This window comes from Oncorhynchus tshawytscha, linkage group LG33 (genome assembly GCF_018296145.1).
Source record: "Oncorhynchus tshawytscha isolate Ot180627B linkage group LG33, Otsh_v2.0, whole genome shotgun sequence".
NCBI lineage: Eukaryota > Metazoa > Chordata > Actinopteri > Salmoniformes > Salmonidae > Oncorhynchus > Oncorhynchus tshawytscha.
In genome coordinates, this window is record NC_056461.1 from 3050024 (window position 1) to 3194202 (window position 144179).

At 43.3% G+C, this 144179-nt stretch overlaps 2 protein-coding genes and 9 non-coding genes across 13 annotated transcripts in view; 1 reads left to right on the forward strand and 10 right to left on the reverse strand.

The window, feature by feature from the left end:
- The first annotated feature begins 200 nt into the window (after positions 1 to 200).
- LOC112230758 (uridine-cytidine kinase 1) lies at positions 201 to 8297 on the forward strand. The gene is made up of 7 exons (XM_024397027.2): positions 201 to 381; positions 705 to 864; positions 1119 to 1215; positions 6541 to 6683; positions 6828 to 6922; positions 7363 to 7411; positions 7500 to 8297. Exons 1-7 carry the CDS (start codon positions 295 to 297, stop codon positions 7685 to 7687), a joined length of 819 nt encoding a protein of 272 aa, XP_024252795.1. The 5' UTR covers positions 201 to 294; the 3' UTR covers positions 7688 to 8297.
- Positions 8298 to 8463: 166 nt separating this feature from the next.
- On the reverse strand, positions 8464 to 107123 carry LOC112230757 (rap guanine nucleotide exchange factor 1). 3 transcript variants are annotated; one of them, XM_024397024.2, is made up of 28 exons: positions 106804 to 107123; positions 56045 to 56190; positions 46990 to 47168; positions 44454 to 44610; positions 43908 to 43996; positions 43672 to 43824; positions 40804 to 40863; positions 35824 to 35938; positions 35316 to 35502; positions 31402 to 31944; positions 28246 to 28463; positions 25346 to 25513; positions 22740 to 22901; positions 22322 to 22405; positions 20507 to 20592; positions 20099 to 20201; positions 17751 to 17826; positions 17285 to 17369; positions 17043 to 17135; positions 16663 to 16777; positions 16496 to 16566; positions 15178 to 15262; positions 14980 to 15074; positions 11199 to 11277; positions 10983 to 11084; positions 10731 to 10828; positions 10461 to 10589; positions 8464 to 9709 (listed from the first exon to the last, which is right to left on the reverse strand). In XM_024397024.2, exons 1-28 carry the CDS (start codon positions 106829 to 106831, stop codon positions 9559 to 9561), a joined length of 3657 nt encoding a protein of 1218 aa, XP_024252792.2. In that variant the 5' UTR covers positions 106832 to 107123; the 3' UTR covers positions 8464 to 9558. The 3 variants fall into 3 exon arrangements, with proteins under 3 accessions (XP_024252792.2, XP_024252793.2, XP_024252794.2); XM_024397025.2 differs by lacking the exon at positions 40804 to 40863; XM_024397026.2 differs by lacking the exons at positions 22740 to 22901; positions 25346 to 25513 and having other exon boundaries at positions 106804 to 107121.
- Positions 107124 to 140092: 32969 nt separating this feature from the next.
- trnag-gcc lies at positions 140093 to 140163 on the reverse strand. The gene has a single exon. It is a non-coding gene; the product is annotated as a tRNA-Gly (tRNA).
- A 109-nt stretch (positions 140164 to 140272) lies between these two features.
- Positions 140273 to 140344, reverse strand: trnad-guc. Its single transcript has one exon. It is a non-coding gene; the product is annotated as a tRNA-Asp (tRNA).
- A 552-nt stretch (positions 140345 to 140896) lies between these two features.
- trnag-gcc lies at positions 140897 to 140967 on the reverse strand. The gene has a single exon. It is a non-coding gene; the product is annotated as a tRNA-Gly (tRNA).
- Positions 140968 to 141079: 112 nt separating this feature from the next.
- Positions 141080 to 141151, reverse strand: trnad-guc. The gene has a single exon. It is a non-coding gene; the product is annotated as a tRNA-Asp (tRNA).
- Positions 141152 to 141885: 734 nt separating this feature from the next.
- On the reverse strand, positions 141886 to 141957 carry trnad-guc. The gene has a single exon. It is a non-coding gene; the product is annotated as a tRNA-Asp (tRNA).
- A 734-nt stretch (positions 141958 to 142691) lies between these two features.
- trnad-guc lies at positions 142692 to 142763 on the reverse strand. Its single transcript has one exon. It is a non-coding gene; the product is annotated as a tRNA-Asp (tRNA).
- A 552-nt stretch (positions 142764 to 143315) lies between these two features.
- Positions 143316 to 143386, reverse strand: trnag-gcc. Its single transcript has one exon. It is a non-coding gene; the product is annotated as a tRNA-Gly (tRNA).
- A 111-nt stretch (positions 143387 to 143497) lies between these two features.
- trnad-guc lies at positions 143498 to 143569 on the reverse strand. Its single transcript has one exon. It is a non-coding gene; the product is annotated as a tRNA-Asp (tRNA).
- Positions 143570 to 144120: 551 nt separating this feature from the next.
- Positions 144121 to 144179, reverse strand: part of trnag-gcc — a 71-nt gene continuing 12 nt past the window's right edge. Inside the window, exon 1 of the tRNA in view lies at positions 144121 to 144179. This exon is cut by the window's right edge and continues 12 nt beyond it. This is a non-coding gene — a tRNA (tRNA-Gly).

Here is a 144179-nt window from a genome sequence, read left to right on the forward strand (position 1 = left end):
GTGGTCTCCTGTGTGTATTTTGTCCCTGCTATCTAACCAGTAGACCTAAGCAATATAACATGATTATAACAGCTGAATGGTGGCCAATTGAATGGCAACATTACAGAATAAACACATTTAAAGAGTTTCAAATGAGGACTCTTATTTTGACGTTTTTACAAAACATTAGTTTTGCCCCAGGAAGTGCTTGGCCGTGTTCTCGCGTATTTACAAATAGTAACGGGAACAGATTATTGTTTTGGAAGGCAGCTGACTAGCAACAAAAGCGTGCTGTTTTTCGACAATTGACCCGACATGACTGCCGCCAGACCGCTTGAGATGGAGCGGCCAAGGCACCGTCCGTTTCTGATCGGTGTTAGCGGAGGAACTGCCAGTGGCAAGGTAGGTAACGTTAACTAGCTACATAATAACAGCTATCTAGCTAGCTGTCTGGGTAGCTAGCTAGGTCGATTCAACAATCAGTAAAGTAGCTAGCTAACGTTAGCTAGTTTTCGTTTTTCCTATGAACTGAAAGCAAAACACTGAAAGCAGACACATCAGGATGTCACTTGACACCAAGCCATCTATTAAATTATCGTCTTGTTTTCTGTCTGACCATTTTGAAATGTGCCAGGTACTTCACTCTGCTAGGGCTATGCACTTCACTCTGCTATGGCTATGCCCCAACCTTATCAACAAACTGAAATTATGTTTCTTATTTTTAGTCAACAGTATGTGCAAAAATCATGGAGTTGCTGGGCCAGAATAAGGTGGACCATCGTCAGAGGCAAGTGGCCATCATCAGCCAAGACAGCTTCTACAAAGTCTTGACACCTGACCAGAAGGCCAGGGCACTCAAGGGCCAGTACAATTTTGACCACCCAGGTACTACAGGCCTGTATGGATATTGTAATAACATAAGTATAATTGTTGTAATTAACATACACTCTATCAGGCACTTATCACTCACTAGATTACATTCATTCAATTAATTCATGCATTTACATCAAGCAATGGCAAATGTTCTTCTAACTATAGCTACAATGTGAAAACTGTAGGTTAACTTAACATTATTATAAACATAAAATAAATGCATATCTGGGTGGAAAAAGTGAATAACGTTGAAATGTTTATTACAGATGCTTTCGACAACGAGTTGATGTACCAAACCCTGAAGCATATTGTGGAGGGGACAGTGGTGGAGGTGCCGACATATGACTTTGTCACGCATTCGAGGTGAGGTAAACACTCCATACGGAAACATACCATTTCAGTTGGAAATGCCCTTTTTGAATTCAGACAGACTGGGTCAAAAAGGCCCACCCTACACATTTCAGACCTCAGATTGTTGACTCTTGAACTAAGACATGACCTTTGACCTAAGATGTCTCTAACCCAGCTCATCTGCAAACACACCGAACAAAAATATAAATGCAACATGTAAAGTGTTGGTCCCATGTTTCATGAGCAGAAAAAAAGAACAAAAAAATGAATACGCACATCAAGCTTATTTTTCTAAAATGTTGTGCACAAATTGGTTTACATCCCTGTTAGTGAGCATTTATCCTTTGTCAAGATAAAGAATCCACTTGACAGGTGTGGCATATCAAGAAGCTGATTAATCAGCATGAACATTAGACAAGGGCACTCTAAAATGTGCAGTTTTGTCACACAACACAATGCCACAGATGTCTCAAGTTGAGGGAGCGTGCAATTGGCATGCTGACTGCAGGAATGTCCACCAGAGCTGTTTTATTTTTTAAAATTTAACCTTTATTTAGCTAGGCAAGTCAGTTAAGAACAAATTCTTATATACAATGACAGCCTACCAAAAGGCAAAAGACCTCCTGCGGGGACAGGGGCTGGGATTAAAAATAAATAAATAACATATAAATATAGGACAAAACACACATCACGACAAGAGAGACAACACAACATTACAGAGAGAGAGACCTAAGAGAGCGAAAGACCTAAGATGACAACATAGCAAGGCAGCAACACATGAGAACAACAAGGCTTTACGGCAAAAGCACACCATGCGATTATCTGAGGACAGCGCCCCGCATATAAAACCAGGAACAACATATTTCCACCAGGCAGGTGTGACACAGCGATAATATAAATGCCCTACCTTTGATGATATTCTTCTGTTGGCACTCCAAAAGGTCCCAGTTACATCACAAATGGTCATTTTGTTCGATAATGTCCTTCTTTATATCCATAAAACTCAGTTTAGCTGGCTCGCTTCTGTCAATAATCCATCCAGTTTCCCTCCATCAAATTGCATACAAAATGAATCCCAAACGGTACTAATAAACTTTTCCAAACAAGTCAAACAACGTTTATAATCAAACCTTAGGGAATAGTGTGCTAAACACTCAATTTTGAAATGTACCAGCTATTTCACTCTGCTATGGCTATGCCCCAACCTTATCATCAAACTGAAATTTTGTTTCTGATTTTTAGTCAACAGTATGTGCAAAAATCTTGGAGTTGCTGGGCCAGAACATTTACGTACCCTAATACGTAAATAAACAATAACATTTAAGATGGAGAATCATTATTGTCTTTAACCTCTAGTGACACCCCATCCCGTGAACGGGACCGTTGTCATCATCTGACACTAATTAGCATAACGCAACGGACATAAATTCCTTCCTAGAAAATCTTCCTATTCATGAAAATCACAAGTGAAATATATTGGAACACAGCTTAGCCTTTTGTTAATCACCCTGTCATCTCAGATTTTCAAAATATGCTTTACAGCCAAAGCTAGACAAGCATTTGTGTAAGTTTATCGATAGCCTAGCATATCATTATGCCTTGCTAGCAGCAGGCAACCTTGTTGATGATCTTCGGATTTTTTCACTCACGAGACTCCCAGGTAGATAGCCAAAGTTCATTTTTTCCCAAAAGATTATTTTTGTAGGCGAAATAGCTCTGTTTGTTCTTCACGTTTGGCTGAGAAATCGACTGGAAATTGCGATCACGACAACGCCAAAAAATATTCCAAATTAGCTCCATAATATCGACAGAAACATAGCAAACGTTGTTTATAATCAATCCTCAAGGTGTTTTTCAAATATCTATTCGATAATATATCAACCGGGACAATTGGTTTCTCAGTAGAAGCGATTGGAATAATGGCTACCTCTGTATTTTACGGGAGAATTTCTCTGGGAGCATCAGGTGACCACTTGCGCAATGAAGCCGCCTACGGATATTCTTCAACATAAATGCGTAAAACTACGTCACAATGCTGTAGACACCTTGGGGAATACGTAGAAAGCGTAATCTGGTTGATAGGGCATTCACAGCTCAATAGGGACGCATCGGAACACAGGGCTTTCAGAAGATGAGTCACTTCCGGATTGGATCTTTCTCAGGCTTTCGCCTGTAACATCAGTTCTGTTATACTCACAGACAATATTTTTACAGTTTTTGAAACTTTAGAGTGTTTTTTATCCTAAGCTGTCAATTATATGCATATTCTAGCATCTTGTCCTGACAAAATATCCCGTTTAATTTGGGAACGTTATTTTTCCAAAAATGAAAATACTGCCCCCTAGTACCAACAGGTTAATGGAGAAAAATACTGAAGAACGCGCTCTCATTCACGCGCTTGGAAACACTACAGCCAAAATGGGAGCCACCTAGAAAAACTACAATTTCTGGCTCAGAGCTTCCTACTGCCTGAGGTGTTGTTGATGTAAATTGAGAAGAGCGTGGTGCTTAGGATTGAGCCTTGGGGTACTCCCCAAGGCAGATCCCCTGACTTTATACTTCCTACCTTCTTTGAGGTAGTTAGCAAACCAGGCCAAAGACCCCTCAGAGACACCAATACTCCTTAGCCGGCCCACAAGAATGGAATGGTCTACTGTATCAAAAGCTTTGGCCAAGTCAATAAAAATAGCAACACAACATTGCTTAGAATCATGGGCAATGATGACATCATTGAAGATCTTTAAGGTTTCAGTGACACATCCATACCTGAGCGGAAACCATATTGCATGCCAGAGAGAATACTGTAGACATCAAGAAAGCCAGTCAGTGGATTATTGACACGTTTTTCCAACACTTTTGATAAACAGGGCAAAATAGAAATAGGCCTAAAACAGTTAGGATCAACTTGATCTCCCCCTTTAAATAAAGGACGAACTGTGGCTGCCTTCCAAGCAATGGGAACCTCCCCAGAAAGGAGAGAGGTTAAAAAGATCGGAGATAGGCTTGGCGATGATAGGGGCTGCAACCTTAAAGAAGAAAGGGTCTAAACCCTCTGACTCAGAAGTTTTTTTGGGGTCAAGTTTCAGGAGCTCCTCTAGCACCTCAGACTCAGTGACTGCCTACAGGGAGAAACTTTGTAGCGGGGCAGGGGAAAAATAGGGAGAAGCGTCGGGGATAGTCGCATTAGAAGGGGTGGGAGATGAGGAAATGTTGGGCGGGCAAGGAGGCATGGCTGAGTCAAATAGGAATCCTGTCTTAATGAAGTGGTGATTGAAGAGCTCAGCCATGTGCTTCTTGTCAGTAACAACCACATCATCAAATTTAAGGGACATGGGCAGCTGTGAGGAGGAGGGTTTATTCTCCGGGTCTTTAACCGTTTTCCAGAACTTCTTGGGGTTAGACCCACAGAGAGAGAACTGCTTCTTAAAGTAACTAACTTTGGCCTTCCAGATAGCCTGGGTGCACTTATTTCTCATTTGCTTGAACAAGAGCCAGTCAGCCTTAGTATACGTGTGCCAAGCCTTTCGCCAAATGTAATTGTTGAGGTGGAGTAACTCTGCAAGATCACGGTCGAACCAGGGGCTGAACCTGTTTTTAATTCTCATTTTCTTGATGGGGGCGTGTTTAACAATATCACTGAAAATATCAATAAAGAATGTCCAAGCGTCTTCGACAAGCTGATTCTATACCATTTTACAGAGGCCAGTTCATGAAGGAAGGCTTGCTCATTAAAGTTTTTTAGCAAGCGTCTATGACAAATCAGGACAGGTCGTTTCACTGAGCAGCCATTACGAACACAGGCTGTAAAACAGTGATCACTAAGGTCATTACAGAAAACAACAGACTGATACCTATCAGGATTATTTGTGAGGATAACAGCAAGAAGAGTAGCCTTTTCTGGGTGAATGGAGTCATACCTTGTGGGATTGGTAATAATCTGAGAAAGATTTAGGGAGTCCCATTGCTTTAGGACTTGGGCAGGTGGTTTAAGCATGTCCCAGTTTAGTTTACCTAGCAGGACAAATTCAGACTTGGTGTAAGGGGCCAGGAAAGAGTTTAGGGCAGGTAGGGTACAGGCCGGTGCTGATAGAGGACAACAGCACCCAGCAGCAGTCAACAAAGAGCTATTTGCAAGTTTAATGCTTAAAACCAGCAAATCAAATTGTTTGGGGACAGACTAGGTGGAGACAACCGAGCACTGAAGGTGATCCTTGGTAAAGATTGCCACTCCCCCACCTTTGGAAGATCTGTCTTGCCGAAAAAGGTTATAACCAGAAAGATTAACATCAGTATTCAAAGCACTCCTCTTTAACCACGTCTCAGTAATGACCAACACATCTGGATTGGAGCTGTGAACCCACACATTGAATTGATCCATTTTAGGTAATAAGCTTCTAGTGTTAACGTGCAGAAAACCCAGGCTTTTACGAGAGCAGAAATCAGTGAAGCAGATATCAGAGCACAAGTCAGAATTGGGGCTAGCAACAGTAGATGGGCCAGGGTGTACATGCACATTTTAATTTAACACTCTAATTTCCAGATATCATCAACAGTAATACAATACATCTGTTCCCAGAATTTAATGTTAATTTCTCTACCATAAGCTGCCTCCAACATTGTTTTAGAGAATTTGGTAGTATGTCCATCCGGCCTAACAAATGCAGACCACGTGTATGGCGTCGTGTGGGCGAGCGGTTTACTATTGTCAACGTTGTGAATAGAGTGCCCCATGGTGGCGGTGGGGTTATAATATGGGCAGCCATAAGCTACGGACAACGAACACAATTACATTTTTATCGACTGCAATTTGAATGCACAGAGATACCATGACGAGATCCTGAGGCCCATTGTTGAGCCCACTGCCGCCATCACCTCATGTTTCAGTATGATAATGCATGGCCCCATGTTGCAAGGATCTGCACACAGTTCATGGAAACTGAAAATGTCCCAGTTCTTCCATTCTTCTTATACTTATCAAACACCAGTCACCCATTGAGCACGTTTGGGATGCTCTGGACCGATAACATGTTCCAGTTCCCGCCAATATCCAATATCCATCACACTTCTTGAGGTGTATGGTGGTCACACCTACCTTTTAATTTAAGGTATCTGTGACCAATGGCTGAATATCTGTATTCCCAGTCATGCGAAATCCATATATTAGGGCCTAATTAATTTTTCAATTGACTGATTTCCATATTTGAACTTTAACTCTTTGAAATTTTAGCATGTTGCGTTTATATTTTTGTTCAGTAAACATACCAATCATGAAAGTTTGTCTGTGATTAGATAGTGTCTTTGTGTGTACTAAATGTGTTTAGTTTACGTGTGTTCCAGGCTGCAGGACAGGATAACAGTGTACCCGGCTGACGTGGTGCTGTTTGAAGGGATCCTGGTTTTCTACTCTCAGGAAGTGAGGGATATGTTTCACATGAAGCTCTTTGTGGACACAGACTCTGATGTCAGACTGTCTCGCAGAGGTACTACTGGCACACAAATTAAGAGGATGTACCATCTATAGATTGTCATATGCACTTCCATACCCATACTTCACTCTAGCATCTTGGATATACATATTTGTCACGTCTTGGTCCTGATCTGCTTGTTGTGGACTTTACCTGCAGTTCTGCGGGATATGAAGAGAGGCAGAGACCTGGAGCAGATCCTCACCCAGTACACCACGTTCGTTAAGCCAGCCTTCGAGGAGTTCTGCTTGCCTGTAAATGTCCAGCGCTGCCACACTTACAATACACAAACAGATACTGGACACTAATACATTATTAATAGGCCCAATTATATACACAATATGACACACAACACATTCAGTCAGCTGATTTACGTCAGTGAGACGTTTATATGTGACTCAATTACAAGTGTGCGCAAAGCTGTCAAGGCAAAGGATGGCTACTTTGAAGACTCTAAAATACATCATATATTTGGATTTGTTTAACAAGTTTTTGGTTACCACATGATTGATTCCATAGTTTTAATGTCTTCACTATTATTCTACAATGTAGAAAATAGTAAAAAATAAAGGAAAACCCTTGAATGAGTAGGTGTGTCCAAACTTTTGACTGGTACTGTATATTCTGCTCAAAATCCAGTCTTTTCAAAGCATTAGCTACCAAAATGAGATTGATAATGGTTATTTTTTTCCAGACCAAGAAATATGCAGATGTCATTATTCCTCGAGGAGTTGACAACATGGGTAATAATAACGCTCATGAATCATGAAGAATCTCCATCCCTCTCTTCTTTCCCTTCCCTCTCATATTAATCTGCCTTTCTCTCCACAGTGGCCATCAACCTCATTGTGCAGCACATCCAGGACATCTTGAATGGGGACCTCTGTAAGTGGCACCGTGGAGGAGCGGTCAACGGGCACAGCCGGGGCTTCAAGCGGGCCGCCTCGGAGCAGGGGGACCTGGCCAACTTCCCCCCAGGGAAGAGGGTCCTACTAGAGCCCAGCAGTCGCCCCCACTGAGACTAAAATCAGTGTTTACTGTCTGTCAGTCTGTCTACTATATATGTGTGTGTGTGTTTTGTAGTATGTATTTAGAATTGAGGGTTGATGCTTTTACTGACTAGGTTTGAGATGGGAGAGAGCTGGGGGGGGACTAGCTCCTGTAACTCACCTGCAGACTGCAGAGCATCCAATCAGATAGGGAAGCCTTGATAATACATCCAAGATAATTCATTAATATATCACTGATATAGATATCATGAGCAGGTATGACAACTCTTTATTTTTTTTAAATTATTCCGTCTTCCATGTGTACATTTTTAGCCTGCAGTGGTCTGACTACTTCCGGCTGACATAGGAGTGAGATGGTGGAAAAAAAGCTTTTTTTTTTTAAATGTCTGTTTTGATTTTGGTTTTGTTTGCTGCTTAAAATGTGTTATATTGTATCTGAACATGTGGAGATCAGATAAGTACAATATTTATCACCTTCTAATGTGTAGGCTGTTTGGATTGTGAAATATTTGCTGGCTGATCCCTTGATGCCATGGTAAATTCATGCCTTGGGAGTTTATTTTTTAAAGCATTTTCCTAATGACCATGATATTTAAGAAATAAAATATGTTCACTATCAGAGGCTTGTGGTTATTTCTTACCCTAATGGGCGAGCACAACAAGCCTCCCATTGACATCAATGCATGATAATGTAAAAGTTACGAGTGCAGATCTTGTTGGGATTTGGCCCATAACGAGGAAGTAGCATAGTATGACAAACCTCTTCTATTCAGCAGACGGTGATGTACAGAAACAGAGCAGTTTTATTGGAGTTGGAAAGCACAGTGTGATGAGTTGGATGACACCATTATTCCAAAGGAATAATGAATAACTACAGCACACAATGGACTGACGAACCCAGACACCCCCCCCCTTACTGGGACACAGGCCTGGTTGCCTGACAGTTCTCTTACTCAAACATGGCACATGATGATTGAATATGTCAGACATAGATCACAGCATCTTTAGTACTTCTCTTTTTGTGGGTTTAGTTTTTTGCTTTGCTTTTTTGAGTGCACATTTGTATGGCACTTCTCTTAATAGACAATCCTTTTTAAGAACAAAAGGAGCACTGTATATAATAAATCATAACCATATATGATTCATAATATTAATAATAATACACTCTTGTTACAAGTCTAGTCCCTTTGTGGTCCTCCACCTCGCCTAACCCCTCAAATGACCATTTCCAAAACCACATTCCTGCCCAGTCAAGTCTGCATTGTGACAGAGTTCATGGCAGAATATAGTCCGGAATACTGAGGATTCCAAGGATACAAGGAAGTTAAGTCAGGAGAGGGAGCAGTCGGGACTGACCCCAGGATGGCCCACACTCTGTAGGGTGAGGGAGGGAATATCTGGGGATCTAGAGGAGCTTTCACCTCACACACTCGCTGACACACACATTTATACATTCAAATGGGAGAGGCCAGGGAGCAGTCTCTTCCGTTGTTCGACATCTCCACCTCCTCTCCTTATATGAAGTTCTCCTCTTCTCCTTGGCACCAGTCTTTCTCCTACCGTTGGTTAGGAATTTGTCTCCTGCCAACTGCAGTTCTGGGTGGAGAGAATCCAATGTAACCCCAATCATAATCTCCCCATAATCTCCCAGTGTATCAGAGCAGCACAGAGTCACTGTAAACCATGGCAGTCTTTTCCCCCCTACTAGCCTACTGTATATCCTCTGGTCTGGTCCAGCCCTAGTCAGTATTTCTTCCCCTGTTAGTGAGGTCCAGTTGATTGTGTCCATCCATCTATCCTTTCTGTAGCACAGTGGAGGTCCCTCGGCGAGCCCTGGCTGTGGTCTCGGGGGCCACACCGCACCGCTAACCTCCCCCTTCCTAAGTCTTCTCCTCGCGCTCCGTCCGCCGCCGGGTGATGTTGCGAGGCTTGATCTTCAGTGAGAGTTCCCACAATGCCTCCTCGGCCAGATGGTCGCTGAAGTCGTTGAAGAAGCAGACTATGTCGTCATTGCGCTTCAGCTCGTAATGCCTGGGGTGGGTGGGAAAGACAGAACGAGTCGATCAAAGAGATGCCTATGTCTTTCCATGACAGACTGACCAGGTGAAAGCTATGATCCCATATTAATGTCACTTGTTAAATCCACATCAGTCGGTGTAGATGAAGGGGAGGAGACAGGTTAAAGAAGGATTTTTAAGCCTTGAGACACATTGAGACATGGATTGAGTATGTGTGCTATTCAGGTGTGTGCCATGTATGTGTTCCATTCCTACACTGCTAGGTTTTTCACGCTCAACAGTTTCCCGTGTATCAAGAATGGTCCACCACCCAAAGGACATCCAGACAACTTAACACAACTGTGGGAAGCATTGGAGTCAACATGGGCCAGCATCCCTGTGAAACACTTTTGACACCTTGTCGAGTCCATGCCCCGACGAATTGAGGCTGTTCTGAGGGCAAAAGGGAGGGGGGGTGCAACTCAATATTAGGAAGGTGTTCCTCAGTGTACATGGTCAACCTTCTGTTGTATGGGGGTTAACATGGAAGTTGTAATGTACACTGTGGATCACTGCTTACCTCGTGGGATAATTATTGTAGTCTTATTGAATTACATTAAATATAACATATCATAATGTGAGGTTACCACACTCTCAATCTGTTTGGAGTTTTGTGGATGCTTTTCTCATGGGACAATAGTTCTACTCACACTTGTCCCCTCATATCAATGGGTCCAAATGGGACTTACCTGCTTAAATAAAGGTTAAATAATATAAATACTCACACTTGCTGGAAGCGCCTCATACTGTCCAGGATGTTGAACTGCTGCCAGCGCTTGGAGAAGTTGACCTTCCCGTCGATGAGGTCCGGGTTCCCCAGGTGGACGAAGGTCAGGTCCTGCAGGATCAAACCACTGGAAAAGGAGAGAAGAAGAGAAATAGAAGAGAGAGATTAGGCTAAATATAGACAAACAGTCCTAGGAAGAACAGGCAAAACACACAAACACTTTCATTGAACATTACCTAGCTCAGTTGTACATGAAACACAGACTTACAGGTATGGGATGCACGGAGGCTCCACGTCGGCCAGAGCCGCCCGGTACGCTCTGAAAGACGACGAGCTGTCAATCAACGTACAGTATTCCTCCAATCCCTGTGAGAGAACAAGTGTGTTACAATGTGTTATACCCATAGCACACCACGATACCTGAGTATATTAAAGTGAGACTCCATAGAAAGAATTGAAACACAAGTATGAATATCTAGATCTCTCTATGTCAGACTTGATCCACTTGTGTCTGACTCACCTCTGAGGTCTGTTTCTGCCACTCTAGCCTGCGGATGGGGGCCGAGTCCAGGGCAGACAGTATTGCCAAGTATGAGTTGAAATTGTTCAACTTCCGTAAGTGCTACATGGGAAAAAGAAAAACAGGACAAGAACAGTTGTCCAGAGAGTTAATCATCAACTAAATATACTAGTTATGAGGAAGAGCTGTGGTTGTATAAATGCCGAGATTGGTTACCTTCATGATCTTGATGAACTTGAGGAGCAGCTTTTCTCGGTCCTGGCCTTTCTCCTGCTGAATGATTAGAGAGCGCACCCTAGAGGACAAGCAAAGTGTTGCGTGTGAGAGAATTAGAATCTGGCTGAAAATACTTGGAATCAGTTACAGAACCCATTGCCCAACCTCTTAAGTCGACCCCCTACTTTTTCGAACATTCTGTTAAAAATCGCGCAACATTTCGGCGTCCTGCTACTCATGCCAGGAATATAGTATATGCATATGATTAGTATGTGTGGATAGAAAACACTCTCACGTTTCTAAAACTGGTTAAATCACCGCTGTGACTATAACAGAGCGTCTGTTTCATCGAAAAGTGCAAGAAAAACTGATCACTGAAAACTGAAAAAAATATCCATGCGCCACTTGCATGTATTGTTTAAGGGGCACGAAATTAAATGGGGCCGAGATTGCAAGTCCTACAGCATCCACACGATGTCAACAGTCTTGTCAATTGCCTTCTCGTTGTTTCTTGGTCAAACGAGTTAGAGAGACCACTTTCCATCCGGTCTCCGACAGGAAGTTTTGGAAGAGAGATTTTGGAACATGATTTGAAATCGTGGAGCTATTGAATACACATCGCCTCGTGATCAATTTGATAGATTATTAACGTTTACTAATACCTAAAGTTGGATTACAAAAGTATTTCGAAGTGTTTTGTGAAAGTTTATCGTCAACTTTTTTAATTTAAAAAAATGACGTAGCGTTTTGAAACAGTGTTTTTTTCTGAATCACACAGTTTCCATAGACGGATATTTTGGGTATATATGGACCGATTTAATAAAAAAAAAAGACCCAATAGTGATGTTTATGGGACATATAGGAGTGCCAACAAAGAAGCTCGTCCAAGGTAAAGAAAGTTTTATATTTTATTTCTGCTATTTGTGTAGCGCCGGCTACGCTAATTCTTTTGTTTACGTCGCCTTCAGGTATTTCGGGGTGTTGCATGCTATCAGATAACAGCTTCTCATGCTTTCGCCAAAAAGCATTTTAATAATCTGACTTGTTGGCTAGATTGACAACGAGTGTAGCTTTAATTCAGTACCCTGCATGTGTGTTTTAATGAACGTTTGAGTTTTAACGAGTGCTATTAGCATTTGGCGTAGCGCATTTGCATCTGCTGATGGCTAGATGGGACGATTGCGTCTCGGGTCGACGCAAGAGGTTTTTTAATGGTTGTGAGGTCTATGGTCCGCTCACCAACCAAGAATTCACAAAATGGGACAAACACCAAATTGAGACTGCATGCAGAATTCTGCAAAAACATTGTGTACAACGCAAAACACCAAATAATGCATGCAGAGCAGAATTAGGCCGATACCCGCTACTTATCCAAATCTAGAACAGAACTGTTAAATTCTACAACCACCTAAAAGGAAGCGATTCCCAAACCTTCCATAACAAAGCCATCACCTACAGAGAAATTAACCTGGAGAAGAGTCCCCTTAGCAAGCTGGTCCTGGGGCTCTGATCACAAACACAAACAGACCCCACAGGACAGCAACACAATTAGACCCAACCAAATCATGCGAAAACAAAAAAAGATAATTACTTGACACATTGAAAAGAATTGACCAAAAAACAGAGACAACTGGAATGCTATTTGGCCCTTAACAGAGAGTACACAGTGGCAGAATACCTGACCACCATGACTTACCCAAAATTAATGAAAGCTTTGACTATGTAAAGACTCAGTGAGCATAGCCTTGCTATCGAGAAAGGCCGCCGTATGCAGGACATGGCTCTCAAGAGAATGCAGTTTATGTGCACACTGCCCACAAAATGAGGTTGAAACTGAGTTGCACTTCCTAACCTCTTGCCAAATTTATGACCATATTAGAGACATATATTTCCCTCAGATTACACAGACCCCCAAAGAATTTGAAAACAAATCAAATTTTGATAAACTCCCATATCTGTTGGTTGAAATACCACAGTGTGACATCACAGCAGCAAGATTTATGACCTGTTGCCACAAGAAAAGGGCAACCAGTGAAGAACAAACACCATTGTAAATACCTATATTTATGTTTATTTATTTTCCCTTTTGTACTTTAACTATTTGCACATCGTTACAATACTGCATATAGACATATGACATTTGAAATGTCTCTAAACCTTTGAAACTTTTGTGAGTAACGTTTACTGTTCATTTTTTATTGTTTATTTCAGTTATGTTTATTATCTATTTCACTTGCTTTGGCAATGTAAACATACGGTCAAAAGTTTGGACAAACCTAATTTCTCTTTATTCTCATTTAAAAAATATATATTTTCTACAGTGTAGAATAATAGTGAAGACATCAAAACTATGCAATAACACATATGGAATCATGAAGGAGTTCCCATATATCTGCAGCTCAACTCATCCCAAACCATCTAAATTAGGTCGGGTGATTGTGGAGGGTCATCTGATGCAGCACCATCATTCTCCATCTTGGTCAAATAGCCCTTACAGAGCCTGGAGGTGTGTTGGGTCATTGTCCTGTGGAAAACTAATAATAGTCCCACTAAGCGCAAACCAGATGGGATGGCATATCGCTGCAGAATGCTGTGGTAGCCATGCTGGTTAAGTGTGCCTTAAATTCTAAACAAATCACTGACAGTGTCACCAGCAAAGCACCATCAAACCACCTCCTCCATGCTTCACCATGGGAACCACACACATCATCTGTTCACCTACTCTGCGTCTCACAAAGACATGGCGGCTGGAACCAAAAATCTCAAATTTGGACTCATCAGACCAAAGGACAGATTTCCACCAGTCTAATGTCCATTGCTTGTGTGTCTTGGCCCAAGCAAGTCTCTTCTTCTTATTGGTGTCCTTTAGTGGTGGCTTCTTTGCAGTAATTCAACCATGAAGGCCTGATTCACACAGTCTCCTCTGAACAGTTGATGTTGAGATGTGTCTGTTACTTGAACTCAGTGAAGCATTTATTTGGGCTGCAATCTAAGGTGCACTTAACTAATGCACCTATCCTCTGCAGCAGAGGTACCTCTGGGTCTTCCTTTCCTTGTGGCGGTCCTCATGAGAGCTAGTTTCATCATAGTGGTTTTTGCACCAGAAGAAACTTAACGTTTTTTTTTTATTTTCCGGATTGACTGACCCTCATGTCTTAAAGTAATGGACTGTCCTTTCTCTTTGCTTATTTGAGCTGTTCTTGTCATAATATGGACTTGGTCTTTTACCAAATAGGGTTATCTTCTGTATTCAACCCCTACCTTGTCACAACACAACTGATTGTCTCAAACGCATTAAGAAGTAAATAAATTCCATGAATTAACTTAAGCCTGTTAATTGAAATGTGCATTCCAGGTGACTACCGCATGAAGCTGGTTGAGAGAATGCCAAGCGTGTGCAAAGCTGTCATCAAGGCAAAAGGTGGCTACTTTGAAGAATCTAAAGTATATTTTGATTTATATTTTGAACACTTTTTTGGTTACTACATGATTCCATGTGTGTTATTTCATTGTGTTGATGGCTTCACTATTATTCTACAATGTAGAACATACTAAAAATAAAGAAAAACCCTAGAAGAGTAGGTGTGTCCAAACCTTTGACTGGTACTGTATGTTTCCCATGCGAATAAAGCCCTTTGAATTGAACTGAAAGCGAGATGGTGTGTGTGTGAGAAAGTGAAAATGTGCCATTGTGAGATGTTGACTGGTCATTACAAAGCTAGGTGATTTATATGGTAATGCATAGACAGGCTGTATGTATAGGCTCAGGTCCAGCTCTCACCAGTAGCTCATGTTGTTAAAGTGCTCTGTGAACTGAGTCAGATTTGGACTCTTCTCCTCATTCTGCTCCTTGGCCCAAAGCAACACCTCAGGAATCTATCAAAATAGAAAAAATAAGGAGAGAGGAGAGATTGAGTTAAATCAATTTCTCTGCAGCGAAGGTGAAGAAAAGCAGAGATAGTTAGGGGATCTCTGGTACCTCAATTTTGTAGAACAGTTCTGCATCCAGTAGTGTGAGCTGATCGGCAATCTCATGGCTGCGGAAGTCATGCAGCGTTCCGGGCCTGGAGTAACACACACAAGTTATGTCCTTCTATTCTCGTGGGGACCTAAAATCTATTTCCATTCAAAATCCTTTTTTCCCTAACCCCTTACCCTAATTCTAACCCTAAACACTAAGCTTAGAATAGACAATAAAATACAAAAAAACGTGGACAACCCTTCAAATTAGTGAATTCAGCTATTTCAGCCACACCCGTCGCTGACAGGTGTATAAAATCGAGCACACTGCCATGCAATCTCCATAGACAAACATTGGCAGCAGAATGGCCTTACTGAAGAGCTCAATGACTTTCAACGTGGCACCGTCAGAGGATGCCACCTTTCAAACAAGTCAGTTCGTCAAATTTCTGCCCTGCTCAACTGTAAATGCTGTTATTGAGAAGTGGAAACGTCTAGGAGCAATAACGGCTCAGCCGTCAAGTGGTAGGCCACACAAGCACACAGAACGGGACTGCCGGGTGCTGAAGCGGGTAAAAATGTTTTTTTCTCGGTTGCAACACTCACTACCGAGTTCCAAACTGCCTCTGGAAGCAATGTCAGCACAATAACTGTATGTAGGGAGCTTCACAAAATGGGTTTCCATGACTGGGTAGACGCACACAAGCCTAAGATCACAATGTGCAATGCCAAGTGTCGACTGGAGTGGTGCAAAGCTAAGGCTCCTTAGTTTCAGGGAAGGGAAATCTTAACAATACACCATACAATGACATTCTAGACAATTCTGTGCTTCCAATTTTGTGGCAAATAATTGGAAGCACAGAACATTCCGAACACTTTTGGGATAAATTAGAACCCCAGGCCTAATCGCCCAACATCAGGACACGACCTCACTAATGCTCTTGTGGCTGAATGGAAGCAAGTCCCTGCAGCAATGTTCCAACATCTAGTGGAAAGCCTTCCCAGAAGAGTAGAGGCTGTTATAGCAGCAAAGGGGGGACAAACTCCATATTAATGCCCATGATTTTGCAATGAGATGTTCGACAAGCAGGTGTCCACACATATTCTTAGTCATGTAGTATAGCTCTCGTCCTCCATGAGACGTGGGAAATGTCCCCCACGAGGGAGAATGTTCCTTGATTTCCTGTCCTTGTGGATAGCATAACCAACCCACCCACCCACACAAATACTTCATGACAGAGAAAGCAAACAAATCAATAGCACAAGCAAATGCAAGAAGAGGTTGCTCTAGCCGCCTCCCATACTCTCCTGACCCTTGACCCTGTGTTGAACCCTACCTGGCGGACACGCCCCGGGCGGCCAGCGGCTTGAGAGAGTTGGTGCAGCGTAGCAGCTTCTTCTGCTCCACCTGGACAACAATACGTTTAGAATGCCGTTGTATTTGACCTGCAGTAGATAGTACGGTGCCTTTCATGTCCAAAGTAATGTGAAACAGAAAACAGACCTTGTCCAGGATGTTCTTGCGGAGCACGCGGGCCAGGCTCAGCTCGCCGTTACACACCAGCCTGAACACCAGGTCCATCAGCTGCTTCAGGATGTCCTCCGTCAACTCCACCAGACTGGGAGGGAAGAACGAGAGGGAGGAAAAGAGCAGGGGACAAGTGAGGCAACGCCTCCACATCTGGCCATCACCATCTATCACTGTAATATATATGTGTTTAATAACGTGCCAACTAATCCTGTAAGACCAACTTGACAATAAATAAATCATTCCTTCAAAATGTCTTCAATCTGGCTACAGGCCAGAAAAACAGTTGGAGACCCTTGTTGGAGTAAAAAGCCATTTGTGTGGCTCTATGGAGAGAGTGGGTCATCCATACTCACCACAGCTCATCCACCACTCGAACCAGCACAAAGAACGTGTTCTTGCTGACCCGCTTCTTAAATGTGTCTGGACTGTGACAGAACCTGGTATATGTGCTTGGTGGTGAAGGAGAATACGTATTCTCAACTCTTTCTCCTCATAGTAAATGCACACATTTTCCACTGTCTTTCCAACACACACAGTATCTAGCCATCGAGACACTGGAGGCGACCAACACGTCCGGTGAGCTTCAAAAGGATATCTGTAGTGCAGCTTCTTAATGAGGTCCTCTGGGCTAATGAATGTCCTGTATGTGGTCAGGAAGGCTTCACAGTACAACACCAGATCTGTCGGAGAGCAGAGGAGAACACCACCCCTTTAAGTCTGAGGTCGAGAACTAATGATGGATCCTATGAACTTTAGAAAGCATGGAGAGGGGACATGAATAGATAGGTAATAGGTCATCTCCATTCTGACAGAACAATCTGGAAAACAGGAATGTTCCATCTATTGCGAGATATATCTATTCTATAACTGTTCACATGTCATAGTGAAAAGGGAGAATATACTGACATCACAATATACTGACATACAATTTAACAGACAGAAAGTGTAATCGGATCCCGTCCAGTATGAAAACATCCACACACATACACAGCCTGTGCCACTGACCCAGAGCCACACATTCTAATGGGAGCTGCTGTCAAACTGTGATAAACGCGACCTACCTTTGCGTTCCGTCTCTGTGGCGTGGACTAACAGAATATCCCCTGATCCAGCACGCACGTCAGGACCATCATCATTCTGAGAGAGAGAATGAGAAAGACAGATGGAGGGAGAGATGAATAGATGGAGAAAAAGAGCACGGGGGCATAGAGGGATAGAGAGAGGGGGGGTGGGGTAGAGAGAGAGAGAGGGTTAGGTAGAGAATTGATGAGGATTAGGGCAAAAATGCAGTCTAGCCCAAAATGCAGCTCTCTCCTCTCTGTCCATGCTCACCCTCCCTCCCTTCCAGCCCTGCACCAGCTCCACTGACGAGTGAGAGAGGGGGGGAGAGAGAGAGAGAGAGGGCTGGCTGGCATACGCAGGACACAGGCTGATCACACAAGCTGACAGATCCCCAACAAAAATACCCTTGTTTACCGCTACAGCTGTCCTTTGTTGTTTAATCAGACCTCCCTTCTCTTATCCCCTTTCCTCCCTCCCTCCCACCCTCCCACCCTTTCCTCCCACCTTTTCCTCCCTCCCTCCCCTCCTACCCTTTCCTTTCCTCCCACCTTTCCTCCCACCCTCCTCCCTCCCACCCTTTCCTCCCTCCCTCCCACCCTTTCCTCCCTCCCTCCCACCCACCCTTTCCTCCCTCCCACCCACCTTTTCCTCCCACCCTCCCCACCCACCCTTTCCTCCCACCCTCCCTCCCACCAAACTTTCCTCCCACCCTTTCCTCCCTCCCTCCCACCCACCCTCCTCCCTCCCTCCCTTTCCTCCCTCCCCCACCCTTTCCTTCCTCCCTCCCTCCCACCCTTTCCTCCAACCCTTTCCTTCCTCCCTCCCTCCCACCCTCCCAACCTTTCCTCCCCTCCCAACCTTTCCTCCCACCCCACCCTCCCAACCTTTCCTCCCTCCCTCCCACCCTTTCCTCCCTCCCTCCCACCCACCCTTTCCTCCCTCCCTTTCCTCCCCCTCCCTTTCCTCCCTCCCTCCTCCCACCCACCCTTTCCTCCCACCCTTTCCTCCCTCCCACCCTTTCCTCCCCACCATCCCCCAAACTTTCCTCCCACCCTTTCCTCCCTCCCTCCCACCCACCCTTTCCTCCCTCCCTCCCTTTCCTCCCTCCCTCCCACCCTTCCTCCCTCCCTCCCACCCACCCACTTTCCTCCCTCCCTCCCACCCTCCCACCCTTTCCTCCCTCCCCTCCCTCCCTCCCTCCCACCCTCCCACCCACCCTTTCCTCCCACCCTCCCTCCCACCTTTCCTCCCACCCTTTCCACCCTCCCTCCCACCCTCCCTCCCGCCCTCCACCCTCCCTCCCACCCTCCCTCCCCCTTTCATCCCTCCCACCCTTTCCTCCCCCTCCCTTTCCCCTCCCACCCTTTCCTCCCTCCCTCCCCTCCCACCCTTTCCTCCCTCCCTCCCACCCACCCTTTCCTCCCTCCCTCCCACCCTCCCTCCCTCCCAACCCACCCACTCTTTCCTCCCACCCCACCCTTTCCTCCCTCCCTCCCTCCCTCCCTCCCACCCACCCACCCACCCCCTTTCCTCCCTCCCACCCTCCCTCCCACCCTTTCCTCCCTCCCTCCCACCCTTTCCACCCTCCCTCCCACCCTTTCCTCCCGCCCTCCCTTTCCTCCCTCCCACCCTCCCTCCCACCCTTTCATCCCTCCCACCCTTTCCTCCCTCCCTCCCACCCTTTCATCCCTCCCACCCTTTCCTCCCTCCCTCCCACCTTTCCACCCTCCCTCCCACCCTTTCCTCCCCCTCCCACCCTTTCCACCCTCCCCTCCCCCACCCTCCCTTTCCTCCCTCCCCCTCCCACCCTTTCCCACCCTTTCATCCCTCCCACCCTCCCTTTCCTCCCTCCCTCCCACCCTTTCCTCCCTCCCTTTTCCTCCCTTTTCTCCTTTCCCTCTTGCTACATCTGACCTTGCAGAGTGGGGACCACCATTTCACACAAATCACACAGACTCTCCTGCCTGTCAGACTGCACCAAACAGAAAAAAGGAAAAGACATTTTAATGGAGAAACGTTCCCTGCAGTTCCTGAGAATTTCTTCTAGAGGTCAGTAGTGGACTGAGAGTTTTCTTATTTGTAGTCTTTTGTTTCAGCGTCTCACTAACATTATGTATCATGAATACCTGGGACCACGCATTCTTAAAAGGCTTAAAACGGATGACGAACTAGTTTTGAATAAAAATGTCCGCTAAATGGACTATATTATATTGTTATTATGAATAGAATCCCATTGAAAGAAAGCGCAGTAGCCAAAGACTACCACATACTTTTCTCTATACAATGCTTAGCCAATAGACATTGGTGGTAATACTGTTAGTGCCGTAGTGAATGAGGGATACGTTACCTCTTGTTTTAGTGTAATCCTGGACATGATCTCTTTGTGGTCAATGAGAGAGAGCTCATCCACTTCCTCGTCGCAAGGCGCAGAGTCTGTTGACTTCTGCCTCCTAGACCGATAGACAGAGACAGACAGACGCACCATTAGATCAGTGTACCTGGATTTATATACATAGAAATAGAATGATTACCTATAATAGAATAGTCACCCATGGAAAATGTTCCATTCAAATTGATGAATGGACTTTGTCTCTTCTAATAATTCTCTCTATGCTTACATATAGAATTGGTCATTAATCAGTATCCATTTAATTCAATTGGCGTTTAATCTTCTAGGATTACCGGATCAAGTGATGACGTAACGGCTGAACGGGGAGAGTGTTTATGTAACCCTAGTGGCCACTCAATCCCTTACCTGTCCTTGTCCAGAGCCTCCTTGCTATTGGAAGAGGGCATCTGTGGAGAGGGGTCTTCAAGGACGTCGTCAGCAGAGTTGGGCTCCTGTTGGGGAAGAGTAAGCTCTGTCAAGGTAGGATGAGGAGCAGGACACATGGAACACCAACACATCATGTACACAAATGCAGTCTTCATAAAGTAACTGTTGGCACAGCTAGAATGGAACAGGTAGAAGATATTAACCACTGATACAGGATCAGATTTTGATCATCCCCCTAATGGTTACTGTTAGGATTGTGGATTGAATGATTTGATCCTAGATCTGTGGTGAGGACAAACTCAGCAAAAAAGGAAACATCCTCTCGCTGTCAACTGCATTTATTTTCAGCAAACTCAACAAGTGTAAATATTTGTATAAACATAACAAGATTCAACAACTGAGACATAAACTGAACAAGTTCCACAGACATGTGACTAACAGAAATGCAATAATGTGTCCCTGAACAAAGGGGGGCAAAATCAAAAGTAACAGTCAGTATCTGGTGTGGCCACCAACTGCATTAAGTACTGCAGTGAATCTTTTCCTCATGGACTGTACCAGATTTGCCAGTTCTTGCTGTGAGATGTTACCCCACTCTTCCACCAAGGCACCGGCAAGTTCCCGGACATATGGCCCTAGTCCTCACCCTCTTATCCAACAGGTCCCGGATGTGCTCAATGGGATTGAGATCCGGGCTCTTCGCTGGCCATGGCAGAACACTGACATTCCTGTCCTGCAGGAAATCACGTACAGAACGAGCAGCATGGCTGTTGGCATTGTCATGCTAGAGGGTCATGTCAGGATGAGCCTGCAGGAAGGGTACCACATGAGGGAGGAGGATGTCTTCCCTGTAATGCACAGCGTTGAGATTGCCTGCAATGACAACAAGCTCAGTCCGATGATACTGTGACACACCGCCCCAGACCATGACGGACCCCCCTCCTCCAAATCAATCCCACTCCAGAGTACAGGCCTCTGTGTAATGCTCATTCCTTCGACGATAAATGTGAATCTGACCATCACCCCTGGTGAGACAAAACCGCGACTCGTCAGTGAAGAGCACTTTTTGGCAGTCGTGTCTGGTCCAGCAACGGTGGGTTTGTACACATAGGCGACATTGTTGCCGGTGATGTCTGGTGAGGACCTGCCTTACAACCGGCCTACAAGCCCTCAGACCAGCCTCTCTCAGCCTATTGCGGACAGTCTGAGCAGTGATGGAGGGATTGTGTGTTTCTGGTGTAACTCGGGCAGTTGTTGTTGCCATCCTGTACCTGTCCCGCAGGTGTGATGTTTGGATGTACCGATCCTGTGCAGGTGTTTTTACACGAGGTCTGCCACTGCAAGGACGATCTGCTGTCCGACCTGTCTCCCTGTAGCGCTATCTTAGCCATCTCACAGTACGGACATTGCAATTTATTGCCCTGGCCACATCTGCAGACCTCATGCCTCCTTGCAGCATGCCTAAGGCACGTTCACGCAGATGAGCAGGGACCCTGGGCACATTTCTTTTGCCGTTTTTCAGAGTCAGTAGAAAGGCCTCTTTAGTGTCCTAAGTTGTCATAACTGTGACCTTAATTGCCTACCGTCTGTAAGCAGTTAGTGTCTTAACGACTGTTCCACAGGTGCATGTTCATTAATTGTTAATGGTTCATTGAACAAGCAGTGTTTAAACCCTTTACAATGAAGATCTGTGAAGGTATTTGGATTTTACGAATTATCTTTGAAAGACAGGATCCTGAAAAAGGGCCGTTTCTTTTACTGCTGAGTTTATGATCTAGGTTGAGTGTTACTTACTCTGAGGCAGAGTGGCAGCTCCCCGTTGGCCTGGCTGGATGCGTACAGGTTGACATACTCACCCTCGCCACCCTCGTCCACACTCTATGTGAAGAGAAGAGGGACGACCATGGAATTAAACAGAACACATTTTTATCTCTATGGGGACAGCAAGCTCAGAGGTAAGATGAGGCATGGAGAAGCACTTCCACTCAACTACATTGTGTTGTATGGTTTCTACTGGATGTAACTGTCAATAATTGGCCACCAGGTGGCACTGGTGATTAGTGTTTAGTCTGTACAGTATTTCAGTAAAATTTGTGTCTGTTACACATGATAGTGAATAGGAGAATAGAGTCACAAGGTAGGGTAATAAAATAGCCAAAATAAAAGGTCTGGAGTTAGATTTGTCTGTCTGTCTGCCTGCCTGCAAGCTCACCACTGCCGAGGTGTGGAGGAGAGAGTCAGTGAGAAGAGAAGTGGTCTCAGAGGAAGGAAGACAGACGGCCACAGAGCCCAATAGGTTGGCCAGGGAACAGTCGGGCCCATCCCCGCTGCCAGCCAATAGGGTGGCATTGACCAAGGCGACCTGGTCCGAGCTCTGCGATTGGTGGAGAGTAGGAAGGGAAACCAGGAAGAAGGAGAAAAGAACAAGGTAAAGACAGCAGATAGGATCAGGTCAAAGCTGAAAAGGAAGTGAAGTTGAAAGTCTCCAGCACCTCCTAAGCTCCTACTAACTTGGACTAATGTAATTCAACATACTATAACAATAAATTGAATGATATCAACCTTTCTATGATAGAACACACAACACACCTGTGTTCGTGTTTGTCTGAGAATGTGTGTGTAAAACGTTGGGCATATCAACCCCGTCATGTTCCTGCATACATACCAGCACACACAGAGCAGCCAGCACATAGATCACTGATAAACACACACACACTGGCATGCATGCTCCCCCCACACACACACCTACAGCACCTAGGGTATGCAAAAGAGGAGGGAGAACGAACTATGATGTTTCCACTGAAAACTTAAGGACAGCTTATTTTCTTTCCATCCAACAAATGTTCTCCATACTATTCTCCACAAACATACAACCATAAAATATACTTGACAACACAGGTCTGCGCACACACACACAGACAGAGACAGACAGACAGACACAGAGACAGACACACAGAGACAGACAAAACAGAGACACAGAGACAGAGACACAGAGACAGAGAGACAGACAGAGAGACAGACAGAGAGACAGACAGAGAGACAGACAGAGAGACAGACAGAGAGACAGACAGAGACACAGACAGAGAGACAGACAGAGAGACAGACAGAGACACAGACAGAGACACAGACAGAGACACAGACAGACAGAGACACAGACAGAGACACAGACAGAGACACAGACAGAGACACAGACAGACCGACCGACCGAGACACAGACAGACCGACCGACCGAGACACAGACAGACCGACCGACCGAGACACAGACAGACCGAGACACAGACAAAGACAGACAGACAGAGATAGACAGACAGACAGAGACACAGACAGACAGACACAGAAAGAGAGACAGAGAGAGAGACACAGACAGACAGGCAGAGACAAACAGAGAGAGACAGGCAGAGACGGACAGAGACAGAAAGAGACAGAGAGAAAAAGAGACAGAGACAGAGAGAAAGAGACAGACAGAGAGAGAAAGAAACAGAGAGACAGACAAAGAGACAAAAAGAAACAGAAAGAGACAGATGGACAGAGACAGACAGTGACAGACAGGCAGAGACCGACAGAGACAGTGATCGACAGAGACAGACAGTGGCAGAGACAGACAGTGGCAGAGACAGACAGTGGCAGACAGACACAGAGACAGACAGACAGACAGACACAGAGACAGACAGACACAGAGACAGACAGACACAGAGACAGACAGACACAGAGACAGACAGACACAGAGACAGACAGACACAGAGACAGACAGACACAGAGACAGACAGACACAGAGACAGACAGACAGAGCGTAGAATAACAATTTTCCACTGAAATTACATTGTTGGCAATAAATCAATTCCTTTAAATGACTCCCATCTCCATGACATCGCCTCAAAACATCATGCCCCGAGGACTTGAGGAATGTGAACATTCCACTGGCAAACACACAGGGTGGGGGGGGAGGCAAGATATGTGTATCAGAGAGAGGAGGGGGGAGATGCTGTGATGTTGAAATTAAACTAGAAATAATGTTGGATTTGATTTAAGGGGCAGAGGCCAGCAGGAAGGAGAAAGGGGTAGAGTAGGAGGTGGTAGAAAAACGAGAGAGGACGAAGAGGAGAAAGACGAGTAGGACAGGAGGAGGAATCTGTTTTACATCAGACCAGGTCCAAATGGCATGCATTCCTCTAGATTCCACAGGAAGATACACACCATTTCTCTCCCCCCCCGACCTCCTCAATGTGCCCCTCACACCCAGGGGTCACACGGGGTCAGGCCACACCCTAAGACCAACATCATCCGCCTCCTATCGAATAGAGGTTTGAGGTTATGAGATGGAAAACCGTGTCAAGTGTTAACTCGGTCATGTGCTCAGCTACCCACCACAACCTCATTTATCACCAGGTTTCTATCTGCTATAGAGGTCCCTGCTTTTGTAAGATTGTCATTTGGGACTCCTCTGACTCCACTTGTTCCACATAACCACTTCTGTGCCGGTTGTTTTCAGGGAAAAATTTAAAAAAACATCAGAAATGCATTACTTTGCATCTTATGATAAACCGAAGTATTAAATGCACACGTCAGCACACACACACCATGTGTGTGACGATAGCACACCGCTATCGTCATCAATGTCGGAACCATGCCAGAGACCAACAACAAAACACAGGGACCATGTGCCATTCAGGACAATCAGAACCACACCTCCTGGATCCAGGGAAATCATACAGGCAGTTCCACACAACACACAAGATCACAGCACCAAACGGAACCAGAACACACAGCACACGGGAGGACCAGCCTTTGGGCCACCGGGGGCCAATCAGGTAGACTCACCATGGGCATGGTCAGCGAGGAGTGTCCACTAAGGCAGGAGGAGCTAGAGACCGATAGGCTGAGCCCCAGGCCAGAGCCCACCTCCTCTGCTGCCGCCACCAATGAAGGGTGGAGGTGGCACGGCAGAGAGGAGGATGAGGAAGAACAGGGGGCGGAAGAGTGGGAGGCCTGAGGAAGAGAGAACGAATGAAAAAAAGGAGAGGGGCAGTGAGAATAGAGGGAGAAAAATAAGAATTAAAGAGAAGATGAGAGAAAGGTAGAAGACACAGAAAAAATAAAGACAGAACTTTATCACACTAAGAAGAGAACGCAGTGTGAAATCAAATCCCGTTTCAGAATCAGAGCGATGAGAAAGAAGAAGGAACCCCCACACTACCCTTGACCGTATCACTGCTCTTTAATAAGCTTTACGTATCGGCCTCACAGCCTTCGTCAGAGCTATAAAAGACAGAGTTAAAGAGAGTTAAGTTGATAGCATTAGTACAAAATGAAGTCTTGCAGAAACGTCTACCACAGAAGAAGAAACACACAGAAGACTCCTTGTTGCGGACACTGAACATGAAGCCAGCCACAGGGTCATAAAAGGTCATTGCTAAGCGTCATCTCTAGGGGTTGGAACAACACAAAAGAGTCGAGACCTGTTTAGCCCATCGCTCAAACAGTGTTTGGATCTGACCATCGTCTTGCTCTCTGAACTGTGTTGCTTCAAAGAAACCAGGTCAAACTACACACCTCGAAACAGGAGAAATGGGATTTTCGCTTCCTCTCCCTTTCTCTTGCCATCTTATTATCCGACTGGCAGACCTTCTAAATTGCTTTTAATTTTCCCAAAGCCGTGTAAAGTCAGAGTTTTTTTTAAAGCCTGTAACATGTTGGCTTATTGGAAGGCAGGAGGAGGACTAGGAGATACAAACAGGCTACACCCTCTTCAAGCCCCCTACACCACCAGCCAGGAGAGACAGAGGAGACAGAGGAGGAGGAACAAGGAGAGAAATACAGTTGAACAGTACAGTACAGTAAAGTGTACAACAGAAATCCTCAAACTAAAAGGCTGCGGTTGGTGGTTTGCAGAAGGAGAACAGCGGACCAGAGCATTACTCTGTCGCTCAGTGGTAGGTTATGTATAGTATTGTACTGTAGTGAGGTCTGCAGGAGTCTCAACGTGAAATCCAGGCATGGAATTGGAATACAAATCTCCCACAGACATCCATGCATGATTTACATAAATATACTCCAGCAAACTATTTTCATTTTCTGGGTTTCTAGTTGTGGATAAATCCGGCACTAAGCTCAATATCCACTCAAGGGTGCAGAATCCATTGCACCCTTACTGGCTCGCAGTCAATAGCCCTGGAGTCCATTGGGCAGTCCAGTAGCCATCTAGTTTCTACCCATGTGTAGTCTTTAGTAAAATGGCTGACAAACCACATGACACCAGTGTGTAAAATCTAACCTCTTTTATACCTCAACCCACAGCCAAGTTGAACCAATCTCCATTAACCTGAAGAAGGTTGGGCCAATCAAATCTATCTGACCACCCCCTGACCTCCTTAGCCCCTCTCCCTGGGTTCCCACCTCCATTGACTGATTGACCGACCGGACTGTCAATCAGACAGACGTCTCAACTAACCTAGGGCAACCAGGACTAAGATAAAATGACTGGATTTGATAGAGAGAATGATATTGAGAAAGGCAAGTCTCAACTTGTCTGGTAGGGGTTACCAGCGACATACACCACGTAGAGCGAGAAAGCGAGAGACAAACTGAAGTGGACTGGGGGTAGATGGAGAGATAGAAAGAGAGACGGATCTGAACAGAGGAGGGGAGAGATGAAGAGAACACTGATGAGGAATGGATTCCTGGAGGAAGGGAGCTCTGGAATACTGTCCTTCCCAGCCAACCAGCCAACAACCACTACACTAGCACAAGTTACCTCAGAGTTCTTCTTCTGGGTCGTGTTCATCAGGCCTCAAACTGATGAACAAGGACTGAAACAGGAGAGGGACTACCTAGAATTGTCCAATAAGAAATGCTCTATTTAATTTAACTGTTATATGTTGCGTGCCCTCATGAACACGACCCTGCTTCACATTCACCTCCATAGGGGGTAGTTTTGTTTTATTAGTTGTACGGGATACACATGGTATACACTGTACAACTAGAGGCTTACTTGCAGGTTCCTTCTTAGTGATGCAACAACAATAAGAAATAAAACAGAAGAATATGAACATAAAAGTAAATGGCTCAGTAGAATAGAAAACATTTTGGCTTAACTATAACACAGGAAGGCACAATTTGTAGTCCAACATTTACATGTTTTGGGGTAGGGGGATTTGGGGGCAAGTGTTAAAATAGTTTATAGTTGACACATGTTCCACACCACTGGTTGCCAATGACATATAGACAGGGGTCAACTGTCCTCTGGGGTGTTATACAGCATATGACCACCGTGGGAATCGGACCTCTCACCTTTGACCTCCAGGCAATAACTACTGTTGTGATCTCTACAGCATGCAGCACCATGACCTCACTGTTTCACCACAGGGGGCTTAAACTGTCACCTTTTACATTTCCTCATTTAATTGTTGATTTAAAACTAAGTTAAAAGTGTTAAATCACCAACCTTAATAAACTCCTACAAGTAAAATATGTCATCATTCAGCACTCAACCATGACTGGATGTCGACCTGGAAAGGAGACCTTACACAAGAAACCTTTGGATCCAAATTCTCCACGCTTTCCCAGTGTGCACTTGCTCGCTCCACCATCATAACCAGTGCATCAATCTCTACGGAGGATTGCGAAATTCCACTGGTGAGGTCTGAGGCGGTCAGTAAGGGTGAAATAATGTGTGATTGGGTGGTGAGGACTTGAGGAGGAACACACACACAGACACTCACCAGCTGCCTCTGCTTGGGGGGCAAGGCGGGAGGCGGGAAGAGGGGTACGGGCAGGGGCTCGTGGACCGAGTCGGTGCTGCTGAAGGAGTCATTGAGGCCGTAGACGTCCTGGAAGCGCTTGTTCCTCTGCTCGTAGATGCTCTCGCTCTGCGGCGTCTGGTAGAACACGGAGGGCTGGGGCTCCGAGTAGTCCTCCACAAACTGCATGTACGCCAGGACTGAGGGGGGGGGGGCATGGCGAGACATTAAAAGTTATTTCAAGTGAATGGTTAATATGCACACTACCATGCATCAATCTTATGTGATGCAGGGAATTGTAACTGCAAGAATTAGCGTAATCATAGACACGATAACTGCCTTAAACACAATATTAGCTCTGCATGTTCCTAAGATAGGAGTGAGGTCATGTAATGTTAAAAGGGGTCAGTTTGACAAGAAATGGCATAGCTTGACAGGAAGTGGCATCATAGTTCAACAGTCCCGAGTGGATCAGTTGGTAGAGCAGGTAGCTTGCAACGCCAGGCTTGTGGGCAATGTTCCCTCAAACATTTTTTGGCACTGAGCAAATTTCAGGTTTGCTGAGTGCAAAAACCATCAAAAACTATGGAGAAAATGCCTCCCATTACATTTTAACATGGACATAGCTGTTCTATCATTCAGCCTACAGTAGCAGCCAATGTGTGGTGTTCAATGTAGGCCTACATTCCATGAGACCTTTGGGCTTGACATTAACCCGTTTATCCACTTCACCTTCAGACAATGAGGTGACTGAACATGTTATTGTGTTGTTTGATGCAAGAAACCATTTTGCAAAATAAAATGCATTATTATTCCCATACCATTATTACAGAGAATCAGACACATTATGCTACCCTCTGCCTATTGGCCACTTAGCTTATTCAAGCCCGTCTCAAAATGCAACACTGTCCCTTTAAGGCAAAAAATAAGCTCTTCAAATATGTCTAGAAATGTACACATTTTGCGCTTTTGTAAAAGCAATCACTCCTCTATTGCTGACTACAAATGATCTATAACGACTAATAACTCACTAACTAGCAAAGGATATGAACAAAATGCACACTTGGCTGCAAGCAGCTTTCGCTTTGACCTCAAAACAAGCTAATCTACTCACGACCGCTCATGCTGTTAACACAGTCCAGTTCAAAGTAAACGGCAGAGATCCATAATTGGCAATGGTCTATTTGCATATAGGTTTACTGCAGCTCTGATTTTTTATACCACACCGGGCTGAGTAGAGCATGTCAATGCAATAGAAATCCTACCCCGATGCATTTTGCCTGCAACAAAATCTTTTGCATAGTTAGTTCTGTTTCGGTATGTTGCATTGAAAGTGACTAATATTGCGTTGATTTGATCACAATACCCACAGTAAAGGCAAACATTGATAGTCTTAACAGGGAGAACTCTAGAACAGTGGTCACCAACCTTTTCTGGGTCAAGATCACTTGGGATTCAAAATGCAAACAGAGATCTACCGCTCAGATTTCTTTTGTTACACGACTTAAAAATGTAAACCTATGCAACATTAACCAACTAAAAACAGCAATGAGGTTTGTGCAGTGAGCTATAGGCCCACCGCACATTGGCTTTGCTTGAATTCCCCTGCCGATGCATTCTTGTTCGGGGACATAAAAAAAAAAAAAAATGATTTCAAAATTTGACGTAGGCTATATGATCGCACTGGTAATTGATCTGTTGTGAATTGATCTACTTGTGAAGCACAGCTGAGTGAGCATACATTTAAAGAATTTGCTTTTTATTTTATTGGGCTGATGCATTGAAATGGTCCGTTTCAGAGGAGGGAGAGAGCAGCAGACTGAGGGTCCACCTCTCAACATCCCTCCGCTATACCTTACCAATAAGGGACAGAGTCTTCCAGATGATGGCAAAACTAGAGTCGCACCGCATTATTTCTGCCTCAATATTAAAAAAGACCCCGGCCGCTAATCAAATCAAATGTTTTTATAAAGCCCTTCTTACATCAGCTGATATCTCAAAGTGCTGTACAGAAACCCAGCCTAAAACCCCAAACAGCAAGCAATGCAGGTGTAGAATAATAATAACACCACAAGCCTATAGATACACTTTCCTACTCTTTCATCACTGCTGCAGTGCTTGTTGTAGCGCTGAGTGGAAATAGGAAGAATACACATTTTATGGCTTAGAACTGTCAACACTTTTCTGAGTAACAACTTAAACATGAACTCACTCATAAAAACAGTATCTCTTTGCTGTATTCGTTGACAGTCTCTCTCCAGCCATGGTTTTAAACGTTTTGAAATCTCAGAGTATCAACTTTGCTGTAGCTTTCTTTGATGCCTGCTACATTACTGCAGACATGGTCATCTAAGCCATCTGATTGGCCAGCGGTAGGCCTATAGCGCAGTTGATTTGTACTCTGGGCACGCTAGGAAGGCGGGCCGTTCGCCTACCTGGAGTGCAGGGCAGCTGAATCGGGTGCATCTACAGCCAACAGAAATCGGATGCATCTACCGTTGTTTACAGAAATGTTTTGCGATCGACTAGGAATGCCTTGGAGATCGACCAGTCGACCCGTTGGTGACCACTGCTCCAGAAAGTTGAGTGAAGTTCAATCTCGTGCTTCTCTCTGTGGGATAATATTTATGAAGGGCTACTGCGCCCACGCAGCTTAGAGGGAACATTGGTTGTGGGTTCGATTTCCGCTCTGGAGCGTCCACTAAATGACAAAAATGTAAATATAAAAAATGTCAACAGGAAATGACATCATAGCTTGGCAGGAAGTTACATATTTGCGACCTCTGTACCCAACTGCCAGTGGATCAGGAGTCCATTGTGCTTGTCCTGGAGTTACACTTCCTCTCTCTATTCTCTGTGGCAGATTTCTTAAACATGAGTCATGCATGAATGACACTGCAGCTAAGTTAGCACTCTAACCACCTCTCTCCCTCAGTCTCTATCCTTTCCTCCTTCAATCTTCGTCTTGTTTCGTTTCTCTCTCTCTGTGTTTTGCTCAATTATCTCCCTAAACCATCTCCTTCCCTTCCTCAATCATCCTCCTGCTCTTTTTCTTTCCTTCTCTCTCAATTTTCCTGTAATTCTCTCTCTTCCACTCCTATTCTTTTCTCCCCCACACCCCATCTCTCCATCACTCACCGTGCTTGTTCCTCTTCTCGGGCAGCGGCGGTGGACTAGAGGGAACGTCTGCATTCTCGCTGGCCAGGTACTGAGCCACAAACACGCCCCCGTTGCTCTGGGGCATGGGTGAGATGGGCGTGAAGAGGGGGAAGGGGGGTGTGGGGTGCAGCAGCTCCTCTTCCGACAGGTTATCGTACTGCGAGGGGAACCTCTCGTAGAGGGGCCCCCGCGAGGAACCACCCCAGCACCCGTCCGGATAGGGCGACACCTGGGCGCTGCGCCGCTTCTTCTGGGGTAACGCTGGAGGCGCGCTGAGGCGGCAAGGGTGCAAGGGGCTGATGTGAGAACCGGGCTGGGGGGTCCAGTATTCGGAGTGGTGAGGGTGGGGGGCGGGTGGGGAGCTAAAGCGGGTGGGAGGAGGGACGGGGGAGGATGACTCGCTGTGGGACTCAGGGAGGGGCGACAGAGAGGTGACCCCTGAGGGGGCGAGGGGGTCCCCAGTGAAGACTGAGAGGTCCTGGTGGAGGAAGTCATAGTCCGGGTCATAACTCTCCGTGTTGTCTGAAGAGAAACAGAGGAGAGATCGAGAGAAAGAGGGAAACAGTCTTTGAAATGCAGTATTGGTGGTTACGGTTAAGCTGTTGACATTTGAAGTGAGTATTTTAAAAATAGAGTGCTCTCATGTGTGAGAGAATATGCCTCTGGGTAAGATAAGTGCACACGTAAAAAATGCCCCGCCCCCAGAATTTGGGGCAACCAATCGCAGCACTCCGTTGGATAGTAACCGTCTCTAACCAAGCTCGTGTCCGTCATCCTCACACAAGCTCTCGTTTCAAATGCATGGAAGCCAATGAGGGCAAAATTCCGACATATATATATGTCGGAAGTTTACATACACCTTAGACAAATACATTTAAACTCAGTTTTTCACAAATACTGACATTTAATCCTAGTAAAAATTCCCTCTCTTTGGTCAGTTAGGATCACCTCTTTATTTTAAGAATGTAAAATGTCAGAATAATAGTAGAGAGAGTGATTTATTTCAGCTTTTCTTTCATCACATTCCCAGTGGGTCAGAAGTTTACATACACTCAATTAGGATTTGGTAGCATTGCCTTTAACTTGGATCAAATGTTTTGAGTAGCCTTCCACAAGCTTCCCACAATAAGTTGGTGAATTTTGGCCCATTCCTCCTGATAGAGCTGGTGTAACTGAGTCAGGTTTGTAGGCCTCCTTGCTCGCACACACGTTTTCACTTCTGTCCACACATTTTCTATAGGATTGAGGTCAGGGCTTTGTGATGGCCACTCCAATACCTTGACTTGGTTGTCCTTAAGCCATTTTCCCACAACTTTGGAAGTATGCTTGGGGTCATTGTCCAGTTGGAAGACCCATTTGTGATCAAGCTTTAACTTCCTGACTGATGTCTTGAGATGTTGCTTCAATATATCCACATAATTGTCCTCCCTCATGATGCCATCTATTTTGTGAAGTGCACCAGGCCCTCCTGCAGTTCTATTTCTATTTCATCAGACCAGAGGACATTTCTCCAAAAAGTACGATCTTTGTCCCCATGTGCAATTGCAAACCGTAGTCTGGCTTTTTTATGGCGGTTTTGGAGCAGTGGCTTCTTCCTTGCATATCGGCCTTTCAGGTTACGTCGATATAGGACTCGTTTTACTGTGACTATAGATACTTTTGTACCGGTTTCCTCCAGCATCTTCACAATGTCCTTCGCTGTTGTTCTGGGATTGATTTGCACTTTTCACACCAAAGTACGTTCATCTCTAGGAGACAGAACGCGTCTCCTTCCTGAGCGGTATGACGGCTGTGTGGTCCCATGGTGTTTAAACTTGCGGACTATTGTTTGTACAGATGAACGTGGTACCTTTAGGTGTCTAGAAATTGATCCCAAGGAAGAACCAGACTTGTGGAGGTCTACAATTTTTTTTCTGAGGTCTTGGCTGATTTCTTTTGATTTTCCCATGATGTCAAGCAAAGAGGCACTGAGATTGACAGTAGGCCTTGAAATAATCTGAATAATAAATGAAATAATCTGTCTGTAAACAATTGTTGGAAACATTAATTGTGTCCTGCACAAAGTAGATGTCCTAACCGACTTGCCAAAACTATAGTTTGCTTAACAAGAAATTTGTGGGGTGGTTGAAAAATGAGTTTTAATGACTCCAACCTAAGTGTATGTAAACTTCCAACTTCAACTGCATGCGTGTGTGTATATATACAGTGCCTTGCGAAAGTATTCGGCCCCCTTGAACTTTGCGGCCTTTTGCCACATTTCAGGCTTCAAACATAAAGATATAAAACTGTATTTTTTTGTGAAGAATCAACAACAAGTGGGACACAATCATGAAGTGGAACGACATTTATTGGATATTTCAAACTTTTTTAACAAATCAAAAATTGAAAAATTGGGCGTGCAAAATTATTCAGCCCCTTTACTTTCAGTGCAGCAAACTCTCTCCAGAAGTTCAGTGAGGATCTCTGAATGATCCAATGTTGACCTAAATGACTAATGATGATAAATACAATCCACCTGTGTGTAATCAAGTCTCCGTATAAATGCACCTGCACTGTGATAGTCTCAGAGGTCCGTTAAAAGCGCAGAGAGCATCATGAAGAACAAGAAACACACCAGGCAGGTCCGAGATACTGTTGTGAAGAAGTTTAAAGCCGGATTTGGATACAAAAAGATTTCCCAAGCTTTAAACATCCCAAGGAGCACTGTGCAAGCGATAATATTGAAATGGAAGGAGTATCAGACCACTGTAAATCTACCAAGACCTGGCCGTCCCTCAAAACTTTCAGCTCATACAAGGAGAAGACTGATCAGAGATGCAGCCAAGAGGCCCATGATCACTCTGGATGAACTGCAGAGATCTACAGCTGAGGTGGGAGACTCTGTCCATAGGACAACAATCAGTCGTATATTGCACAAATCTGGCCTTTATGGAAGAGTGGCAAGAAGAAAGCCATTTCTTAAAGATATCCATAAAAAGTGTCGTTTAAAGTTTGCCACAAGCCACCTGGGAGACACACCAAACATGTGGAAGAAGGTGCTCTGGTCAGATGAAACTGAACTTTTTGGAACTCTTTTCAAAATTGAACTTTTTGGCAACAATGCAAAACGTTATGTTTGGCGTAAAAGCAACACAGCTCATCACCCTGAACACACCATCCCCACTGTCAAACATGGTGGTGGCAGCAACATGGTTTGGGCCTGCTTTTCTTCAGCAGGGACAGGGAAGATGGTTAAAATTGATGGGAAGATGGATGGAGCCAAATACAGGACCATTCTGGAAGAAAACCTGATGGAGTCTGCAAAAGACCTGAGACTGGGACGGAGATTTGTCTTCCAACAAGACAATGATCCAAAACAAAAAGCAAAATCTACAATGGAATGGTTCAAAAATAAACATATCCAGGTGTTAGAATGGCCAAGTCAAAGTCCAGACCTGAATCCAATCGAGAATCTGTGGAAAGAACTGAAAACTGCTGTTCACAAATGCTCTCCATCCAACCTCACTGAGCTCGAGCTGTTTTGCAAGGAGGAATGGGAAAAAATTTCAGTCTCTCGATGTGCAAAACTGATAGAGACATAACCCAAGCGACTTACAGCTGTAATCGCAGCAAAAGGTGGCGCTACAAAGTATTAACTTAAGGGGGCTGAATAATTTTGCACGCCCAAATTTTCAGTTTTTGATTTGTTAAAAAAGTTTGAAATATCCAATAAATGTTGTTCCACTTCATGATTGTGTCCCACTTGTTGTTGATTCTTCACAAAAAAATACAGTTTTATATCTTTATGTTTGAAGCCTGAAATGTGGCAAAAGGTCGCAAAGTTCAAGGGGGCCGAATACTTTCGCAAGGCACTGTATCTCTCGATCTATATATGCCTGTGTGTGCATCCCTACCCAGCGTCTCACAACTAGTATTTTGGGAGCACCGTCCGCTGTCCTGTTCCATGGAGCAGAGATGCTCGTCAGACTTGCTGAGCTTTCCTATGCTGCTGCAGGGCGAGAGGCGCGGGGAGTTGCCCCTGTACGACTGGCTACCGCCTGAGAAACGCCTCTGGAGGAACTCCTGCTCATAGTCCTGCTGCTGCAAAGACACAGAGACAGACAGGCAGGTGGACAGACAAACACAATGAAAAACAGACACAGATGTCAGCAACACAGTTTCAGGAAATAAGAGAGACCTTTGTGGAGCTAGGATCTGTTAATGGCTGGCCTAATCAAGTCTGATCACTAGTCTGTATCGGCCCATTATAAACGCCTGGTAATCCACCCTATTCAACACCATAAGTTTCTCTAGACCACTGTACTACCATTACCATTGGACAAGTGGAATATGTGGGTGTTACTCAACAATAACCTTACAAAGTACTGGTATGTGTCTCTGGTGAGGTGTGTGTGTTGGTACCCGTCTATGGACGCTGCAGGGCAGGCTGGAGCCACGGCTCATGGGGCTCACCACTGCCACCCGGGTGGGCGACGGGGCCGACTGGCGCTTCTTTGGGGGCAGGGCTGGAGGAGGACTGGAGAGAGCGAAGTAGGATGTATGACCATCAGTGAGAATAGACATTTTTCGGCAGTGTATGGGGTCAATTTGAATTTCAGTTTACTTTATGAATTGACTGACTTCAATTCAAATTGACCCCAACCCTGTTTTTCGGGCTTCTGATGCACAACCAGGCTCACAAATACAAGTAGGGGCATTGGTACACACACACAGTTTACTGCTCCTTGAGCTGGATGACAGTAGCTACATTTCCCTCCAATTGGAGACAGATTTTCATGTGACGAAACTACAATCCGCATGAAAACAATATGCACATTTCCCCACCAGAGATGAGTTTCCATTAAATTGATCTGTTGTGGATGAAATCTTCTGCGTCATTACCTATTGCACATAAACATTTGAATGGGTTTCCATCGTGTTTTCAACTCCACTGATGGTTTTGTCAAAAAATAAATGTTGTGTATATGCCCACTCTGGTCTTGGCACGTGTGCTCTAGCTAACAGCTGGCACATACAGTGCAGGTGGGATAACACGATGACATTATTATGGACAAAAGAGAGAGATTATTTTTATTTGTCAAAAGGCAGCCAAAGCATCGATCATCATTGACACTAGAATAAGACCCTAGATATTCATTGGAAAGCAGCATTAATCACTCCATGCACTTTCACCACCTTGTGAAGTTCATCATAACTTAATGAATCTATAGCCTAATAAACAGCATTCTTTATTGAGTCGTAGTGGGAGGACCACACAACATATCATCGCGTGAATCTAATTTGACTTCCATATGATGGTTATTATATCAATATTTGCGCATAAAGGCATTTCCATTGCATCTCTCGCGTAATACATTTTACAGACCTTGTCTAGCGTATTCTGTTTTGTCGACATATGGAAAGTTGTGCTGTTTCCAACATGTACTTTGCTCGCATAAAAAGGTTGGCTGGAAACCTGGTTACTGAGGGGTTATTATGGTCAAATCCAGAGGTGGGACCAATTCACTATTATTCGAGTCACAAGCAAGTCTCAAGGTCCAAGTCTCAAATCAATTCCCAAGTAGAACCGGTCCAGTCTTGAGTAAAGTCCAAGTCGTCCATACAAAGAGGAAGTCAAGTTGAGTCAAGTTTTTTCAAGTAAAAAAAAATAAAATATCTATACAGACAAGGACTTGTTCAACTACCAATCTTTGTCTATTTATTGAGGCTACCAGACAGCCCTTTCATTATTTTGTCTACAACACATTGATTATTAATTTAAACATATTCCAATTGCAAGCTTCATAAGTAAATTATACATTTCAAGCAATTTTGACGTACCAAAAGACCAGTCGGCCGATGCTAGTAATTGTTGCTTGATGCCCCATTGCTGGTGAGCTTGCAAAGTAATGGGTTCATATTCTTGAGCACCTCGTTTATGTGGAGCTGAATAGTCATTTATGGCAAGTCTCTCTCCCTACAATTTTATGTTTGAGCCGTACGCAATCCTACAGACCGCTGTACAGAAAATCAGCGATCTGTTCGGTAGTTCAGTGGTTTCCAATCCTTTTGACCTGGGACCCCCAAAAAGCAGTGGTTGAAAGCTTGCGACACCCGCGCATGCACATGCATATTGCGCATGCGCGCAATCACTGCCAAATGTAGCCTGTCATTACAGCCATAAACGCAGATGCATTTTCAAAACGCAAGACACAGAAATAAACTGCATTTTAACCCTGCATTTTAGCTTAAAGCCATTCATGTTAGCAGTCAATATCAACTAGGGATATTATGTCACATTGTCACTTCTCTGGAGTCCAGAGTAAGCAGGATGATATGGCCTACCTACATGCGGCAGAGTTTGCAGGACTGAATGGAAAGCATGATCTGTCTGTAGCCTTTTTCTTCCCCACAAAAATGTATTTTCCAGAATATGTTACATCTTCATCCCATAAGTATCGAAGGTACAATGTTAAAGCTATCTTTAGACATATAGCCAGTACCACCACTGAGGTAAATAATTAGAACCCACCCAAACTAGGCCTATCTGAAATATGAAATCACCAGGTAGCCTATTGTTTTGGCAAAGATACATCCGTAGCACATTTCTAAATGGTATTTTATATGGATTGTATTCATTTACGTAGGCTACTCTGTTTTCTCCAGGCAAAACCAGAGAAAATTAAACAAGCGCTTTCTGGTCTGCCTTTGTACACCAATGCTGATGACTGGCTATTGGTCAAGAGTCAAGACCTGCAACTCTTTGGTTCTAAAGCACAGATAAGATGTTTTTTTTAAATAAGAATTTGGTCCAATGCCGTAGGCCTATGTTAGTGACCAGATCGAATAAGCAAAAATGAGATACAAATGGTAGTCTATATGTAGCCGATTAAAATAACCTTCTCAATGCGCTAGCTTGTTGCTTGACAATTTGCTGGTCAAATCAGAGAGCCGAGTAAGCGTTTCACTAGCCAACACATTTTTCCCCCCCAAGTGTGATACGGTCTCTGGCTGCGTGGAGAGTAATCCACGGAGACTCTGTGCACACAAAAAGAGTGACAAACCTGGTCAGATCATTTAAAGCCACCAGTCTCAAGTCAAAGTATCAGTCAAACTATCAGGTCAAGTCATCAAATGTAACTTGAGTCAGACTTGAGTCCAAGTCATGTGACTCGAATCCACACCTCTGGTAAAAATCAGCATAACGTGCTTAATGCCTCGTTTTCAATGACATCCGGAAGTTGGTCCTTCCAGGTTATCACACTGCAATCACCACAAGTCAATGTCAGGTTAAAGGCACAGCATAAAATCAGCAAGCCATGGAGACCATGACAAGGAAAGTAACAGGGTTGGGGTCAGCTTCATTTCAATTCCAGTCAATTCAGGAAGTACACTGAAATTCCATTTGGTGTACCTTTTAAATGTTACACAAAGGATTTGTTTGAATTTTTGTATTGTATAATGTCAGAAAATGTCCAATATACATCTGGTGCTAATTGTGAAAGTGTTTCACAGTATTATTTCCCCACTAGTATTATGGACATTCTCTGAAATGAAGAAAATCCTGTGTGTAACACTTTTAAATGGAATTGACCCTAGAAATGGATGACATTCAAGATGTGTACACACCATAGACATACATAGATACAGTTGAAGTCGAAAGTTTACATACACTTAGGTTGGAGTCATTAAAACTTGTTTTCAACCACTCCACAAATTTCTTGTTAATAAACTATATTTTTGGCAAGTTGGGTAGGACATCTACTTTTGCATGACACAAGTCATTTTTCCAACTATTGTTTACAGACAGATTATTTCACTTATAATTCACTGTATCACAATTCCAGTGGGTCAGAAGTTTACATACACTAAGTTGACTGTGCCTTTAAACAGCTTGGAAAATTCCAAAACATCATGGCTTTAGAGGCTTCTGATAGGCTAATTGACATCATTTGAGTCAATTGGAGGTGTACCTGTGGATGTATTTCAAGGCCTACCTTCAAACTCAGTGCCTCTTTGCTGGACATCATGGGAAAATCAAAAGAAATCAGTCAAAATTGTAAACCTCCACAAGTCTGGTTCTTCCTTGGGAGCAATTTCTAGACACCTAAAGGTACCACGTTCATCTGTACAAACAATAGTACGCAAGTAAACTCCATGGGACCACGCAGCTGTCATACAGCTCAGGAAGGAGACGCGTTGTCTCCTAGAGATGAACGTACTTTGGTGCAAAAAGTGCAAATCAATATATCGACATAACCTGAAAGGCCGCTCAGCAAGAAAGAAGCCACTGCTCCAAAACCGCCAGACTACAGTTTGCAACTGCACATGGGGACAAAGATCATACTTTTTGGAGAGATGTCCCCTGGTCTGATGAAACAAAAATAGGACTGTTTGGCCAGAATGACCACCGTTATGTTTGGAGGAAAAAGGGGAAGGCTTGTAGGCCGAAGGACACCATCCCAACCGTGAAGCATGGGGGTGACAGCATCATGTTGTGGGGGTGCTTTGCTGCAGGAGGGTCTGGTGCACTTCACAAAATAGATGGCATCATGAGGGAGGACAATTATGTGGATATATTGAAGCAATATCTCAAGACATCAATCAGGAGGTTACAGGTTGGTCGCAAATGGGTCTTCCAAATGGACAATGACCCCAAGCATACTTCCAAAGTTGTGGCAAAATGACTTAAGGACACCAAAGTCAAGGTATTAGAGTGGCCATCACAAAGCTCTGACCTCAATACTATAGAACATTTGTGGGCAGAACTGAAAACGTGTGTGTGAGCAAGGAGGCTTACAAACCTGACTCAGTTACACCAGCTCTGTCAGGAGGAATGGGCCAAAATTCACCCAACGTATTGTGGGAAGCTTGTGGAAGGCTACCCAAAACTTTTGACCCAAGTAAAAAATGTAAAGGCAATGCTACCAAATCCTAATTGAGTGTATGTAAACTTCTGACCCACTGGGAATGTGATAAAAGAAATAAAAGCTGAAATAAATCACTCTACTATTATTCTGACACTTCACATTCTTCAAATAAAGTGGTGATCCTAACTGACCTAAGACAGGGATTTTTACTGGGATTAAATGTCAGGAATTGTGAAAGACTGAGTTTAAATGTATTCGGCTAAGGTGTATGTAAACTTCAGACTTCCACTGTATGTATGATTACATGACATCATTGGTACACAATCATGCACCAAGCTTTCCCCTGATTGGACGTGGGCTTCATTGTGCGCCATGAGGCAATGACGCATAATTAGGAACTCAAACGTGCAAGATACAGCACTCCACTAATCAGTTCCTCTAGCAATCAAGACACTTCTGGGATCCGGATTGGATAGTTATAAAGGGGGCGGGATTTCATGATGCAGGGGAATGACCCTATAGGCTAACATACGTGTCAGTCTTTGTGGATCTCCTTTGGGCAGCTACAAAGTGGTCAGTAGCCAAGTGTGCTCTGTTCCCCAACAGACATAGAGAGAGGGATGGAAAGCACAGAAAAAAATATGAAGTGAGAGAGTGGGAGGAAGAGGGAGAGAGGAGAGGAAGAGTGAGAAAAAGAGAGACAGCAATTCAAAATCCTAGTTGTCATATTATCTGATCTACTGGCTAAGCCCAAGGTCTATGGATTTGTCAAAGCTCTGCTTCCTTAAGCACACAGTGACTGAATAAGTGACTGCCTGCCTATAACACTCAGTTTCCAACCTCTTATGACTATCCTTTTCAATTTAAGAGGGGAAGATCTTCTAGGCTTAAAAATTCTAGATTATTAGAATTCCCCTTTGAGATAAAAATGTTTTAAAAGTCTGAACATAGTCTGGTTTTTCCACATTGACAGTGGATGTCCCAAATGGCACCATATTCCCTAAATAGTGCACTACTTTTAACTAAATCCCTATGGGCACTGTTAAAAAAATATATACTGTACTACATAGTGAATACCTTATATAATGCTCTGATTTTAACTAGAACACTATGGGGCACTGGTCAAAAGTAGTGCACTACATAGGGATTAGGGTGCTATTTGAGACACATCCTTAGTAGCAGATGAGATACTATGAAAGTGAGTTTCACAGACTCAATTAGGCTTAGTTCATAAATAAACCCTCATCTCAAGTCAATAAAAAATGATTAATGTTGACTTAGTCAACGTTTCAGTTGTATCTTCGCTTCACTTCCTCTTTGGTAGAATTCTATACTGAATACAAATATAAACGCAACATGCAACAATTTGCTGAGTTACAGTTCATATAAGAAAATCAGTCAATTGAAATAAAATTGTTAGGCCCTAATCTATGGATTTCACATGAGTGGGAATACAGATGTGCATCTGTTGGTCACAGAAACCTTTAAAAAAAGTAGGGGTGCGGATCAGAAAACCAGTCAGTATCTGGTATGTCCACCATTTGCCTCATGCAGTGCGACACATCTCCTTCACATAGAGTTGGTCAGGTGCAGCGTGACACATCTCCTTCGCATAGACTTGATCAGGCTGTCTGTGGCCTGTGGAATGTTGTCCCACTCCTCTTCAATGGCTGTGCGAAGTTGCTGGATAATTGCATGAACTGGAACACACTGTCGTACATGTCGAACCAGAGCATCCCAAACATGCTCAATGGGTGACATGTCTGGTGAGTATGCAGGCCACGGAAGAACTGGGACATTTTCAGCTTCCAGGAATTGTGTACAGATCCTTGCGACATGGGGCCGTGCATTATCATGCTGAAACATGAGGTGATGGTGGTGGATGAATGGCACGACAATGGGCCTAAGGATCTCGTCACAGTATCTCTGTTCTCAAGTTGCAAATCGAAAAAATGCAATAGTGTTCGTTGTCAGTAGTTTGGGCCTGTCTGCCGCCATCGGACACTATGTTTACAATGTTGACATCAGCAAACCGCTCGCCCACACAACGCCATATACGCTGTCTGCCATCTGCCCGGTACATCTGTGGAGAGCACACTGCTCCAGCATGTCAGTGGCCATCGAAGGTGAGCATTTTCCCACTGAAGTCGGTTACGACGCCGAAACATAGTCAGGACGACGAGCACGCAGATAAGTTTCCCTGAGATGGTCTCTGTCAGTTTATGCAGACATTCTTTGGTTGTGCAAACCCACAGTTTCATCAGCTGTCCGGGGTGGTTGGTCTGAAATGATCCCGCAGGTGAAGAAACCGGATGTGGAGGTCCTGGACTGGCGTGGTTACACGTGGTCTGCAGTTGTGAGGCCGGTTGGAAGTACTGCTAAATTCACTAAAACGACGGAGGCGGCTGATTTCCATTTTCTGGCAACAGTTCTGGTGGACATTCCTGCAGTCAGCATTCCAATTGCACGCTGCCTTAAGACATCTGTGAAGTTGTGTGACATAAACTGCACATTTTAGAGTGGAATTATATTGTCCCCAGCTCAAGGTGCACCTGTGTAATGATCATGCTGTTTAATCAGCTTCTTGATATGCCACACCGGTTAGGTGGATGGATTATCTTGGCAAAGGAGAAATGCTCACTAACAGGGATGTAAACACATTTGTACAGAACATTTGAGAGAAACACTTTTTGTGCATATGGAAATTTGTTGGGATCTTTTGTTTAAGTTCATGAAACATGGGACTAACACTTTATATTCTTGTTCGGTTTACAAACAGATTTGCCTGAAGAACAAGTTCAGAAGTTCTAATGCTACAGGATCACAGAAGCACCCGCTTCTGCTTTCTCCGACCGCAGACAGTCCAGATTGCAGGACCATGTCCGGTTCCTTCTTATAGACTGTGGGAAGGAGGGGGGGGAACTTCTCTTTTTACATAAGACCGTGGTGGGGGAGGTTGCATGGGGCTACAGTACGCCGATAGATGGCAATATCCAACCGGACGTTCGAAGGGGGGCGGAATGTTCCGCAATGATGAAAAGTTTTTCATGAGTGAAAAAGTTGATCTCCCTGACCACTTAAAGACGAACCACTCTCAAATGGGTGTATCTCAATAGTCTAAAGTAGCTTCCTCGTCTCCAATGTTTTTTTAAATATCTCGAATTCAATTCATTGCAGATGAAGACAGGATGATGAGAAGATGAAGCGCTATAAGATTATTTTAACATTTTGAATACACCATAAATAAGACCCTGAGTTTCTTCTCACCACCTGACTTGACCAGGAAAACTGTGGGCCCTAAAAGCAAAAGGCCCAAAGATTCGGTCTGGTGGGACCTGCTGCATACTATTGATAAGACACTGTCGATAATATCTAAAGATGGCCTCCCAATGTTCCTAACCTGAGCGCATCCATCTTCAGGCTAGGGAGGGGGGGTTTGGGCGGGGCTATGTCCTCCTCTGCCATGTTCGTCATAGCCTCGGTGGGCGGGACAGTGGGCGTGGTCTTACTCAGGATCTCCCGCTCCCGTTCCGTCAGGGGCAACTCGGATGTGCTGGAGACATAACAGGAGAATGTGTGAGTGAGAGAAATGGTCAAGTCTGGTGTGTGTAGGGGTGTTTGCGCACGTCCACTTACCTCTCAGGTGTGGCAATAGGTGGTAGTGGTTTGTTGAGAGTGGTGGGTGAGGGCTGCTCCTGTTTCTCTATGGTGAGTTTGACCAGTTCCTTTAAGAAAAGCACGCAACTCCAGTCAACAACTATTGATATTCATTTAATGTACATTACACACTACAACTACTGTTGTAAGTGGTGTCAATTTATTATAAGGGACAGAGGTTAAAATAGTGTCCAATACACTATCATATTGAATGGCTTGTTAAAGAATTTGACCAGGTTTCACATGGGAAAGAGGTCTTCTGACCTCAATGGGACTACCTGGTTAAACAAAAATACATTTGAGATGCACTTGATTCAGCTTGGCATTTGTACTTTTGGGACTTAAACAATGGTTCCTTTGTACCAGGCAAACTAAATCAACTACAGCTTAAGTATTTGAAAGTAGGCATATTTGACAAATGTATTCAACCCAGGTCTGCAAGGGAGAAACAGGGAATATGACCCTCTGTGAGCCCCGGAGAGCTGAAAACTATCGTTTCACATTCCCACGACCGTCTCTTCTCACCTTGACCCCGTCTAGCACAGCCTTGATAACGGTGGTGACCGCGACCACGTTGTCCTTGTCGTCCAGGTCGATGTCATCCAGCATGACCTGGTCGGACCAGCGGATCAGGTTGGCCAGGCTCTGGTACACACGGTTGTGACACGACGACACCGCCGAACTAAGGAGAGAGAAGGGGGAAGTCACGAGTGATAGGTGGGATAGGGGGTGGGAGGGCGTGGACGCCGACATTTCATGTCAGACTCCATAGATTGATAACACAGACAACTAGACTAAAGGACTACTAGGGTATCTTTTCAACAGCCAGATGTATCCACACATGGGGTTAACTCAATATTTCCCCTGTGGTGGTATTAAATGCAGAATGTGTTTGTGTGCTGGAGGGAATTGTCTGGTTGGTAACTACAGTATAGTGTCTGTGCTGAATTGAGCATTGAGAAACAGTAGGGTGTGGTGAAGGTTCAGACCAGTTCCAACACGTTGCAGCTGATTCACAACTCTGGAATATCCCTCCACTGCCTCTACAGGAATCAGCTCATAGAAATATAATCTATAGAACGAGCCTCCCCGTGAGTTTACTAGTCAAATTGTCAGGGTTAGTGGTTCCAAGCCCCGTCTATAGATTATATATCTATGACACAGCTACATTTGGGCTGGGGGTTGTATGGGCAAAGTGGAGCCAAAGACTATGGCTAGTAGCCAGGATGAACTAACTACACATGCAAGAGGAGAATCAAGTAAATAACTCAGCAATAACAACTGGGGCTGTATTCATAAGCATCTCAATCACTTTTTCCTTTTAAATCACAATAATTAAGATTACATGGACAGTGGGGACTTGATCCTAGATCTGACTCTTTATGAAAATGGGCACTGGACCCAGGTTCTTCCAGAAGCAGAGGCGTAGGACTTGAGTCCCTGAGGCTGGGGTGTGATCGGTGATCTAGACCTGTATGGTTATTACGATAGGCCTGTTGACTTGGGGAGTGTGAGTTTGACCTCTAGGGGCCTGAGAAGTATTATCGGGTTTGGGGTCTGCGGCTGGAAAGGCACAAGGAGGCTGATGTGTGTGTGAGTTGAGGAGGTCAGACCCCCAGAGACCCATTCCTCAACCACTGTAAGCACTGTCACTCAGCACTAAAAACAGGGTCCGGATACAAAACCTGTCACATCTGACCCCCTTCAACAATGACTGATGGCGCTGTGCTAGCAGTACGCTAGTTCTGGCAAGCACAGCCATTCCAGAGGAGAGAACGCCAAGTCTCTCTTTCAAAGAAAGACTGTTCTATAAAATATACTGTTTAGTGAAGGATTTGTTCTTGGCCGTATTCATTTGGCACCAAACAGAAGAAAAAGGACTGAAACAGGGGGAGGGACTACCTGAACTTTGTTTTCTGTTACAAAACATTTTGTTACGGTGTGCACTAATGAATGCGACCCGGTTCTCTTTCTAACCAGCTGTTTTTTAAACAGCTACGGTCGATTACATTTTTCCACCACAGGGAGTCACATTCCAGATGAGGAGATTAATAGGGACAATATGAACACGATAGTATGAAATACCTGACCTGTCAAGATGTACACTGAATAGTCCAGGAAGGTGATTATGCCTCACTATTAGGCTCGGGCAATATACCATACACCACGGTATCTATACATACCTTTGGTATGATTTTCAATACGGGGGTGCATACTATGCCCCTGATTAACTATAAGTTAACTATCTAAGATGTGCAAAATAAATTATATTTGCTCAGGGCTCCAGCTATGTATTTGGTTTGCTAACTTGCTAGACGGCTAGATCAAGCTTCTCGCTTACAGCAGAGACAATCAATCTCCTCCTGGAATCAAGACCCTAACTTGTTTTGTGTGCCCAAATGCATTTTTATTTTTAAAGAAATAGCGCCCCTTGTGTGCACTTCCTGAAATACCATATGCCCCGGTATGGTACACATATATGTCAAGTGTAGATCCTGATCATTTTGCAACATCCGTACCTTTTTTTAGAGAAATGTTACAACAGGACACGACACATTACTTCTAGCAGCCACAAGCAGCTAGCTAGCAGTTAGCGATCACACCATTGGATTTGTGCCACAAATGCTAAAAATGTTGCATTTGAAACAGTGGCCAGGTAAACAAAACCAAAGCACGGATCGATGTCATACCTTGTCCATAGACTGCTTACAGGGTAAGGAAACCAATAGATAAAGGGATATCTCAAAATGAAGTTACATCTTGGGGCCACCATTTGTTTCTGTTATTTTGTGGCAAATCTGCAAGAATGCTTTATGATGTAGCACAAAGCCCATATCACTAAGTTGCAACATGCCTAGGCTACAATATATGAGAAATGACAGACTAAGATCCCACTAACCTATGCTAAATACTCACTTAAGCCCATCTACTTTTACCTGCATACTATTTTGCATGCTAGCCCCCTATACATTGAAAACACGTTGAAAATGCATCTTTTTGATTGAAAAGACATTTTAAAACATCTTGTGCTCACTATAAGGCCTTCTACATTCCCACATACCTGTGTGTTATCCGGGCCTCTACCTGCACCAGGGGTAGAATGGCCTCCAGGACCTTGCTGGCCGAGCCAGGCAACATCTCCAGCACCTTCTTCTCCACCATAATCTTGTCTACTATGGTCTTGAAGTAACGCAGAGCGCTCACCACCTCCTTCTCCTGCTCCTCCAGCCGACTCACCTTCTACAGAACAGAATGAATGAAAATCAGTAGGCAACGAAAGGATGGAAACAGTGAATCGGGGAGGTACTATTTGAACCTGTTGTCATTTTCTATTGCAATAATCTATCGCCATTGGCGTCGACTAATAGGGATCCTAATAAATCAAATCAAATAATTGCCCCAATGAACACAATGAAACATGGTAACTTGGAGGAAACCCTCTTCATATGATATCATAATTGATGGATGGAAAAAATGAGCATTTTCAAAGGAAGCTTAATCCAGCCCTTAAAGCAGGGGTGTCTAAACTAATTTTGCCCAGGGACCGCAGTCGGTCTTCAATGAGGTTGGGAGGGCCGCAATGAAAATTGGTTATATTTTCTTGACGTCAAAATTTGCAGAAAATAGTCCTCTATCCATTGCTTGTGGAATTTAATGCTCCCTGACTGTCTAGTGATTATTAGCGAGCTGCACAGCCATTTTACTGTATGAATATAGGTCCATTATAATTTCTACACAGTTTTGATTTGGTTTTACTCAAACCACCCGCGGGCCGGATTGGGCAGTATGTCTGTCACTTAAAGGGATGGTTCGGGATTTTGGCAATGAAGCACTTTCTCTACTTCCCTAGAGTCGGATGAACTCATGGATACCATTTTTATGTACCTGTGTCCAGTATGAAGGACATTTTAGGTAGTTTTGCAAGTCCCTGCTAACTAGCATTAGTGCAATGACTGGAATTCTACAGGTACAGATAGCATGCTAGCTGTTCCCATAGACTTGGGGTTATTGCGTTTAACGCTAGTTATCAATTGCGCTAACGCAAGTTAGCCAATTCCTTCAAACTGAACGCAGACATAAAAATGGTATCCGTGAGTTCATCTGACTCTGGGGAAGTAGAGAAAGGGCTTTATTGCCAAAAATCTCTTAAAAATGACAGCACACATTTTGACAAAAACGATACGAAATGTAGCATTGTTCAAAGAGACATAGATTCCACACATACACAGTGGTTCCTCCTTTAAAAGTTGTGTCATACTGCAGACACTGCATGCTGCTGCATTCTGTGGCACGTCATTTAATTCTCTGCTATTTCTTATGTTTCTGCAAGTTATTTCTCTCTCTCTTTCTCTCTCTCGGAGGACCTGAGCCCTAGGACCATGCCCCAGGACTACCTGACATGATGACTCCTTGCTGTCCCCAGTCCATCTGACCGTGCTGCTGCTCCAGTTTCAACTGTTCTGCCTTATTATTATATGACCATGCTGGTCATTTATGAACATTTGAAAATCTTGGCCATGTTCTGTTATAATATCCACCCGGCACAGCCAGAAGAGGACTGGCCACCCCACATAGCCTGGTTCCTCTCTAGGTTTCTTCCTAGGTTTTGGCCTTTCTAGGGAGTTATTCCCTAGCCACCGTGCTTCTACACCTGCATTGCTTGCTGTTTGGGGTTTTAGACTGGGTTTCTGTACAGCACTTTGAGATATCATGTACGAAGGGCTATATAAATACATTTGATTTGATTTCTAGTTTGACCACCAGAGGGCATCTTTGAGAAGCATTTGATAGTATTCCCTATTGGCATTACCAGAGAATTTAAAAACTTTTTTGTAATAACATAGTATATGGGATTGATTTGAAGAAATGTGGCTTAATTAATTTGATTAATATTATGGTGTTTCCATTCAGAGAAAAATTAAACCCTCAGGGTTTCCGTTAGGATGGAGTGGAAAATATGGCGCTGTACAACGTGACAGTCAGGAGTAGGCTACAGGATTGGAGGATTCTAAATTGTTTGCCTTATTGAGACAACTTTGTTCCAATATTTCTGTAAATCAGTTATATTTATTCCCATAGTAATACGTTATGGATACATAACTAAATCAACATCTGCATTTTTCACCATGCCAGCTCCTATTAGTTCTATTGAGCACCGTAGCACCAACTCGCTTTCCGAACGTTCTATTCCCAGCTTATCGTCAACGTCACAACGCCTGCTTCGCTATTGTTGGCAATGAGACCTGCTCACGTTGTTTTATAGTTAAAATGTAAACTAAATTAATATTGGAACTCTGTGGTCTTCCCATTGTTGCCTATGGGGGAAATAGTCATGTCTGTCTATTTTGCCAAATATCTTGAAAAATATCTAAATATACACATCGCAAGTCGGACGCCATTTTAAATCATGCGAATATCTTCTTTCTAATTACGTAAGTCTGGGCAGCTAGCTCAGTTGTCATCAAATGCCCCAAAATACTTTTGCCCTTGGAACGGTGAGCTCCCCCCATTGTTTTCCTATGGAGAGGCATGCCGGTCTATTTCGCCAAATATCTCACTCTGTAAATGTTTTTTTTTTTTTTTCGAGTCGGGTGTAACCGGGGTGAAATGGGTAACTAGTTAGCGGGATGCGTGCTAATACGGGGCAACAGGGTAGCCTAGTGGTTAGAGCGTTGGCCTAGTAACCGGAAGGTTGCAAGTTCAAACCCCCGAGCTGACAAGGTACAAATCTGTCGTTCTGCCCCTGAACAGGCAGAACTGCCCACTGTTCCTAGGCAGTCATTGAAAATAAGAATTTGTTCTTAACTGACTTGCCTAGTTAAATATAGGTAAAAATAAATAAAATAGCAGTTCAAATCGGTGATGTCACTCGCTCTGAGACCTTGAAGTAGTTGTTCCCCTTGCTCTGCAAGGGCTGCAGCTTTTGTGGAGCGAAGGGTAATGATTCTTTGAGGATTGCTGCTCTCTATGTGTCCCTGGTTCGAGCACAGGTAGGGGCTAGGAGAGGAACGGAAACAAAACTGTTACATGGGCACCATTTTTAAAATCAGGAGATTCTCCTGATTTAAGTCTGGGCAGCGAACTCGTTTGTCATCGATCGCTAGACCAGAAATAGTCAGGTTTTATTGTTTTATTACGCAGACACAGTTGACACCATCGAGGTGCGAATGTTTACTTTCTACACAAGTTTTTTTTTTCCAGTTTCGTCCGACGAACATATTGTAGTGGTAAAATAAAAAGAGATACATTTTTTATGGATTTCTAAGCATCTCTCCAGTCAAAACAGGCGAACGTTTGATTCCATTAATTTGCTAGTGTTCCAGTTTAGCCAACGTTCTTAAGCCGTTTCTCAGCTTTGGGTGAATTTTGACTCATTCCATCGTCTTAAGGACAGCGTAGCTAACAAATTGTCAGCCAACATAACGTGTAAGGTAACTTATTTGAAAAGTCATTACTTTGGTCGTCAGGGCAAATCTGGTCTGTGATAGGAGAGGGGGGGATTCACACCTAGCTAGGCTATTAGACTATTCTTTAGTAAAGGTTGAATAGTCTATTGTTCAGCTATTAGCACCCCTCCCCAACCTGAAACAAATCGTTGTTCCCATCTCATTCCTTTACCTCTTCCATGCATCATCATTCTGCTCCTGAGTGGCTCACTTGTGGGCGTGCTGGCAGGATTTGGCAGCATCTTCGGTTGTGCGTCAAGAATTCTGCATACAGTAGCACGTTTGTATGAAGGTTTGGTTATTCATAGGCAAATTGTTATATGCTATGGGGGTACATTTGTGTCTTAGTTTTGAGAGCAAAACTTTATTTTCAATCAAAAATAAATTGTTTCCGAAATCAACTTTTTTCCGACACAAAGGAAGTCAAAGCAGACACCTATGAAGATGGCATCTCAGATAAGCAGCACTGGGCTGTATTGGCGTATCCTGAAAATGACATCTGCTACTTTAGATTCAACGGTCATATCTCAGTTATTGTTTTCATATCTATAAAAAATAAGTTGTTTTCTTTACTTTCAGAGAGCGAGCTGATCAAAGGGTCGAAAAGGTAGATATTTCCAGATGTTCACTGTCCGAGGAACAGGCCGGGGAAGCTTTACTGTGGCAAAAGTGTCCATAACCAGAGGTAATTAAAATGTTCTGTTCTTTTTCTCCATCTCTGCCTGTCTTGTTGTACATGGAACCTGTCTCACATGCATTTATTAAAAAACCTTTAAGATGTCAGCTGCTAATTTTCAGATTTACACCACATGAACACAGCCATTTTCACTGGACTATCTGTTACTGTCAAGTCATGATTTCCCTGGGGGTTAGCCTTGTAATAACCAAGTGGTGAGACACATAGCTCTCTATATTTAAATGTTTCAGGTACACTCCGATAGGTGTCTGCGTCACATACAGTATCTTCTATTGACATCATCTTCTATTGTTTGTCCTCATGTGTCTGTTTTTCAGCATAACACCAGGTGAGACCACACACACACAGACAATAAATCTCTCTTCACTTCATCCCTCTCCCTAAATCCTCTAGGTTATATCAGCTGTTTTGGTGAACCCCTCCCGCATCTGAACTGGCTGACAGAGGGCACAGCATGATCATAGTTGAGATGTCACTTGGTCGGGTCAACAGGAAGTATTATTGAAGAGATGCTTTACATTGAAATAATAATAAATTAGAATTTTAAAAAACAAGGCATAATTATGCTCTCTATCCATCTGTCACTCGTCTGCAGGTATGTTTTGATGTGAGAGAGGAAGCCAGTCCCATCATCGCCACCTCACCCGCACTTAAGATGGCCCGCAGGTTAGGAGACACAGCAAATGTGATGAACTGAGAGAATATTAGGGTAGCACTGTAATTCAATAATCATATGCTGTCTGCTACTGTTCTTACCTCTTTCCCTTTCTGTCTTTTACACCTCTTTCCTCACCTCGTCATTCTTCCTCATTTTATAAAGTACACCATATGTGCATTGTACAGATTGAACTTGTATTTATAATACAATATTACAATGATCATAATTATAATGCATTTATGCATTTGTAACACCTGGATAATGGACTTTCACTAAAAGCGTTTCACATTCTCCACTGGTTGAAATTAAGTATCTCATTGAAATACTATCCTGTGTCCTCAGATCAATGAGGAATGAAGGGAGTTAGATATGCATAGTTTTTCTTCTTTATATATGAATTACAAATCAATCATGTTTCTAGTCTATTGCATAGTTACAATGTGTAATCATTGATGTCCCAGTAGCAGGAGTGGTAAACATTGTTGAAGTGTATAATTGTAATACATAGTGGGGCAAAAAAGTATTTAGTCAGCTACCAATTGTGCAAGTTCTCCCACTTAAAAAGATGAGAGAGGCCTGTAATTTTCATCATAGGTACACTTCAACTATGACAGACAAAATGAGAAGAAAAAAAATCCAGAAAAATCACATTGTAGGATTTTTAATTAATTTATTTGCAAATTATGGTGGAAAATAAGTATTTGGTCAATAATAAAAGTTTCTCAATACTTTGTTATATACCCTTTGTTGGCAATGACAGAGGTCAAACGTTTTCTGTAAGTCTTCACAAGGTTTTCACACACTGTTGCTGGTATTTTGGCCCATTCCTCCATGCAGATCTCCTCTAGAGCAGTGATGTTTTGGGGCTGTTGCTGAAAGGATGCTAGATCGAATCCCCGAGCTGACAAGGCCGTCAATGTAAATAAGTATTTGTTCTTAATTGACTTCTCGTTAAACAAAAGGTAAACATTTTTTTTCTTAAATTAATGTTTATGTTTAGCTCAAATAACATTACATTAAGGTGTCTGTAATAGAATAAACCAAAAAACAAATGTAAACATTAATAAATGCATTTCTATAGTTTCCTAAATAAAATAAAAATTACAATGGAGAGGGAATGCCAAGATGGAGACCCAATGGCTTTAAAACAGCACCCTGTCAGTCAACAAGTGTATATAAATCATTGATTATTGGCCATTTGGTTTTCAACCTCGCAAGGAGGGATTTTCCTTGTTCTCTCTTATTACTAGGGACTGTACATTGTTTATAATGAGGGATATCTGGAGAAAATTGGACCCTTTTTTTTAAACCTTTATTTAACTTGGCAAGTCAGTTAAGAACAAATTGTTATTTACAATGACGACCTACCCCGGCCAAGCCCTAACCCGGACAACGCTGGGCCAATTGTGCGCCGCCCTATGGGACTCCCAATCACGGCTGGATGTGATACAGCCTGGGTTCAAACCAGGGACTGTAGTGACGCCTCTTGAACTGAGATGCAGTGCCTTAGACCGCTGCGCCACTCGGGAGCCCAAATGCTATAGTCTAATGCTCGACAGAGAGCGAAACAATATTTTCTGACTGGACATCTCCTGCTGCTTTGAAGGAATTCTCTGCTCTGTCTGGCCTACATTCCTCTTGCGTTCTGTAGGCTATATAATATATTTATTGAAATAGGATAGAGCAAATAGGAACAGGCAAATTACTCAGAATGTCACTTGCTCCCCTGCTGTGAGCTGCAAGACTCAGCTATTCTATGCACTGCGCCAGTCAACCTCAAATAGGCTAAACAATTGTCTGTCACATCACAATGTCGTCACAAACAACGATCGCAGTCAATCATCGTTGATAGACGATGCTATCGTAATCTCACCCAACCCTAAATCAAACCCACAACTCCAGTGTTACAAGCACCACCATGAGAATCCCTATCTCATATGGCACTAAGCCATATACAACACTGTTGGGGAAGTCAAGTCATTATCCTAATATCCTTGGGAATGAGTGTTCATTCATGAAACTGGCCAGCTTCAGCTCCATTCATGTCTGTATGGGTACTCCACCACCCTATCCCCTAGTGCACTAGTTTTGACCAGGGCTTTATGGGTAATAGTGCACTATATAGGGTATTGGGTGCCATTTGGGAAGCAGCCTGGGTCTCACGCTTTGAGGCTAGCACCAATACCCCAGCCAGCCCAGCAACAGAGACGGGAACCTCTCACACACACACACAATATGGCAGAGCAATAGAAAGGCACTGGATGGAAAACGACACACACACACAAACACAGGTAAACAAGAGCATGGGATAGGCGGGAGAGCTTTGTTTCCCACGACATGCGAGTACACACACTAGCACCCCTCCCACTAGAGTTGGAACCATAAACCGAAAATGAAAAACTCTGACATTGCCCTCCTCTTACCACAATGTCCTCTTCCTGAAGCAATCTGTTATTTCGGTGAATAGGCTACACAATGTCCTGATGATTATTTGGTTATAAAACAATTATTTGGTCAACAGCAACGTGCATGAACCTGTGTGAAGGGAGAGATGCATTCTGATAAGCGCAAGCATACCGTGCTTTCAGAAAGTATTCACACCTGGACTTTTTCCAAATGTTGTGTTACAGCCTGAATTTAAAATGTATTACATTTTCTTTAAATGTCACTGGCCTACACACAATACCCCATGATGTCAAAGTGGAATTGTGTTTTTCAGAATTTTTACAAATTCTCAAATGTCTTGAGTCAATCGGTTTTCAACCCCTTTGTTATGACAAGCCACGTTCAGAAGTAAACATTTGCTTAACACGTAACATAATGAGTTGCATTGACTCACTGTGTGCAATAATAGTGTTTAACATGATTTTTTAATGACTACCTCATCTTTGTACTCCACACATGCAATTATCTGTAAGGTCGCTCAGCCGAGCAGTGAATTTCATAGACAGATTAACCACAAAGACCAGGGAGGCTTTACAATGCCTCACAAACAAGGGTACCTATTGGTAGATGGGTAAACATACAAAACACAGACATTGAATATCCCTTTGAGCATGGTGAAGTCATTAATTACACTTTGGATGGTGATTTAATACACCTAGTCACTACAAAGATGCAGGCGTCCTTCCTAACTCAGTTGACCAAGAGGAACGAAACCGCTCAGGCATTTCACCATTAGGTCAATGGTAACTTTAAAACAGTTAAAACTCTTGAACAGCTGTGACAGGAGAAAACTGAGGATGGATCAAAAACATTGTAATTACACCACAATACTAAACTAATTGACAGAGTGAAAAGAAGGAAGCCTGTACAGAATAAAAATATTCCAAAACTTGCATCTTGTTTGCAACAAGGCACCTAAAACCTGTTCTATCTATGGCAAGACCTGAAAATGGTTGTCTAGCAATGATCAACAACCAATTTGAAAGAGCTTAAGGAATTCTGATTGGATAATGGGCAAATGTTGCACAATCCAGGTGTGGAAAGCTCTTAGAGACTCACAGTTGTAATCGCTGCCAAAGGTGTTTCTACAAAGTATTGACTCCGGTGTGAATACTTATGTAAATCAGCCATCTGCATTTAATTTTCAATAAATTTGCAAACATTTTTTAAAACACTTTGTCATTACGTGGTATTGTGTGTAGATAGGTGACAAAACATATATTTAATGCATTTTGAATTCAGGCTGTAACAATATAAAGTGGAATTAGGGGTATGAGTACTTTCTGAAGGCATTGTAGGTCAGTTGAGCAACATTTCAAAATTGAATTGCTACTGTAACTTCTGTTAAAAAAATAGGATAGACTTTATGCGAGTATAACAATTAAACATGATTTCTCAACTCTCAATATTTAGGAAATAACGGAGTATGTAATTCAGATGACGCGCTGGCGGAACAGAGCAGAGTGTGCCATTTGCGGTGAAAGTACTGTTAGATCAATTGCATGACTATCTAGCAACAATATCATACTTAGCTAATGTTTTTTGAGTTCCTACTTCCTCAGGTGGTGAATAATGTAGCATAGCCTAGGCCAAAATGCACTAGAGATGCCGGCAAATTCATCTATAAAGAGCCAAAAAGATACATCTGAATATTCTGGATCCTATTTTGACATGTTTGCACATCCAAATATTCATCATGCATTCCCTGATCATGTTAGATGTAATAGTCAACTCCTTTTATGTCCTACTTGGCACTGGAAAAAAAATCAGTCTAGAGCCCTAATGGAAAGTAACTGTGCCTAAAAAAGTTCAATTTATCACAATATCATTTTTAGTATTGCTTAGCTCTACCTCCCACCCACCCACCCACCTTGTTGACAGGTTTCTCTTGGCTCTTGACGGCTGGCTCGACCTGCAGCTGCTTGCCCTTCTTCGATGGGGTCCTCTTGATCTTTGGAGAGTGGAACCTGTCCTTCAGCTTCATGGTGAAGGAGGAAAGGTGGGAGCGCTGCGAGTCTGAGGAGGAGGAGAGGAAGACAGGGTTGATTGAAGTAGCCTATTAGATATGTAGGACTTCGGAACCATAGTAAATGTCAGAGAAGTAGGCTAAAGCACAGACCAGGGTCGTGTTCAGCAGGCACAAAACTGTCTGAAACTGGGAGTTACGATCTGAACTTGTCCAAGAGAAAACAGTTTTTTTTTCTGTTGCAAAGTTTTTTGCTACGGTGCCTTAATGAACACCACCCAGGCTAAAATATAAGGCAGAGAGAAATAATATAATTAGAAGCAGATCAATAAGTGAGAGCGCCAATCAATGATCATAGCCTTGACAAAATACCACTGCAGTAGATGTGTGTTTGTATTAGTGCAGGGACCAACAGTAGCAGCAGCCAGGCTGGTGTAGTCCTATCTGTCTGTGTCCAGCTGAGGGTACAACAGAGATGCTATCAGGTCTAATCATGTTCACATTTCCACGCTGTCCTCAGCATCCCCTGGTCGATAACACTGCTGCTGGTCGCAGTCTGGTCGACGCACTGCCAGGCTCTGCTCCTATCTTGGAGAAGCCAGGCTGATAGTGAGTGCGCGGACACACGCAGCCACGCACGCATACAGCAACTCACAGACACACAGGCGCTCAAGCATCTGCACGCACACATGGGAAAAAGATGTTGTCCTAGACCAAATGTATGAATAATTGTTAAGCACGAGGCAGGTAATATTATAATAAAATTATGGCTTTTTATCTAGGTTTAGCAAAATTACTGTGAATCTTACTAAAAATATAATAGTGAGACAATTGGTTATTACAATTGGTTATTGTTATTAAGGAAATTGATGTTTTTCATTTGAAATGACAGAATATGATTACTGATTTAAAGACCGAATAATGAGTAAAAATGTGGGTATCATTAAAGCTAGACTCAGCGAGTCGCATTTATTCTAAATGGCTATTCTAGACCCAATTCAGGAAACTAGGCATATGCCACAAGTCACGACATCACAGGAGAGCCTTTTGAACATACATTTTTTTTTAATCAAAATGCTTTTGTCAGAAATGCCTTCTCGAACTTTCATGTGCCTTAAAATCAAACTCAAGCATGTCATCTGTAAATACGAATAAAATTGTTAAATAACGAGCCTAGTTGGTTTAGCCACAAAAAAAAGTCATCAACCTTCTCGCTAGCCATGATTGGCTGAGATAATGAGTGGGCTGGACATGCCGAAAGATGAATTTGGATTGGTCTGCAGTGTTGCATCGTGTCTATAAAATGAGCTGCTGCGGAGATAATAACTTGACTGCAGTTTTCAAAAGATATTTTATCCATGGAGAACTGCAAATATGTTGCTACTGCTCTCAATAACATTGCCGCCCTGAATTTATCATCAGGAGCTATCGACAAATGTCAGTGGGAAAAATTATGTGATGAACTACTTTCTGGACGATCATCGTGCCATGCAATACGGACTCTCTCATTTAATAACACGTTTTGAAATCAGTGGAACACAACGGGCCAAACAAGCTGTGCAAACTAAACAGGATGTCTAATGAAAGGGGTTGCAGTTGCCATGAAGCTTTCATCCACGTATACAGGGAAGAATCTAGCTACAGATATCATACGTTTCTAATTTGGTCAAAAAGTTGTTTTCATTGCAAGCTAAAGCTTACGTTATTTGGTTAGCAAGCTAAAGTTATGACAATCGGTTTGTGTTGCTAGTAACGTTACTCTATGGATTGGGATTATAGTTCATTTTTTAACTAGCTAACTAACGTTAACGTGACATGTCTAAACAAAAGATCCCAAGTTAAAGCTTGCTGTTAGCTAGCTAATGTTAGCTGAGGTTAGGGGGCTGGCTTGCTAGCTAACATTAACTTGTGTGTAACGTTAGTGATGTTCTCAGAATGCCATTTCACATCTATTGTATAATAATGCTAAAATGTTTGTATCTGGAATTTGTCTTTCAGCATTCATCAGTACAACACACCTGTAACGGTTTTCTTCCGTTGAAAGAGAGTCGGACCAAAATGTAGCGTGGTAAGTTAGATACATATTTAATGAAGAAGAAAAAACGAACAAAACAACAAACGTAACGTGAAAACCTAAACAGTCTATCTTGTGCAAACACACACAGAGACATGAACAATCACCCACAAAACACACAGTGAAACCCGGGCTACCTAAATATCTGTTCCCAATCAGAGACAACGAGAATCACCTGACTGATTGAGAACCGCCTCAGGCAGCCATAGACTATGCTAGACACCCCTACTCAGCCACAATCCCAATACCTACTAAAACCCCAATACAAAAACACAACACAAAATAAACCCATGTCACACCCTGGCCTGACCAAATAAATATATAAACACAAAATACTAAGACCAGGGCTTGACAACACCTGACTAATCCACCAGTCATATGGTCATCAAAAAGAGAACTGGCCCAAGCAAGCAAAGGCAGCAGTGATGTCATCAAATACATGCACCATTTCTTCACCAACTACGGAGCTGGGAAAACACGTGTGGACCTGAATTGTGATAACTGCAGTGGCCAAAACAAGAACAAGTTTGTGCTCTGGTATTGTGCCTGGTGGACCATGCACAAGCTCCACCACAATCTTGACCTTCACTTCCTGATCACAGGCCACACCAAGTTTGCCCCTGACTTGTGCTTCGGCCTCATCCAGCAGCACTTCAGAAAGACCAGAGTGAACACTTTGTCTAAGATTGCTGGTGTTGTGAAGGACAGCACTGTGACAGGGGTCAACATCCCACAGCTGGTTGGACTGGAGGATGGAACGGTGCTGGTGGAAAGCTATGGCTGACAACACCGTACTTCAGGCCGCTGCCAAAGATCAGGCAGTACAGGCACTTTAGGTTAAAAAAAAAAACATTTTCTTTGTATGTGGTTATTCTTATCTGAACTTGGGAGGTGAATTGATGTTGTGCAGGGTTGTAATGTCTTCTGATTTTTTGTTATTCCCTGTTTTACAGCTTCAGTGTTCTGGAGCTCAAGACTAAAACGATAATTTTAAAGCCTGCTTACATTTGTATCATATCATGTGTCTTCTATTATAAAATAATAAATCATGGAGCTGATTTCCTGGTGTTTTACAGTCTTATGTTCAACAATGAAAATGTAAATGTAATCTTTGGCAGCGGCAGGTGCTAGGCGGTTGCTGAAATGGGTGCAAGAGGGAAGTTCGTAAGGTGGCTCTAGGAATTTCACTAAGTGCTGAAATCCCCTATTCTCAACCACTGAGAATGGGCGCATATCCGTGGCTATACACCAAAGCCTGTAAAACATAGCCTACATATTGCTCTTGTAATTTCTTTGGCCCAACCAGAATCAGCAAACAAGGACTGCACCCCCCCCTCCCCCTCCATGGCGGACGTGAGTAAAACATTTAAATGTGATAACCCTCGCAAGAATGCTGTTCACTGACTACAGTTCAGCATTCAACACCATAGTACCCTCTAAGCTCATCATCAAGATGGAGGCCCTGAGTCTCAACCTAGCTCTGTGCAATTGGAGTTGAAGGTAGGAAACATCACTTCACTGACCCTCAACACTGGGGCCCCACAAGGGTGCGTGCTCAGCCCTCTCCTGTCCTCCCACGACTGCGTGGCCATGCACGCCTCCAACTCAATCATCAAGTTTGCAGACGACACAACAGTAGTGAGCTTGATTACCAACAACGACGAGACAGCCTACAGGGAGGAGGTGAGGGAGTGTGGTGTCAGTAAAACAACCTCTCACTCGACGTCAACAAAACAAAGGATATGATCGTGGACTTCAGGAAACTGCAGAGGGAGCACCCCCCTATCCACATTGAAGAGACAGCAGTGGAAAAGGTGGAAAGTTTTAAGTTCCTCTGCATACACATCACAGACAAACTGAAATGGTCCACCCATAGACAGCATTGTGAAGAAGGCGCAACAGCGCCTCGTCAACCTCAGAAGGCTGAAGAAATTTGGCTTGTCACCCAAAACCCTGAAGGACTTTTACAGATGCACAATCAAGAGCATCCTGTCGGGCTGTATCACCGCCTGGTACTGCAACTGCTCCGCCCACAACCGCAAGGCTCTCCAGAAGGTGGTGCGGTCTGCAAAATGCATCACCGGGGGCAAACTACCTGCCCTCCAGGACACCTACACCACCCGATGTCACATGAAGGCCAAAAAGATCATCAAGGACAACAACCACCCGAGCCACTGCCTGTTCACACCGGTACCATCCGAAAGGCGAGGTCAGTACAGATGCATCAAAGCTGGGACAGAGAGATTGAAAAATGGCTTCTATCTCAAAGCCATCAGACTGCTAAACAGAAATCACTAACTCAGAAAGGCTGCTGCCTACATTGAGGCCCAATCACTGGCCACTTTAATAAATGGATCACTAGTCACTTTAACAATGCCACTTTATTAATGTTTACATGTCTTACATTACTCATGTCACATGTATATACGGTATTTATACCATCCACTGCATCTTGCCTGTGCCGCTCAGCCATCGTTCATCCATACACACATCCGTATGTACATATTCTCATTCACACCTATAGATGTGTGTAGTTGTTGGGAATTGTTAGATTACTTGTTAGATATTACTGCACCTGTTGGAACTAGAAGCACAAGAATTCCGCTACACTCACATTAACATCTGCTAACTATGTCTAACTATGTCTATGTGACTAATACAATTTTATTTGATATTTTGTTTATTTGCGTTTCGGTCTTCCTCCGGGTATACTAGGGGGATGTCGGTGTAAATATATTTTAGATGTTGGCAGCTGCATAGGCTATTTTTGTTGAGCGTGGCGATATACCGTTTTATCCACTATGGTCTGTCCATTGCCGTTGTAACCTACAAGGAAGCCAAAATGCTCCCAACCTGGAGAATTAAACAATTATGACGGATCCTCCAATTCTGGTTTATCGACCCCACCATTCGCCATCATACAGAACTAGTTTCTGGCTGCGCCTCAAAAGGACAGTTTGAAATGAGCCAATTAAGATTTGAATTTTGATTACAACATGCACATAGGCTCTAGTTGTTTTAACAGAATAGCATGACATGTTTTTACAATAAAAAAATAAACAGTGTAGGAATAGCCTAGTGATATTTTTATTTTTTATGTATCCATTTGGGTTCACAGTGCAGACCAAACAGAGGTCCCCTTACAAACGGTTCGGTAAAAATACATGTCATTACACCCTTACCTTGAAGTGACCCAAATTAATCTTTCGTCTATACATTTTTAGATAATTTAAACCAGAAAAAAACCAGAAAAAAAGAGAGAAAATGTATTTGGGACTGAGTCTGGCTTTAAACCTTTATACTAACATGAATTATGTCATCACACCTGAGGACACATTCAAAGCACTAATGCATGAAATGCTTCATTAATTGGATATCAAATCCAAATTGAAGGTAGCCATATAACATTGAGTTGTTTAGACAGTTAATTGCAACTATATGTTTTTTTTACTTTAATTTTAGCATGAATAATTTTTTGGGTCATAATTTAGCTGAGTTTCCCCAAGCAGCTGAAGTTTGTTAGAGATTTGGGCGAGAAGGGAGTGATCCATGCTCCGCTCCGCTCCCCCGCTCCCCCCCCCCCGGGTGAATTGCCCCCTCCCCCAGTATTATGTATGTTTCTAACATTGTGTTATATGTGAAAATGTGATTGTATTATAAATTGTATTTTAATGTTTAAGGACTCTTGGAAGATTAGTCCAGATGGGGACTAAAAGAGATCCTAATAAAATCAAATCCCTCTCTTCCTCCATCTCCTCATAACCAGCACATGAATGCAGCCATAGATCAGCAGGCTTCTAAGTAGAACAAGTAGCACGTGTTTGGTGTGGTTATGAGACATCCATCCAGTATGACTCCTGGACATACCTTCATTACAGTGAGATGACGTCACTCACCCCTAGGAGGAGAGCTAGTAATAATATTGAGATATCCATCCAGTTAGCCAAACGTGACCTGTATCATCAAAACATTTACACAATGTACTGACAAATCATATAAAAATAAAAAAAATCACTCATTTTAACCTTTAATTCAGTCTTTTTCTCTGAATTATGAACAGTGTATTATTATTTGATCCAACATTTAGCCTGATATCAACATGATTGGCTGACCCCAAACTACAATGCTCAGATAATGTCTGACTCATTTTCACACAGAATCATACTGACTATTTGGATTAGAAATGCTTCAATGACTTGACATTCATTCAAGAGATAAAAATTGCATCACTTGTTATCAATTCTAAAGGCAACGAAATTATCTAAAGAATGTTCTATTGCCTGATCTTTTTGCTTTCTTATATTTGTGGTACCTAATACACATGCAATGGCCTAAAATCACAATGGCTGAAAGACCGTAGAGCTTCAGATAGGCAGCTATGAGCTAGTAGCTAGTGCTCTCTTTAGAGGGGATAGCCTATAAATAGTGTGCGTGTTCGGTCTGTCTGTCCCTTTTAGTGCCAGCAGCAGTAAGTGGAACAGAGAGAGAGGGGGGGGGGGCACTGTCTAGACACATGCAGTACAAATCCTGGGGGAAGAGAGACAATGCAACACATTGCTGTTCCTGTCTCTCTCTGGCTCGATCAATAGTCTCTTAGACTAGGTGCTCCTTTTAGAGCAGTGGTCACCAACGTTTTTGAGTCAAGATCACTTTCTGAGTCAAAACGCAAGCTGAGATCTACCATTCAGATTGTATATATATTTTTTTCAACATAAGCCTATGTAACATGAACATATTTAAAAACAGTACGGTAGTAATGAAGTTGGTACAGTAGGCTTTAGGCTTAAATCATTATCACTGCACATTGGCTTTGCTTGAATTGCCCTGCCAATGCATTGCTGTTCTCAGACCATTTTTTAAATTGTATTTCAACATCTGAGGTAGGCTAAATGATCACACTGGTAACAGATCAGTTTTGTATTACTTGTGAGGCACAGCAGAGTGAGCATAGCTTTTTATAATTTGCTTTTTATTTTACTGGGCTGATGGAGCCTGGTCAGTCTTAACTTAATATAAAACATCAATAAAATCAATTTAGCCTCAAATAAATAATGAAACGTGTTCAATTTGTATTAAATAATGCAAAAACAAAGTGTTGGAGAAGAAAGTAAAAGTGTAACATGTAAGAAAGCTAACGTTTAAGTTCCTTGCTCAGAACATGAGAACATATGAAAGCTGGTGGTTCCTTTTAACATGAGTCTTCAATATTCCCAGGTAAGAAGTTTTAGGTTGTAGTTATTATAGGAATTCTAGGACTATTTCCCTCTATACCATTTGTATTTCATTAACCTTTGACTATTGGATGTTCTTATCGGCACTTTAGTATTGCCAGTGTAACAGTATAGCTTCCGTCCCTCTCCTCGCTCCTCCCAGGGCTCGAACCAGGAACACAACGACAACAGCCATCCTCGAAGCAGTGTTACCCATGCAGAGAGAGTGACGTTTGAAATGCTATTAGCGCACGCTAACTAGCTAGCCATTTCACTTCGGTTACACCAGCCTCATCTCGGGAGTTGATAGGCTTGAAGTCATAAACAGCGCAATGCTTGACACACAAGGAAGAGCCGCTGGCAAAATGCACGAAAGTGCTGTTTGATTGAATGTTTACCCGCCTGCTTCTGCCTACTACCACTCAGTCAGATACTTAGATACTTGTATGCTCAGTCAGATTATATGCAATGCAGGACACGCTAGAGAATATCAGGTAATATCGTCCACCATGTGTAGTTAACCAGTGATTATGATTGATTGTTTTTTTATAAGATAAATTTAACTAGCTAGCAACTCACCTTGGCTTACTGCATTCGCGTAACAGGCTCCTTGTGGAGTGCAACGAGAGAGGCAGGTGGTTATAGCGTTGGACTAGTTAACTGTAAGGTTGCAAGATGTCAGCTCGGGGAACCAGGTGAAAATCTGTCATTCTGCCCTTGAACAAGGCAGTTAACCCACCGTTCCTAGGCCGTCATTGAAAATAAGAATTTGTTCTCAACTGACTTGCCTAGTTAAATAAAAAAGGTATAAAAAAAAAATGTATATCATTTTTTATATAAAAAAACGTTTAACTAGTTAACTAGTTTAGCTTACTCATACACCCGGTTCAAACTGAGAGGGATGTTATGTTCACTAGCAGGCTATGGATATCCAACACTGGAACTCTTACAAGTCAAGGTAAGCTTTTGGTTTTATGAAATTTATTGCCACAGGGGCCCGCCGGTGTAACTGCTACACTGCTTGCTTATTGCACTGCATGATTGTAGCGGGTTTACTAATGTGTTAGTTCTGGTCTCTATGTCCACAGATACAACAATGAGCCAGATATTTCACTGGATGTATAAATGTGAAGCATCCAGTTGGTGTTTACACTCACTACTAAATATGGTCAAGAGAGGAAGCCCAGTGGCCGGCAGTGGGAGAAGATGGAGCGAGATTAATTTTGTCAGACATTATGCAAATTTAGTCATTGGTTAAACATTTTATTTCCATACAGTTTTCTGTTTCCAAAGCTAGAATCTGTAAGAGTGGACTATGTTTTGTAGACTTCACCCTTTGTTTCTAAAAACTGCATTGTTTAGGAGGGCAAATTGAGTTGTGGCATACACACACTAAACAGAGTAAGCGTTTCCTAGAGGAAATAGATATTAGAACGTGCCAATAGGATCTTACTGGCTCGTCCTTGGCTCTGCCCACCTCCTTGCTTGTTCTGCCCACTAGGATTAATTTGCTCCCATTGAAAACGACAGGCTCTGGTCAATCTTGGGTTAGTTATAAAAATCATTGGTATGACGTTGGCTAATATGGTGACAACGATGTAGGCTGTGTGTAGCGGTTATGAGATGAAGGTTTGGCTTGGAAAGGGGTTTTCGCATGGTCACGGACAGCTGGTTGTCTTTCTGGAAGATTCTCTCATCTCCACAGAGGAACTCTGGAGCTCTGTCACAGTGACCATCGGGTTCTTGGTCACCTCCCTGAACAAGGCCCTTTCTCCCCCGATTGCTCAGTTAGACCGGGCGTTCAAAACTTCTTACATTTAAGAATGATGGCGGCCACTGTGTTCTCGGGGACCTTCAATGCTGCAGATTTGTTTTGCAAACTGTTAAAGGCAAAATATGGCTATTTTGAAGAATCTAAAATATATTTTGATTTGTTTAACACTTTTTACTACATTATTCCATATGTGTTATTTCATAGTTGTGATGTCTTCACTATTATTCTACAATGTAGAAAATAGTAAAAATAAAGGAATACCCTCAAATGAGTAGGTGTCCAAACTTTTGACTGGTACTGTATGTAAACAAGGTATCAGTATCAAACCTGTTTTTCCGCTTTGTCATTATGGGGTATTGTCTGTGTAGAGTGATGAGGAAAATTTTTTATTTAATCAATTTTAGAATAAGGCTGTAACGTAATAAAATGTGTAAAAAGTCAAGGGGTCTGAATAATTTCCGAATGCACTAACGGTGTCTCATCTCAAGCAGAGAGTAAATGGATGAATTTAAAGATTGAATTGCCTTGTCAGGTGTTTACCACACACTGTGCTGCTGTGAGTGTGAATCACCAGGTCTGTTAGTTAATAACAGATTGACCTGGTCAGTCATACTGAATGTACAGTCGTGGCCAAAAGTTGAGAATGACACAAATATACATTTTCACATAGTCTCCTGCCTCAGTTTGTATGATGGCAATTTGCATATACTCCAGAATGTTAAGAAGAATGATCAGATGAATTGCAATTAATTGCAAAGTCCCTCTGCCATGCAAATGAACTGAATCCCCCAAAAACATTTCCATTGCATTTCAGCCCTGCCACAAAAGGACCAGCTAACATCATGTCAGTGATTCTCTCGTTAACACAGGTGTGAGTGCTGACGAGGACAAGGCTGGACATCACTCTGTCATGCTGATTGGGTTCAAATAACAGACTGTAAGCTTCAAAAGGAGGGTGGTGCTTGGAATCATTGTTCTTCCTCTGTCAAACATGGTTACCTGCAAGGAAACACGTGCCGTCATCATTGCTTTGCACAAAAAGGGCTTCACAGGCAAGGATATTGCGGCCAGTAAGATTGCACCTAAATCAACCATTTATCGGATCATCAAGAACTTCAAGGAGAGCGGTTCAATTGTTATGAAGAAGGCTTCAGGGCACCCAAGAAGGTCCAGCAAGTGCCAGGACCGTCTCCTAAAGTTGATTCAGCTGCGGTATCGGGGCACCACCAGTACAGAGCTTGCTCAGGAATGGCAGCAGGCAGGTGTGAGTGCATCTGCACGCACAGTGAGGCGAAGACTTTTGGAGGATGGCCTGGAAGGGAAGGATGGTCAAGAAGGGCAGCAAAGAAGCCACTTCTCTCCAGGAAAAACATCAGGGACTGCTGAGGACTGGGGTAAAGTTGTTCTCTGATGAATCCCCTTTCCGATTGTTTGGGGCATCCGGAAAAAAGCTTGTCCGGGGAAGACAACGTGAGCGCTACTATCAGTCCTGTGTCATGCCAACAGTAAAGCATCCTGAGACCATTCATGTGTGGGGTTGCTTCTCAGCCAAGGGAGTGGGCTCACTCACAATTTTGCCTAAGAACACAGCCATGAATAAATGGTACCAACACATCCTCAGAGAGAAACTTCTCCCAACCATCCAGGAACAGTTTAGTGATGAACAATGCCTTTTCCAGCATGAAGGAGCACCTTGCCCTAAGGCAAAAGTGATAACTAAATGGCTCTAGGAACAAAACATCGATATTTTGGGTCCATGGCCAGGAAACTCCCCAGACCTTAATCCCATTGAGAACTTGTGGTCAATCCTCAAGAGGCGGGTGGACAAACAAAAACCCACAAATTCTGACAAACTCCAAGTATTGCTTATGCAGGAATGAGCTGCCATCGGTCAGGATGTGGCCCAGAAGTTAATTAACAGCATGCCAGGGCGGATTGCAGAGGTCTTGAAAAAGAAGGGTCAACACTGCAAATATTGACTCTTTGCATCAACTTCATGTCATTGTCAATAAAAGCCTTTGACACTTATGAAATGCTTGTAATTTTACTTCAGTATTCCATAGTAACATCTGACAAAAATATCGAGACACTGAAGCAGCAAACTTTGTGGAAATTAATATTTGTGTCATTCGAAACTTTTGGCCTCAACTGTACAGGTGTTTACTCTACATGACAGCTGCATCTCCACCCACTGGTGTGGTCTGAGGAGAGGGGTCACTGTGTTTTGGGTTATTACAGCTGTTCACCCACCATTGAACCACAGAGCTAGTATGTTCAATTGAAGTGTGTGTGTGTGTGTGTGTGTGTGTGTGTAATTGGAGGCTGCTAGGCTAAATGATGACAGAGGGAGAAACACAGGTCCCGGTGCCAGATGTTAAGTAATGGGAAGAGTTCAATGTGACCGCCAGTGAGAGCGGGAGAGAGAAAGGGGAACAGAAAGAGGGTGAGAGAGACAGACAGAAGAGAGACAGCGAGAGAATATCAGCTAAAAGTAGCACAGGGATGATTAAATGAGTGAATCATACTCTGAACAAAGCAAGACTCCCCCCATTTCATCAAAGCACATTATCAGAAATTGGTGTGTGGAGAATGACTAAATTAGAGTTAGCAATCACTTCCCTATTCTGCTCTCTTCTCTCTGTAGTGAGATACAGTACAATGGGAGGCTGGGAGCTACGGACTGTGTGTGTGTGTGTGCGACACTATGAAAACACCAGTGATGTAGAAACATGTATAGTTAAAAGCCCATAATAAGAAGCATTAAAAACAGCTTCACTAAGTGGCTGACATGAAGAGACTAGACACACACCACGCTCACCAGTGCACACAGTCTCAATAGTCTAAAATATCTCAGCTGTTGCAATCGTACCCCCAGATCTGAAACGTTGCATTCGTGACGCCGAAGGAGAGAAAGTTAGTCAGCTGCAAAAAAAACAAGCTAGATGTAATGTGGTTAGGAGAGCAGCTTCTGCAATTACCACAACCATGGTACATACACACGCTAGTCTTCACATAAATGAATACTTCTATACTGGAATGCTCCACCATCGTGGGTGTACTACATAATGGCTAAATTAATTATAATACAGGATATATATAGTGTATTACTGAGTACTTACTGTGCCGTGAGACTTCGTAGAACAGAGGCTAGTGCTAGCAGGGCTCTAAAGTGCAACCAATTTGGTCGCATATGCGACAAAATATTTTTCTGTGTGACTAGTTGTTTTATTTTGGTAGCACTGTGCGACTAGGAAAGACATCTCCTAGATAATAATAGCAGTAATAATGAGGCTTCGCTGTACCATAGTTTCCGTTACTACAGCAAAAACGGCTTCCTTATAGCCCAAACAGGTCAAAATATCTGACCCATATTACCAGTGGAACATTTTTATCTTCCTATAGCGGATTGCAGGAACCGCATTTTACATTCATAAACCATTCTACAACTACTTGTGCGTCGTTAACCATTTGTTACACTTTGTTCAGTCATATTACCTCCTTGGCTAGCTAACAATGTGGTAACTTTACCAGTATATCCAAACACTTGGGGGCAAAGAAAGGAAAAGGCAGTTTCTTCAGAAGATCAATGATCATAGCAATGAATGAATGGCTGCTCTCTTGTATGTTGTCATCACAAACCTGTCGTTTTTAAAAGAGACAGTGTACAATTTAATGTAATGCATCTCAATAGGAAAATTGTGCTTTTACACAATGTAGTTAACCTAATATTCCACAAATTACCTTGTAAATACAATGACAGGTATTCGAATCAACATTTAAGCCTTTATAATAAACACATGTCTTCACAGTGTTACATATTAGTTACTACACAACATTCTAAAGCATCTAGAATTCATATAGCTTAGATGACAATCAATAAAAAAAAAACTCATTTTCTGGTGCTCAAATTTTATGTGGTTTTCCAAACATATACAAAAAAATTTGGGAGCACCATTTAGAGCCCTGAGTGCTAGACTACCTGCAATGCATCTCAAGCAGTCTCAGTCACTTATGAAGACCCCACTAAATAACAGCTGTTAGCCTTCGTTTTAAACGAAGACCACAGAAACCTGTGAGGCTAAACTAGGTTCAACCACAATCAGGCCGCAACCAAGTATAATCTCTAAGCAAGAGCATGTCTAACGCTAAACGCTGACGTTTTTACAAGTAGAAAAAAAGAAGGAGCACAATTAAAGTATTTAAGGAATAGTTTTTATGATAAGAAATTACTAAAAGTTCATAAATAAAACATTTTTTGGAGTGTTCCATGCTCAAATCAAGCACTACGTACACTCAAATATTTGAGTCACTTAGGTGAGACCAAAATGTTCTGCTGCCCCTTTAAGGGTTGGATGTAACCATGGTAAAGGGGGAACTCACATGTCTGTCTAAGACATGAGATTCTCCTACATCTGTTTACTAGCAGTTGAGCAAGCGCAAACTAAAATGGAAAAAAACTAATCTAGTGTGTGAAAAAAAGTAAATAGACAAGAAAACACGAGGACAAAAGTCAAAGACTTCCGGGTCAACTCGACCAAAACTTTAAAAATATATATATTTCAACACTTCACAAAATGTGCAAGCACTAACGATTAGGGTTCTGGACAATACAGCAGATTTTGAAGAACCAAAGAGTTTGGTCTGCTTCGTGTTTTCATTATTGCCATGGAACATTTTTTGCGATACTGGTATCATCACAGACTAGGTGGGATTTATGGGACTCTACGTAGTTTGTATGATAAATTACCAGCTCTGAAAACATGTCAGAAATACTAGGCTAATAGATACAGAAGATTGTGTTCTTAATTTCACCTATTGCATTATTTTTTCATTACAGGGCCGTTCCTCAAAGCAACTGATCAAGCTAGTCACATCATATGTTTGTTTACAAAGAGCTAATGGAGAAAATTGAAGTTTTCGTAATGTGCCTATCCACTGTTGTGCAGCGCAAGAGACAAAGTTGCACTTGAATTTCACTGCTAATGCTTGATCAACTCAGCAGAAAAATACATGTCCTCTCACTGTCAACTGCGTTTATTTTCAGCAAACTGAACATGTAAATATTTGTATGAACATAACATTCAACAGACATAAACTGAACAAGTTCCACAGACATGTGGCTAATAGAAATGGAATAATGTGTCCCTGAACAAAAAAGGGGGGATTTAAAATCAAAAGTAACAGACAGTATCTGGTGTGGCCACCTGCTGCATTAAGTACTGCAGTGCATCTCCTCCTCATGGACTGCACCAGACTTGCTAGTTCTTGCTGTGAGATGTTACCCCACTCTTCCACCAAGGCACCTGCAAGTTCCCAGACATTTCAGGGGGAGGGGGTGGCCCTATCCCTCACACTCCGATCCAACAGGTCCCAGACGTGCTCAATGGGATTGAGATCCAGGCTCTTCACTTGTCATGGCAGAACACTGACATTCCTGTCTTGCAGGAAATCAGAAATACTGCTCATTCTGTGCGTGGTGGCATTGTCATGCTGGAGGGTCATGTCAGGATGTGCCTGCAGGAAGGGTACTACATAAGGGAGGAGGATGTCTTCCCTGTAATGCACAGCGTTGAGATGGCCTGCAATGACAACAAGCTCAGGCCGATGATGCTGTGGACACACCATCTCAGACGGACCCTCCACCTCCAAATCGATCCCGCTCCGGAGTACAGGCCTCGGTGTAACGCCCATTCCTTCGACGATAAACGCAAATCTGACCATCACCCCTGGTGAGACAAAACCACAACTCGTCAGTGAACAGCACTTTCTGCCAGTCCTATCTGGTCCAGCAACGGTGTTGCCGGTGATGTCTGGTGAGGACCTGCCTTACAACAGGCCTACAAGCCCGCAGTCCAGCCTCTCTCAGCCTATTGTGGACAGTCGGAGCACTGATGTAGGGATTGTGTGTTCCAAGTGTAACTCGGGCAGTTGTTGTTGCCATCCTGTACCTGTCCCGCAGGTGATGTTCAGATTTCCCGATCCTGTGCAGGTGTTGTTACACGTGGTCTGCCACTGCGAGGACGATCAGCTGTCCGTCCTGTCTCCCTGTAGCGCTGTCTTAGGCGTCTCACAGTACGGACATTGCAATTTATTGCCCTGGTCACATCTGCAGTCCCCATGCCTCCTTGCAGCATGCCTAAGGCACATTCACGCAGATGTTCCACAGATTTCTTTTGGTGTTTTTCAGAGTCAGTAGAAAGGCCTCTTTAGTATCCTAAGTTGTCATAACTGTGACATTAATTGCCTACTGTCTGTAAGCTGTTAGTGTCTTAACGACTGTTCCACAGCTGCATGTTCATTCATTGTTTATGGTTCATTGAACAAGCATGGGAAACAGTGTTTAAACCCTTTACAATGAAGATCTGTGAAGTTATTTAGATTTTTACGAATTATCTTTGAAAGACAGGGTCCTGAAAAGGGGACGTTTCTTTTGTTGCTGAGTTTAGTTACAAATCTTAGACCTATAAAAGGTTGAACCCTTTAAGATGGGCCGAATAATTTCTCTCCAGCTCAGGGCTCCCAGCTATGCATTTGGTTTGCTAACTTTCATGCTAATTTCGTACTTTGTTAGCCTTATTTAGCATATCCCTAGCTCATAATTTACTTGTTCAGTTCGCACATCTATTTTTAGATGCAAATGTGAGTAAATGGTCACACTGTAGAACACTGAGCAAGAGGCCCACAGAGAAATGGAACGGAGGAATGGAATGCTAGACTACTCTAGGCACGTGAGGTGAGAAGTCATGGAGGACTGGGTCCAGTCCAGCGATTGGTGGGGTTGTTCCTGGTGGGTTTCCGGTCTGAGTCGTGCTCCAGAACAATGAGCCACAGGAAGGAGTGCTGGGGCGGAGAGGAAGTCAGACTGTGTAAAGGGGAGCGGTGTCGGTGCACACCCCCTGTGGGACTCCAGTGACCAACCACTCTCCATCTACTCCCATATAGAAGGGTTGACTAGTGTGACTACGCCACATGTTAACTCAATGACTTGTAGGCATGGGGGGAAGCTTCCTTCCTCTGGTGTGTCTACCCATTCTTCTAGGAAGGAACAGCTCTTTTAGGTGAAAGGGACCAAATCGCATCATTGAGAGTCAATCATTTGGCTCCCTAATGAGCATAATGCTTTTTGGCGATTATATGCAGATAAATTATAAACATTTGATGAAGATGTTGAATCCTCACTGCAGGAACAATAGGTAGTGGAGAAAGGGTCCAAAATATGCTAAAAGAAAACAGATTGAAGGTTATTAAAGCTAAAAATATATACAGTGCCTTGCGAAAGTATTCGGCCCCCTTGAACTTTGCGACCTTTTGCCACATTTCAGGCTTCAGACATAAAGATATTAAACTGTATTTTTTTGTGAAGAATCAACAACAAGTGGGACACAATCATGAAGTGGAACGACATTTATTGGATATTTCAAACTTTTTTAACAAATCAAAAACTGAAAAATTGGGCGTGCAAAATTATTCAGCCCCTTTACTTTCAGTGCAGCAAACTCTCTCCAGAAGTTCAGTGAGGATCTCTGAATGATCCAATGTTGACCTAAATGACTAATGATGATAAATACAATCCACCTGTGTGTAATCAAGTCTCCGTATAAATGCACCTGCACTGTGATAGTCTCAGAGGTCCGTTAAAAGCGCAGAGAGCATCATGAAGAACAAGGAACACACCAGGCAGGTCCGAGATACTGTTGTGAAGAAGTTTAAAGCCGGATTTGGATACAAAAAGATTTCCCAAGCTTTAAACATCCCAAGGAGCACTGTGCAAGCGATAATATCAAATCAAATCAAATCTTATTTGTCACATACACATGGTTAGCAGATGTTAATGCGAGTGTAGCGAAATGCTTGTGCTTCTAGTTCCGACAATGCAGTAATAACGAGCAAGTAATCTAACTAACAATTCCCAAAAAAACTACTGTCTTATACACAGTGTAAGGGGATAAAGAATATGTACATAAGGATATATGAATGAGTGATGGTACAGAGCAGCATAGGCAAGATACAGTAGATGATATCGAGTACAGTATATACATATGAGATAAGTATGTAAACCAAGTGGCATAGTTAAAGTGGCTAGTGATACATGTATTACATAAGGATGCAGTCGATGATATAGAGTACAGTATCAATGTATGCATATGAGATGAACAATGTAGGGTAAGTAACATTATATAAGGTAGCATTGTTTAAAGTGGCTAGTGATATATTTACATCATTTCCCATCAATTCCCATGATTAAAGTGGCTGGAGTAGAGTCAGTGTCATTGACAGTGTGTTGGCAGTAGCCACTCAATGTTAGTGGTGGCTGTTTAACAGTCTGATGGCCTTGAGATAGAAGCTGTTTTTCAGTCTCTCGGTCCCAGCTTTGATGCACCTGTACTGACCTCGCCATCTGGATGACAGCGGGGTGAACAGGCAGTGGCTCGGGTGGTTGATGTCCTTGATGATCTTTATGGCCTTCCTGTAGCATCGGGTGGTGTAGGTGTCCTGGAGGGCAGGTAGTTTGCCCCCGGCGATGCATTGTGCAGACCTCACTACCCTCTGGAGAGCCTTACGGTTGAGGGCGGTGCAGTTGCCATACCAGGCGGTGATACAGCCCGCCAGGATGCTCTCGATTGTGCATCTGTAGAAGTTTGTGAGTGCTTTTGGTGACAAGCCGAATTTCTTCAGCCTCCTGAGGTTGAAGAGGCGCTGCTGCGCCTTCCTCACGATGCTGTCTGTGTGAGTGGACCAATTCAGTTTGTCTGTGATGTGTATGCCGAGGAACTTAAAACTTGCTACCCTCTCCACTACTGTTCCATCGATGTGGATAGGGGGGTGTTCCCTCTGCTGTTTCCTGAAGTCCACAATCATCTCCTTAGTTTTGTTGACGTTGAGTGTGAGGTTATTTTCCTGACACCACACTCCGAGGGCCCTCACCTCCTCCCTGTAGGCCGTCTCGTCGTTGTTGGTAATCAAGCCTACCACTGTTGTGTCGTCCGCAAACTTGATAATTGAGTTGGAGGCGTGCATGGCCACGCAGTCGTGGGTGAACAGGGAGTACAGGAGAGGGCTCAGAATGCACCCTTGTGGGGCCCCAGTGTTGAGGATCAGCGGGGAGGAGATGTTGTTGCCTAACCTCACCACCTGGGGGCGGCCCGTCAGGAAGTCCAGTACCCAGTTGCACAGGGCGGGGTCGAGACCCAGGGTCTCGAGCTTGATGACGAGCTTGGAGGGTACTATGGTGTTGAATGCCGAGCTGTAGTCGATGAACAGCATTCTCACATAGGTATTCCTCTTGTCCAGATGGGTTAGGGCAGTGTGCAGTGTGGTTGAGATTGCATCGTCTGTGGACCTATTTGGGCGGTAAGCAAATTGGAGTGGGTCAAGGGTGTCAGGTAGGGTGGAGGTGATATGGTCCTTGACTAGTCTCTCAAAGCACTTCATGATGACGGATGTGAGTGCTACGGGGCGGTAGTCGTTTAGCTCAGTTACCTTAGCTATCTTGGGAACAGGAACAATGGTGGCCCTCTTGAAGCATGTGGGAACAGCAGACTGGTATAGGGGTTGATTGAATATGTCCGTAAACACACCGGCCAGCTGGTCTGCGCATGCTCTGAGGGCGCGGCTGGGGATGCCGTCTGGGCCTGCAGCCCATATTGAAATGGAAGGAGTATCAGACCACTGCAAATCTACCAAGACCTGGCCGTCCCTCTAAACTTTCAGCTCATACAAGGAGAAGACTGATCAGAGATGCAGCCAAGAGGCCCATGATCACTCTGGATGAACTGCAGAGATCTACAGCTGAGGTGGGAGACTCTGTCCATAGGACAACAATCAGTCGTATATTGCACAAATCTGGCCTTTATGGAAGAGTGGCAAGAAGAAAGCCATTTCTTAAAGATATCCATAAAAAGTGTTGTTTAAAGTTTGCCACAAGCCACCTGGGAGACACACCAAACATGTGGAAGAAGGTGCTCTGGTCAGATGAAACCAAAATTTTACTTTTTGGCAACAATGCAAAACGTTATGTTTGGCGTAAAAGCAACACAGCTCATCACCCTGAACACACCATCCCCACTGTCAAACATGGTGGTGGCAGCATCATGGTTTGGGCCTGCTTTTCTTCAGCAGGGACAGGGAAGATGGTTAAAATTGATGGGAAGATGGATGGAGCCAAATACAGGACCATTCTGGAAGAAAACCTGATGGAGTCTGCAAAAGACCTGAGACTGGGACGGAGATTTGTCTTCCAACAAGACAATGATCCAAAACATAAAGCAAAATCTACAATGGAATGGTTCAAAAATAAACATATCCAGGTGTTAGAATGGCCAAGTCAAAGTCCAGACCTGAATCCAATTGAGAATCTGTGGAAAGAACTGAAAACTGCTGTTCACAAATGCTCTCCATCCAACCTCAGAGCTCGAGCTGTTTTGCAAGGAGGAATGGGAAAAAATGTCAGTCTCTTGATGTGCAAAACTGATAGAGACATACCCCAAGCAACTTACAGCTGTAATCGCAGCAAAAGGTGGCGCTACAAAGTATTAACTTAAGGGGGCTGAATAATTTTGCACGCCCAATTTTTCAGTTTTTGATTTGTTAAAAAAGTTTGAAATATCCAATAAATATCGTTCCACTTCATGATTGTGTCCCACTTGTTGTTGATTCTTCACAAAAAAATACAGTTTTATATCTTTATGTTTGAAGCCTGAAATGTGGCAAAAGGTCGCAAAGTTCAAGGGGGCCGAATACTTTCGCAAGGCACTGTATATGCTATTATTAAAAGATAGATATATGCCTACTGATTTGATTAAAGTGTTGACAATGGAGTAGTCAACTGCTGCTTTCTGTGTAGTAAAGCCCACGTTTAACACCTGCTTCATTCTTCAATCATACCTGTAGGACTACTCATGGGCGCATGACTTTGTATAAAAGTGGGGGTGCACAATCTGGCGGGGGGCATCTTTTTTTTTTTTTTGTATTATTGCTTATGGTATGACGGTGATGTTTTTTGATGTTGTTTTTTTTAATAAAAGTTAAATATGCTTTATGAGTAGTTAATGACCATAGGGTGGCAACATAAGTGATTACAATAGGGCTTTCTCCATTTATACTGTTCAATCCAACTCCAAACAAAATTATATCCAGAATTGATCAATTTCCTGCAGTTTTATCACTTCCACACTGTGCCAAGCAGCATGATATGGGCAAAAAATATAGGCCTAGTTAATTGGTGAACTATTGGAATTATGTAAATGTAATGATTATTCTAATTCTATAGTTGGAATATAGTGGGCAGCACCTTGAATACATTGTTGTTTGACATGACAACGAATGAATAAACCAAAGTATTACTGACAGGGTAGGAATCAGTGTTTCCAGGCAACCCTAATTTAGATGTCACATTACATGTTTTTTTATATCATGTTGCTAGCTAGACAACATATTCATTACTTGTCTATTCCTCTCTGATAACATACCGTTGCAAAAATATGCTTATCTAGGCCTACACCAGCACCAGGCAGTATTAGCTAGCTAACTACGTTTGCTCAGACTCTTAGTACATTTAGCAAGCCAGCTAACTAGCGATTAGCGGCTAACACAAATTATTTATATATTTTTTATTAATTTTTTTATTATTTTATTAGACGCAAACTAATAGGGTATAAAACGCTTATGGAAAGCAGCATGTCACCAACACTGTTGCATCCACCTGACCATGTAGAGTTAACAGCAGGAGGAGAGGGAGAGAGAGAGATGACTCAAGTATCAAACAGAGTTAACTATAAAAACTGACATACGCACCAGAGTTGCATATCACATTTAACAAACCAAATATTGCAATACCATTATAGAAGGTAAAGTAAAAACTCAAAACGGCACATGCATCAATACCGATATAAAGTAAAATACGGTTTACAGCCTACCGCCTTCCCTCAAGGTCTAAAACCTTACCAGACTCAAACATCCTGCCCCCCCTCCCATGACAATCCCACCCACAGTGATTGATAAGCCAAACTATTAAAGGGCTAGTTCATCCAAATAACAAAATTACATTGTTTTCCTTACCCTAAGTGTCCACAGCAGCAGAAACAATAAAATACATAATTTGAAGAACAAAATTGTCACAAATCATATCTTTCAGTAAAACTGAAAATATAACTTTAATCTCAAGAGAAGACAGGTTTAATGTTAAAAAATGTTATCTTACTTTTAAAAAAAGTCCTAATCATATAGGCATTTTAACATTTGTCATTTAGCAGACATTCTTATCCAGAGCAACTTACACTAGTGAGTGTGAATTTAACCAGGTTCATATATTAATACAGCATGTTGATTTGTTATTATGCATGCCTGCATCCTGGGAGTAGGGGAGTGGGTACTTACGTTTTGAAACACCCACAACACGGTATCCCTCATATTGACCATATTCCCAAGTGTAACAGTTGTTAAAGTACTATGTGAATTTCACCAGGTTCATATATTATGTCATGTTGATTTGTTATTATGCATGCCTGCATCCTGGGAGTAGGGGAGTGGGTACTTACGTTTTGCCCGGCGTGCTCAAATCATTTTGATGCACTATGAGAGGTAGGCACGCTTTTTCTGTCTTCAGAAAAGTTTGATTATTTTAAGTACAAAGTCACACACAGTGTTCTGTTCATGAATAATGATGTATATTTAGAGGTTACTCATAAGTGGATGGTATTGTTAAGATGCACTTGTAACTGTACTTTTTAGGATGATATCAACATTCTGAATTCAACATGTGGTTAATAGCTAGCTAAGGTATTAGCAGGCTATTGTATGTGTGAACGATGGCTAGCTCCTCGAATGATCCCAGTCCCTCCTATTGTGCATCTGTTGTAGAAAGAGGCGACGATTCTCAGAACATATGTGCTCTACAATTGTTTTGTTTCCTTTTGGATGCAGGTATGTGGTTTTATCTATGTAAAATATGTTATGTGTTGATGCATAATAAGGAGAGGCTGTACTCATTTTTGTATTCTAAAATCATTTTGATGCACTATGAGGGAAAGAGGCAACGATTCTCAGAACATATGTGCTCTATAAATGTTGTATTTTCTTTTGGATGCAGAGAGTGAATTCTGCTTAATTAAAACAACCTGATCTCCAAAGTCCACGTCTATGGTCTCAATCAACCACACACAACGCAGAGCTACAATGGTGCAGCACAGCACCGGTTACAAGTGCATACATTTTCATACTGGTCCCCCATGGCAATCAAACCCACAACCCTGGCGTTGCAAGCACCATGTTCTACCAACTGAGCCACACGGGACCCTAGGCCTAGACGATATCTAAAACTACTAACACACTGAATTCATACATTTTCAGTCATTTTAATTGTAATGTCTTTCTACTCAATACCACAACTAATTTTACTTTAAAGTATTCAATAATTGAGCTGTGTATTTTTGGGATGGATCATAGCATTAGATATGTATTAGAGGCCACCAAAATAAAGCTCGTTCTGCATGCCCCCTGGACAAACTCCCAGCCCGGAACTCCCTGCATTTATGGAAAACACTGGAGTTAATGGGAACTGACGGACTGGTGGACCATGTCTAACAGAGCATAGTGAGAATGCAATGCACAGAGGGATCCATATTAGGACTCTATAATAGACAGTACTAGTAGATCTATAGTACTATTATAACGCACACCCTGGAATGTGTTTTGATTCCCCTCTATGGTTGTGACACCACTATAAAATCTATTTTTGACAAACGTGATATTCGCGTAGGCTCTAAACAATTATGTCTACATCTAAGTCTGATGAGGAAGTATGCCTATCATGCCACTATCTGGGGGAAGTCTTATTTATCATCACTGACAAATTAGTCAAGATCACACCTTTAGAAAGAGAAGAAAACTAGTCAAAATAATGGCAGCCGTGATATACAGCAATCACTGACACAAACTGCGACTCCAAACAGGAAATTAGTAGCTCTTTGGTGAGGAGATTTAAAGATAACTATATGTGGGGGGTATTAAAGCTTATAAAAGGTAGCCTAACTCAAGACAGTAGCACTTTGACAGTAAGGAAATGGCTGGGTTAAGGGTTTGTGTGTACATTGTGTGGAGCACACAAACACTGTCTCGTCTCAATGCCCCGCTGTTCAACTAAGTATGGAGCCAAAAAGTCACCATCACACCCTCTCTCATTCTGCCTTGGGGAGTGACGTTTCTCACTAATGGCGTGTTGATTATATGGGTGAGTGGTGCAAGGCACAAGCCGTATTATGGCCAGCGCTAAAACACAATGCTACACCATAAGGGGCCTGAGGAGAGGAAAAAAAACAAACACACAAAACCCATTAAATCTATGAGTCTCTCCTGTCACACGCATGCTGCATCAAAGAGAATAGCCTAGTGGTACAAACTAAAGGCCTGTGTGTGTCCGATATAGCCTATCCAGCATATTCAAACAGCCCAGCAACTAGCAGAAAGCCTCCTGGGCTTATAACTAATCCATATGCAAAAGGCTGGAAAAAGGCTAGGTCAACTATTTCGATTCCATAGTAAGGCTGAAACTGAAGTACTCCCTCTCCCCTTTCCAGCGTGTTCCCAATAAAGTCTAGTTATTGGATTGAATGTTTCCAAGTGCAGTGGGCGTACCAGGCATACACATGTGTACGCCAACATAAAATTCATGTAAAAATGTTATTTTGACGACACATCTTTTTGAGGGCATGTCACCAGCTCAGGTCTGCCAGTAGGGTAAGATGAGCGATTTTGTACATTCAGCATCACTCCATCAAGGGAAATATGGTATTCTTTCTAACAAAGATATCTACATGTATTTCAGGATGTTGCGTATCCCTGGAATTAAATCAGAAATCATGTAATCATATTTCTTTTTTTTAAGTGGTTGCCACTACTGTTTTAGAACTATGTCCATCTTCATTTCCCAAACACAATTCAACACAACCACAATCTCTTTTTTTGTATTTTAAGAATCTTTTAACACAGACTTAACACCGAATAAAAACTGTTTCACCCTCCAAAAATGAACCGTTTTTACATAGGGTTGGCCCTGCTGTTACCCCATATCCCAGCGATAATGCCTTGCATTACATTTGGACTATATTAGCCCACACAGCTATGCGGATGCACTTCATGTTAGGTTCAGGGCCTTATATTGAAGCTTATAGGAGACCCCAACTGATGTATAGAACAAAATAATAAATATCAACTTTGGTTTAGATACAAGCGTCATGAATCCTCTAACATAATACATTCGTTAGACTTGGTGAAAAAACTTTGGGGATCTGTTTCTTCTTTCCATGAAATGACGACCTCCTCCTAAATATTTGGTCAAATGATTCATTTTGTGTATGTTTTCCTAAAAACAAGGGTCGCTCAAATTACCCCACTCTCCCCTATGGGTGTCCATGGGGGGCAGCACGGTGCCTGGGGGCTGGGTCATTCAATTGTCCTGTATATGTACACACACTCATAGAACCAAAACGCAAGCACACACTCATGGAACACACACAGACACGAAGCTTGGGCGGTACCCAGATTGTCATACTGACCTTGTGCCATACCGGGATATTCGGTAACACAGACACTGAACACATGGGACACTACTTTCAAATCCCACTGAGCATGTGCAATCTGAAGGTTAGCAATGCTAATGATCTTTTGTAATCCTTAGGTTAGCAAGGCTAACAAGTTCATGTCAAATCCCATAGAGAATGCTCACTAAATGCTAACGAGTGCATTAAGAAAATGTTACAGTCCCTGACCTAAAGCATTTGCAGGAAAGACATCCCAGCTGAATAAGTTATACAAGTACACACAAAACTATATTAGACAGCAAGGCTCTTGATGCAGGAGGGGATTGTCTGCTGTTATGAAGCTTGATTTTGAAAGAAGCTAACCACTACTCAAATGTATAATAATAATAAACATAAAATAATCGAATACATTGTTTCAACAGTATAGAAAAACCCTCCCGTTTCCAAATACCCCGGTTTACGGTATACCGCCCAAACCTAAAAACACTGACACACACACACAGGCACACACACGGACCCAAAAACACACTCAAAGTGCTCACACACACACACAAAGACCACTCTAGGCTATTCATGAGGCTATTCATCCAAACCGTGTAGCTGAAAGGATGCAACAGGCCCTGCCAACGACAACAATAACACCAACAAGAGAAAAACGACTCAAAATAGAGACTCAAATATAGGGGAAAATCCTCAGTAATGGAATTCTGTTTTTTTTAAGATTTTATGCCAAACAAAAACCATTGATTTCAAAATTTAACAAACCATACTACTCTATTGTGGCTAACACCTAACTCTCGAAGTCCTCTGCAGATTCTGCAAAGGCTCTTTAATGTTGGCACAATCTGTCGATAATGAAGGGGGCTATACTTTTACTTGTTGGCTCTCTGTTTCTTTCTCACTCAAACACTCACAGCCCACGAGCGCCGCCCCTTTCCAAACAATGAGAGGTTTCAGCTCCCAAGGGGAAAAAACATTTGAGAGAACCAATCAAAGCCCTTGCACAATTTCTGAGCAAATGTTGCATTAACAAACGGCCTCCTTTCCAGACCAGTGTGGTCTAAGCTCTCCCTGCGTCACGTCAGCCAGGCCAATTACTTCAGCTGGCTGGTGTGCGACAGTGGCAAAGTTGGTTTGACATTGGATAGCCTATCTCTGGCGCTAGTAGGGACCATCAATAATGTACACAACAAAACTGGGACAATATTTTCACATTGCATAACTTCGTTTGTCAATATCCATCTATACTGAACTAAAATATAAATGCAACCATCTCTAAGATTTTGTTGAGTTAGTTCATATAAAGAAATTAGTCAATATAAATAAATTCATTAGGCCCTAATCTATGGATTTCACGTGACTGGGCAGGGGCACAGAAATAGGTGGACATAAGCCTACCCACTTGGGAGCCGGGCCCACCCACTGGGGAGCCAGGCCCAGCCAATCAGAATTTGTTTTTCCTCCAACAAAACAGCTTTATAACAGACAGAAATACTCCTCAGCAAAACTGGTGCAAAAGTGCACCTGCATAATGATAATGATGTTAAATCAGCTCGATGTTAAATCAGCCACACCTGTCAGGTGGATGGATTATCTTGGAAAAGTTGAAACGCTCACTAACAGGGATGTAAACAAATTTGTGCACAAAATCTGAAAGAAATAAGCTTGGAAAATTTCTGGGATGTTTTATATCAGCTCATGAAACATTGGACAAAAACATTACATGTTGCGTTTATATTTTTGTTCAGTATAGTAGAGCATAGTTCAGTACAGTACATTTGTGAACTCAACACTAATGTGCTCTACTGTGTACTGTACTCTATTCCACTCTACTGTACAGTATAACAAGATGGCACCGATAGCTCCTAGCCAACTTTCCAGTATTTTTTTCCTTAAATGATCTGCTCAGAACATTTGTAGTATTAGTACCTAGCGCCGAAAATAACTTTTGGACAAAAGGTCTTTTTCTGCCATTGAAATCCAGCATTTTTTCGAGAAGTCCATGTCCAAACAGTGTACTTTTCCATTTTTTGGGATGGAAAAATGCTCAGTGTACACTTAAATGACTGAAACAAGATAAAGTACAGTATGTAGACAAGAAAATTGACAAATATTTTTTTATAATATACAATCTATAATATAATCTATAATGTAAGAACTAACAATCACCAAAACAAAAAGCTAGACAGTAGCTTCGTTTCCATCCAATTTACGACAGATTTTCATGCGAATATTCTAGAATACACATATAAACTGCACATTTTCTTACCAGAGAAGTGTTTCCGTCAAAAATGACTAACAGATAAAAGGCTGGCTTAAATTGGAAAACGTAGTTTGATTACCAAGATTCTAATCTTTTGAGACACTTGCATTTTCAAGAATGTTTAATGTTACGAAATTGTATTTTTAGTTGTCACTCTGAATTTTCCCCTGATGTTGGTCCCTGTACGGGGATCCCAGCCATAACAGGTATGACATAGTGCATATAAAAATAGCTTTTGCGGTTGAGTTCCCATGTATCGAATAAAAAATACAAGTTAAATGGGTTTCCATCGCCTCCTCCCTAAGTTTGTTTTACTCACTGCTTTAGCACACTCTGCTAACCCTGATGTCCTTGCCGTGTCTGAATCCTGGCTCAGGAAGGCCACCAAAAATGTGGAGATTTCCATACCCAACTATAACTTTTTCCGTCAAGATAGAACTGCCAAAGGGGGAGGAGTTGCAGTCTACTGCAGAGATAGCCTGCAAAGTAATGTCATACTTTCCAGGTCCATACCCAAACAGTTCGAACTGGCAATTTTAAAAATTACTCTCTCCAGAAATAAGTCACTCACTGTTGCCGCCTGCTACAGACCCCCCTCAGCTCCCAGCTGTGCCCTGGACACCATTTGTGAATTGATCGCCCCCCCATCTAGCTTCCGAGTTTGTTCTGTTACGTGACCTAAACTGGGATATGCTTAACACCCCGGCAGTCCTACAATCTAAGCTAGATACCCTCAATCTCACACAAATCATCAAGGAACCCACCAGGTACAACCCTAAATCTAGACGTCATCCTGACCAACTGGCCCTCCAAATACACCTCCGCTGTCTTCAACCAGGATCTCAGCGATCACTACCTCATTGCCTGTATCCGCTACGGATCCGCAGTCAAACGACCACCCCTCATCACTGTCTAACGCTCCTTAAAACACTTCTGCGAGCAGGCCTTTCTAATCGACCTGGCCAGGGTATCCTGGAAGGATATTGACCTCATCCTGTCAGTTGAGGATGCTTGGTCATTCTTTAAAAGTAACTTCCTCACCATTTTAGATAAGCATGCTCCATTAAAAAATGCAGAACTAAGAACAGATATAGCCCTTGGTTCACTCCAGACCTGACTGCCCTCGACCAGCACAAAAACATCCTGTGGCGGACTCCAATAGCATTGAATAGTGCCCGCGATATGCAACTGTTCAGGGATGTCAGGAACCAATACACGCAGTCAGTCAGGAGAGCAAAGGCCAGCTTCTTCAGGCAGAAATTTGCATCCTGTAGCTCTAACTCCAAAAAGTTCTGGGACACTAAAGTCCATGGAGAACAAGAGCACCTCCTCCCAGCTACCCACTGCACTGAGGCTAGGTAACACGGTCACCACCGATAAATCCATGATTATCGAAAACTTCAACAAGCATTTCTCAACGGCTGGCCATGCCTTCCCCCCCCCGCAGCTACTCGCCCAAGCCTCTCCAGGTTCTCCTTTACCCAAATCCAGATAGCAGTTGTTCTGAAAGAGCTGCAAAACCCGGACCTGTACAAATCAGCTGGGCTTGACAATCTGGACCCTCTATTTCTGAGACTATCCGCCGCCATTGTCGCATCCCCTATTAACAGCCTGTTCCACCGTTCTTTCATATCATCTGAGATCCCCAAGGATTGGAAAGCTGCCGCAGTCATCCCCCTCTTCAAAGGGGGAGACACCCTGGACCCAAACTGTTACAGACCTATATCCATCCTGCCCTGCCTATCTAAGGTCTTCGAAAGCCAAGTCAACAAACAGGTCACTGACCATCTCGAATCCCACCGTACCTTCTCCGCTGTGCAATCTGGTTTCCGAGCCGGTCACGGGTGCACCTCAGTCACGCTCAAGGTACTAAACGATATCATAACCGCCATCGATAAAAGACAGTACTGTGCAGCAGTCTTCATCGACCTGGCCAAGGCTTTCGACTCTGTCAATCACCATATTCTTATCGGCAGACTCAGTAGCCTCGGTTTTTCTAATGACTGCCTTGCCTGGTTCACCAATTACTTTGCAGACAGAGTTCAGTGTGTCAAATCGGAGGGCATGCTGTCCGGTCCTCTGGCAGTCTCTATGGGGGTGTCACAGGGTTCAATTCTCGGGCCGACTCTTTTCTCTGTATATATCAATGATGTTGCTCTTGCTGCGGGAGATTCCCTGATCCACTTCTACGCAGACGACACCATTCTGTATACTTCCGGCCCGTCCTTGGACACTGTGCTATCTAACCTCCAAACGAGCTTCAATGCCATACAAACACTCCTTCTGTGCCCTCCAAATGCTCTTAAAAGCTAGTAAAACCAAATGCATGCCTTTCAACCGTTCGCTGCCTGCACCCACACGCCCGACTAGCATCACCACCCTGGATGGTTCCGACCTAGAATATGTGGACATCTATAAGTACCTAGGTGTCTGGCTAGACTGTAAACTCTCCTTCCAGACTCATATCAAACATCTCCAATCTAAAATCAAATCTAGAGTCAGCTTTCTATTCCGCAACAGAGCCTCCTTCACTCACGCCGCCAAACTTACCCTAGTAAAACTGACTATCCTACCGATCCTCGACTTCGGCGATGTCATCTACAAAATAGCTTCCAATACTCTACTCAGCAAACTGGATGCAGTTTATCACAGTGGTATCCGTTTTGTTACTAAAGCACCTTATACCACCCACCACTGCGACCTCTATGCTCTAGTCGGCTGGCCCTCGCTACATATTCTTCGCCAGACCCACTGGCTCCAGGTCATCTACAAGTCCATGCTAGGTAAAGCTCCACCTTATCTCAGTTCACTGGTCACGATGGCAAAACCCACCCGTAGCACGCGCTCCAGCAGGTGTATCTCACTGATCATCCCTAAAGCCAACACCTCATTTGGCCGCCTTTCGTTCCAGTTCTCTGCTGCCTGTGACTGGAACGAATTGCAAAAATCGCTGAAGTTGGAGACTTATCTCCCTCACCAACTTCAAACATCTGCTATCTGAACATCTAACCGATCGCTGCAGCTGTACATAGTCTATCGGTAAATAGCCCACTCAATTTTACCTACCTCATCCCCATACTGTTTATATTTATTTACTTTTCTGCTCTTTTGCACACCAGTATCTCTACCTGTACATGACCATCTGATCATTTATCACTCCAGTGTTAATCTGCAAAATTGTAATTATTTGCCTACCTCCTCAAGCCTTTTGCACACAATGTATATAGCCTCTTTTTTTTCTACTGTGTTCTTGACTTGTTAATTGTTTACTCCATGTGTAACTCTGTGTTGTCTGTTCACACTGCTATGCTTTATCTTGGCCAGGTCGCAGTTGCAAATGAGAACTTGTTCTCAACTAGCCTACCTGGTTAAATAAAGGTGAAATAAATAAAAAAATTATATGCCTTCATTTCCCCCCAAAATACAACGATGTGCTTTCATTTGACGCCAGACTTATGAACTTCACAGTTAGTGCTCATAGGCAAGAATGAACCAACTGCTCTGAATTCAAATGGCTTTTGCCATTGATGCTGTGATCCAAATACTAGTGTAACACTCAATACACACAGCCTACAGACAAAAACTAAATACGTCCACAAGCAATACAGTGCATTCGGAGTACTCAGACCCCTTGACTTTTTCCACGTTACGTTTCAGCCCAATTCTAAAATGTATAAAAATATAATCCATTTTAGAATAAGGCTTTCCTCAATGTACACACAATACCCCGTACTGTCAAAGCAAAAACAGGTTATACATTTTTGCCCATTTAAAAAAAAAATTATGAAAGAGAACTTATTTACGTTAGTATTCAGACCCTTTGCTATGAGACTCGGAATTGAGCTCAGCTGCATCCGGTTTCCATTGACCATCCTTGAGATGTTTCTACAATTCGATGGGAGTCCACTTTTGGTAAATTCAATTGATTGGACATGATTTGGAAAGGCACCAACCTGTCTATATAAAGGTCCCACAGTTGACAGTGCATGTCAGAGCAAAAACCAAGCCATGAGGTCGAAGGAATTGTCCATAAAGCGCAGAGAGAGGATTGTGTCTAGGCACAGATCTGGGGAAGGGTGCCAAAAATGTTCTGCAGCATTGATGGTCCCCAAGAACACAGTGGCCTCCATCATTCTTAAATGGAAGAAGTTTGGAACCACCAAGACTCTTCCTAGAGCTGGCCGCCCGGCCAAACTAAGCAATCGGGGAGAATGGTGTTCATTCTGCAGAGCTCTAGAATTAGTCTGTGGAAATGGGAGAACCTTCCAGAAGGACAACCATCTCTGCAGCACTCCACCAATCAGGGCTTTATGGAAGTGGCCAGATGGAAGCCACACTTCAGTAAAAGGCACATGACAGCCCACTTGGAGTTTGCCTAAAGGTGCCCATAGGATTCTCAGACCATGAGAAACAATAGTCTCTGGTCTGATGAAACTCTTGGCATGAATGCCAAACATCACATCTGGAGGAAACCTGGCACCCTCCCTACGATGAGGTGTGTTGGTGGCAGCATCATACTGTGGGGATGTTTTTCAGCGGCAGAGACTGGGAGACTAGTCAGGATCGAGGGAAAGATGAACGGAGCAAAGTACAGAAAGATCCTTGATGAAAACCTGCTCCAGAGTGTTCAGGACCTCAGACTGAGCCGAAGGTTCACCTTCCAACAGGACAACGACCCTAAGCACAGCCAAGACAACGCAGGAGTGGATTTGGGACAGGTCTCTGAATGTCCCCGAGTGGCCCAGCCAGAGCAAAGACTTGAACTCAATCGAACATCTCTGGAGAGACCTGAAAATAGCTGTGCAGCAACGCTCACCATCCCACCCGACAGAGCTTGAGAGGGTCTGCAGAGAAGAATAGGATAAACGCCCCAAATACAGGTTTACCAAGCTTGTAGCATCATACCAAAGAAGACTTGATGCTGTAATCGCTGGCAAAGTTGCTTCAACAAAGTACTGACTAAATGATCTGAATACTTATGTAAATGTGATATTTCCATTTGTTTGTTTTAATACATTTGCAAAAATGTCTGTTTTAGAATAAGGCTGTAACGTAACAAAATGTGGAAAAAGTCAAGGGGTCTGAATACTTTCCGAATGCACTACATCTAGACCTATACAACCTAACCTATACACCCTAACACCATTGTGTCCAAACAGCCTATCCTACTACACTATGGATAATTATTTTATGGGTATTTCTGTCACATCCCCTCCAGTCAGTAAGACCTAAACCTAGTCACGGTAGTCATGTTTTCTACTGTTCTGTGGGAGAGCTAGACGTGCATGCCAGGCTGACAACACACACACACACACACACACACACACACACACACACACACACACACACACACACAAGTTAGATCCACACACACACGCACGCCAGGCCTTTCAAGTGACCTTTTGTGTACAGTTATTGTAGTTTGGTGCATTTCTCAGCATGTATTTTGGCCGCCAGCCCTGCTGTGTGTTTCAGCGTATTGTTGTGAGAGGCTGGGCTGGCTGGCTGAGGTGAAACAAGCAGGCTAACTAAATAATCACAAACTGAAATTTGCATCAGTCAGCTGCATGCAGTGACAATGAGATGAACTCTGTCTCTTATACACTGAAATTGTGCAAATTGTTTTGCCATCTTTCCTCCAGTCTTGTCTAGGGCCTTTTCTGTATTGATATAAACACAGTCAATTGCTCAAACACCAGCTGACAGCAGCGAGCCACATAAAATCTGATTTAAATCTGATCCAGGGAGACAAACACTATGGGTCATTTCCATGTAAAAGGACCCATGAGCACCAACGTGAAGTTTATAGGAGCATGTCAAATTGGTTGTGACATGAAAGCTGAGAATCTATATATTTTTTTAGATAAGGGATGGCTACATGCAAAAGTATGCGGATACCTGCTCCTCGAACATCTCTTTCCAAAAATCATGGGTATTAATATGGAGTTGGTTCCCCCCTTTGCGGCTTCAACAGCTCCCACTGTTCTGAGAAGGCTTTCCACTAAATGTTGGAACACTGCTGCAGGGGCTTTCATTCAGGCACAAGGGCATTAGTGAGGTTGGACTCTGATGTTGGGCGATTAGGCCTGCATTGCAGTCAGCATTCCAATTCATCCCAAAGGTTTTAGATGGGGTTGAGGTCAGCGCTCTGTGCAGACCAGTCAAGTTCTTCCACACCAATCTCAAACCATTTCTGCATGGACCTCGCTTTCTGCACAGGAGCATTGTCATGCTGAAATAGGAAAGGGCTTCCCCAAACTGTTGCCACAAAGTTGGAAGCACAGAATCGTCTAGAATGTCATTGTCTGCTGTAGCATCAAGATTTCCTTTCACTGGAAAAACACCTTGAGGATTGATTATAAAAAACGTTTGCCATGTTTCTGTCGATATTATGGATGTAATTTGGAATTTTGACGTTGTCGTGACCGCTATTTCCGGTGGATTTCTCAACATTACGTGAACAACAGAGGTATTTTGGGTATAAAATGATCTTTATGGAACAAAAGGAACATTTGCTGTCTAACTGGGAGTCTCGTGAGTGAAAACATCAGAAGCTCAAAAGGTAAACGAATAATTTGATTGCTTTTCTGATTTTCGTGACCTAGCTTGCTGCTGCTAGCTGGACATAATGCTATGCTAGGGTATCGATAAACTTACAAACGCTTGTCTTGCTTTGGCTGTAAAGTATCATTTCAAAATCTGACACGACAGGGTGATTAACAAAAGGCTAAGCTGTGTTTTCCTATATTGCACTTGTGATTTCATGAATCTGAATATTTTCTAGTAATATTTTTTGACCGTTCCGCTATGCTAATTAGTGTAGTTGACAATTCTCCCGGATCCGGGATGGGTAATTCCAAGAGACTCCTCTATGCAAGTAACCATTTCAATGAAATGTCACTGCGAAACTGTTGATAGCCAGAGCGACTTTACTATCTGCTCTGATTCCATAACGCTCTCGTCGGAATGCGCAGAATAACTGACAAATTTACGAACGCTCAACACCTGTTGAATATGGCCGGTGTCAGTAAACATTGGCAAAAAAGCATAAAATTGTTGCAAGCAGCACATTTGCATCCACCAATGCTCTGGATAACATAAAAACAGCCTAAATAGCTCTGCTAGGGCAAGTAAAATGATCAGTGAGCTGTCCTCTCATGGTGTCTGGAAGTAGCTAGCAAGCTTGGGTGCTTGACTGCTGTTAGAACAGAACGCTCAGATCAATCCTAAAAGAGATGGGTGGGTCTAAAGCTTAAGAGGGTAGGAACGATGCTGATTGTAGACAAAGAAGAGCTCTCCAGTAGGTACCAAATACATTCAAAAACTTTCTCAAAATTGGAGGATACAAGTTTCTCAACTTTCAAAGCAGAAATACTTTCAAAATTTGCTACATAAGGCCGAATCGAGCCGGTCGGTCACCTATGAACATCCTTTTCTGGCTCAAATAAGATTCCCTCAAGATTTCGACATCAGAACAAAGACTCCAAATTCGAAATGTGATATGTAAATTAAGTTACAAGTATTTGAAACTATCTACAATGGTCAGGGAAAAATGTCCTTTTTTATTCGGTCATGGAAATAAATTAATTTCTTGTTACCAAGTCATTAACTCTATGCCTTTAGTTTTCCATGTGGACCAATTTAAAATCGGTGAATTCTGAAAAGCAATCCAAGGATTGTTCCATAAGGTTGTTTTAAAAAAGTATAATAATAATTGAATTGGCTCCAATCGCAAATCATAGTCACAAACCACAATTGGGTCACCTGCTACTGTCCTCCCTTCCACTGGTATATTGTTATATTCAGCTGATATCTCTGGTCTGTTCAACGCTGGTCCGACCAATCTGATTCCACCCTTCAAGATTGCTTCGATCACGTGGACTGGGATATGTTCCAGAAAGCATCGGACAATAACATTGATGTATACGCTGATTCGGTGAGCGAGTTCATTAGCAAGTGCATCGGCGATGTTATACCCACAGCAATGATTAAAACATTCCCCAAACAGAAACCATGGATTGATGGCAGCATTCGTGCAAAACTGAAAGCGCGAACCACTGCTTTTAATCATGGCAAGGTGACCGGAAACATAACCGAATACAAACAGTGTAGCTATTCCCTCCACAAGGCAATCAAACAAGCTAAGCATCAGTATAGAGACAAAGTAGAGTCGCAATTCAACGGCTCAGACATGAGACGTATGTGGCAGGGTCTACAGTCAATCACGGACTACAAAAAGAAAACCAGCCCCGTCACGGATACCGATGTCTTGCTCCCAGACCAACTAAACAACTTCTTTGCTCGCTTTGAGGACAATACAGTGCCACTGACACAGCCCGCTCCCAAAACATGCAGGCTCTCCTTCACCGCAGCCAACGTGAGTAAAACATTTAAAACGTGTTAACGTTGCCGGCCCAGACGGCAACCCAGGCCACGTCCTGAGAGCATGCGCAGACCAGCTGGCTGGTGTGTTCACGGACATATTCAATCAATCCCTATCCCAGCCTGCTGTTTCCACATGCTTCAAGAGGGCCACCATTGTTCCTGTTCCCAAGAAAGCTAACAGGTAACAGAAGTAACAGAGCTAAACGACTATCGCCCTGTAGCACTCACTTCAGTCATCATGAAGTGCTTTGAGACTAGTCAAAGATCATATCACCTCCACCCTACCTGACACCCTAGACCCACTCCAATTGCTTACCGCCCCAATAGGTCCACAAACAACGCAATCACACTGCCCTAACCCATCTGGACAAGAGAAGTACCTATGTAAGAATGCTGTTCATCGATTACAGCTCAACATTCAACACCAGAGTACCCTCCAAACTCTTCATTAAGCTCGAGACCCTGGGTCTCGGCCCCGCCCTGTGCAACTGGGTCCTGGACTTTCTGACAGGCCGTCCCCAGGTGGTGAGGGTAGGAAACATCTCCACCCCGCTGATCCTCAATTGGGTGATGGGGTCCCACAAGGGTGCGTTCTCAGCCCTTTCCTGTACTCCCTGTTCACCCATGACTGCGTGGCCATGCACGCCTCAAACTCAATCATCAAGTTTGCAGTTTGCAGATGATACTACTGTGGAAGGTTTGATTACCAACAATGACGAGACTGCCAACAGGAAGGAGGTGAGGGCCCTCGGAGTATGGTGTCAGGAAAATAACCTTGCACTTAACGTCAACAAAACAAAGGAGATGATCGTGGACTTCAGGAAACAGCAGAGGGAGCACCTACCTATCCACATCGATGGGAGAGTAGTGGCTAAGTTCCTCGGTGTACACATCACGGACAAACTGAAATGGTCCACCCACACAGACAGCATGGTGAAAAACGCCCAACAGCATCTTTTAAACCTCAGGAGGCTGAAGAAATGTGGCTTGTCACCTAAAACACTCACACTTTTACAGATGCACAATCGAGAGCATCCAGTCGGGCTGTATCACCACCTGGTACGGCAACTGCTCCGCCCAACAATCGTAAGGCTCTCCAGAGGGTAGCGAGGTCTGCACAACACATCACCGGGGGCAAACTACCTGCCCTCCAGGACACCTACAGCACCCGATGTCACAGGAAGGCCATAAAGATCATCAAGGACAACAACCACCCGAGCCACTGCCTGTTCACCCTGCTATCATCCAGACGGCGAGGTCAGTACAGGTGCATCAAAGCTGGGACCGAGAGACTGAAAAACAGCTTCTATCTCAAGGCCATCAGACTGTTAAACAGCCACCACTAACATTGAGTGGCTGCTGCCAACACACTGACTCAACTCCAGCCTCTTTAATAATGGAAATTGATGGGAATTGATGTAAAATATATCACTAGCCACTTTAAACAATGCTACCTAATATAATGTTTACATACCCTACATTATTCATCTCATATGTATACGTATATACTGTACTCTATATCATCTACTGCATCTTTATGTAATACATGTATCACTAGCCACTTTGTACTATGCCACTTTGTTTACATACTCATCTCATATGTATATACTGTACTCGATACCATCTACTGCATCTTGCCTATGCCGCTCTGTACCATCACTCATTCATATATCTTTATGTACATATTCTTTATCCCTTTACACTTGTGTGTATAAGGTAGTAGTTTTGGAATTGTTAGTTAGATTACTCGTTGGTTATTAATGCAATGTCGGAACTAGAAGCACAAGCATTTCGCTACACTCGCATTAACATCTGCTAACCATGTGTATGTGACAAATAACATTTGATTTGAGTTGAGTACCCTAATGTCCTGTACTGGGGGGTGGCAGATAGCTTAGACGTTAGAGCATTGGGCCAGTAACCGAACGGTCACTAGCTCAAATCCCTAAGCCGACAAAGTGGGGGAAAAAACAATAATCTATGTGCCCTCGAGCAAGACACACCAGGTGTGAATCAACTTCACTTACTGAGGTTCAATAACCAAAATAGATTTTTGGAAACTGCTCCACAAACAGAGGAGACAGACCAGCTCGAGATAGATGGCTAGAGAAAGGCCGCCAGACACTCTTGAGCACAAAGTGGCCCAGAAGAGCCAATTACACTTAAGCAGTGCTGAAGTGAGCAAGCACTGATGACTATGAGTAAATGGCTTTTAGCACATTAGCGAGAAGAGAGTACCACTAGCCTCTTTCTCGCTCTGCCTCTCCCTCACGCCACACAATCCTCCTGTTCATTCAGCTCTCTCTCTGTGTCAGTGCTGAAAATGATCTCTCATTGCTGGCACTAGGTGAGAACGATGGCGGGAAACATTTCACACACAGGAAAGGCTCTGAGTGGGGCAGGACTTGCAAGGTTAGGTCCCTACCTCGGTCTGGCTTCCAGACAGCCTGTTGCAGGGGAAAAGTTTTGGGCAATATTACAATAGCATCACCTATCGATGTTGATTGACAGCCATCGTCAATGGTGACGACATTGTGATGCGACAATGACAAAAAGCAGTGGAACTGGCTTCGAGGTACAGAGTTGAGTGAGGAGTTTAGGCTATTTGAACTTGATTGGCATGGAGTCTCGCAGCGCACAACAGGACAGCAAGTGACATTCCGAGTAATTTAACTATTCGCTATAGCCTATTTCAAGACATATGTGATACAGAATGCAAGAGAGGAATATAGGCCAGACAGAGCGGAAAATTAGACCAAAGCAGCACAAAATGTTCAGTCAGAAAATCTTGTTCTCTCTGTCGGATGCATGGGCTATAGCCTAAACCTGTTCATTTTTTAATAGAAACAGATATTCCTTAAATATCTTGTGTTTAGCCATTTAAAAAAGACATTGCCTATATTCCCATTTCTCCACATTCGATAGGCTATATAAATATGAAAGCTACGCTTTGTCGTTTTAGGCATGACTTTATTTGGTTTATTTGAATAGGCTAAAAACGTACGGTAGTCAGGAGACTAATAATGAGAGAGAGCAAACAATACCAATAGCCTATAGATAAATAAAATGACAAGTTGAATCAAGTTTAAGCTTATTAAGAAATTATGCATACAGGCTGGGAAAATCCCTCCAAGCGAGGTTGAAAGTCCAATAACATATCATAAAAGTTATGAACAATAGCTTATTTGCCAAATATTCTAGCCTACGAAGGTGCTGTCCTAAAGTTGGGTCTTTGAAAAATAACAAGAATGAAAGCCTACAGCCTCAGCCTTTTGTCAATCACAGCTTTATGATAGAACAAACCTTTTTTTTCTATAATTTTATGAGGCAAAAAAATAAATGATCCAGTTCTGAAGACAGTAGAGTGCTTCTATTTAGCCCATGACATCACTATGGTATAAGACCGTTTCTCATTAGACTGCTCCATCACGGCGCGCCACACACACACCTGCTCCATCACAGCGCGCCACACACACACCTGCTCCATCACAGCGTGCCACACACACACATGCTCAATCACAGCGCGCCACACACACACATGCTCCATCACAGCGCGCCACACACACACACGTGCTCCATCACAGCGCGCCACACACACACCTGCTCCATCACAGCGCGCACACACACACACCTGCTCCATCACAGCGCGCACACACACCTGCTCCATCACAGCGCACCACACACACCTGCTCCATCACAGCGCGCCACACACACACCTGCTCCAACACAGCGCGCCACACACACACACACACACACCTGCTCCATGCTGAATCTCCACCAGAAAGGAATATTAGAAAAGACTTGCACTTCACCTCTGCCCAGGCTTTCAACAACTGTATATTTCACCATGATTTGTCCAATTTCATTCTATTGGAGGGGGGGGGGGCAATAGCATTAAATCAAATGCAACTGGGCGAATCATGAGGAAAGATACAGTTTGGATAGCAGGGCTGGGAATTGCCATGGACCTCACGATACTATTATTATTTTATTTTACCTTTATTTAACAAGGCAAGTCAGTTAAGAACAAATTCTTATTTTCAGTGGGTTAACTGCCTGTTCAGGGGCAGAACGACAGATTTGTACATTGTCTGCTCGGGGGTTTGAACTTGCAACCTTCCGGTTACTAGTCCAACGCTCTAGCCACTAGGCTACCCTGCCGCCACAATGCCTTGGTGCCAATACGCAGAAGTATTGCGATATTGTCAAAATAATATCCAGATATGTAACTATTAGTGGTGCAACAGATCACAAAACTCATGGTTCGGATCACAGTTTTGAGTCAGATGTCTAAGGGATTGGTGAGAGGGCAAACCCTGCCATGGGGTTGGGAAGAGAGGGAATGAGATATCACCCCCCCCCCTCTGCTTCCTATTTCAACTGGGTTCAGAAATGGGAAAATGGTCATGTGATATACTCAGCTGCCATGGAGTGAAGGAATATCCCCCTTCTTTCAAATACCCCCATTCTGTCTTTTGACACAGCCCTGCCCTGCCCTGCCCGTTTCCCAGCGCGGCACTCTCTCTCACACTCACACACCTAAAAAGGGAGCCCTGGAGTTCCACATTCCCCACATGCCTCGTCCCATCCCCTAGTCAGCCTGGGCTGCTGCCATTTATGCTGCCCTGCTCTGCTGAGGCTACAGAAACATAATATTACGCAATACAGCAGAGGTTGAGTCCACATTACATACACAAACTGCTGCAGGACAGTGTGTGTTTCTGTGATGGACCCATATTAAGTATATTATTGATTACCCAATATCCAGAGTGTGCATTTGTGTTGGAGAAGGTCAAGAGTTGGTTCCGTCACGGCACGAAGCAAATAAGTGGACATGACATATCAGCATGACATTTTTAGGCAGGGACCCGCCTCCATTGCCGCGTGGCTCAGCTGTGGTTGCAGTGGCTAACTACTATAGCTAGCTGGTCTTTAGATCTCCCACCAGTCTGCTGCTTGTCGGACACAGAGTCTATTACTCACACACACTGCTCAGCTGAAGTGACTGAACAGGCCACAGTGGACTCACACTAGAGGTCAACAGATTAATCGGAATGGACGATTAATTAGGGCTGATTTTAAGTTTTCATAACAATCAGAAATCGGTATTTTTGGATGCCAATTATTTAAAAATTGCTGTTACATTGCACAACCTTCAATGTTATGTCATAATTACGTAAAAATCTGGCAAATTAGTTTGCAATGAGCCAGGCAGCCCAAACTGATGCATATGCCCGGACTCTACTTGCAATGAACGCAAGAGAAGTGACACAATTTCAATTGGTTAATATTGCCTGCTAACCTGGATTTATTTTAGCTATATATGCAGGTTTAAAACTATATAGTTCTGTGTATTGATTTTAAGAAAGGCATTGATGTTTATGGTTAGGTACACGTTGGAGCAACGACAGCCCTTTTTCGCGAATGCGCACCGTATCAATTATATGCAACGCAGGACACATTAGATAAACTAGTAATATCATCATCCATGTGTAGTTATAACTAGTGATTATGATTGATTGATTGTTTTTTATAAGATAAGTTTAATGCTAGCTAGCAACTTACCTTGGCTTACTGCATTCGCGTAACAGGCTGGCTCCTCATGAGGCAGGTGGTTAGAGCGGTGTACTAGTTAACCGTAAGGTTGCAAGATTGAATCCTGAGCTGACAAGGTGAAAATCTGTCATTCTGCCCCTGAACAAGGCAATTAACCCACCGTTCCTAGGCCGTCATTAAAAATAAGAATGTGTTCTTAACTGACTTGCCTAGTTAGACTCAGGGATGCCATCTGTTAAGATAAAATACAGAACGGCTCTGTATTTCACTGAAAGAATAAACTTTTTGTTTTCGAAATGATAGTTTCCGTATTCGACCATATTAATGACAAAAGGCTCATATTTCTGTGTGTTATGTTTTAATTAAGTATATGATTTGATAGAGCAGTCTGAGCGATAGTAGGTATCAGCAGGCTCGTAAGCATTCATTCAAACAGCACTTTCGTGCATTTTGCCAGCAGCTCTTCGCTGTGCTTCAAGCATTGCGCTGTATGACTTCAAGCCTATCAACTCCCGGGATTAGGCTGGTGTAACCGATGTGAAATGGCTAGCTAGTTAGCGTTTCAAACGTCACTCGCTCTGAGACTTGGAGTAGTTGTTCCCCTTGCTCTGCATGGGTAACGCTGCTTCGAGGGTGGCTGTTGTCGATGTGTTCCTGGTTCGAGCCCAGGTAGCGGCGAGGAGAGGGATGGAAGCTATACTGTTACACTGGCAATACTATAGTGCCTATAAGAACATCCAATAGTCAAAGGTTAATGAAATACAAATGGTATAGAGAGAAATAGTCTTATAATAACTACAAACTAAAATTCCTTCTTGGAATATTGTAGTCTCATGTTAAAAGGAACCACCAGCTTTCATATGTTCTCATGTTCTGAGCAAGGAACTTAAACGTTAGCTTTCTTCTCCAACACTTTGTTTTTGCACTATTTAAACCAAATTGAACATGTTATCATTTATTTGAGGCTAAATTGATTTTATTGATGTTTTATATTAAGTTAAAATAAGTGTTCATTCAGTATTGTTTTAAATTGTCATTATAACAAATCTTTTTTTTACATTTTTTATAAAATCGGCCGATTAATCGGTATCTGCTTTTTTTTTGGGTCCTCCAATAATCGGAAAATCATAATCGGTCGACCTCTAACACACACACACACAAACAAGGCATTACCCCATTCTGCGCTGTGTAATTACACAATGATGGACTCAACCACCTCAATTATGGAGCCTCTCTCTCTATGCGAAGCTAGCAGCACACCAGGGTATCTTGGTTCACACATTGCTAACTGGCTGAGCCAAAGAGGCAGTTATTACGAAGTTACAAATTAACAGGGCTAATGAGGCTAATGCTAAATATCGCAAGTAAATGTTGCCGCTACTTTTCACATGGCACAGACAATCAAAGCTACTGACTAGTTTGAAACAAAACTGACCTAGAATGAGTGGAATCAATGTTTTTTCAATTATTTTCTACAATTGAGAATAGCCTGACCAAAGTTAAAGGTTAACATGCAAACCTCACCGGCCACATTGCACGAACATCTACGTAGTCAAGAGCTAAAATAGAACTCGGTTCTATTTGAGACGCTCCATGCGCTGCAAGTCCCCTCCTTATTGGATATCAGGATGATACAAACCCACGTGGATGCTTGAAGGAAAAACGAGGAGAGATTAACTAAAGATAAGAAATTAGATATACAGCACATTTTCAAATCAAACTTTATTTGCCACATGCGCCAAATGCAACAAGTGTAGACTTTACCGTGAAATGCTTACTTACAAGCCCATTCCCAACAGGTGTAGACTTTACAGTGAAATGCTTACTTACAAGCCCTTAACCAACAGTGCAGTTCAAGAATAAGAAAATATTTACCAAGTAGGCTAAAATAAAAAGTAATAATAGAAAGTAACACAATAACGAGGCTATATACTGGGGGCACCGGTACCGAGTCAGTGTGCAGGGGTACAGGCTAGTTGAGATAATTTCTACATGTAGGTGGGGGCAAAGTGACTATGTATAGGTAACAAACAAACAGCGAGTACTAGCAGTGTACAAGAGAGGGGGTGGTCAATGTAAAATTGTCCGGTGGCGATTTTTATGAATTGTTCAGAGGTCTAATGGCTTGGGGGTAGAAGTTGTTGAGGAGCCTTTTGGTCCTAGACTTGGCGCTCCAGTACAGCTTGCCGGGTGGTAGCAGAGAAACAGTCTACAACTTGGGTGACTGGAGTCTCTAAGAATTTTATGGGCTTTCCTCTGACACCGCCTATTATATAGGTCCTGGATGGCAGGAAGCTTGGCCACAGCGATGTACTAGGCCATTTGCACTACCCTCTGTAGTGTCGAGCAGTTGCCATACCCGGCGGTGATGCAACCGGTCAGGATGCTCTTGATGGTGAAGCTGTAGAACTCTGATGATCTGAGGACTCATGTCAAATCTTCTCAGTCTCCTGAGTCTCGTGCCCTCGTCACAACTGTCTTGGTGTGTTTGGACAATGATAGTTCGTTGGTGATGTGGACACCAAGGAAATTGAAACTCTCAACCCACTCCACTACAGCCCTGTCGATGTTAATGGGGGCCTGTTTGGCCCGCCTTTTCCTGTGGTCCATGATCAGCTCCTTTGTCTTGCTCAAATTAAGGGAGAGGTTGTTGTCCTGGCACCACACTGGCAATTCTCTGACCACCTCCCTATAGGCCGTCTCATCGTTGTCGGTGATCAGGCCTACCACTGTTGTGTCGTCAAACTTAATGATGGTGTTGGAGACGTCGTTTGGCAGTCGTGGGTGAACAGTGAATACAGGAGGGGACTAAGTACACACCCCTGTGGGGCCCCAGTGTTAAGGATCAGCGTGGCAGACGTGTTGTTGCCTACTTTTACCACCTGGGGGCGGTCTGTCAGGAAGTCCAGGATCCAGTTGCAGAGGGAGGTGTTTAGTCCCAGAGTCCTTAGCTCAGTGATGAGCTGTGGGCACTAGGGTGTTGAACGCTGAGCTGTAGTCAATGAACAGCATTCTCACATAGATGTTCCTTTTGTCCAGGTGGGAAATTGCGTCATCGGTGGATCTGTTGGGGCGGTATGCAAATTGGAGTGGGTCTAGGGTGTCCGGGAGGATGCTGTTGATGTGAGCCATGACCAGCCTTTCAAAGCACTTCATGGCTACCGACGTAAGTGTCACGGGGCGGTAATCATTTAGGCAGGTTACCTTCGCTTCCTTGGGCATAGGGACTATGGTGGTCTGCTTGAAACATGTAGGTATTACAGACCCGGACAGGGAGAGGTTGAAAATGTCAGTGAAGCGCATGCTTTGAGGACACGTCCTGGTAATCAGTCTGGCCCAGCATCTTTGTGAATGCTGACTTGTGTAAAGGTCTTGTTCACATCAACTACAGAGAGCGTTATCACAGTCATCCAGAACAGCTGGCGCTCTCGTGCATGCTTCAGTGTTGCTTGCCTCGAAGCAAGCATAAAAAGCATTTAGCTTGTCTGGTAGGCTCGCGTCACTGGGCAGCTCGCATCTGGGTTTTCCTTTGTAGTCTAAAAGTTTTCAAGCCCTGCCACATCCGACGAGCGTCAGAGCTGGTGTAGTAGGATTCAATCTTAATCCTGTATTGACGCTTTGCTTGTTTGATGGTTCGTTTGAGGGCATAGCGGGATTTCTTATAAGTGTCCGGATTAGTCTCCCACTCCTTGAAAGCGGCCAGCTCTAGCCTTTCGCTCGATGTGGATGTTGCCTGTTATCCATGGCTTCTGGTTGGGATATGTACGTACAGTCACTGTGGGGACGTCATCATCGATGTACTTATTGATGAAGCCGATGACTGAGGTGGCGTATTCCTCAATGCCATTGGATGAACCCCGGAACATATTCCAGTCTGTGCTAGCAAAACAGTCCAGTAGAGTAGCAGCCGTGTCATCTGATCACTTCCGTATTGAGCGAGTCACTACTTCCTGCTTCAGTTTTTGCTTGCAAGTGGGAATCTGGAGGATAGAATTATGGTCAGATTTGCCAAATGGAGGGCGGGGGAGAGCTTTGTATGCATCTCCGTGTGTGGAGTAAGCGTGGTCCAGGATTTTTTTTTCTGGTTGCACATGTGACAGGCTGTTAATTTGGTAAAACTGATTTAAGTTTGACTGCATTAAAGTCCCAGGCCACTAGGAGCGCCGCTTCTGGGTGAGCATTTTCTTCTTTGACTATGGCCTTATAGAGTTGGTTGAGAGCGGTCTTAGTGCCAGCTTCACTTTGTGGTGGTAAATAGACAGCTATGAATAATACAGATGAGAACTCTTGGTAGATAGAGTACCTTATGATAAGCTGTCGACCACACTACCTCAGGCGAGCAACACCTCGAGACTTTAATATTAGACATCGCGCACCAGCTGTTAATGACAAAAGACACACACACACACCCCCCTGGTCTTACCAGAGGTAGCGTCTCTGTTCTGCCGGTGCATGGAAAATCCCGGCAGCTCGATATTGTTAGTTTCTTCGTTCAGCCACATCTCGGTAAAACATAAGATGTTACAGTTTTTAATGTCCCGTTGGTAGGATAATCTTAATAGTAGGTCTTCAATTTTATTTTCCAACGATTGCACGTAAGCAAGGAGAACGGAAGGCATTGGGAGTTGCTCGCTCGCCTCCGGATTCTCAGAAGGATCCCCGATCTGCAACCCCTTTCCCGGCATCTATTCATCACACATAAGTGGTGGATCTGGGCCTGTTCCAATGAAAGCAGGATATCCTTCTCATCAAACTCGTTCAAGGAAAAGTTTTTTCCAGTCCGCGGTGAGTACTCTCTTTTCTGATGTCCAGAAGTTATTTTGGGTGATAAGATACGGTAGCATCAACATTATGTACACAATAAGTTAAAAAATAAGTTACACAAAAGGCAACATTTTTTTAAAAATGTAACAATTGTTTGGGAGAAAACGTCAGCCATGTTCTTCAGCGCCATCTTTTCAGTTGGTCAATTATAATAACAATGTGCAAACACATTTCCTCATTGAGGCTAATACTGTTTTCAATCTATCTGCAGCTGGTGGATGAAACGAGATGGATCAGATGGATGAAACAGTGAGACGACTCAGGGTTGAGAGCCCAGGCCCATGCAGTCTACTCTGCACAGGCCAGGCTGTGGAGAGCTGTTGCTAGTGTACTCCTCTGGCTGGCTGGGTCCACCCTAAACTGCAGTACAGCAAATGAGCACCTTTACAAATGCCACAATACACAAAAAGCCCAGGGAGGAATGTCCCCGGTGCTGCATTCCAGCCAGCACTTCTATTTTTCTTTACATAAAAGCTCTAAAAACAGGATGGCTTTGAATGGCTCGACTTTGAGAAGAAAATAAGGTTTTTCCATCCCAAAAGAAGAACATATTCAAGCGTGGAGGCATTTAGCGCAAGAAAGAAAATAGGCCTACTGAGGTGCAAGAGTGAAACAAACTAACAAATACTTCCATTGGTCTTCATCTAATCAACAGATCAAGTAAAATTAAACTGTTCAACCAACGACCAGTAAATAGAAATGCTTCAATATGAAACATGATCAGTGTTTGGGGATCACCATACATCCCCATAGTTGTGCAATTACTGTTGACGTGACCAGGTGTGTGTTGGTTTAAACCACCTGATTGTTCCTCATCTAGTTCTCTGTGTAAAGAATCTGCATCTTCAGAAGAGCCTTGGCTCCTCCAGCTTGTGTTTCCTATCTAGGAGTCCTGCAGTCCTCCATTCAGACACTTGGTCCAGGTTGTCCAATTTGACACAACCTTGAGTTACTGTCCAACAACTGTTTACAGTCAGCTCAGGGGAATGTAAGCTAGGCTACCTAGATGATGATCACCGACAAATTCAGAGTAGAAGTCATTTCACAACTGTTGTTGACAGTCAAGCTGCTGCTGTAAGTGTTATGAACTCCACACTTCACGTAGACCGAAGATTGGCCAATTCAGAGTCCACGTGTGTCCATGTTAGTCACTCACTAAACTACCATCCTTAGACCACAAAACATGGGTAGAAAGATCATAGGAATAGAATATCCTTAACGATGAGCTGGCTCAAAACTTTCCCTGAATCACGAGAGGTTGAAGAAGAATCCTGTATAAGTATTGAGAAATGGGCTTCAGGAGTAACATACTCCAGTCTCCTTTAGCAGAGGATCTTAGTAAACAAGTCCAGGCCAGTCATCAAGGGAAGCAAGTAGGCTGTCTGTATCAGTGACATCCAGAGAATGATTCATTGAATATCGATTGGCATTTAGATCTAAGGGGTGGGAGATCAGACCCATGATGTATATACAGGGATCAAATCACTTGGTCCTACTGCATCAAATGACCGAACACCACAGATAACCAGGAATTCATTGGAACTGGGGTGAATGCTGCACAACACCTGAGAGAATCGCTTCAGTGCTAAATGGATCTGTACATGAGGAATTTCATAAAAGAGTACAGGGTTGCAACTCCTAGCACAATTTTTACTGGGCTCCCCAACTGATGCCAACAGTGTCCTCAGTAGCTACTGTAAAGCACTCTGACCATGAAAATCTTCTGTTGGAAGAAGACTGCATTCCTCCAATGTAGTATTCAGCTCTGCATTGCTCTCCTCCATCTATTTGTTTATCCCATCCTTGGTTCCTCCAGATAGGACAGTACTCCGTCAGTAACTCCATTCTAACCAAGCCTCCAGTCGGTTTCCGCCCTCTCTGGCTCCCCCTCACACTTGTGCGCTCCCAAACACAATTAAAGCACATCTAAGGTCTACAGAGTAAGTGAAAGTCTCTCATTCCAAGGGGCCGCTAAAATACTCAAAATTGCAGCACCACGGCTTATAGCTGAGCACTCTTTCAGTCAGCAAAACCTACATGAACCCTGTGAGACACCCTGTTGTCATAATAAAAGCTACTTGGTATTGTTTGTTTGTAGCACACTGGAGAAGGGAGACTATCTCTAGTCTATACAGTGCAGCAGAGGCAAAATATATATTTTTTATGCCGCCAGTGTCGCTGTGCTGCCTGCTCATCCAGAAGACTTGTGGTCTGGTCTGTAAGGCGTGTGCATGCACACACAGCTAGGGGTAGGGCAGGCAGAGAGGCTAAAATAAGGAAATGGATGGATCAGTTACGCTGTGGCCGGCTGCTCCATTGGCTCTGTCTGGTCAGACAGAAGTCACTGAGCTAATTATAAAGCCTGTGTTTCTACACGGACACTACTACTAACCGTGACATGACATACCACCACTGCCCGCTTACATCAGCTATCTCTATTAGAGGTCCACCGATTAATCGGAATGGCCGATTAATTAAAAATATTATGTAATCCATTTTAGAATTAGGCTGTAACGTAACAAAATGTGGAAGAAGTCAAGGGGTCTGAATACTTTCCAAATGCACTGTACATACTCTTTCCCCCTTTAGTTCAAGTATTGCCCGGTGTCAAGGAATTGGACAAATTCTCTCTTCCTGACCACAAGACCAAACTCTCTGAAGATTCCTCTTACAGGCCACACAGACACCCGTTTATCTTTCCTTCATTCCCTCTCTCTCTGGGGAACACAACATGTGCTTTTCTCCAGCTCTCCTACAGTAGCTACACATCCAGTCCTTGTGCCACTGGTGTGCCTCAGCTTAGTTTGTTTCCATGGCGCCCAGGCCGGGCCTAGTCCCTCTTTCCAGCTTACTTGCATCCAACATAGTGTGTCTGTTTGCCCTGCCCTGGGGGGACAGATCTGGAATTGATGGACACATATAGAACAGAGCGGCAAAGACAGCAGACTGAACAGGTGACCTGGTAAACATGCGCAGGCGGACAAACCCCAAGGGACCAGCCAGGCAGCCACACATGGCATTCAGTCATTCTCATAGCGCAGAAAACATTTACTATAGTCGGAAAGTATTCAGACCCCTTGACTTTTCCCACATTTTTCCAACCTTATTCTAAAGTGTATTAAATTGTTGTTTTTTTTCTCATCAATCTAAACACAATACCACAATGACAAAGTGAAAACAAAGTGAAAACAAGTGTTTAGAAACTTTTGCAAATGTATTAGAAATAAAAACTGAAATACCTTATTTACATAAGCATTCAGACTCTTTACTATGACACTCAAAACTGAGCTTACTTAGGTGCATCCTGTTTCCATTGATCATCCTTGAGATGTTTCTAAAACTTGGGAGTCCACCTGTGATAAATGTAATTGATTGGACATGATTTGGAAAGGCACACACCTGTCTATATAAGGTTGACAGTGCATGTCAGCACAAAAACCAACCATGAGGTCAAAGCAATTGTCTGTAGAGCTCAGAGACAGGATTGTGTGAATCTTTATGTGTGGACAAAACGCAGCCTTTAATGTCATATCACTCTGTCATACATATGCACACATCTAGGGCAGCTCAGACAATCAACCTGGTCTCAGAGCATTTAGTATTATTCTGTACGTAAATCTGTGATGCTTCATTTAGTATGATTTTTTGCATCGAACGGAATGTTATTTTTTGGATGTCCATCACCCATTTCGTATGATATGTTACAAATGACAATTTACTAGATGTTACGAATTTGCTAAATGTAAATGTCACGAATTCTAGCTAGGTGGCCACTGTTAGCTAGCTTGCTGACATAGCTTGCTGATAAGTTTAGGAGTTATTTAAGGTTAGCTAACATGCTAAGTAGTTGCTAAAAATTAGTATGAAGTTAGTGGCTAAAAAGCTAAAGCTGTTCATAATGAGATTCGAACTGCTACCTTTGGGTTGCTAGATGTTTGTGTTATACACCCACCCAGACTTAAGTAACCATACCAAACATAACATACTAAATTCTGTGTTGGATTTCCTTACAGAATAATACGAAATGATCTTAGACCAGGTTGCAACAATCCAATGGCTCTGCCATAAGAACTAATAGACATACAGTCGGAAACTTTGCATCTGTTTGGTGGGCCGTCTCTCTGTGGACAACACACTCCCACCACTGCCCAATGTGTAGTGTGTGCAACCGTGAGCTGCAGGCATCACCGCGGGGGTCAAGAGGCGAAACAGAGAGACAGCTGGAGGAGTGGGCTACTAGCGGAGATAGTTCCCTTCACCAGGCGATGAAGTCAGGCCTCCCATTGTACTGAACGCCATATTCCTAGATAAGGATGCCTTCACTTTGTATTACACATAGTTCACTTTTGCATCACAGCGTGGACACTGTAAATATTGTGGCAGACACTGCTGCAACACATGTCATTGCAAAGCAGATATGCCACGTGCACAATGGAAAGTCAATTTGACAACACAGGGAGGGCGGGTGTGATACATTAGTCCGGTGTGATTGCAACCCCAGTTAAAGCTGGAGGTCAAATTGAGTTACTTAGCCTGCAAATAAGTTGTCTAGCACAGAAGATATGCTTGTTGCTGTGTGGCTTTGCCCCACTGGTTTAAAACTTAGCCAGCACAGCTGGTTAAGCTAACATGAACTAGAAAACATCTGTAAAGGAGAAAGGTATCTAGATGAAGTTGAGCGAGCTAATACTTAGTTATTTCTTCGAGTACTAGCACCATTTGAACGTTAGTACCGTTACTATCTTACAAGCTAAGGAAAAGTGCTAACGTTAGTTAGCGTATGTTGACCAACAACATTCTAGCTAACTGGCGAACATTTCTACACCGTTACCCCGACACAGCCATGGTGTGGAAAACCCGTTTACTCTACTGGGTAAGAGAGAAACACGGCTGGCAAAAAAACGTGTCCTATGGAAAATATGTTTAGAGTCCCGGACGCAACGAGACCCCCAAGCCGGGCCTACCCGTCCCCAATGTGTGTGATATCCCAGTCCCCAGGATAGAGCAGTGGTATGAGGCGCCAGTCGGCTGGACTGCTTACCTTGCTTGCTCTCTATTTTCCCCGACATTTCGTCGCCAGCAGTGATTTCACTCGCAATAAAAACAACAAGAAACTGTCGCGCCGTGTCTCCCTCAATTATCTCCGCATTGTTGTTTCACACGTGTCCGTGAGATGAATTCGCTGGAGGTACGAGACCAGATTTGTGGCACACACATGTACATGAAACGATGTATTAAACTGTTTCTTCTCGGTCTCCAAGCAATTTTCACTGAGCGAGGAGCTGAGACCAACACAGCACTACCGTGAACCGTGTGTCCTCGACATGGACAGCAGCGCCTCCTTGCGCCTGGAGTTGGCTACGTAATTTGGTCAGCAAGCGGGTGGGTTTCAATTTCAGTGGAAAGTGCCCCCTGTGGCTACGATCTGTGAAGACTTTTGGGCTGCTCAGAGGTAGAGGGGGCAATACAATTAAACCATTTATATAACAATACTCTGACCAAATACTATAGGCCTATATAATTGTTGACAGATATATACTGGATATTTTACAAACTAAGTATTGTATAAGTATTTTATATTATAAGCCTTATAAAGTATAATTCTGTACGAGGTCTCTGTCTGTCAACCCCGGTGGGCCTAACAAACCAGGCTAGCCTACATTATCTTGGTTTAGTGCCAAAATAAATTAACTCACAAAGCAGCATGTCTAGCATGAACAAGTCAGTGTGTGAGAATGCCCTTATCTTCTTGTTCTGAATAATTGATCTGACTGGCAGAGTGGATCTGCATTCCCTTCTGTCAGGGTTTAGTGATCTGGATCATCCTTTATCCACCCACGGCTATCCCGAGGGGCCAAGGGAGAAGCCATAGAATTAGGAATTAGAATACCAATACTAGTCATTTAGGAGAAGCATGGGGTGGAATCTTGGACCTCAAGTGAAGAGGTTGACATTGACCTGACTCAAGCTTTTCTCAAAAATCTAAGCATACCTTTGTCGTATAGTACCTTGTCCTTCAATGTGTGGAGTCAATCTTAATTGCAGCAGAAATATTCATAGTGTGAGTGAGTGTGTAACATGTCACAGGAAGCAGGTCTGCCCTCTGACTTTAGGGAATGTATGTCTCAAGGCTATGGTGAGTGTTGGTGCATGTATGTGTGTGGGTGTGTACACTGTGTGTGTGGAATGCATTTGCTGAGGCTATGGTGAAATCACAGAGAGGAAAAACAGAACAATGAGTTCCTGAGCAGAGACAGGCCTGTCAGGACAGGCTAGAGCTCTGCTCACTGACAGAATAACTGGCCTCTAGTTGTAGTTCCTTCTCTATGGGGGCCTCAACATACAGCAAAGCCAATGCCTCTGTCAGTTTCTTCACTGTAGCTGTAAGCTCCGCTGTTTACTCCATATCACTGATTAGGCAATGCAATTTCATAAAACATTTTCATTGGCTGCACGCTAGTTTTGTTTGATAGTGTCAACCACAATATCCCAAAGCCTAGGACCAAGAGGCATTGAGAGGTAGCCTTTAGTTACTATGCTCCCAGCCTCTGGAATAGCCTGACAGAGAACCTGACGGGGGTCGAAACAGTGGACATATTTAAAAGAGACCTTAAAACACACCTTTTTAGCTCTGCTTTTCCTTGGGGTGGTTTATAGTCTTTCAGTTTTTATTGTTATTCTTTAGTTTTTTTATCCTCTGATGTTTGTAGTAGATATTTCTGTTTTCATTTTTATCGTTTTTTTACGTAGTTTTTTTTCAGTGTAGCGCATTGCATCTATTTCCTGAATTGTGCTATATAAATAAAGCTTGATTTGAATGTGATGGAGAGAACTTAGTGTACTTTGTATAGTGGTGAGTAAAATGACCAACTTTCCCAGGGAAAGTTTAGTTGGAAAGTGAGAAAAAAGGAAGAGAAAGTGGAATGTTGATAATGTTGATGCAGCTATCTATTTCTATGAGGGTAGTCAACTCAAGGGTTGGTCACTTTATTGATATGTTACACAGAGCATCCCAATCTTAGTCCTGATGACCAAAACGAGTGCGTATTTTTGTTTTTGCCCTAGCACTACCACAATTGAACTAATCAACCCATCAGTCCTTTGATTATTTGAATCAGGTGTGTTAGTGCTAGGGCAAAAACAAAAATGTGCACCCCTTTCGGTCCCCAGAACCAGTATTGGGAGGATTGGGAAGAATTTCACATAGTGCTACAGCCACTGCTCATATTTAATCCAAACAGTGACAATGTAACCTATTTCATAACCTTTCTACTATAGTGATTACCTGGAAGTTGTGTTGTTTTGTCACCATTCTCGGTAGAATCCAAGATTGTGCAGTCAGTTTTCCAGTTTCCACTCCTCTGCTAGAATCAGAACCAGGCTAGAATAGCTACTGGCTGACACCTAGAGGCCATACGTTGACAACACACCCTGAGTGCCGAAAAATAAATGACAGTGCTGCCATTCATTTCTTTTTCCACCAAGCGTCGTTCACGTGCTGCGTTAGAAACGTGTGTTTAGAGCCGAACTGCACTGTCTCCATTGAACAAAATGTGGAATTGGATTGAGTATAAAGGAAGGGAAAGGGGGATACCTAGTCAGTTGTACAACTGAATGCGACTCCGGGATGCTGGCCTTCTAGGCAGAGTTCCTCAGTCCAGTGTCTGTGTTCTATTGCCCATCTTAATCTTAATTATTTTTATTGGCCAGTCTGAGAAATGTCTTTTTCTTTGCAACTGCCTAGAAGGACAGCATCCCGGAGTCGCCTCTTCACTGTTGACATTGAGACTGGTGTGTTTTGCGGGTACTATTTGATGAAGTTGCCAGTTGAGGACTTGTGAGGCGTCTGTACCTTCACTTTCTCGGTCCCTGTGCCCAAGAAAGTAACCTGCCTAAATGACTACCGCCCAGTAGCACTCACGTAGTTAGCCACGAAGTGCTTTGAAAGGCTGGTCATGGCTACATCAACAACATCATCCCAGAAACACTAGACCCACTCCAATTTGCATACCGCCCCAACAGATCCACAGATGATGCAATCTCAAACGCATTCCACACTGCCCTTTCCCACCTGGACAAAAGGAACACCTATGTGAGAATGCTGTTGATTGACTACAGCTCAGCGTTCAACACCATAGTGCCCTCAAAGTTCATCACTAAGCAACTGGATCCTGGACCTTCTGACGGGCCGCCCCCAGTTGGTAAGGGTAGGCAATAACACATCTGCCACGCTGATCCTTAACACGGGGGCCCCTCAGGGGTACGTGCTTAGTCCTCTCCTGTAATCCATGTTCACCCATGACAGTATGGCCAAGAACGACTAAAAAACATTGTTAAGTTTGCTAACAACACAACGGTGGTAGGCCTGATCACTGACAATGATGAGACAGCCTATAGGGAGGAGGTCAGAAACCTAGCAGTGTGGTGCCAGGACAACAACCTCTCCCTCAACGTGAGCAAGACAAAGGAGATGATCGTGGACTAAATAAGAATTAGGGCCGAATGCGCCCCCATTCACATCGATGGGGCTGTAGTGGAGCGGGTCGAGAGTTTCAAGTTCCTTGGTGTCCACATCACCACCAAAATATCATGGTCCAAACACACCAAGAAAGTTGTGAAGACGGCATGACAATGCCTTTTCCCCCTCAGGAGACTTGAGATTTGGCATGGGTCCTCAGATGCTCAAAAAGTTCTACAGCTGCACCATTGAGAGCATCCTGACCGGTTGCATCACCACCTGATATGGCAACTGCTCAGCATCCGAGCGAAAGGCGTTACAGAGGGTAGTGCGTAAAGCCCAGTACATCACTGGGGCCAAGCTTCCTGCCATCCAGGACCTACAGTACCACTCAAAAGTTTGGAGACACTCATTCAAGGGTTTTTCTTTATTTTTATTTTACTATTTTCTACATTGTAGAATAATAGTGAAGACTTCAAAACTATGAAAATATCAGGTTTGAAGGTAAGACCCAGAGGCGTGTCAAAGTAACAATGTTTATTACAGCAACAGAGGCAGGCAAACAACAGGTCAAGGCAGGCAGGGGTCGATAATCCAGAGGTGGGGCAAAGGTACAGGAAGGCAGGCAGGCACGCTCAGGGTCAGGTCAGGCAGAGGTTAGTAATCCAGAGGTGGGTCAAAGGTACAGGACGGCAGGCAGGCTCAGGGTCAGCGGCAGGCAGAGTGGTCAGGCAGGTGAGCTCAGAGACAGGACAGGTAAGGGTCAAAACCAGGAGGGCGAGAAAAAGAGAGACTGGGGAAAAGCAGGAGCTGAGACAAAACGCTGGTTGACTTGTCAAACAAGACGAACTGGTAACAGGCAAACAGAGAGCACAGGTATAACTACACAGGGGATAATGGGGAAGATGGGTGACACCTGGCGGGGAGTGGAGACAATCCCAAAGACAGGTGAAACAGATCAGGGTGTGACAGAAATAACACATATGGAATCATGTCGTAACCAAAAAAGTGTTAAACAATTCAAAATATATTTTATATTTGAGATTCTTCAAAGTAATCACCCTTTGCCTTGATGATAGCTTTGCACACTCTTGGGATTCTCTCAACCAGCTTCACCTGGAATGCTTTTCCAACAGTCTTGAAGGAGTTCCCACATATGCTGAGCATGATTTGGCTGCTTTTCCATCACTCTGCGGTCCAAATCAACCTAAACCATTTCAAATGGGTTGAGGCTGGGAGGATTGTGTAGGCCAGGTCATCTGATGCAGGACTCCATCACCCTCCTTCTTGGTCAAACAGCCCTTACACAGCCTGGAGGTATGCTGGGTCATTGTACTGTTGAAAAACAAATTATAGTCCCACTAAACGCAAACCAGATGGGATGGCATATACCCGCAGAATGCTGTGGTGGCCATGCTGGTTAAGTGTGCCTTTCATTCTAAATAAATCACTGACAGTGTCACCAGCAAAGCAGCCCCACACCATCACACCTCCTCCTCCATGCTTCACATTGGGAACCACACATGCGGAGATCATCCGTTCACCTACTCTGCATCTCTCAAAGACTTGGCGATTGGAACTAAAAATCTAAAAATTGGACTCATCAGACCAAAGGACATTTTACATCAGTCTAATGTCCATTGCTCGTGTTTCTTGGCCCAAGCAATTCTCTTCTTATTATTGGTGTCCTTTAGTATTGTTTTTTGCAGCAATTCGACCATGAAGGCCTGATTCATGCAGTCTCATCTGAACAGTTGATATGTGTCTGTTAAGCATTTATTTGGGCTGCATTAGAGGCTGGTAACTCCAATGAGTCCTCTCCAGCAGAGGTAACCCTGCATTTTCCTTTCCTGTGGCGGTCCTCATGAGAGCCAGTTTCATCACAGTGCTTGAAGATTTTTGCGACTGCACTTGAAGAAACTTTCAAACTCTGAAATGTTCCGTATTGACTGACCTTCATGTCTTAAAGTAATGAAACACTCATTTCTCTTTGCATATTTTGAGCTGTTCTTGCCATAATATGGACTTTGTCTTTCACCAAATAGGGCTATATTCTGTATACCACCCTTACCATGTCACAACACAACTGACTTTTTTGGTCACTACATGATTCATATGTGTTATTTCATAGTTTGGATGTCTTCACTATTATTCTGCAATGTAGAAAACATTAAAAAATAATAATAAAACCCTTGAATGGGTAGGTGTGTCCAAACTGTTGGTCCTCCCTGGTTTTTACACTGTTGCTACTCACTGTTTATTATCTATGCATAGTCACTTTACTCCTACCTACATGTACAAATTACCTTGACTAACCTGTACCCCCGCACATTGACTTGGTACCGGTACCCCCTATATATTGCCTCATTGTTGTTATTTTATTGTGTTACTTTCCATTTTATTTTTTACTTTAGTTTATTTAGTAAATATTTTCTTAACTTGATTTCTTGAACTGCATTGTTGGTTAAGGGCTTGTAAGTAAGCTTTTCACAGTAAGGTCTACTACACCTGTTGTATTCGGCGCATGTGACAAATTTGATTTGATTTGATGATTCCAGAATTTTTCCATGCACCAAAAAATATTTTATTTCAAATTATGTACACACATTTGTTTACATCACTGTTACTAATCTTTTCTCCTTTGCCAATATAATCCATCCACCTGAAAGGTGTGGCATATCAAGAAGCTGATTGAACAGCATGATCATTACACAGGGACATCTTGTGCAGGGGACAATAAAAGGCCACTTTAAAATGTGCAGTTTTGTCACACAACACAATGTTACAGATGTCAAGTTTTGAAGGATCTTGCAATTGGCATGCTGACTGCAAGAATGTCAACCAGAGCTGTTGCCAGATAATTTAATGTTAATTTCTCTACAATAAGCTGCCTCCAATGTCATTTTAAAGAATTTGGCAATACGTCTAACCAGCCTCACAACCGCAGACCACGTGTAACCACGCCAGCCCAGGACCTCCACATCCGGCTTCTTCACCTGTGGGATTGTCTGAGACCAGCCGATGAAACCTAGGAGTATTTATGTCTGTAATAAAGCCCTTTTGTGGGGAAAAACTCATTCCGATTGGCTGGGCATGCTTCCCTAGTGGGTAGGCCTATACACTCCCAGGCCCACCTATGGATGCACCCCTGCCTAGTCATGTGAAATACATAGATTAGGGCCTAATGAATTCATTTCAATTGACTGATTTCCTTATATGAACTGAAACTCTTAAATCATTGAAATTGCTTGTTACGTTTATATTTTTGTTCAGTATATTAGACATGTGTAATTGAGAAATAATGAATCTAATAGAAATAATGAATCATTTGTGCTTAAAAGCTACATTTGCTGTCATATGACGCTTTACCGCTTGCTCTGTAACACGAGTAGTATTTTGATTTCAATAAATTCTTACCTTCATTTATTCATATTGAAAAATATGAATATTGACTAAACAAAAAGTTGATTTGGCTAATGTTATGTCAACATAATGCACCCAATGGGCATATCAAAATTCCAGAATGGAATGGGATCTCTGCTACTTTTAGAGTCATGATCCAATTCAATGGAGTGAATGTGAAAATGTATAACAAATGGTCGCCCTCTGCTGGTGATTTGCAGGATAGTTACATTGATGACTAACTTTAATTATGCTTTAAGATACAACTGGCAAATTTATGTCAACAATCCTTCCTCCAAATGACTCAAAGGATTACATGTCAAGAAAAATCACCCAAATAATTTATTTATCTAACCTTTATTTAACCAGGTAGGCAAGTTGAGAAAAAACAAACATACAGTCAATAATACAGTAGAAAAAGAAGTCTATATACAATGTTGTTACGCACGCCTCTATGAAGAGGGAACGCAACACCCTGCTACAACTAAACTCTCCGTGAAGTGAAAAAGGTATGGACTGTAGGTGCAAGTAAGGATGACAACAGGCAGAATGTGGTACCGTTTACAAGGACTTTATTCCTTTACACGGTAATATGGGGAAAAGGGGCTGGACGGAACCAAAGCAAAGAAAGTAAATCTCAAAGCCCCCCCCTCTATCTTACCTGCCTAACCACATTTACCTAATTTAGCACCACCTGGTGCACTAACCAAAATACAGGGGGTGGTCCGCCCAGGTCTTACCTATTGTGCATAGACAATGAATATACTACGGGTATATGTATGCCCGCAGGAATCTTGCCTAAGCACTCCCTAGATGCCTTCCCCTTCTCCCCTGGGAACAAATTAAACAGAATATTAAACAATTTCACAAACAAAGGACATCAAATAAGCTGAGCAACAAAACTCACAGAACATACCACTTCCCAGCAATGAACTCCCAGCAAAATGAACCTCTAGCAAAATCTCTGCAATGACCTCCCAGCAAATCTCTATAGCCAAATCTCTATAGCCAAATCTCTATAGCCAAATCTCTATAGCCAAATCTCTATAGCCAAATCTCTATAGCCAAATCTCTATAGCCAAATCTCTATAGCCAAATCTCTATAGCCAAATCTCTATAGCCAAATCTCTGCAATGACCTCCCAGCAAATCTCTCCCTCCTGAACAAAACACTGGCTTTTATATAGCTTCTGAATGAATGGGTAATTGGAGACAGCTGTGTCTTGACGAGGGGGCGGGGTCAGCTCTCCAATTAGCCATGGAGTCGACCAATCAGCTGCTTGAGGGATTTCAGGAAGCCATTTCCTGAAATAAACACATGCAAATACACAAACTACAACACATAAACTGGGGAACGTAACATTGTGAGCAAATGGTCTTTTTTAGCTCTCGTTTTGTGAGGAATCACCTGTATGAATCAAATAATCAGCAATAGAGCTGAACTGATTCTGACTGCTGGACTCTGATCTGGTTTAACTTACAGCCTTATTTTAAAATGGATTAAATTGTTTTTTTCCCTCATCAATCTTCTCACTACAGAGGGAGCAGAGAGACAAAGCCTGTGTTTGATTTCCATAATGGTGGGCTCAGAGCGGAGAGTTCAAACCCAGGCTTCCTTTAACCTTGTGCCGGCCACTGGGACTCTCTGTCCCTCACACGTCAGAGAGCCGAGGAGAGAGGGAGGGATCAATGGGGCTTGAATACACTGAATACATTTTAGGAGGACAAAAAAAATAGAACAGCCAACAACAAATGAAGTCCTCTGTCTTTGGCCCCTCTGCAATGAGACAATCATGGACTGCATTTCTCGGGAAAACCAGCCATGTCTTGCTACCGGACAAGCTAAACACCTTCGCCCGCTACAAGGAAAACACAGCCCCCGCCGCTCCCGAAGGCTGTGAGCTCTCGTGAGTAAGACATTTAAGCTAAGGTAGGCAACAACACCACTACGCTGATCTTCAACACAGGGGCCCCACAAGGGTGTGTGCTCAGCCCTCTCTTGTACTCCCTGTTCACGCATGACTGTGTGGCCACACATGTCTCCGACTTAATCATCAAGTGTGCAGATGACACAACAGTGGTAGGCCTGATTACCAACAACAATGAGACAGCCTACAGAGTGGAAGTGAGGGTCCTAGCAGAGTGGTGCCAGGAAAATAGCCTCTCCCTCAACATCAACAAAATGAAGGAGCTGATCGTGGACTTCAGGAGTTAGCAGAGGAAGCACGCCCCCATCCACATCGACAGGGCAGCAGTGGAGAAGGTGAAAAGCTTTAAGTTCCTCGGCGTACACATCACTGACAATCTGAAATGGTCCACCTACACAGGCAATGTGGTGAAGAAGGCGCAACAGCTTCTTCAGGAGGCTGAAGAAATTTGGCATGGATACTCACAAACTTTTACAGATGCACCATTAAGCATATCTTCCTGGGCTGTATAACGTTTAACCAACTGATATGGCAACTGCAACGTCCGCAACCGCAGGGCTCTCAAGAGGGTGGTGTGGTCCCAACACATCACTGGGGGCACACTGCCTGCCCTCCAGGACATCTACAGCACCCAGTGTCACAGGAACACCAAGAAAATCATCAAGGACCTCAGCCACCCCAGCCACGGCCTGTTCTCCCATCCAAAAGGTATGGCCAGTACATGTGCATCAAAGGTGGTACCGAGAGACTGAAAAACAGCTTCTATGTCAAGACCATCAACCTGTTAAATAGTCACCACTAGCCGGCCTCCACCCAGTACCTTGCACTGAACTGTAGTCACTGTCACTAGCCGGCTACCAGCCGGTTACTCAACCTTGCACCTTAGAGGCTAATGCCTATGTACAGTGCCTTGCGAAAGTATTCGGCCCCCTTGAACTTTGCGACTTTTTGCCACATTTCAGGCTTCAAACATAAAGATATAAAACTGTATTTTTTTGTGAAGAATCAACAACAAGTGGGACACAATCATGAAGTGGAACAACATTTATTGGATATTTCTAACTTTTTTAACAAATCAAAAACTGAAAAATTGGGCGTGCAAAATTATTCAGCCCCCTTAAGTTATTACTTTGTAGTGCCACCTTTTGCTGCGATTACAGCTGTAAGTCACTTGGGGTATGTCTCTATCAGTTTTGCACATCGAGAGACTGAATTTTTTTCCCATTCCTCCTTGCAAAACAGCTCGAGCTCAGTGAGGTTGGATGGAGAGCATTTGTGAACAGCAGTTTTCAGATCTTTCCACAGATTCTCGATTGGATTCAGGTCTGGACTTTGACTTGGCCATTCTAACACCTGGATATGTTTATTTTTGAACCATTCCATTGTAGATTTTGCTTTATGTTTTGGATCATTGTCTTGTTGGAAGACAAATCTCCGTCCCAGTCTCAGGTCTTTTGCAGACTCCATCAGGTTTTCTTCCAGAATGGTCCTGTATTTGGCTCCATCCATCTTCCCATCAATTTTAACCATCTTCCCTGTCCCTGCTGAAGAAAAGCAGGCCCAAACCATGATGCTGCCACCACCATGTTTGATAGTGGGGATGGTGTGTTCAGGGTTATGAGCTGTGTTGCTTTTACGCCAAACATAACGTTTTGCATTGTTGCCAAAAAGTTCAATTTTGGTTTCATCTGACCAGAGCACCTTCTTCCACATGTTTGGTGTGTCTTCCAGGTGGCTTGTGGCAAACTTTAAATGACACTTTTTATGGATATCTTTAAGAAATGGCTTTCTTCTTGCCACTCTTCCATAAAGGCCAGATTTGTGCAATATACGACTGATTGTTGTCCTATGGACAGAGTCTCCCACCTCAGCTGTAGATCTCTGCAGTTCATCCAGAGTGATCATGGGTCTCTTGGCTGCATCTCTGATCAGTCTTCTCCTTGTATGAGCTGAAAGTTTAGAGGGACGGCCAGGTCTTGGTAGATTTGCAGTGGTCTGATACTCCTTCCATTTCAATATTATCGCTTGCACAGTGCTCCTTGGGATGTTTAAAGCTTGGGAAATCTTTTTGTATCCAAATCTGGCTTTAAACTTCTTCACAACAGTATCTCGGACCTGCCTGGTGTGTTCCTTGTTCTTCATGATGCTCTCTGCGCTTTTAACGGACCTCTGAGACTATCACAGTGCAGGTGCATTTATACGGCGACTTGATTACACACAGGTGGATTGTATTTATCATCATTAGTCTTTTAGGTCAACATTGGATCATTCAGAGATCCTCACTGAACTTCTGGAGAGAGTTTGCTGCACTGAAAGTAAAGGGGCTGAATAATTTTGCACGCCCAATTTTTCAGTTTTTGATTTGTTAAAAAACGTTTGAAATATCCAATAAATGTCGTTCCACTTCATGATTGTGTCCCACTTGTTGTTGATTCTTCACAAAAAAAATACAGTTTTATATCTTTATGTTTGAAGTCTGAAATGTGACAAAAGGTCGCAAAGTTCAAGGGGGCCGAATACTTTCGCAAGGCACTGTACATAGTGTAGACATGCAACACTGGTCAGTTTAATCATGTTTACATCTTGTTTTACCCACTTCATATGTATATACTATAATCTAGTCAAGGCCTAACCTATTTAGCTATTGCTGTACATGTACATACATTCACAGATACACACGGAGACAAGATCAGGGGGCCATAGAACGACACTTACTCAGACCCACACGTATCCACACCCTGTTTCCAATCTAAAATTGTGATATGTTGTATCTGTCTGTTTTTTTCAATATTTAGATCATAAAACATTTGATTCTTCCGTTCTCTTAACTTTGGAGTATGATTCTACTTCCAGTATTAAAGTAACAGCTACGTCAATATAAGTGACAAAAATAATATTGTCCAACCCATTGGGTATCTCACCACACCCCCACATACTATGTCTTCAAATATGCAGATATCCGGATTAAAAGTACATTTACATTGTACAATTTCTAATAGCCAGCTTTCTAACCCTGCCATCACTTTTGGACTTTATAGCACTCCCAGAAGGCATGAATTATTGAGTCTGTAGTATATATATACCAGGTTTGCCCCTGGGTGGATACAGTAGATGGCAGCATAGGCTTCTCCAACCCAGCTACTCTTTAAATATTCTATTTCTCCTTTTGTGAAGTGTAGCTCTTGAAGGAAAACCACATCTGCTGACGATCTCTTTAAATATTCAAGAGCCTTATGCTTATTTTTTTTGCCATCATGAAGCATGTGCAGATTCTTTTTGTGTGAATATTTTTGTATTGTTTAAAAAAAAAATATCCACACTCCAGAAACAAATTTATATAAACAACAACTTACAGACGCACACAAACAACGACTAAATATGTCATAAGGTAGTTGACATCCCATGGATATGGAAGAGTCATAGTATGAATACATAGTTGTCCGTGGCTGTTGGTGCCGTTTAAGATGAGTAAGGACAATTTTTTCATGAGCATGGCCTTATTTCTATTACAGTATATTGGATGACTATCTTTCATATTCCATTCAGGTTCAATGTAACAGCGATAGGTTTAGGTTACTACACGATACAAACATTTTCCCTACACCCATCATGAGGTTGCTACAACCTAGCCTATGAATAAAAGTTTACAACGTACATTAAGTGCACATAGGTTGAGAGAAACATTTGACGTGACAGACAGTAACACATGGACAGAGAGTGACACATTCTATACCACTTTGCACACTCTTGCTTGCATCTAGCTGGTCTAAGCCGTAATCATTAGTCCAACAGTTGCAAATGAGTGTTTCTATGGGACATATTCAGGTATGTTTATCCCCGTTTTGTTACATTTGCTTCCGTTTAAGAAACATTTTCCAACAGAATAGGTGGAATGAATACACCCCTGATCACGCGTAAACACAGTTCACTTTCATAGCAGCCACGTTGTATTCCTTCTCGCATCTATGCACTCTCCTCGACTCACATTTTCCCTTTACTTGTGGACTTCAATGCACAGTACATCAGCTGTATGTGACCAGGTGAAAAAAACATTCCAAGCCAAACCATATCATAACCACTACACACAGCCTACAACGTTGTCACCATATTAGCTAAAGTAATGTCATAGTCAACATAGAGAATAAAACTAACGCGTTAGTACACCTGCTACAATCATGCAGTAACATTACAGTGTACAGTCAGTAAGCAGTTTAGCACTTACACCAGCGGGCCCCGGGTGGCAATAAATGTGTAAAACCAAAAGCTTACCTTGACTTGAAATAGTTCCAGTGGTATGTTGGATAGTCAGAGCCAGCTACAATGCATTGCAGAAATATTTATCCCCCTTGGCATTTTTCCTATTTTGTTGAATTACAACCTGAAATTTAAATGGATTTTTATTTGGATTTCATGTAATGGGCATACATAAAATAGTCAAAATTGCTGAAGTGAAATTCTAAAAATTAAAAAATTAAAAAAATTCAAACGGAAAAGTTTCGCGTGCATATGTATTCCCCCCTTTGCACATGTATTCCCCCCTTTGCATATGTATTCCCCCTTTGCATATGTATTCCCCCTTTGCATATGTATTCCCCCCCCTTTGCATATGTATTCCCCCTTTGCATATGTATTCCCCCTTTGCATATGTATTCCCCCTTTGCATGTATTCCCCCTTTGCATATGTATTCCCCCAATCTTTGCATATGTATTCCCCCCCCAGAGTTTGCATATGTATTCCCCCTTTGCATATGTATTCCCCCTTTGCTATGAAGCCCCTAAATAAGATCTGGTGCAACCAATTACCTTCAGAAGACACATAATTAGTTAATTAAAGTCCACCTGTGTGCAATCTAATTGTCACATGATCTGAGTATATAGGACAATGACCCTAAGCATACTGCTAAAGCAACACTCGAGTGGTTAAAATGTCTTGGAATGGCCTAGTCAAAGCCCAGACCTCAATCTGTGGTATGATTTAAAGATTGATGTACACCAGGGGAAGCCATCCAACTTGAAGGAGCTGGAGCAGTTTTGCCTTGAAGAATGGGCAAAATCCAAGTGGCTAGATGTGCCAAGCTATAGAGACATACCCCAAGAGACTTGCAGCTGAATAGTTGAATAGTTATGCATGCTCAAGCTTTGAGTGTTTTTGTCTTATTTCTTATTTGCTTCACAATATAAATATTTTGCATCTTCAAAGTGGTAGGCATGTTGTGTAAATCAAATGATACAACCACCCCCCCCAAAAAAATCTATTTTAATTCCCGGTTGTAAGGCAACAAAATAGGAAAAATGCCAAGGGGGGTGAATACTTTCACAAGCCACTGTAGCTAACATAGCATCCCTCTGTTTGAGCCTGGTATTTGAGTAGGCTAAGCCAGCTAGTTGTCTTTCTGTTTCTTTGAGTCAACTACTTACCACATTTTATGCACTGCAGTGCTAGCTAGCTGTAGCTTATGGTTTCAGTACTATATTCATTCTCTGATCCTTTGATTGGGTGGACAACATGTCAGTTCATGCTGCAAGAGCTCTGATAAGTTAGAACACGTTGTCATAATTACTGTGTAAGTCTATGGAAGGGGGTGAGAACCATGTGCCTCCTAGGTTTTGTATTGAAGTCAATGTACCCATAGATGGAAGCTAGCTGTCCTCCAGCTACACCATGCTGCACCCTACACCCTAGTGCTGTTGAGGCTACTATAGACCTTAATTTCAAAACAGTGTGGCGTGACTACATTTAGTATAGTATTATCAAAAAATACAACTTTTTTAATGTTTAAAATATATGTTTTAATGAAATTCACTGAGGAGGATGGTCCTCCTCCTCTTCCTCCTCTGAGGATCCTTCAGTGATAGTTATTGTATACATTACGTATATAAAACAATCTGTGAATTATGTTTTAATGAAATTCACTGAGGAGGATGGTCCTCCTCTTCCTCCTCTGAGGATCCTTCAGTGATAGTTATTGTATACATTACGTATATAAAACAATCTGTGAATTATGTAAATATATTGGAGAAAGAATGCCAATTAAATAGTTGTCAGTTAAAATGATATTTTACACTCAGCCTCTCTCTCTCTCTCGCAAACACACACACACACACACACACACACACACACACACACACACACACACACACACACACACACACACACACACACACACACACACACACACACACACAGGAATGATTTATGTGCTCAGCCAGGCATTATTGTGCTGCTAATCTTTACAGCGCTACGGGGCAGTGGCCCCTGGCTGGCTTTTGGAGAGCAGAGTTGTCTTTTCAGGATCTCTCTGTCCTATCGCTCTGTCAGTGGGGGATTCTCTCCCTCACTCCCTTCCCCACTCTTTTTTCAAGAAGGGTTCAAACAGAGGGGTTCACCTGCACTCTTTATCTCTCTGTCTTTCTCTCTCTGTGGAAGGTTCAAATGGTGGGGTCAACCTCACCAGAGACCTGACCATCTCACACCTTCAGCCAGGCCAAGCCCCTGGGCCCCATGGGAACCCTCAGTCTTAGAGGTTAATAGAAGACCCTGGGTGGGATACAGACAAAGAGGCAGAGGTGAATAGGCCATGGCAAAAGAATGACAATGGCCCCAAGACACATCCCTGTGTTACACCCCCACTTATAGTGGGGCAAAAAAGTATTTAGTCAGCCAATGTGATTTTCTGGATTTTTTTATTCTCATTTTGTCTGTCATAGTTGAAGTGTACCTATGATGAAAATTACAGGCCTCTCTCATCTTTTTAAGTGGGAGAACTTGAACAATTGGTGGCTGACTAAATACTTTTTTGTCCCACTGTAACTCTCTCCACTTGTTTAGTAAATGTCATCCATTCATCCTGTCCTCTATTTAACTCTGCAGAACGGAAGCATTCGGGCTGTCCCCAGGTGGTGAAGGTAGGCAACATTACCTCCTCCACACTAATCCACAAGGGTGCATTCTCAGTCCACTCCTGTACTCCCTGTATGCCCACGACTGCGTGGCCTCACACAGTTTCAACTCCATCAAGTTCACTGACAACACGACAGTAGTAGGCCTGATTACCAACAGCAACAAGACGGCCTACAGAGACGAGGTAGACACTCTGAAGGCATGGTGTCATGTAAACAACCTTTCCTTCAATGTCAGCAAAACAAAGGAGCTGATTGTGGACTTCAGGAGGAACCAGGCTGGGCACATCAACGGGGCCGTCATGGAGATGGTCAAAAACTTCAAGTTCCTCTGCGTAAACATCTCTGACGAGCTGAAATGGTCAAACCACACATACACCGTGGTAAAGAAGGCACGACAGTGACCTCTTCACCCTCAGGAGGCTGAAGAAATTAGGCTTGTCCCCGAGGGTCCTCACAGTGTCCTACAAAAGCACCATCGAGAGCATACTGTCGGGCTGCATCACAGCCTGGTACGGCAACTCCACCGATGCTGACCGCAAGGCTTTACAGAGGTTGGTACGCACATTGTCTCACAGGAAGCCAAGAAGACCTTCAGGCTGCTGAATAACCCCCCCCCCCCTCACAGAATTCCCGTGTTATGGTGGAAAAATTAAAGCAGAGCCTTTTCTTTGACGTGTGTTGCTCAGACTGTCACATGCAGAGCAAGTCAGACCTAATTGCTCTCACTGCCGGGCAAAAAACACACACTGGCAGGCCATTATTAATGTCGAGCTGACACACACACACCCACCAGAGACACCAAACTCCAGGGAACACGAACAGTATATTTGTTTTTGTTAAACTTTTTTTTAAACTAGGCAAGTCAGTTAAGAACAAATTCTTATTTACAATGACGTCCTACTTGTAATTCCCCCCCCCCCGGCCAAACCCTCCTCTAACCCGGACGACACTGGGCCAATTGTGTGCCACCATATGGGACTCCCGATCACGGACGGTTGTGATACAGCCCAGAATCAAACCCAGGTCTGTAATGACACCTATAGCTCTGTGATGCAGTGCTTTAGACCTCTGCTCCACTCAGGAGGCCTGTGTCACTCTGGAACAGGAGTCAGTCTGGCAGGCAGCGCTGTGTTGTGAACTTTCCAGGAGCGGATTTTGCGATGGAAGGTACATCTGTTGAGCCATGACAGACTGTGACAACCACGGTGTCATTCGGGCAGCTTTTTCACTATGATGTTGTAGTGTGAACCCCCCCAAGGTTTTTTATATGCACACGGAGTAACATAGTTCAGACTCTGTAGGAGAAGGGCCCCAATGTTTCACGTAACAGCCAAGGTATTGAACTGGATACTGTTGTTTGTCAAAAACAAATCCTGCTATTAGAAACATGAAACAGGGGACACAACCAAAGCGATACTCATAGACAAACACACACATACTGGTAGACATCAGAGGCTCTGTCTCTTTCTGTCTCCGTCTCTACAGTGTTAAAGAACCTGTCATGAAATCTGTCCCAAAAGTCCAGGGCTGAAGACAGATCTGTGCTAGCTTGTGTGTGTATGTTTGCGGTTTACTTGGGTTGAGGTCACAGCCCTGGGACATTGTGTGTGTTGTTGACACATTTAAAAAAACATGACCTGTTGCTTCATGCCTGCATTCCTGTGGTCATACGAATGCTCTCATATACTCTTCACACTACTGAGTCAAGCCGAGCTGGGATGCGCTGGCCTGGTTCTTTATGTCAAGATAAATGATCCGAGCCAGCACAGTATGGTTCAGGTCAACACAATAGTTTGAAAAGGGTATTACAGAATGATTCGAGAGTAGATAGTAGCAGAGGTTAAAAGTAATCTAGGATTAATCCGATGAACACTCCATCCACCCACTGGAACAAAGGCAGATTATCACCAGGAGTGATAGAAAACAGGAATAGAGAAGGATGAACAGCTGGAATATAAATGTGCAGTAATCGTAATGCCGGTATTTTGAATCATCTTGGTAAGTCTACAAATAATACAGTGGGAGTTGTGATATTTCTGGGGTGTTCAGCAAAGGAGACAACAGGGTGACAGTTACTGTATGTACATACAGTACATGCATACACTATATCAGTAGTACTCAACACAAAGCGTATGTTTCTGAGTTGGTCATGATTTGTTTTAGACCAGGGGCTAGTTTAGTTATTCTCTGATATTGATTTAATCCTGGAACTGGTTGGAACTAAACACTGCAGAACTTACAGCAGAAACACTCTAGGACCACAGTTACCACTGGACTATATGCATATCTTCACAGAGGGAACATCCATATTTTCATCTTTTAACACACTTCATTGTAAGTCAACCCAACTTTACAGCAATATACAAATAACCCACCACAGTCAGTACCCACTACGGTTTCACCAGTCTCACCCAGTCAGGATGGTGAGTGCCAGCAACTGAGTTTTTTGTGGCCCCAAAAGGTGGGTCAACTCTTAATGTCTAGCCCAGCATCCCATCAAAATGGACATTGAATCAATGAAAACACTCACTGCAACCAGACAGTGCCACTACTGCAGGCATTCCCCAAAATGGCAGCCTCACAGAGAGAGCAGGGGGGATTAAATATGGAGCCAAAATGGTAGCCGTAAGTGATAAATAAATGTAAATGGCCCCACAGTTTCCCAATTCACAGGCCCCACTGTCCTAGTCTTTAATCTCTGCGACTGCTCCAAATGAACATTCAAAGTCCTTGTGTACAGCACATTGAGTTAAATATAGCAAAGCAAAATCCCTCTGTCTGAAGATATGTGGCTGGAGTTCCACTCAAAAGGAATATTTAATGCGTTCCGCTTCGTTCAGATTCCTAGACAAGGTACTCCATATAACTCCTCTGTGTGTGTGTGTGTGTGTGTGTGTGTGTGTGTGCTCTCCTCTACCAGATGTCAAATACTTTTGTAGTGCCGTCAATATACAGTGCTAAGATACCTAGAAAATGGATGACTGTACAGTACATCACATCACAGGCATGACACAGCATCTACAACTAAACGGGACACAGTATGGTGTTACAGACCAATCAAAGATTCATCTTAGGTCACTAATGGACAAATGAATGAATTAGAAACAAATGGAACTCAACTTCCCTGTGAAAGAGTGAACAGCCAGATCTCTTATAAACTGGAAATGAAAAAGAAGAGGATCTGTCTTCGTCACGGGTGACTCATTGAAAGTCCTTAATGATGATACTCCAATTCAAACCCCCTCAAAGGCTGTAGAAACAGCAGGACATCAAATAACATCTTGACAGAGAAACAAACATAGCATGTCAACTAAACCCACTCCTCTTTATAAGTGTATGTATTAAAACAGTTGTCATTCCACAACAGATGGGACTGTGCACAATCTCATACATTTACATTTCTCTTATCCAGAGTGACTTACAGCATTGAGTGCACACGCTTTCAAATTTGTTTATACTGGTCCCCCACGAGAACTCACAACCCAGATAGTGTTTGTGCCTCTACCAACTGAGCCACACAGGACCTCAAATCCTCCTTCAAACACTCCATACACTCATTCAAAAATATTTTTCCTGGTCTTCAAATGACTCAGGCAGTTTGTGTGCGTGTGTGTGTGTGTGTGTGTGTGTGTGTGTGTAGCCGGGACAGAAAGTGTCATTAGAGGAAGGAGTCATGTATGTGCATGTGTCAGTGTGTGTGCGTGTGTGTGAGTGAGTGTATGAAAACTCAGCAAAAAAAGAAATGTCCCTTTTTCAGGACAATGTCTTTCAAAGATAATTCATAAAAATCCAAATAACTTCACAGATCTTCATTGTAAAGGGTTTAAACACTGTTTCCCATGCTTGTTCAATGAAACATAAACAATGAATGAACATGCACCTGTGGAATGGTCGTTAAGACACTAACAGCTTACAGACGGTAGGCAATCAAGGTCACAGTTATGAAAACTTAGGACACTATAGAGGCCTTTCTACTGACTCTGAAAAACACCAAAAGAAAGATGCCCAGGGTCCCTGTTCATCTGCGTGAACGTGCCTTAGGCATGCTGCACAGAGGCATGAGGACTGCAGATGTGGCCAGGGCAATAAATTGCAATGTCCGTCCTGTGAGAGACGCCTAAGACAGCGCTCCAAGGAGACAGGATGGACAACTGATTGTCCTCGCAGTGGCAGACCAGATGTATCAACACCTGCACAGGATTGGTACATCCGAACATCAGACCTGCGGGACAGGTACAGAATGGCAACAACAACTGCCCGAGTTACACCAGGAACGCACAATCCTTCCATCAGTGGTCAGACTGTCCGCAATAGACTGAGAGAGGCTGTACTGAGGGCTTGTAGGCCTGTCCTCACCAGACATCACCGGCATCAAGTCGCCTATAGGCACAAACCCACCGTCGCTGGGCCAGACAAGACAGGCAAAAAGTGCTATTCACTGACGAGTCGCAGTATTGTCTCACCTGGGGTGATGGTCGGATTGGCATTTATCGTCGAAGGAATGAGCGTTACACCAAGGCCTGTACTCTGGAGCGGGATCGATTTGGAGGTGGAGGGTCCGTCAGGGTCTGGGGCAGTGTGTCACAGCATCATCGGACTGAGCTTGTTGTCATTGCAGGCCATCTCAACGCTGTGCATTACAGGGAAGACATCCTCCTCCCTCATCTGGTACCCTTCCTGCAGGCTCATCCTGACATGACCCTCCAGCAAGACACTGCCACCAGCCACACTGCTCGTTCTGTGCGTGATTTCGTGCAAGACAGAAATGTCAGTGTTCTGCCATGGCCAGCGAAGAGCCCGGATCTCAATCCCATTGAGCACGTCTGGTACCTGTTGGATCGGAGGGTGAGGGCTAGGGCCATTCCCCCCTGAAATGTCCAGGAACTTGCAGGTGCCTTGGTGGAAGAGTGGGGTAACATCTCACAGCAAGAACTGGCAAATCTGGTACAGTCCATGAGGAAAAGATGCACTGCAGTACTTAATGCAGCTGGTGGCCACACCAGATACTGACTGTTACTTTTGATTTTAAATCCCCCCTTTGTTCAGGGACACATTATTCAATTTCTGTTAGTCACGTCTGTGGAACTTGTTCAGTTTATGTCTGTTGTTGAATCTTGTTATGTTAACGTTTCTTTTTTACTGAGTTTATGTATCCTGACATGTGTCAGTGTGTGCGCTTTTATCCTGGTGTGTCAGAATGTGTGTGTGAGTATGCCTGTGTGTGTGTGTATGGACATTTGTTAATGATGGTTAGGCAGGCTCTCTCTCTTTCTCCAAAACACCCCAGAGCTTGGCTCCTTTAGTACTTCACACAGCCGTCAGTCCCTCATTAACGATGTTCTCTCATCAGATGTTCTTAACACAAATAGAGTGTTTGATATTTTAATCAGGCAGGGCTTAGTTAGAGACAATGGACATGACAAATGTCACAACATTATGTGGTGTTATGTGAGGAAATGATTAAAGATCCATAGTGTGAAATTATTAAAGATCCAAATGATGATAGACTGGTGTGCGTGTTTATTTAGGGGTTCTGTTTGTATGTTTAATGTTTAATGAGTAACAAATTGACATTGCAGCATTGACGGCTATGAGTTAATAGTTTTATTGTCATTCATGATTCACAATGGATAAACTGCAGCTGTGTGTGAGGACGTTCTCCCACATGGCTGCGTGTACAAAGACCTGAGATTTTGACTTGGATTTTAGTCATCTCTCCTTCCACCCCCCCCCTCCCCTAATCTACCTCTCCATCTCTTTCTTTCTTCTCTTTCCAGATTCCAGTACAGACCCCACACACTCAATTTGTGAGCTTGAGCTGGCACAATGCCTAGATGGGATACACACACAAACGCACGCACGCACGCACGCACACGCAGTCAGACACACACACACACACACACACACACACACACACACACACACACACACACACACACACACACACACACACACACACACACACACACACACACACACACAAGCCCCCAACCACACCCACAGCTTTTGCTCTCCAGCATCAATCCAGGTCATCTCCAATTAAGCAGGGGAGAGTGGATCGAGGTACCAAATAATGGATTCCATTGCTACTGTATAAATGTTGAACCACTCACTTTCAGGTGATTGGTGATTACAGTTTTTTACAATCACTTTGGCACTAATTTTGGAACCTTGATGTCAGCGGGTAAAACAGGCCCTACAGGCAAAACAAAGGTCAAATAAGAATAGTTTATAAACAAAAGGAGTTACTTTAGATTAGGTCAGGAGTCTGATGTATTGTGTGTACCCTTTACTGTGTGTGTGTGTGTGTGTTTGTGTGTGTGTGTGTGTTTTGTATGTGTGTGTGTGTGTGTGTGTGTGTGTGTGTGTGTGTGTGTGTGTGTGTGTGTGTGTGTGTGTGTGTGTGTGTGTGTGTGTGTGTGTCAAAGATTAACCCCCAAAAAACTGATGAGAAGTGATACAGAGTTGTTTCTTTCATGTCGAAAATAACTTTAAAAAAGGTCTCTTAAATTACTGATTTTGCAAATACCAATGAACTTAAAGGTTAATGATGACTATATTGCGCAATTGCGTTGCTGTACCTCGAGGAAGATCTGATTAGACAGGGACAAAGAGCGACAAGTTCGATGCAGCCTCCTACACATCACTCCAACCCACATTTAACTGAAACTGTGTCTGCCAGGACTAAACTCACACTCACTCAAGTCCCCCCATAAGGCACCAGTGCCAGATACTGGGTGGCATATGATTAAGATAAGACTTTATCACTGGAGCCCTCCATTCATCTATTGGCTTAGCTTTTTCAGCCTCCTAAATGGGACGTTCAGGAGATAAAACCATGGAATAGAGGGAAACGACTGAATGGGAGAGAGGAGGAATCTCAGAGAAGGAGGTGTGTGTTACCTTTTTTCAAAAACATCACTCAACTCTTAATTTATGCTGGTTTGCCTGACCCAGGCAATCTATTGGCTAATGACTATTGATTTCCGTGTTTATTGACCAATGATTAACCAATAATGATTATTAGTAAATTATGTCGGATTGCATTAGTTTCAATAGGGATCTCTCCCAAATGGCGCCCTATGACCCTACATGGGCCCTGGTCAAAAGTAAAGCAGTATATAGGGAATAGGGTGCCACTTAGAAATCTGTCCTGAGGTCCCCCCTGAAAGCACGTTTTGGTTGTGCTTTGACCTAGCACTAAACAGCTGATTCAAATAACCAACTCATTATCAAGCTTTGTTCATTTGAAACAGCTGTGTAGTTCTAGGTTAAAAAACAAAACATGCACCCAAGGGTGCTCCAGGACTGAGTTTGGGAAACCCTGGCCTAGAGTATCACTAATGGGATGAGTCATCAATCAATCTATCATCAAGTCATAAGAAACCTGCACTCACGGGCAAGCGGGAGAGGGAAGGGGCTCTGTGGGGGCTTGAGGAACGAACATTCTCAACAAAGACAAGAATTACTCATACTGTGAATTCTCATGAACTTCTCCTCTCTACTCCCTCTTCCTCGTCCCATCCCTCCATCCCAGTCCCTCTCCTCCCCTAGCCGCAACGTGCTGAATGCAGACTTATTAGTATCCCGTCGGCATTGACCTGCACTCTCCCCACCTTCCCCCACCTCATCCCCTCTCCTCCCCTAGCCGCACCGTGCTGAATGCAGACTTATTAGTATCCCGTCGGCATTGACCTGCACTCTCCCCACCTTCCCCCACCTCATCCCCTCTCCTCCCCTAGCCGCACCGTGCTGAATGCAGACTTATTAGTATCCCGTCAGCATTGACCTGCACTCTCGCCACCTTCCCCCACCTCACCCCCTCCCCCCCCTAGCCGCACTGTGCTGAATGCAGGCTTATTAGTCTCCCGTCAGCATTGACCTGCACTCTCCCCACCTTCCCCCACCTCATCCCCTCTCCACCTACCCATTTTAGCCATTTTTGCATTTTATAATACAGAGCCATGAGTGCATGGAACTCCCTTCCATCTCATATACAGTATAATACAGTCTTATATACACTATAATACAGAGCCATGAGTGCATGGAACTCCCTTCCATCTCATATACAGTATAATACAGAGCCATGAGTGCGTGGAACTTCCTTCCATCTCATATACAGTACAATACAGAGCCATGAGTGCATGGAACTCCCTTCCATCTCATATACACTATAATACAGAGCTATGAGTGCGTGGAACTTCCTTCCATCTCATATACAGTATAATACAGAGCCATGAGTGCGTGGAACTTCCTTCCATCTCATATACACTATAATACAGAGCCATGAGTGCATGGAACTCCCTTCCATCTCATATACACTATAATACAGAGCCATGAGTGCATGGAACTCCCTTCCATCTCATATACAGTATAATACAGAGCCATGAGTGCATGGAACTGCCTTCCATCTCATATACAGTATAATACAGAGCCATGAGTGCATGGAACTCCCTTCCATCTCGTATACAGTATAATACAGAGCCATGAGTGCATGGAACTCCCTTCCATCTCATATACACTATAATACAGAGCCATGAGTGCATGGAACTCCCTTCCATCTCATATACAGTATAATACAGTCTTATATACAGTACAATACAGAGCCATGAGTGCATGGAACTCCCTTCCATCTCATATACAGTATAATACAGAGCCATGAGTGCATGGAACTCCCTTCCATCTCATATACACTATAATACAGAGCCATGAGTGCATGGAACTCCCTTCCATCTCATATACAGTATAATACAGTCTTATATACAGTACAATACAGAGCCATGAGTGCATGGAACTCCCTTCCATCTCATATACAGTATAATACAGAGCCATGAGTGCATGGAACTCCCTTCCATCTCATATACAGTATAATACAGAGCCATGAGTGCATGGAACTCCCTTCCATCTCATATACAGTATAATACAGAGCTATGAGTGCATGGAACTGCCTTCCATCTCATATACAGTATAATACAGTCTTATATACACTATAATACAGAGCTATGAGTGCATGGAACTGCCTTCCATCTCATATACAGTATAATACAGAGCCATGAGTGCATAGAACTCCCTTCCATCTCATATACAGTATAATACAGAGCCATGAGTGCATGGAACTGCCTTCCATCTCATATACACTATAATACAGAGCCATGAGTGCATAGAACTCCCTTCCATCTTATATAGCGCAAGTGAAGATCAAATCTAGCTTTAAAAAACTAATAGAGCAACACCTCATAGCACATCGGCTCTCCCCCATGTGACCTACTTGTTGTGTGTATGTACTGACATGTATGTGTTACTGATAGATGCACACACACACACACACACACACACACACACACACACACACACACACACACACACACACACACACACACACACACACACACACACACACACTACATGTTCATGTTCTTACAGTCTTTTGTCTGTAATGTATTTTTGTTGTGTCAGACCCCAATTAGACTAGTAGTTGCCACTGGCAACAAATGAAATACAATAAAAACAATATGTGCACACAATCACTATTCTCTCCAATATGGGCCCACTTCTCCTAACCCCCATTCTCTATCTGAAAGCAGGTAGAGTTTTGGTGGCTGCCTCTTTTCTTTTCTCTCTCTTTAAATACCCTGCAAATCAGAGGAGGATGCACAGCAAACGTCAATGCCAGCGCTGCTCTCCTTAGCTGGAGTGCCACAGGGTGCCTCCAAGGTTAACTTCATACATTACAGTCAGAGAGAGCAGAGACAGTACTGAGCAGAGTGGAGAGACAGTTAAGAGTGGCAGATGGGGTACGGGTGGGATGTTGTATCGGAATAATATACAGTGTGTGTGTGTGTGTGTGTGTGTGTGTGTGTGTGTGTGTGTGTGTGTGTGTGTGTGTGTGTGTGTGTGTGTGTGTGTGTGTGTGTGTGTGTGTGTGTGTGTGTGTGCGAGAGAGAGGCTGAGTGTTAGATATTATTTTAACTGATAACAGTATTTAATTGGCATTCTTTCTCCAATATATTTGCCCCTCAAAGTCACCCTTGCCTGTGTGTCTTGCTGGGTCCATTTGAGCAATTCACGAGGAGATGTGAGATTTCCATAACAACAATCTCCCCTTCTATCAAAGTGACTCCGAACACCCGACTGCACCCCCAAAACACACCATATGCAAGTATTCCCTTTGTAGAACTGCAGTATTTACCATAGGTGTTAGCAGTATATTTTTCTTCTGCTGTATATATAGTATGTCATACATTGCCATAACTGTTAATGCGTACTGTTGTGTAAACTCAGCTCGGTCTCCAGAGCAAATAAAATGAGTCTTGAATATGTCTAGCTATTTGCAACATTGACAGATGAATCTATTGTTTCATTAGAACATGTTTACTTGCCAACAAGTTGAAATAATACACCAACTCCCTTCATCATTTGTTTTAGCAGTAAGATTGGTACTTCCAAATCCATGTCATGAATATCACAAGGAATTGATCCAGAAGTTGAAGTCAACACTTTATTCGTTTCTGATGTAGCTGGAATCATTTAGTCACATGTCAGTACACTTGTAACAACTATTATATAAAACATTTTATATCAAACCCCATTATATACAGGAGATATGTACAACAGCTTGCAATATCTATACTACAATGCAGTTGTGAGTATACTAGGCATTCTATATTATACTACAACATCAGTCTAACTGAATATAGATTTGTGTAGGCTGAATGTTCCAGGCAGGGTCCTGAATGTTCTTCAGCTGGTGAACGTCATATCGTGTTCCACAGGGATGCTGGCCCATGTTGACTCCAATGCTTCCCACAGTTGTGTCAAGTCCTTTGAGTGGTGGACCGGCAGCGGGGGCGGCAGTGTAGCCTAGTGGTTAGGGCGTTGGATTAGTAACCGGAAGGTTGCGAGTTCAAACCCCTGAGCTGACAAGGTACAAATCTGTCGTTCTTCCCCTGAACAGGCAGTTAACCCACTGTTCCCAGGCCGTCATTGAAAATAAGAATGTGTTCTTAACTGACTTACCTGGTTAAATAAAGGTAAACTTAAAAAATAAAAAATAAATAAAATTATTGATACACAAGGGAAACTGTTTAGCATGAAAAACCCAGCAGGTTTGCAGTTCTTGACACAAACCGGTGCACCTGGCACCTACTACCACACCCCGTTCAAAGGTGTTTAAATATTTTGTCTTGCCCATTCACCCTCTGAATCGTACACATACACAATCCATGTCTCAATTGTCTCAAGGCTTAAAAATCCTTCTTTAACCTGTCTCCTCCCCTTCATCTACCCTGATTTAAGTGGATTCAACAAGTGACATCACTTGGATTCACCTGGACAGGCTATGTCATGGAAAGAGCAAGTGTTCTTAATGTTTTGTACACTCAGTGTACAGTAGAAGCTGTAGCCTACTTATAAACCCACTAACTCTGATGACAAGACACAGACCTTGTTTATGCCTAGCTCCAGTATATTTATTTGCTCATCATGGAGTCATGGAAAGATTTAGCAAAGGTGACAAGCTCCTGGTGTTGAGCTTGATGTTGATGCCACTGCAGACGTTGGTGGGTTCAAACTCTGTAAATAGAACACATAGACCAGTCACCTTAGCCTCTGCAGCAGTTAGTTAGTAGTTAGTCCGGTAGGCTGTAGCTAACATTGCTAAAGTTAACTTGCAAAGTTACAAATCACATCGACAGATAGCGGCTTGCTAATTACATTGATTTGCTTTGAAATGTCTAGGTAGCATATTATGAAATGTAGGAAATGTAGTTCAATTACTAGTTAGCTAGCCAAGTTAGATATGTTACCTCTGCTTGACATCTTAATAAGGTATCCCATGAAATGTTACACCAGCAGCCTGTGCTTGCTTGTAGTTTGCACATTCAGGTACTGAGCACAACACCATGACTAAACAGTACAGTTGTTGTCAACACAAAAATAAAAATAAATAGTTATTTGCACGCTGATGTTCGATGAATGAGTGGCTGGTCCAGTGAGTAACGTTAGCTACCTGTTGACACCCATTCTCAAATGGATCAACCAAGACAGCGGTGGTACTACATCCTGAAATCGCTATGAATTGCAGAAATGCTCGTATTTGTGTGTAGTGAGGAAATTATCAATATTTATGACACATATTATACGTTAATAACATCTTAATGGACAAATACAGTGAAATGTCCCTTTAACTGAGATAAAATAATGAAAAACCCCTTTGAAAAACTAAAACTATTATCTTTGACTACAAAACAAACAAAAATGTAATTAAAACCATCATACATTATGTTCAGTTTGAGTGTTTTTGGAGGCAAAAATCAAATGGCTTCTGAATCTCACAGATCACATTGAGACTGACTTTATAATTAAAAGGTAGACTAAATGATATGACGTTGCCATGAGCAGCGCCACAGATATTTGGCGCATTTGAGTGGTAAGGCTAAAACAGCCGACTGTAGACGAAAGTCAAGAAGTGAAGTCGGGGAAGGTGCCTCTGCGACAGCTGAAAGTCGAGAAGTGAAGTCGGGGAAGGTGCCTCTGCGACAACTGAAAGTCGAGAAGTGAAGTCGGGGAAGGTGCCTCTGCGGCAGCTGAAAGTCGAGACGTGAAGTCGGGGAAGGTGCCTCTGCGACAGCTGAAAGTCGAGAAGTGAAGTCGGGGAAGGTGCCTCTGCGACAGCTGAAAGTCGAGAAGTGAAGTCGGGGAAGGTGCCTCTGCGACAGCTGAAAGTCGAGAAGTGAAGTCGGGGAAGGTGCCTCTGCGACAGCTGGAAGTCGGATACTAATGTGGTTTTCCAACAGAAAGGCTCAGGTCAACACGGCAGTGTTGCTATTGTTTATAAAATGTTCTTAATAATGTCGAAATGAACATGTATCTAACCCCCATGTCACATACTGAATAACTGAAATCATAATATAATATTACGTGTGTACACATTGTAGAATCAATTAGTGAGAGAAAGCCTCAAATATCATCTTAATGTGTATACAGTATATCCACTGCACACATAAATCACTGCAAATTGATTCCTGTTTCAATCAAGTCTTTGGTCAAGTTCGCATTGGTCAAACATTACATTTTAGTAATTTAGACGTTCATATCCAGAGCGATTTACAGAAGCAATTAGGGATAATTGCCTCACTCAAGGGAACATCAACATGAACTCAACAAAAAAAGAAACGTCCTCTCACTGTCAACTGCGTTAATTTTCAGCAGCTTAACATGTGTAAATATTTGTATGAACATAACAAGATTCAACAACTGAGACATAAACTGAACAAGTTCCACAGACATGTGACTAACAGAATTGGAATAATGTGTCCCTGAACAAAGGGGGGAGTCAAAATCAAAGTAACAGTCAGTATCTGGTGTGGCCACCAGCTGCATTAAGTACTGCAGTGCATCTTCTCCTCATGGACTGCACCAGATGTTCCGGTTCTTGCTGTGAGATGTTACCCACTCTTCCACCAAGGCACCTGCAGGTTCCCAGATATTTCTGGGGGGATTGAGATCCGGGCTCTTCGCTGGCCATGGTAGTACACTGACATTCCTGTCTTGGAAATCACGCACAGAACGAGCAGTATGGCTTGTGGCATTGTCATGCTGGAGGGTCATGTCTGGATGAGCCTGCAGGAAGGGTACCACATGAGGGAGGAGGATTTCTTCCCTGTAACGCAAAGCATTGAGATTGCCTTCAATGACAACAAGCTCAGTCCGATGATGCTGTGACACACCGCGCCAGACCATGACGGACCCTCCACCTCCAAATTGATCCAGCTCCAGAGTACAGGCCTCGGTGTAACGCTCATTCCTTCGACGATAAACGCGAATCTGACCATTTTGTGAGACAAAACTGTGACTCGTAAGCGTAGAGCACTTTTTGCCAGTCCTGTCTGGTCCAGCGACGGTGGGTTTGCGCCTGCCTTACAACAGGCCTACAAGCCTTCAGTCCAGCCTCTCTCAGCCTATTGCGGACAGTCTGAGCACTGATGTAGGGGTTGTGCGTTCCTAGTGTAACTTGGGCAGTTGTTGTTGCCATCCTGTACCTGTCCCGCAGGTGTGATGTTTGGATGTACCGACCCTGTGCAGGTGTTGTTACACGTGGTCTGCCACTGCAAGGACGATCAGCTGTCCGTCCTGTCTCCCTGTAGCTCCGTCTTAGGTGTCTCTCACAGGATGGACATTGGAATTTATTGCCCTGGCCACAGCTTCAGTCCTCATGCCTCCGTGCAGCATGCCTAAGGCACGTTCACGCAGATGAGCAGGGACTCTGGGCATCTTTATTTTGGTGTTTTTTCAGAGTCAGTAGAAAGGCCTCTTTAGTGTCCTAGTTTTTCATAACTCTGACCTTAATTGCCTACCCTCTTTAAGCTGTTAGTGTCTTAACGACCATTCCACAGGTGCATGTTCATTCATTGTTTATGTTTCATTGAACAAGCATGGGAAACTGTGTTTAAACCCTTTAAAATGAAGATCTGTGAAGTTATTTGGATTTTTACAAATTATCTTTGAAGACAGGATCCTGAAAAAGGGACGTTACTTTTCTTGCTGAGTTTATTTTTCACCTATTCGATTTGAACCAGCGACCTTTTGATTACTAGCCCAACGCTTTTAACTGTTAGGCTTCCTGCCACCTAATGATGAGTTGACATTAGAGCCTCCCACAATGCAGGCAATGAAGATAGTGAAAAGCAATTGCAGAAACTTGCAGTCGACTGCTGTCAAAGTCATGACCTTTGATTACATAATTTTTGTAAAGTTCATGCAGTGGACATGTAGGTACGAGTTGGACAATTTTCATCCCCAGAATGCAACACCATATTACCGCCACACCGGTGGTCACGACGGCAGTCAAGTTCCATATGACCGTTTCATTGTATTTAGGCTTCTCCAAGCTCTGATGCTGCTGATGGCCATTAGTAGCCTACCAAACTTGCTAACTGCCTGGATTGTATTGTCCCTCTAATCACTCAGACATCAATGCAAATGTCATCGAAAATTGGATCAAACACTTCATGAGTGCCCATGAGCTCACGTTGGCAACATTTCTATAGGCAATACAATTGCGTGAGAAAATAGAATGACGGCCTCTATTAAAAAGAGGAGTCTCCCATCAGCTTTCTATGGCCTAGGCCTACTATACGTTCTAATATTAAGCACATTGCTTTTCTTTTAAGCAGGAGTATAGCCTTGCTGGCTGGCATGAAAATGAACCACGGGAAAAGCGTCCTCTATTCGCTATTTAAGTGCTTAGACATGTGTTTTTTTTACGCTGCCACTGTATCGAGACAGGTGCATGAAAATGGTCCATTCTAAATCATAACAAATTTCACACATATATTATTTACTATATGTAAAGACAATATTAAATCAATAATAGTATGATGGGTGACAATATTAGCCTCACTTGTTAATGATATATTATCACTTGTGAATGATGCACAGTTTAATGCAAACAGCACATCCTTTTTTTTACGACTTTTTCAGATCATAGTCGCACACCTCAAGTAGCCTAGCCCATAGGCCTACATGTCTTGATAAGGTTTGTATCACAGCCAAATAACATCTTAATAAATCTTGTTCAGGATAGGGGGCAGTATTTCCCCTTTGGATGAATTGCGTGCCCATAGTGAACTGCATCAAAATCTGTCCTAAATTGCTAATATATGCATATTATTATTATTATTGGATAGAAAAAAACTCTGAAGTTTCTAAAACTGTTTGAATGATGTCTGTGAGTATAACAGAACTCATATGGCAGGCAGAAACCTGAGAAAAAAATCCAACAAGGAAGTGGGAAATCTGAGGTTGGTCGTTTTTCAACTCATTCCCTATTGAAGATACAGTGGGATATTGGTCATGTTGCACTTCCTAAGGCTTCCACTAGATGTCAACAGTCTTTAGAACCTTGTTTGATGCTTCTACTGTAAAGGAGGGGCTTATAATGTTCTAGCTGTGTCTGAATCCTGGCTTAGGAAGACCACCAAAAATTCTGAAATCTTCATCCCTAACTACAACATTTTCAGACAAGATAGTGTTGCAATCTACTGCAGAGATAGCCTGTAGAGTTCTGTCCTACTATCCAGGTCTGTACCCAAACAATTTGAACTTCTACTTTTAAAAATCCACCTCTCTAAAAACAAGTCTCTCACCGTTGCCGCCTGCTATAGACCACCCTCTGCCCCCAGGTGTTCTCTGGAGACCATATGTGAACTGATTGCCCCCCATCTATCTTCAGAGCTTGTGCTGCTAGGTGACCTAAACTGGAACATGCTTAGCACGCCAGCCATCCTACAATCTAAGCTTGATGCCCTCAATCTCACACACATTATCAATGAACCTACCAGGTACCACCCCAAGCCGTAAACACGGGCACCCTCATAGATTTCATCCTAACCAACTTGCCCTCTAAATACACCTCTGCTGTTTTCAACCAAGATCTCAGCGATCACTGCCTCATTGCCTGCATCCATACTATCTCCACTCATCACTATCAAACACTCCCTGAAACACTTCAGCGAGCAGGCCTTTCTAATCGACCTGGCCGTGGGAATCCTGGAAGGATATTGACCTCATCCCGTCAGTAGAGGATGCCTGGTTATTTTTTTTAAATGCCTTCCTCACCATCTTAAATAAGCATGTGTCACGCCCTGACATTAGTATTCTTTGAGATTATAACAGAACATGGCCAAGATGTTCAAATGTTCATAAATGACCAGCATGGTCCAATAATAATAAGGATGAACAGTTGAAACTGGAGCAGCAGCACGGCCAGGTGGACTGGGGACAGCAAGGAGTCATCATGTCAGGTAGTCCTGAGGCATGGTCCTAGGGCTCAGGTCCTCAGAGAGAGAGAAAGAAAGAGAGAAAGAGAGAATTAGAGAGAGCACACTTAAATTCACACAGGACACCGAATAGGACAGGAGAAGTACTCCAGATATAACAAACTGACCCTAGCCCCCCGACACATAAACTACTGCAGAAATATGCTTGGAGATAAAGCTTTATGATATGATTTCCGGCCTTTTTTCAGTATTCCAAGGCATTGGTTGTTCAGTGGTAGAATTCTCGCCTGCCATGCGGGAGGTCTGGGTTCGATTCCTGGCCAATGCAGGGTGTTTTGAACATGTAATTTCGAGAAGTATGCAAACCCCTGAGGAAGAAATCTGTGTTCGATTGCCAGGCCAACAGAAATCTCTGGTCTTGGTTGAAATCTCAACTGACACTTGAAAAATCTCACTTTGCTTTCGTTTTCAGTTTGGACATTCACTCATTCTCAGGAGACTTTGGTGAATCCATTGTAGATGTCCAGTGTACATGTACGTACATGTAATCGATTTCGCTCTATACCACTCACCCAAACTCAAGACAGTTGTCACTGACTAGTTGGTTAATCGTTTCCCATTTAACAACTAAAGCCTTTCACAAAGTAAATCACCTCACACACTGGACATCTACAATGGATTCACCAAAGTCTCCTGAGAATGAGTGAATGTCCAAACTGAAAACGAAAGCAAGGCCAGATTTTTCAAGAGTCAGTTGAGATTTCGACCAAGACCAGAGATTTCTGTTGGCCCGGCAATCGAACACAGATTTCTTCCTCAGGGGTTCGCATATACTTCTCGAAATTACATGTTCAAAACATCCTGCATTGGCCGGGAATCGAACCCGGGCCTCCCGCGTGGCAGGCGAGAATTCTACCACTGAACAACCAATGCCTTGGAATACTGAGAAAAGGCCGGAAATCGTATCATAAAGCCTTATCTCCAAGCATATTTTTCGATTTGTGCTCAGCTACATTGTTCACCCGAAAAAAAGCAGTCCTTTCTCCCCGTCGGGGAATTGAACCCCGGTCTCCCGCGTGACAGGCGGGGATACTCACCACTATACTAACGAGGAGCTGGTGTGTTGGACCTTTGAAAAAACGTGGAGCATTGGTACAAACCATAAGTTTGCAGTGTTGGGCTTTAACCCTTCTAACAAAAACATCTGTATAGACTGAATGGTTAGAGCTAGAAGCTGCTGTGACCCCTCTATGGAATGCTGGGACTCTCACGAACACGTACATGTAATCGATTTCGCTCTATACCACTCACAGGCCACACAATCGTAGTTAGAAGGTGACGCGTTTGTGGGATGTCCCAGGACATTGTCACAAATGCCAAACTCAAGACAGTTGTCACTGACTAGTTGGTTAATCGTTTCCCATTTAACAACTAAAGCCTTTCACAAAGTAAATCACCTCACACACTGGACATCTACAATGGATTCACCAAAGTCTCCTGAGAATGAGTGAATGTCCAAACTGAAAACGAAAGCAAGGCCAGATTTTTCAAGAGTCAGTTGAGATTTCGACCAAGACCAGAGATTTCTGTTGGCCCGGCAATCGAACACAGATTTCTTCCTCAGGGGTTCGCATATACTTCTCGAAATTACATGTTCAAAACATCCTGCATTGGCCGGGAATCGAACCCGGGCCTCCCGCGTGGCAGGCGAGAATTCTACCACTGAACAACCAATGCCTTGGAATACTGAGAAAAGGCCGGAAATCGTATCATAAAGCCTTATCTCCAAGCATATTTTTCGATTTGTGGGCTCAGCTACATTGTTCACCCGAAAAAAAAGCAGTCCTTTCTCCCCGTCGGGGAATTGAACCCCGGTCTCCCGCGTGACAGGCGGGGATACTCACCACTATACTAACGAGGAGCTGGTGTGTTGGACCTTTGAAAAAACGTGGAGCATTGGTACAAACCATAAGTTTGCAGTGTTGGGCTTTAACCCTTCTAACAAAAACATCTGTATAGACTGAATGGTTAGAGCTAGAAGCTGCTGTGACCCCTCTATGGAATGCTGGGACTCTCACGAACACGTACATGTAATCGATTTCGCTCTATACCACTCACAGGCCACACAATCGTAGTTAGAAGGTGACGCGTTTGTGGGATGTCCCAGGACATTGTCACAAATGCCAAACTCAAGACAGTTGTCACTGACTAGTTGGTTAATCGTTTCCCATTTAACAACTAAAGCCTTTCACAAAGTAAATCACCTCACACACTGGACATCTACAATGGATTCACCAAAGTCTCCTGAGAATGAGTGAATGTCCAAACTGAAAACGAAAGCAAGGTCAGATTTTTCAAGAGTCAGTTGAGATTTCGACCAAGACCAGAGATTTCTGTTGGCCTGGCAATCGAACACAGATTTCTTCCTCAGGGGTTTGCATATACTTCTCGAAATTACATGTTCAAAACATCCTGCATTGGCCGGGAATCGAACCCGGGCCTCCCGCGTGGCAGGAGCGAATTCTACCACTGAACAACCAATGCCTTGGAATACTGAGAAAAGGCTGGAAATCGTATCATAAAGCCTTATCTCCAAGCATATTTTTCGATTAGTGGGCTCAGCTACATTGTTCACCCGAAAAAAAGTAGTCCTTTCTCCCCGTCGGGGAATTGAACCCCGGTCTCCCGCGTGACAGGCGGGGATACTCACCACTATACTAACGAGGAGCTGGTGTGTTGGACCTTTGAAAAAACGTGGAGCATTGGTACAAACCATAAGTTTGCAGTGTTGGGCTTTAACCCTTCTAACAAAAACATCTGTATAGACTGAATGGTTAGAGCTAGAAGCTGCTGTGACCCCTCTATGGAATGCTGGGACTCTCACCAACACGTACATGTAATCGATTTCGCTCTATACCACTCACAGGCCACACAATCGTAGTTAGAAGGTGACGCGTTTGTGGGATGTCCCAGGACATTGTCACAAATGCCAAACTCAAGACAGTTGTCACTGACTAGTTGGTTAATCGTTTCCCATTTAACAACTAAAGCCTTTCACAAAGTAAATCACCTCACACACTGGACATCTACAATGGATTCACCAAAGTCTCCTGAGAATGAGTGAATGTCCAAACTGAAAACGAAAGCAAGGTCAGATTTTTCAAGAGTCAGTTGAGATTTCGACCAAGACCAGAGATTTCTGTTGGCCTGGCAATCGAACACAGATTTCTTCCTCAGGGGTTTGCATATACTTCTCGAAATTACATGTTCAAAACATCCTGCATTGGCCGGGAATCGAACCCGGGCCTCCCGCGTGGCAGGAGCGAATTCTACCACTGAACAACCAATGCCTTGGAATACTGAGAAAAGGCTGGAAATCGTATCATAAAGCCTTATCTCCAAGCATATTTTTCGATTAGTGGGCTCAGCTACATTGTTCACCCGAAAAAAAGTAGTCCTTTCTCCCCGTCGGGGAATTGAACCCCGGTCTCCCGCGTGACAGGCGGGGATACTCACCACTATACTAACGAGGAGCTGGTGTGTTGGACCTTTGAAAAAACGTGGAGCATTGGTACAAACCATAAGTTTGCAGTGTTGGGCTTTAACCCTTCTAACAAAAACATCTGTATAGACTGAATGGTTAGAGCTAGAAGCTGCTGTGACCCCTCTATGGAATGCTGGGACTCTCACGAACACGTACATGTAATCGATTTCGCTCTATACCACTCACAGGCCACACAATCGTAGTTAGAAGGTGACGCGTTTGTGGGATGTCCCAGGACATTGTCACAAATGCCAAACTCAAGACAGTTGTCACTGACTAGTTGGTTAATCGTTTCCCATTTAACAACTAAAGCCTTTCACAAAGTAAATCACCTCACACACTGGACATCTACAATGGATTCACCAAAGTCTCCTGAGAATGAGTGAATGTCCAAACTGAAAACGAAAGCAAGGCCAGATTTTTCAAGAGTCAGTTGAGATTTCGACCAAGACCAGAGATTTCTGTTGGCCCGGCAATCGAACACAGATTTCTTCCTCAGGGGTTCGCATATACTTCTCGAAATTACATGTTCAAAACATCCTGCATTGGCCGGGAATCGAACCCGGGCCTCCCGCGTGGCAGGCGAGAATTCTACCACTGAACAACCAATGCCTTGGAATACTGAGAAAAGGCCGGAAATCGTATCATAAAGCCTTATCTCCAAGCATATTTTTCGATTTGTGGGCTCAGCTACATTGTTCACCCGAAAAAAAGCAGTCCTTTCTCCCCGTCGGGGAATTGAACCCCGGTCTCCCGCGTGACAGGCGGGGATACTCACCACTATACTAACGAGGAGCTGGTGTGTTGGACCTTTGAAAAAACGTGGAGCATTGGTACAAACCATAAGTTTGCAGTGTTGGGCTTTAACCCTTCTAACAAAAACATCTGTATAGACTGAATGGTTAGAGCTAGAAGCTGCTGTGACCCCTCTATGGAATGCTGGACTCTCACGAACACGTACATGTAATCGATTTCGCTCTATACCACTCACAGGCCACACAATCGTAGTTAGAAGGTGACGCGTTTGTGGGATGTCCCAGGACATTGTCACAAATGCCAAACTCAAGACAGTTGTCACTGACTAGTTGGTTAATCGTTTCCCATTTAACAACTAAAGCCTTTCACAAAGTAAATCACCTCACACACTGGACATCTACAATGGATTCACCAAAGTCTCCTGAGAATGAGTGAATGTCCAAACTGAAAACGAAAGCAAGGCCAGATTTTTCAAGAGTCAGTTGAGATTTCGACCAAGACCAGAGATTTCTGTTGGCCCGGCAATCGAACACAGATTTCTTCCTCAGGGGTTCGCATATACTTCTCGAAATTACATGTTCAAAACATCCTGCATTGGCCGGGAATCGAACCCGGGCCTCCCGCGTGGCAGGCGAGAATTCTACCACTG

Bases quoted from the DNA above. Each gene is read 5' to 3' on its own strand.
- LOC112230757 (XM_024397024.2), bottom strand. From the start codon at position 106,831: ATGTCGGGGAAAATAGAGAGCAAGCAAG. The intron at 17,136-17,284 runs ATATCCTTTTGA...ACCACCAAGCAC, and splicing joins ATTAAGAAGCTGCACTACAG to ATATACCAGGTTCTGTCACA. The intron at 15,263-16,495 runs GTAGGGTTCAAC...GTGTTACTCCAG, and splicing joins GCCCGGGGCGTGTCCGCCAG to GCCCGGAACGCTGCATGACT.
- LOC112230758 (XM_024397027.2), top strand. From the start codon at position 295: ATGACTGCCGCCAGACCGCTTGAGATGGAGCGGCCAAGGCACCGTCCG. The intron at 865-1,118 runs GTACTACAGGCC...TGTTTATTACAG, and splicing joins GTACAATTTTGACCACCCAG to ATGCTTTCGACAACGAGTTG. The intron at 7,412-7,499 runs GTAATAATAACG...TTCTCTCCACAG, and splicing joins TCGAGGAGTTGACAACATGG to TGGCCATCAACCTCATTGTG.